Source organism: Pagrus major, chromosome 9, assembly GCF_040436345.1.
Source record: "Pagrus major chromosome 9, Pma_NU_1.0".
Taxonomy (NCBI): domain Eukaryota; kingdom Metazoa; phylum Chordata; class Actinopteri; order Spariformes; family Sparidae; genus Pagrus; species Pagrus major.
In genome coordinates this window covers 9,855,203-9,976,589 of record NC_133223.1, presented here as the reverse complement: position 1 = coordinate 9,976,589, position 121,387 = coordinate 9,855,203, and the positions used below count along the sequence as shown (strand labels likewise).

General features: G+C 43.1%; 5 protein-coding genes across 5 annotated transcripts; 2 read left to right on the top strand and 3 right to left on the bottom strand.

Annotated features, from left to right (window-relative positions):
* Positions 1-1,794: 1,794 nt before the first annotated feature.
* On the top strand, positions 1,795-24,423 carry ints6 (integrator complex subunit 6). Its single transcript, XM_073474045.1, has 18 exons — positions 1,795-2,253; positions 2,377-2,454; positions 2,964-3,113; positions 8,064-8,153; positions 9,984-10,167; positions 13,418-13,543; positions 13,861-14,012; positions 15,378-15,530; positions 16,869-17,001; positions 17,351-17,445; positions 17,556-17,666; positions 18,474-18,689; positions 19,087-19,213; positions 19,396-19,538; positions 19,624-19,810; positions 21,130-21,498; positions 22,209-22,302; positions 22,570-24,423. The coding sequence occupies exons 1-18, from the start codon at positions 2,143-2,145 to the stop codon at positions 22,661-22,663; spliced, it is 2,613 nt and encodes an 870-aa protein (XP_073330146.1). The 5' UTR covers positions 1,795-2,142; the 3' UTR covers positions 22,664-24,423.
* A 225-nt stretch (positions 24,424-24,648) lies between these two features.
* serpine3 (serpin peptidase inhibitor, clade E (nexin, plasminogen activator inhibitor type 1), member 3) lies at positions 24,649-30,814 on the bottom strand. Its single transcript, XM_073473965.1, has 8 exons — positions 30,550-30,814; positions 28,975-29,202; positions 27,464-27,706; positions 26,163-26,361; positions 25,968-26,068; positions 25,759-25,845; positions 25,555-25,638; positions 24,649-24,701 (listed from the first exon to the last, which is right to left on the bottom strand). Exons 1-8 carry the CDS (start codon positions 30,812-30,814, stop codon positions 24,649-24,651), a joined length of 1,260 nt encoding a protein of 419 aa, XP_073330066.1.
* A 12,160-nt stretch (positions 30,815-42,974) lies between these two features.
* Positions 42,975-70,683, bottom strand: LOC141001888 (protein FAM124A). The gene is made up of 4 exons (XM_073473040.1): positions 70,451-70,683; positions 65,107-65,138; positions 51,767-52,533; positions 42,975-44,741 (listed from the first exon to the last, which is right to left on the bottom strand). The coding sequence occupies exons 1-4, from the start codon at positions 70,504-70,506 to the stop codon at positions 43,932-43,934; spliced, it is 1,665 nt and encodes a 554-aa protein (XP_073329141.1). The 5' UTR covers positions 70,507-70,683; the 3' UTR covers positions 42,975-43,931.
* A 2,525-nt stretch (positions 70,684-73,208) lies between these two features.
* tsn (translin) lies at positions 73,209-77,358 on the top strand. Its single transcript, XM_073473616.1, has 6 exons — positions 73,209-73,380; positions 74,034-74,127; positions 74,216-74,312; positions 74,407-74,522; positions 74,605-74,684; positions 76,163-77,358. The coding sequence occupies exons 1-6, from the start codon at positions 73,315-73,317 to the stop codon at positions 76,391-76,393; spliced, it is 684 nt and encodes a 227-aa protein (XP_073329717.1). The 5' UTR covers positions 73,209-73,314; the 3' UTR covers positions 76,394-77,358.
* Positions 77,359-79,237: 1,879 nt separating this feature from the next.
* Positions 79,238-96,287, bottom strand: arhgef49 (Rho guanine nucleotide exchange factor 49). The gene is made up of 7 exons (XM_073473964.1): positions 95,205-96,287; positions 94,678-95,078; positions 86,883-87,075; positions 85,340-85,535; positions 81,599-82,191; positions 80,366-80,511; positions 79,238-80,072 (listed from the first exon to the last, which is right to left on the bottom strand). The coding sequence occupies exons 1-7, from the start codon at positions 96,285-96,287 to the stop codon at positions 79,238-79,240; spliced, it is 3,447 nt and encodes a 1,148-aa protein (XP_073330065.1).
* Positions 96,288-121,387: the final 25,100 nt, after the last annotated feature.

The following is a 121,387-nucleotide window of genomic DNA, read 5'->3' as shown; positions in this document are numbered from 1 at the left end:
AACATATTAGATAATATATATATATATATATATATATATTACAAATCTAACAATTCAATAAAGGAACCATAAAGAAGTTGAAATAATAGAGAACGAATTATTTATATTGAGGATATGCAATTTCAGTGTTTACTCTAATCAAGGTGACTAGTGTACTGTAAAGGCAAACCTCAGATCCCCCACTACAAATAAAAGTAATGCCACAATATTAAAACACTCCATCACAAGTAAAAGTACTGCATTGAAATGTAAATATGAATATGTAGATAAGTATTATTAATACTCGCTGTATCAAAGTAAGAAGTACTCATTAAAGACAATCCTTCCTGGAGGGTTATGTTACTGTTTGTATTAGCAGATTATTTTTAAGGATTAACACGCAAAGCCGCATTTTAATGTTGCTGCTGGCCAAGGATGGGCTAACTCAGAATGCTGCATATTATAAGATGATCAAATGTTGTCTATGTAATATCTTAATCTGCAAAGTATCTGACCATAGATGAATGATACAGTATTTGTTCTCAAATACACTGAAGTCAGACTGTGGCACAAGTGAAAGTACTTCAGTATCTCAAATGTTGTACTTGGGGAGTGAAAGACTTGATTAAATGTGGGCTAGTGAATTCTACTTTCCAACACTGCCTCTCACTGTTTGCCATATGCTGAGTTATAACACACCTGGTGTACAGTTTAACACGCCATGATCCCGTTACACCAGCCACAGGAATGATTTTATTGTGAAAATCCTGCCAGTGACACACCGGAACGTGAAGTGTTTGTGTTGCTCCAGAGAACTATGTCAAAGAACTGGCAGTAGACCTTCCTCCTCTCTGCTATCGCCTGTCACCGGATGGTTTCCTCTTATTTTTGCGGAAGTGATGATAATTTCCAAGGAGCCACATTATGTAAATTGTATTGCACAATCGTCCATATGTGTGTGTGTGTGTGTGTCGGTCAGAGAGGATCCTTAAATCAGCCACGATGATGTGTGGCGTGTTGGGAATGTGTGAGAATGAGCTGAGACCTATTACCTCACATGACGACATGTTTGTTACAGAGAGGAGGCAGCAGCACAAGCCTGCACCACTCTCATACAACCCACTTATAAAGTCAGATTCATGGTTTTTAATGTACTACTCCCAGCCAGTATGTGTCTCACTGCACAGATGGGAAAGAAAGGCAGGGTATAGCCATCTTAGAGCTGCAGGGTGTGTGAGTGCGTGTGCGCGCATGTCAATCCCTTGCAGCGAGTGTTCAGATAAAGCTGTCCTCCTTCACAGAAAGGCCTGCTTTATTTGGTCATCACATGAAAACCGGGAGGCAGAGTGTCAACCGGTTGTGTGTGTGTGTGCACCTGGGCTTAATATTTCACTGCTCTTTGTTTCATATTGTCCGTCAGCTGTGTCTCTGTAGTCTCCAGGCCTTGTCTTTCTCAGTAGCCCACGCCCGTGCACAGGATGAAGTAACTGCTGATTATGTAATGAGCTGTGAGGACAGACACAGGCCCGGTCCTGACTAATACCTGCTCAGGCATCGACAGTAATGCTCCGGACACCGGCGCGTCGCCACATACATCGCATTCTTAAACACATATTGCATGTACAGGATATTTTCCTCGCATTCCTGCCTCTCGGGCAAGTAAGCATGCGCATGAGACACTCCGCTTTGGCCTAATTTGGATATGGTAATGAGGGGCTTGAGCCAGCCAATGGGGAGCGAGTATAGGTACATGTGACGCTGAAGGACCGCTTGGGAGGCGGGGTCAAACGCGGAGCTTAGGTTAAAACCAGTGGAGAAGGCACAGCGCATTCAGTGTAGGGAGAAGTAGGGACTCACTATGAGGGGGAACTTTATAACTATGAAACTTAGGAATATTTGCAAAATATAGTAAAAATTATCAAAATCCCTCGTGAATCCATAACCTGCCCCTAGGGTGTGAGGTTTTTAGTTTAGTCCGCCCGGAAAGGGCTTCTACACTCACTATTCTTACACTTTTTTGAAAGAATGTGGGAGACAGACAGTTAGCCAGCTAGCTAGCTAGCTGAGAGGTGATACAGGCGGCAGGAGAACAAAAGATTTTTTTTGCGTTTTGGCCGGTTGTACTGACACCAAGTCCATGCAGAACGTGTCATTACCATCACAATGCCCGTTTTACTTTTTCTGATAGACACGTCCGCTTCAATGAACCAGCGCACCCATCTGGGCACTACCTATCTGGACATAGCAAAAGGCGCTGTTGAGACTTTTATGAAGGTACTGTAACCACGGGACACATTCATGTTGGGAGATCCCGAGCGGGATCGTTGTCGCTGTTGAAGCTCGCCTGTCAAACATGATCTCTCGATAACCGTCAATAATTGTCTACTATCTCCACAGCTCAGAGGCAGAGACCCGGCCAGCCGAGGGGACCGGTACATGTTGGTAAATTTTGAAGACGTTCCGTTCGGGATCAAGGTAGAGTTTGTTTTCGGCTCATGTCCAGCTTTACATTGTCCCTCCATCGCTCCACCACGTTGTGATCACTACATCAATTGTGTAGAGAAAATCTTCAGGAGGAGCTTTCATACCCCTTTTAAAACATGGCCGACATTTTGTTTCAGTGTGAGCAGCAAGGAACTCTGGGTGTTATTTATACAGCGAGGTGATATCTGTGGGGAGGGAGGGAGGGAGGAGGGGGGAGACTAGCTTACTTTACTTGTTTAGACCAAATTGTCACTTTAGTCTCGGCACACATTGAGACTCTGTAATGTTTAATCCCTGGCCAGTCACAGCCTGTCAGACACACATCAGCTCCTGGCTGCACTGCTGTCACATTATTGTCTTGGTATAGAGGAAGTGACCTATATTTGTGTTTTTAATAATGTGCTGACTGTTGTTAGAAGTTTTCTGGTGGTCACCACAGTGGAGCATCATCTTTGTATCCTGCTTGTTAATAACTAAATGTTTTGTTTTGTTTTTGAAAGGCTGGATGGAAAGAGAGCCACGCCACATTCATGACAGAGCTGAGGAACCTCCAGGCAACCGGACTCACATCTATTGGCCAGTCCTTGAGGACCGCTTTTGATTTACTCAATCTCAATAGATTAGTGACTGGGATAGACAACTATGGACAGGTATGTAGCTCTGAAGAAGGCAGAGAAGAAACTCAGGCTTATAAAGTGTTAGAATAAGTATAATAAGGTGCTGTTTGCCCACACAGATGCCCCCTCCCTCCTCCTATCCCCAGTCTTACAAGCATCAACCACCAGCATACTGTGACCCCACACACTCATGACACAAACATGACCGTAACGAGACAGGAACGCCTCAGTAACCCTTATTGATTTCACCATTGATCTGGTGACTTTGTGCTCTAAATCATGGATAGCTACATGCTAATATTTTTTTAGATGTATAGAGTTTAGAGCTGGTCATTAGCTTTGAAACATAAAACCCAGAGAAGTGCATGATGTGTTTAAAATGTGAGGCGCTCTTACAGCCTTGGAGGGATAGATGGTTCATGAAGTCTGCGCAGATGTAAGTTAGTGTTCTAGTAGGTACCTAAAAGTAATGCACTACATGACATATTTGTAATATTTAGAAGGGTAATAACATTCAGTTTTGTTGACACGTTTTACAGAGGTGTTATTTCAACTTAATGGTCAATTTGGAGGTGCTCCGTCATAAATTATATAAATGAGTGCAACAAAATATGTGAAATCAGTGAGAGTCCAGCTTCAGAGTGACCATAAAGGTGATTTACACCTCTTCTTAACAAAACCTGAACATTCCTGCCTTCATTAAGGTATGATGCATTTCTGTTTGGACTACATCACGTCTTTGAAAGGTAGACCTAAAATGACAAGTGAGTGTAGGGGACCTTTTAAACTTTCTATTATAATCTGAGTTTTAATTGTCTTAATAATCATATTCTCCAGATTTAATGACTCTTGTGTTTTCTGATGCTGAGATTTACATATTCGTAAAGTTCTGCAAATGTGAATTTTTTTTTTCGGTACAAGCCGAGGGCAAACAGATCTATCTCACGAGAAAGTAATTTAAATATTCTATATATCACAAGATGATCAGTGTTAAAATATTGAAGAAAAAGCTTTACGATGTGAGACTGCAGGCTCAGATTTTATTTATTGTATTGCACAGCTGTTTTAATTTGTGAATTTGAAACAAGTCCGTCCCTCAGCTGAACAGCTGGAAGCTACACTCACATTAATTTAATTGGGACTGAATATGGCATACAGATATTCTGTGAGCCCACAAAGTCTGTAATCAATTCAATATTACTGGCCCGGCTCCGAACAGTGCCGCCTAATGACCTCACCAGTTCAGCTCTGCTCAGATTTCCATTCGAGGGCGGTAGTTGTTGAAACCAAAGCTGTGCTGGAGAGGCTGTGATGGATAGAAGTTGTGAGATTGTGTTTTACAGTTTACTCTGGTGTCTGCAGCAGATGATAAAGACGTCACCATAGAGATTGTCCTGTCAGACAGATACAGATATTATTATTATTATTATTAATATAAGCTGTAAAGTCCAGTCCATACCCAGTGTGACTGCTGCACACCTGTGCTTCATGTAGAATCTGGACGCGTTTCTCTGTGTGGAGGTAAGTCTCAGGGTGGAGCAACAGTTAATAATTAACCAGCACTTCCTGAAGATTCCCTGCCGTCCTGGGTAATTCATACATATAACATACATGATACATGTCAGATACTCTCAGGGAGATTGAGTATCAAATGATGTGAGGCTGGACTCAGACACACGCCTGTTGACACAAACACACATGCTGAGGTCAAGGTTACCTCCTGCAGTGGTCACCAGTGACCTCTAATGACAGGCTGGCAGCATTTATAATTTAATGACTCCCTCTGTCCTCTGTGCCTTCTCACAGCTGAAAGGAGGTCAGTCTCAGAATAAATGGCACACTCCCCTCTCCCTCTCCTCTGACATCATAACCCATGTTGTAATTACTACTAATTACTGTCGTTTGCTTTTCTACATCCTTTCAAAGGCAGTGCGATAATAACTGAAGTTAAAGGGCTGCAGTTACTTTTATTATTTTAGTCTTATTTGTCAAAAATGATCAATCCTTGAGTGGAAATGATTCATCAAAGTTTCCCCAAAGTTTACAACTTCATTTATCCAAAAGCCAAAGAAATCAGTTTATAATCATAAAAACTGAGAAACGGGTCAAATTCTAACAGATGAGAGGCTGTAAGTGTGTGGCACTTTTGTTTGATTAATGACTTGAACGATCAGATTTATAGAAAATGTTCTCAAAATGTGGTACGTCACATCTGTTGTGGGCTGTTTTCTGTTGTAGTAGTTTCTGTAATTACTCTTTTTGTGTCCTTTCAGTGAAGCTTGGCCAGTTTGTTAGACAAGAAGTGGAGCAGGTGTACTTCAGCTTTGAATTAATTTATTGTTTGAGTCACGTTGACTCTAATATTGATAGTGGAAACCCTGTATATTCTTTCTTTTAGCAGCACCCATAGTCAAGTGATTAAAGCAGAACATGTTGGTGGTAATTATAATTTCCTGTGAACTTGGCAACATGATGTTAAACCTTTTCAGGTGGAGCTCGTTTCTGTGAGCAGTCAGAAGTGATTGAGGTTCATCAGCGCTCTGATGACTACACACACTTCTGTCATGTCACAAGTAGAACTGTGTCTGTGTTTTTCAGCTGTAAATCAAGGCCAAACCAAAGTGATGCAGCTCGTGCTCTGTGTTTGAAGCGTCCTGTATAATAAGTCGACAAAGGTCTTAACTCATAAAGAAAAGTCAACTTTGATTTGTCATCCCTGTGCTACGAGTGCTCAAGACGTTCAGTGGGGTAGAAAGCTATGGAGGGAAAAACAAAGGGGAGTAAGGCTGTGGGGGAGTTAATATTGCCCTGGAGTGCTTCTCTCTACAGTAACAAAGAGCCCTCCAGGTTGCCAGGCATCTGAGATGACTCTCCCCTGGGAGATGGAGAGGAGTACGGGGGTAGAGAGGGAGCCAGCCAGCGGGTAATCCAGACTCTGATCACAGTTTCATTAAGAGAGGAGAGGATGAGAGTGAGGAAATGATATGACCGCTGATGTTTGGCAGCAAGTTAACATGTCAGCCGGGTGATAAACAGGGCTCAGTCTGGCTTTGTGTCAGCACACGGAGATCCTGTGCTTTAAGATGGACTACTCAGACGACCTGTGAAGTCACTAAAGATGATTGGGGCTGCAGTTAACGATTATTTTATAATTGATTTATGTGTTGATTATTATGTTGTTTAAATTGTATTATGAGGAACTTTTTACTGATTATGAAACGGTCTCAGTTTAATACAGATCCCTTTTATAAGCCCTACATAAGCTAACAAGACTATCAGTGAGAGGACTGTTTGATTCTGTAACATTCTTAATGTCATCGGGTTGGATAAGTTATAAAATTAAAACTGTTTTTTATGGAGCAGTGCTGATGATGAATTGTGGAGGGAAGGGCTGATCTGTAGTCTGGTGGTGCAGCACTCAGTCTACTTGTTTCTCCCTCGTCGTTTTTTCTCCAAAGGAGCCGCCACAATCCACAAATACTGATGATAATTTCTTGTAGTAGCTTTAATCTTTTGGTGTGTTAACCCGTCAAATGGTTTGTTACACAGAACCATCTGGGAACTGTTTGGAAACAGGAAGCCACTTTCATAAAAAATACTTGGCAGGTGATTAGGCGGATCATCTGTTTATTAATGTCTATCACAGGCTAACTTCAGCCAATCCAATCAACAGTAGGAGAGCTCTACCCCCAGTGGAACCAAATCAAACTCTTCTGAAGTCAGTGGAGAGAAGAGCACAGACATGTTTTCCATCTAAAAAAAGCCTTCAGTGTCATTTCTGCTCTTTAATGAAATAAAAGCTCTGATGGAACTGACGCTATAGCAGCTACGCTCGACCACAAGCACGTAGTTTGAAGCCTGACCAGATGGACTGTGAGATCATGTGGTCCTGTGATGTCACCCAGTAAAGCTGTCTTGTAAGGTAATTGGTCCGTAACATAAATCCACGGTGATGTTATCACATGGCTTGTTTCTCCTGTCAGTAAGTCTAATGTGTGTTCACTTTGTCACACATGAGACAAACTGGAGCTGGTGACGTTGGTCCATTGTTGCTTTAAGTCTGACCTAAACTATTAAATATCAAAATAGTTACTTTTTTTCTCTTAGTTGACTTATTGATTAATTGATTTGAACCCTAACCCACTGGACTGTAGACGGCACCATTACAGGATTATTGTCAATACAGACTGATGTGGCTGGATTTGCTAATAGCATAGCAACAGTAGAAGCTAACCTGGATGAAATCAGCACTCCTCTGGCAGGTCAGCCTCATTGCTAACTCATTAGCGTGTTTTTAGGGCAGGTTGTCATGGATACTGACCGTTTGGTGGATGTTGGTGGTGTCCTGCTGTGTTTGCTCTGGGCTGTGTTGAGAGTGGACAGATCCATCATTCAGCCTACAGGTAGAGTCCATTAATAAGTGCCCCTCTGTCAGGACAGACCAGCCTTCATTGAGCCTCAGTGTGGCTCTCGGTGAGGTCCAATTTGCTGACTGCTTTCTGACAGGACTTGAGCTTTTTCACCCAGTTATTCTGTGGCCTGTGTGCAGGTCCCACAGGGCTAATGCACAGTGATAAATGCAGCACTGCTCCACTTTCATTTTATCGGTGTGGAGCATTGGTGTCATGAAATATTTTGGGGTGTAGCAGAAGAGAGGTTTCACATAGAGTGAACATGCACACTGACACTGCTCTCAGTTCAGTGTGTGCTCTCACTGTTTTCTTTTTACTATTCCCTTGAGTTCAGTTTCTCCCTTTCACACACCCCCTCACTTAAAATAGATCTTCTGTAAGTTATCTATATAATGATACATTATCTGTGCCCATAAATACACAGCTGCGAAATTCCAACATGAATGTTGCTGTTGGCTTCTATTGCTTCAAATGCTCTTAGCTCTTTCTAATTTTGACACACAGCTTCTGCTGTTCTTGTGGTTTAGTTTCTAAATTAATAGTGAATGTCCCTTTGTTTCTCTCTTTGCAGGGGAGGAATCCCTTTTTCCTCGAGCCCGCCATCATCATCGCCATCAGCGACGGCAACAAGTTGACCAGCGGCGGCGGAGTCCAAGACGAGGTCAGCCAAAATATCCAATCAGGAGCGCTTCCTGCGTGGTTGGATGACATCTGATCACACAACCACACAGATGATGTTCACATTAGCACAAGCATCAAACTCTGCCCTGTTATCTGTCACTATGGAGGTTAAAATGAAATCCACAGAATGTAAAGCAAAAAGGTCCAATGATAGTGTCACAGCTTCATAACTCACTGGTCTTACTGTCAGCTACCACAGTCTTTGATATCATCACTGTAGACGAAAGATACAAACTGTCAGGGTTATTTTTAATATCAATTTTCCTGCAGATTATTTTCTCGAAATAATCATTTGACGTACAAAGTTTGAGAAGAACTTCCCCAACACATTCAGGTGACTTGTTTTATGTGTTCAACAGTAAAAGGCCAACATATCTTAAATTTACCATCAGAACATCAACACCAGCAAGTGTTCACATTTCAGGACCTTCAACAGTTTTACCGAAGTGACTCGAGAAATTATTCTCATCACTGATGAGCTCGGGCGACATGGCCTTAAAATAATATCACAACATTTTTAAGATATATTGTGATACACTTTACATCTCGATCCCTCCTCTAAAGAACTTCGTTAATGTTTTGACAGGGCAACAAAATCAAATATTATAGTACTTTTTACCAAATGCTACGATATCAATAATGCAACAATATTGTAGGGATGAATATTAGGACTTTCACAAAATACTAACACAATGAGATTTTTGATCAATAATCATAAGTAATAAGGATATAAATGTGTAAAGACAAGTGTTAGAACAAGTAGAACAGTGTGGTAAGTTCAGGAAAAGACATCACTTTACTGTAATGAGCCTTTACAACCAGAAGAAGACAACACTAATAACATATCACCATATAACCACATCTAAAATCTGATATGAGATATCGCCTCATATCATGATAACGATATAAAAATGATATATCGCCCAGCCCTAACCTCAGGACCCACTACCAGTGAACGTTTTGGCTCTAACCATTATTTTTTATCTTTGATTATTCTGCCTGTGTTTTGACCGACCATCACCCCTCTCGTCTTGAAAATGTGAAACAGTGTAGAAAGACCTATCATAAGGTGTACAGGTGTACTGTACACGTCTCTATCAAGAAATGTAGTCAGTGTTGTGGCTTGAGAAGGTCAAACACACACAATTAAATCCTTGATTCTGCAGCCTCAGTCTAATTTATGGCTTCTGTGATAATTCCAGGCTTGTGCCTGTTCAGACTGGGTGATGTTTTGTCGGGAAGTCTGACTTCAAGAGCAGCTCTTCAGTTCAGTTCTTCAGTTATTTAAAAGTCAAGGCTGCCCGCGAAGTGCCAGAAAAACCATGAGAAAATCAGTATCCGTATTAGTGAGGCAGTATGATGGAGAGAAGAGAGAGAGAGAGTGAAGAGATGATGCATCAACACTGTGACATCTAATAATAGCACTTGGGTTAACAGTGGGTGTCTGCCTAAATGTTTTAAGAGTTAATTGTTGTTGTTTAATTATCCACCATGGATTTATATTCTTCATTTCAACCAAGCAATGAATTCAGTCTTCTGTCATGCTACATATCATGTTTTATTGTCACAGTGATATGTTCTGGATGTTTAGATAAAATAACCCAGTGGGAATACATTGAATTAAATACCTGCGTCATCAATATTCCCATAAAATATCCTTGTCATTGATTTACACTTGTCTAAATAAGTGTTATATTCCTGGGAGAGCAGCCTCCACCTACAGTTGTCATTTGTGGTGTGTTGTGTACAGTATGTGGATGTCGTCATCGTGTTATGAACACTCAGGCTTCTGTTTCTCTGCCCCGTCCAGCTCCACCTGCCTCTCACCACACCGCTGCCAGGTAGCGAGCTGACCAAGGAGCCCTTCCGCTGGGACCAACGTCTGTTCGCTCTGGTGCTGCGTATCCCCGGCAACGCTTCGGTTGAGCCCGAACCCCTCGGTGGTGTCCCGCCTGACGATTCTCCCATCACGCCCATGTGTGAGGTCACTGGAGGTAGGCAGATGGAGCACAGGCTGGTGTTTGGTTATTGAACTATTATACATGTTTGTAGAGTGCATTGCTTAACCGGGCTCTCCATAAGTTCTGCACATAAAGGTCAGATTACTTGTCATGAGGAGTCCTACATGGCCTGTGACAGCAATATAATGTTTGAAAATATTATTTTTACCTCAATTAGATTCAGGTCTTAAAATATGTGTCAGAAAACCTGCGTTATAAACTTGCCAGTGGAAAGATCAGGATATTTATCAAGCAGGGAAGGTTAAATGATGCCAGCTATAGAGAGCTGTCGGGATGACGTATTTTTGTAGCTAACTGAAGTTAGCATCGCATTGCATTCCCTCTGGGATTTTTAAATTGGATTTTGGATTATTGCAGAAAACAATCTCTGTGACAAACACAAGTTTATGATATTTACATATTTTGTTCATCAAGATAACATTCACAGATGAACACCACTTTGTGATTTTTGAAGTGTAAATTGAATCTCTAGCAGTAAAAAGCTAGTGTTAGGTTATAAGCAGACTACATCACGGTCACATGACTTAAACGTCACCCCCACTAAGCATCTTATTACACAAGTATATTGATCAGTTTATAGAAAACGTGTATAGTAAAAGTTGTAAAGTTAGAGTTAGAGTAGTTGGTAACTTAAGTCAGCCTGTAAAGACGGACTAGTGAGTAGATGAGTCTCTGTGTTGCTAACTTAATTCTGGGTACACTGACAAGTCTCCAGACCACATGGACGTGCAATAGTGAATAACTACATTTTATTCTTATAGTGAGTCATTAATAAGCTAAACCATGAATTATCCTGAGCATCCTTTGAGTTTATGACTTAGTGTCTCCAAACAAAGAAGGATATTTAGATGTCTTAATTGCTACAGTTAAGTTGGTGACAATAACGTTTTTTTTGTCATTGTATCATAACTAGAAATATGCCCAGCACGCATAGGCTTAAGCAACAAATTCAGCTAGGTCCAGCATGTAGCCCATACATTTTCAATTAGTACTACAAACACATGAACAATTAAGAAACCGATTTCATGTAATGTTACAATGATAATAATTACATTTAGAGGCCTTTGTGTCTTCAGCATTTTTAGGTAATTAATAAAATGTATATAATTCTAACCTGCAAGAGAAATAAAAGTAAAGACTACAGTGTTTTTCAAGAGTTACAGACAGCTGGCTGACATAAAGACACGGTGGTTAAACGAGAATGGAAACTTTTTGCTCATCTGTACACCTGAATATTTGTTTTACTTGTTATTGTTCCCAAATGTTATTTTGTGGAGGCAATCTTTTGTAAATGGATGCTATTATAACCTTATTTTGGAAAAGCACCACAGACATATTCCTCATGGGAGGGACTGGAGCCTAATGTCTGCAGCAGAGCCTGGTGGAACATGCTGGGACAGGCTCGGAGTATTTATAAGGGCAGATCAAAATAGCTATTTGTTAAATGCATCATGGCTCAGCTGATGAATCATCTCTGTCAATACAAAAAAAGGGGAGAATAAAGTCTCAACCAGTCAGTTACAGGTTTGAACAGCCAGTACAGACACAGCTCTGTCTCAACAGTCAGCAGGTCTGCTGGAGCTGCTGTGGAGGGTTGAGTGCTTTACTCAAGTGCACTTAAGGATTAATTGTTGATTGAGGTTAGAAAGCTCAGATTTTCCCACCTGGTTCAGTATTGGAGCTGTCTGTTTCTCATTCACAGGCCAGTCAGGAGACTTTCAGGCTGATGATTTTAGTCTGTAACTGGTTTAGAATAAGACAAACCCAGAGTAGACCTCCAGTCTCAGTCCTCATGCTGCTTGTGGAAGCAGCTGTCAGGAGGAACAGACTAGAATGATGCTGATGGCAGGTTAAGATTCTCTCTCACACACACGCAGCAGAGCTGTGTGTAGCAGTCAGTGGTGCTGAATGCAGAACATGACACAGCTCCATTGTCACTGACTGGTCGACGGTACATGCTGCCCGCCCGGCCATTACTGCTGATCGCAGACCTGACACAAAGCCACAGCCTATTGAAACGGCAGAGTGAATGGGTGCATAACAAGGTCATTAGAGGTCAAGTTGGAGGCAGTAAAGCTGAATTAGACTCATCATCAGTTGTAAAACAATGTGTCTGATTCGTGTGACTGATGCTGTGACAATAAAGTAAAGCAGATGTAACATCCAGTAAGTGTAAAGGACTGATACCATAAAGATCAGTGCAGTGTGAAGTACCTACAGTCAGGCGCTGCAGTCTGAGAGTACTCTACATTCAGTTACTATCATGTGCTTTTACTCAGGAATATTCTCAATGTGGGGGATTATTTCATGGTCTGGTTCGGGTTGTGATGGGTCTGCTATGAAGTTAAACTTCTGCATTTGTTTTCCTTTTCTCTTCTGTCACAAGACAAGCAACATTCAGGTCGTAAATTATCTGTATAATAGTGGTACTGATCTTTCTCAGAACGTCCTGATTTGATTAATTTTGGGTCAATTGAATCCCCCAGAGGTTTGGATACTTTAGATGACGACACAAATAGATGTCAACGTGATTCTCAGAATTTATGCTGAAACATAAATGACGTATTTTGATTCCACAAGAAAGAAGCTACTGTATACATCACTTTACCTTTTCTTCTCCCTGTTATAACTTAATTTATCAAAATAAACATTTTACGTGTCCTGTAGCCCTCACTGCACCACTTATATCTAGTAACCACAGTCTGCACATAACATTTCATGCAAATGTACGCACATTCCTGCAAACACCTATCTCGACATTGGATCATTCAACTTTCAATTATGGCTCATTTACTGTGTGATTCAGCCATCCAGCTCTGATAAAGCCTCCATACACCACCTGCCCAGCACCACACCTCACACAGACACAGTTAGAGATGAGCTAGTGAACATGGAGGAGCTTTAAGCAGCTAAAGAGCCAGATATTTTTCTCAGGTGTTCCAAATTAATTCCAAAAGTCTGATTCTGACGTTAACACCCTGAAACATTTGCTGGAACAACTAAAACTTGTTCAGCTTGTTTCACTGCCCCCTAGTGGCACAAAAATAAATGAATGCAAGACTTAAAGTTTTGACAGGTAAACTGAATATGTTTGAAAGGAGCTTTAACATCTTGATCCAATACTTTAATCATATTCAGATTCATCCCAGAAGAGAGTTTCATCTACTTAAATGTCCAGGTCTACATGTTAATGTGTGTGTGTCTGTGTTTGTGTGTGTTGCAGGCCGTTCCTACAGCGTGTTCTCTCAGCGTATGTTGAATCAGTGTCTGGAGTCGCTGGTGCAGAAGATCCAGAGTGGAGTGGTGATAAACTTTGAGAAGACGGGGCCCGACCCGCCTCCTTTAGAGGGTAACACACACATTTGTTTGTCATTGATTTCTCAAAAGGCCTTTTTAACAACAGCTGCTCTGCATCTGTTTGATTAGTCGACGTCCTCTTTGCTCTCTCCCACTCACTGCTTCTTAATCCTCTCTGAGCTTTCCTTCACAAACTGCTGATGGATCTCACCGCTTAAACCCCCGCCTTTGCGTTTTAACTGCCCACAAGCTCTTACAGTTCATCAACATCATTTTGTTGTTTTCGTTCTTCACAAACGCCTTCTTGTCTTTAGCTGCTGATGCTTATATTTCCTGTGAAGTCTAACCCTTCCTATGCTCTGTACGCAGATGCTCCAGCTGAGGTGCTGAAGTCCGGTGTACAGCCGTGGCATTGTTGTCACAAGCTGATCTATGTACGACCCAACCCTAAAACCGGTGTCCCCATCGGTCACTGGCCCATCCCTGAGGCCTTCTGGCCGGACCAGAACTCCCCAACGCTGGTGAGACCCACTACAACCGAAATATTTTACCAGAAAGCATTTGCATGGTTTGATCATGCAGATTTCATACTGTAATACACCATAAGGTCTCTATTAAATTTGTTACATACATGTTTTGGATATTAGCTGAGTGTGTTACTCATGACCTACAGCAACAGCAGAATAATCCTGGAGAATACAAAACTTAACTAAAATTATTATCATATCTAAAAAAAAATTTCAAATATTTGTGTCACAAAAATCCATATGTAATCAAGATGTAGTGGGTCAGGCTTAAACAAATTCATTGGTTTGTTTACACGGGCTCACCACACAAAGAGTCGGACAGTTCCTACAATAATAATGGAGCAAAGAGGAAGTAGTGAAGGTCATAAAGCTGAATTACCCTGCCACATGTACTGCATAATATACCAATAAAGGTACAGCACTGGAAAGTAGCAACACAAGTGCTTATAACACTGCACTTAGCCCCAGGCTAAGGGAGCCTTTAGCCCCATGCTATGAAAGCTGTTAGCCCCAGGCTAAGGGAGCTGCTAGCCACAGGCTACCCTCCAGAGCAGGGTTAGCCCCGACTTTGTATGGTTATCCCCAGAAAATCAACTAAACACGGGCTAAGAGGTGCCAGTGTGAAACAGGTCTGCAGTAAACAGAGTAGTAAGACAACATTAACAGCTGCGTGTTCCAGTAGAAGTGCAGTGTGAATCATTTACACCTGGGCTCAGGTTAACCCTTGGTTAACAAGCAGTGTGTAAAAAGAGGCTAAATTATTCCAGGGTCAAGTGTTAGCACAGGGCTAAGAATGTGCAGAATGAAAAGCCCTTAAATTTTCTATGTCATCAGGGGTGCAAATTATTCACATCTCACACTAGTTTACAACTAATGTATACATTATCTGGCAGTACATAGTATGTAGCATGTTTGCAGTCTTTTGTCATTTCATTTTGAATTTAAATTATCATATCACAAATGGAGACTAAGCAGTAAAAACAAAGGATGAAAAGTTGTACAAAACTTAATTTCTAAGACTTTATCTTTAAAGATTGGCACAAACCTGTGACAGAAGCCACACTAACATCATTAATATCACAAAAATAAACATTTTCTGTCAGAACGAGCAGCCCTATTTCTCATGTCTATGTTTCGTGAGAACATGAATGACATCAACACACACATAAAAATGGGCCTGTGTGTCACAGGTCATCTGGTCAAATCTGCAGGTTGAAGTATGAATATAAAGATACAAGTATAAAGTTTATGCAGACAGGCTGAAAAGTGCATTATTCTGTGTCCATGATCATGATTGGAGAAGTGATGCAACATGTGGACTATCAGAGTATTTACATCTCCCTCTGTGCCCCCCCCCAGCCCCCACGCTCAGCCCACCCACATGTCCGTTTCTCCTGTCTGGATGCGGAGCCCATGGTGATAGATAAGGTGCCCTTCGATAAGTATGAGCTGGAGCCATCGCCTCTCACACAGTACATCCTGGAGAGGAAGTCCCCACACACCTGCTGGCAGGTACGGCGCAACATAAAGGACTTCATTATGCTCTTAAGTTTTACACTTGGTCGGTCGATGATGATTGACTTCTGTCACACGGCTGGGTACTAACAGTGGTGGAGTGAATGCATCATGAGATGTTCCACCATATTTGCTGTGTGCTGATAGAGAGAATATGTGTGAATTTAGAGATTGAGAACATTACAGAGGCAGTCACTGAGTGAATGGCGGTGGTAAACCGTCATGTTAAATGATCCAGCTCAGATCTTGTACTTGAGTAGAAGTAGCAATACCGCAATGAAGAAATAATCTGTTACAGGTAAAAGTCAGGAAATTAAAATTTTACTCAAGTGAAAGTGCTCATTATGTAGAATATTATAATTATTGATACATGACTGTCTTCATCACTTTAATTGTTGAAGATGGTCGAGGTGGTTTAACTACTTTATATAGCTTATCTGCTAGGTAGCTCGAGGATCAATAAAGTTTTATCTTAATCTTTATGACATCTTGTTTATTGAATTTATTGATTATATTTTGTATTGTTAAACTTAATCTGCAACAATAACTGATAACCAAAGCTGTCATGTAAATATAGTTAATAAAATGTACAGTATTTGTCTGAGTGGAAGTAAAAAGTACCTCAAATTGTACTTAACTACAGTACCTGAGTAAATGTACTTAGTTACTTTCCACCACTGATATGATCAAGCTAAGCTAATGTTAGTGTGCCAACATATATCAGGCTAATGTTACCATCCAGAGGTTTTAAAAAAGATGCTAACATGCTAAGTGAAGGTAAGCTAACATGCTAACATCTAAAAGAGGATAAACCCTGTCTGATTTGTTTCCTCTCTCCTCTGCTGCCACCTTCAGACCATGTTTTAACTGTAACAAGGAGAGAAAGCAGTAAAGTTTTTCATTCATCCCCCAGTTTAGTTTGTTGCTGTACATCCTCACGGGGCTGTTAGCCTGTCTGTAAACATTTACACTTGTATCGAACTGATGGCAGACAAAAACATGAATGTAAGAGCTTCCTGAATATCACAGTAAGACACGCACAGCTTTCACAGGAGACGTCCTCTTCACCCACACTGAATGTGTGACAGGTTACTGGAGGTGAAAACATTAGATCAAAGATCACAGAGGGAGGGCTGAAAGGGTGCTCATCTATTTAAAGAGACAGCATCAGGTGTGTGGGTGGTAGATCCTCATGATGGTTACAGCCCAGTGATTCAGCAACTCACTGAACCAGTAGCAAAGACAAACTACATTTTTGCAGGTCTGAAGTTTGTTGGTTTCTGGTTGAAGAGTCCTGGTGTCATTTCTCTCTCTCTCTGTCTGTCCATCTTTTAGGTGTTTGTATGTAACAGTGCCAAGTACAGTGACATGGGCCAACCGTTTGGCTACTTAAAGGCCAGCACAGCTCTGAACTGCGTCAACCTGTTTGTGATGCCCTACAACTACCCCGTGCTTCTGCCACTCCTAGGTAAGACTGATGGAGCCATGTCCCAGTTGTTACAATATGTGCTCCTGTCTGCTGTGACATCACTTCTGGCTTATACACTTCATAGTAGAGAGGAGACTTAGCACCGATCTTCAGTCCCCGTAAATCAACATGGTTATATGTGCTTATATAGTGAAAGTATCAACATCAGTCAAGTCAGTAAATTCATTATTATAATTTGGGACAGGCTTGAAAAAATTTAATTTATCTCTGAAAAGGTGTAAAATAACTTAGAATTGTGTCACAGTGGGACAGTGAGCCTCTGTTTTATAATGTACATGTTGTCTTATTCAGTCTGAACTCATTTCTTTTACTTTCTTGCTTATTGCAGACGACTTGATCAAAGTGCACAAGTTTAAGCCCACCATCAAATGGCGGCAGTCCTTTGAGAACTACCTGAAGACCATGCCTCCATACTATATCGGGGTCAGTGGACCTGACTTCATTCCTCAGCTCTTTACTTTTTATTTATGTGATTGACATGCAAAGAACATGAGAGACATTGCGCCGGTCTTATTTCTGCATTCTCTCCACAGTCCCTGAGGAAGGCTCTGAGAATCATGGGAGCCCCAAACCTGCTGGCCGACAACATGGAGTACGGCCTGAGCTACAGTGTGGTCTCCTACCTGAAGAAGCTCAGTCAACAGGTGAGAAGTCTTGGTGTTGCAGAAAGTCTGTACAGCTCTAGTTAAAGGATTTAAGGATTAAAGGATATTAGTCATTTTTTAATTATCATAACATCCGATAGAAATACTTATTATTTATATATTTGGTTGAAAAACATGTTTATAATTAGTGTGTTAAAGTAAGGAAATTCAATATCGGATTCATCCCCGCTAAAAAAAAAGAGACTTTAATAATCCCAAAGAAAATTGTTGTTGACTTTGCTACAGAAATGTTACTGTACAATAGAAAAACAGCAACAACCAGTCGTCAGGGTCACACACTGGTCCCAGTTTAACACTATAATTATAAATATTACTGAAATATACAAAATATAAAGTGTTTCAGGAGTTAAATGCAAAAATCAGTGTCTAGTACAATAACAATACCCAACCCTAGTGTGCATGTTATTTATATTGTCTTATAAATCATGTGACTGAATGTAAGCTCACTTTAAATCCACCCAGTCAAGTCAGAATCAGTCGGGTTTATTAAGTAGGTGTTCAAAAACAAGCAGTTTGCCTTTAAGAATATTGGTGCCTGACAATAAACATAGTATGAGAAAAGTACTGCAAGAAAAGAAGCATAAATAGAAAAATGTAAACTGACAATAACATGAAAAAATATAAAAACACATACTGAATGATCATTATTGAAATGAAAGCTGTGCAGTTTTTGTGCAGAAATGTGTAAACATGTTGAACAGGGAATGAGCAAAAGTTCACGTTGTTCAGTCTAAAGAATATTTTCAATGTGCAGTTTTCATGTGACTAATTTGCTCACTTCTCCAGTCAAAAATCGAGTACGACCGCCTGATTGCCCTGATTGGTAAAAAGCCTCCACCAGAAGCCGGCATCAAGGTGCGTTGGCGGGGCGGTGGTATTTCTCTGGCCCAGCGCCGGGACTTCATCCAGCAGCTGCAGAGTCTCTCAGGAGAGGGTCCTGCTCTGCCCTTGGAGCTCAACCCCAAAGAGTTCCAGGGCTTCCACCTGGCACTGCTCAACAAGGTGAGGCTGGAGTATTATTAATATTTCCTGAGGATACACAGCTTGAGTTATTCCGTCATGATTACAGACATCAACATTGCCTGTACCATGCTGCAATCAGTTGGACAGTTTTTCAACTCGAGAGCAGTTCTGTGTTTAAACTTCTCTTTCATCACTTTCTGCTCAGACTTCCAATCCAACAGTCCTCCTGAGGCGTCTATTCAGATGTTTTATGTCATTTGTTTGGGTGCTTGAGGGCTTTAGCCACCTCTCTGACTTTATGTGTGTATCCACTCTGTTATGGCCGAAGTGTGACAGTATTTCAAGAGAAAACGACCATCTTTCCTGACTTATAGGACGGCCACATTTAAACCCAGTCCCTCCCTTTACTCTCCTGTCTGCCTCGTGTCCTCACCAGGGCTTCAAGCCGCAGAGTTTTAGAAATCCCTACGACATCCCCCGCAGCCACCTGCTGGACCAGCTCAGCAGAATGAGGAGGAACCTGCTCAACACCAGCGTCTGTAACCTCCGAGGGCAGGACTCAGGTAAGTCTGTCTGTTTCCCACTCCCATTGTTGGGTTTGGTCATGAGTGTGCTCTGTTAATCCTGTAACCACACCCAAAAATGATGTCAACTGCTGACCCAGCAAAAAGAAAAATGTTATGTTACTATTTGAGGGTAGAAAGTGTCAAACTCTTCATGTTGAATGTCCCCGTCTCTTGTCCAGACCAGCTCCACAGTGTGCCAATAGCCCAGATGGGCAACTACCAAGACTTCCTCAAAGCTGCTCCTCAGCCTCTTCGAGACGCAGACCCTGAACAGCCCAAACGTCTGCACACATTCGGCAACCCCTTCAAACTAGACAAGAAGGTGAGTCCCACTGACTCCTGACCCTGATCCTCTTCATGAGGAACCCACAGATAAAACATGTCAACTAACCATCTCCCTCTCTCAGGGCATGATGATCGACGAGGCGGATGAGTTTGTGACCGGCCCTCAGAACAAGGGGAAGAGACCAGGAGACAGCAACAACATGACGGGTGGAGGACCCAAGAGACGGCGCTGCATGTCTCCTCTGCTCCGTCTGGGCCGGGCCTACACCCCTCCAGTAACGCCTCCCGCCAGCCCTCGACCATCATCAGGTCAGATTTCTGTTTAGACTGTGATACATGTACAATAAGGTGTCTGATTAACTGAACTGATGACAGTTCCAAATGGTTTCAGTCCCTGTTCAGTCGTAACTTTTAGTGACTTCAGTCCTGAAGCCAGTTCTGCTGACTCAGCTCTTCTGAATCACTCAGGATTGGGCTCTTCATACACACAGCACCAGCCTGCTCTGTAAAATCTTACTGTCTTCAAAAGAATTACGTTTCCCTGTGGTTGGTAGGGAGGACATTTTCTACAAAAATAATGATAAATTCTAATTGGTATTCTTGTAATCTTTTCGCTTTAGATAATAAGCTTCTCTGTTCGATAGTGTAATTAAAATGTCCCCTGTGGAGTTTTTTGTAATCAGTTTCTCACCAAAACTCACGGTGTGTTTCATTGAGCTCTGACAAACATGTTCAGTGCATTTCCTTTCTCATAAAACTTGAAGCAAAGCTGCACTTCTCTCTAAATTTTGAACCCTGTGATGTTTACATCTGTTTACTTCCTCTTCCTGGTCTGTGCTGCCACCTGTAGACCAGAGGTCACCAATTGGCGGACCTGGATCTATAACCAATAAATTATTGAGAATTACATTTTAATGGAGCGTTTCTATATTAACTGGCGCCACTTTTCCAGCCTTTACAGTACTGGTTTAGTGGCCCACGAAAACTCACGGACCTATTGCATGCGGCGTAAATCAACTCACGTGGCGCAACGTAGCCAATCAAATCGGCGCATTCGGACAAGCGGGGTGACATGAGTGAGTGAAAAAATACACAAAGACATCTGTTGGAGAGTGCGAGTCAGAGAAGAGGTATTTCACATGTCGTGCTCTACAAAGACAAAAGTGGACAACAAAAACAGAGCTTTTAATCGAGAACGGACTCTAACATGTTGATTCTTCCCATGGGCAATTTAAATAAAGAATGTTTGGAGCAGTAGACTGTGACTTTTAGTCTTTAAAAGACATTGTATTATTATTATTATTATTATTAGTTAGCCTGTTTCTTATGCCTCAGTCATGTCATATTTAAGTTACCATGAATACCAATTTCCTCCTGTCGAGGTTGTTCAAGTCAGTCTTCAAAGGTGCATTTTGTATGAAATGTAGTTGAAAAGTTAAATAACTACCATTACGAACACAATGTGAAGAAACAACTGTTGATGATGACGTCTACGTGTGATGTTGCAGAGACTGTAAATAGACATCTTGAGTTGTTGGATGTTGTGAATGCTTCGTAAACACACAGGTAACTTTCATGTTTCTACATGAAGTGAACTGAACAATAAATTACTTTCTTTATTTCTGAAGCTGAAGACATGGACATGAATGACGGAGCACCTGAACCAGACCTGATCATCAACCACCTGAGTGAGAACCACTACGGCTCAGACAGCCTGGAGGAGGATCCTCCCTCGGGACCTGCTGACCACCAGGAGAACCACATGGCTACAGACCCCCAGGACCTCCTGCACGGGGACGAGGAGGAGAACGGGCGACCCCAGGCGGAAGAGCTGCCACCGGGCTGCGAGGGAGGAGCGGAGCTGGTGCTGGGGGAGGATCAGCCGCCTCGCTACCTGTCACCTGCAGCTCTGAAGAAGCACATTCACACTGAGACGACAAAGGTCAACAACGAGCTGAGGGCGCTCATCACCAAGGAGATCAGAAAACCTGGCAGACGTATGTATCCAAACATGGTGTGTGGAGGGGGGGCAGCCTACATGCAGGCCTGGATATTGATGGATATTCTTTGGTACTGTTATCGATGCCTAAGCAACACTTTTTTGAAAACCACAGAAGTGAACCTTTTTTCTTGGCAGTGGAGGTTTGTTTTGACTTCAAGGTTGTTTTTCTCTAAAATAGCAAGCTGTGGATTGAATTTGGTCCACATCAGTGATGTAGTCTGCATCATAAACAGTTGAGATGCTTCACTCTTTTTTTCTCCTAAGTATATTATATACTGAAGTCACTGTCTTTATATAATGTCCTTAAATCTGTGATATTTCTATTCTGCAGTTTCTTGTTAACCATCATCTGATGTAGACACCACTGTCAGTTATCTGTGATACAAGGATACTAACTGGGTTTGAAGCCAAAATGATTTAAAAAAAATGAATGAATCCTTTTAATTTATTAAGCACAAAGTCAGTCAAAGAATGAATCAGGAGATGAATCCATAAGAGAAGTTATCATTAGTTGATGCTAGAATGAGAATGACCCTAATAATCAGACATTTTCTGAGAAGAAATGGCAAACATGTATATTATTGATCATTATCAGTGATTATCATTATCAATCATTATTCTCCTTGTAGAGAGAAGTGGATTAAGGTTTTCAGCTGTCCTAGAAACAAGTCATTAATCCTCGATCACTTGCTCTTTCTGTTTCAGACTACGAGAAGATCTTCCTCCTCCTGAAGCAGATCCAGGGCACTCTGGACACCCGACTAATCTTCCTCCAAAACATCATCAAAGAGGCAGCCAGGTACAGAGTTCAACCCTCCTCAGACATCACAGTTTTACGTCATCACCCGCTGTCTGACTTGAGCTGTGAAGGCGTGGAGTTCTGGTTGTGTGTTTCTAGATCCTGTATCAACTATCTCTGCCCTCTAGGCCCCCCCTTTTCTTCAGATAAAGATCAATTCTGTGTCAACATCTTGATCCTGACACAAGAAAATCTCATCATGAGAGAATGTTGCTCTAACTGCACAGACCACAAACTGTAACATTTGCTTTTATCGTTTGTTCAAAGGTTCAAGAAGCGTGTTCTCATCGAGCAGCTGGAAAACTTCCTGGAAGAGATCCACAACAGATCCAACAACATGAACCACGTGGACCCGCTCTGAGACCGGCTCATTCCCAAACTGAACTCACTGATAATGAACTTGTCAACCCTCCACATCCTTCTCAACCCGCCCCTCCTGTACTGGGGCCCAGACGAGCCGAGCCGAGCCGAGCCTGCATCCAGCCCTCAGCCCGTCAGCTCTGCAGTGGACTCTCTTCATTATGTCGACATGTTGATCGTCCTCTTGGTTTGCACACAGTTGATTCTCCAGATATCTAAAAGGGGGAAGTGAGGGAGCATTCTGTTGCTACGGATGAAGTGTTTGCCTACTCAGTGAGCAGGGTTATTTGTCTGATCGGTAAGCCCGTCCTGAGGCGTTCCCTTTGATTATCCTCCTCCCTGATTGGATTCTCCTTTTTTAAATGACAGACGACAGTGAAAAGTCTCTCAAACAAGGAGGTGGAGTAAACGAGGGAGTGCAGAGGAACAGATGGCAGCCTGCGCCTGGATGTTGCGTTCAGTCATGTTTTATCTGTGATGACGTTACGGTGTAGGGAAGGGTTCAGGTTGTGTGTGTGTTTGTGTGTTTGTGTGTGTGTGTGTGTGTGTGTGTGTGTGTGTGTGTGTGTGTGTGTGTGTGTGTGTGTGTGTGTGTGTGTGGTTGCGATTGCGTGTGCGTTTTCAGCCAACTCAGGGTCAAACGGGATCCAGTGCACATGCTCACGAAACACTTCTCTTTCCTCATGCCTTTTCATTCATTCACTTTCCCTTCCTACCAGGTTGTTATGTTGTGTGGGAGGATGAGTCTGTCATCCTGTTGAAATGTACTGTCTACACTCCGCTCACTCAAGCACTCCTCTGCTATGCTCTTTAATGACTTGGCTCAAGTATTTAATTGGTCAACTTGTGGTTCAGTTTAAATCTTGTATTTGTCGACTTGTGGTTTTCCCTCCAGACTGACACTTGATATTATTGAGTTGTTACTTAATGAATAATCACAGATTTTCCGCGACGTCAGGAGACTGTAAACTTAAAAAAGTCTGTGTCTTTTGCAAAGAGACCAACACAAAGTAAAACGGTTTGTAATGATGCAGCATCATTGGTGACAGATGTTGAAACACAGGGACACAAAGCTCAGGAACTAACACTAGTGCATCATAATCAGCAATAACATTGGAGCTACTTTGACCCCACTTTTATCTTTCTTTGAGCCTGAAACGGCCGATATGCAACACACACCGTCGTCCCCTGGAGTGTTGATGAACTGAGAGCTCGGATGCCAGCTTGTCCCAACGTGTGCTGGTCGCTGCCAAATAACTTCACCCCAGCCCCCTAAACTCCCCCATCCGCCATGAATCTCAAACCAACTTCTTGTCCCTGAACCGTGAATGCACTTGTGTACATTTGAGAATGTTTATTTAATGTAATCTAAAAGTGAGAAACCACATTTTGTTGCAGGAGGTTGTTTTCCAACAATCTTCATCATTTTTTTGTCAGGCCGGTTCAATTTTCTCAAATCTACACGAATAATCTGAAGTGAGGTGGAGAGGTCAAGAGTTGATTTGTGATTCAGAGGGCAGCCCTCTTCTGCTCCCTCCCTCCTTGGACAGGGACCAAAATCTGCCATACTTGTCTTTGTTTGTGAAGAGGCCGCTACCAAAAGAGTATTTTGAATACACTGTAAAGATGTAAATAACCCTAGAGTACTATTTAAAGAGAATGTTCAGTGGAAAACGGCCTTTTTGTAAGTATTTCCATGAATAAAGTTTCTATTTTACACTGTGAAGGGCCATGTAAATAAAGTGTTCTGTAAACATGTGACTGGACGCGTTTTTGTCCACGTTTTGTGACATCAGCCAGTTCACAGAAGAATTGAGCCAAACACCCGGAGTGTAAAAACATGTATTAAAATTTTATTTACAGACATGTACAAAAATATTGTCCCTCTTCCTGAAGTGTCGTGGACCCTCCTGCTGGTCCACTAATAAATACCAGTAGTGAAATAGGGGTTGGGGTAGGAGTGTATGTGTGAGAGGTGTTTGGGTCTTAGGGTGCCTGGTCCGCTGGGTTCATCACTCGGCCCATGAACAAGATGGATCCTGAAATGAAGAACACAATGTTAAAGTTTAAAATGATTGGATTTAAAGGATCATACCAGTGTTTTTGTAAACTTAAATTCCTAAAAGACACTGAAGAATATTTGTGATCATAGAATCTTTTTAATTCTAAGGTGGAAGTTCAGCCCATTCATCAAACTATCCACTAGAAGTTACCAAATCAGAAATGTTTAAATCCTACAAATAGGACCTTTTAACTGCAAATCATGCAGAGTTAAAGGAAAACACCACCAGTTCAACACATTAAAGTGTGTTTACAGGAATACTACGGCATGAAAAGGCTCCAGAGGAAGCTGCATGTAATCTGCCTCCAGTGATGTCACTCAGTGCTCAAGTTGCATTGTGGGTAAAGTAGACTAACAGGTTTTGAAAAAGAAGAAGATGGCTTTTGATTTGTTTTCAAACTGTCCATAATGAGTCCAACAGGTGTTATAGGAGTGTAATGTTAGACCAGTGGACAGCTTTTCATAACCTGGTGCCTACAATTACCCACAATGCAAGTCAGCCCACTCAGTGGCTGACACTATCATCACTGGAGGCACTCTATCAGATTACATGCAGCTTCCTGTGGAGCCACAAAAGGCTTTATACTACAACAACATTCACATATGCAGTCGTACTCCCCAGCACCTGTAAACACACTTTAATGTGTAAAAGTGGTGGAGTTACCCTTTAAGATTGTTGCTGGCCATTTTGGTAAGCTGTTGGATTTAATTCTTCTCTGTATGCTATGACAGTAATTCACACGACTTATCTGGTATGTTCATTCTAAACAGCGCCCTCTGCCGACTGGAGTGGGAAGCAGTTTGATGTGTTCTCAGTGTAAAATAAATACCTGTGTTAATCTGTCGTAGAAGAAACAAGAACGGCCGGTCCGCCTTGAAAACAGGAGCACGGGATCGTTTGAGTAGCACCATCGCTGCAAAGTTAAGACATAATATATTTTTAGCCATAAGTCTTTATTCTGTTCCAAGCAATGTTTGCAGGCAAGTAGAATCATGATAAAGTAACATGTCTCTATAAGTCCTGTCATTATTACCCGTAGCAGCAGCTGCCTTCGTCCCGTCTTCTGTCACCTCCATTCTCACTTCATGGACGGCATCAGACATGTAAAGGCTCTCCTCCACTGCAGGAACAAACAGTGTCAGAGTCAGCTGCCGGCAGAGCCACACTTATTGTATATTCAGTGAAAACCTGACAGACTACTTTTATAGAATTCCACACGTTGTAGTGAATGGATGTACTGACCTGATATTCCTGTGAAATCAGCTGCTGTGGGGTTAAAGGCGTCACTGATGCCCATGGCAGGAAGCACCGACCTCAGGTTGAACTTATTGTGCATTCTGAACCTGTGAACAGCAGACAGATCATGGTTTGAACATCAGCTCCCTCCTTGCTGATAAAAATGCTAACAGTCTCTGTGACAGGTGCACAGATTTTAACCTGGGTAAGAAAATGTCCATCTTGGTTCTGCGCAGGCCGGTGTCCCAGGAGGCCAGCTGACGAGCAGTGAGCTGGGACTCAAGGGAGGACAGCGGCGTCTTCCTCTCGCTGGGCAGGACCACCTGCAGGCTGAGGGAGCGGCCCAGGTACGGCAGCTCCAACACAGTGTAACGCTGATCTGCTGCTGTCCTGAACTGACCTGCCAACAAGGGACATGAGTTCAGGTGTGAGTGTCATTACTTTTGTGATTAGTCAATCATCCGTCCATCCATCCATTCATTGTCTGTAACCGCTTATCCTTTACAGGGTCACAGGGGGTGGGCTGGAGCCGATCCCAGCTGACACTGGGCAGGTGGCCAATCAATTAGTCTTAAAATGTCTAAAATAGTGCTTAGTGCTTGTTCTACCTGGTCATTAGCCAAAACCCAGAAGATATCAAATTTACACTGAAAACTGAGTTTTAGCCATGCTCGCTACTTGGCTCTAAGAATCACAATACTGGTGTGTTTGTTGGTTTATTGGTCCCAACTGAAACTGATACTGACTGTACTGATAGTCATGGTTTCTATAAGATGGAGTCTGATAACGTTGGACATCCATCAACTTTTTCTGTAGTTTTCAGTGAAATACTACACGGATTGTCATGAAATATTCACATTCCCTCAGTGTGAACTGAAAAGACTTTGGTGAAGCCCTGACATTTTATCTGGCGCCATCCTCAGGTCAAAATATCAATTTGTCCAACAAAGTGATGACATGTCATCCTCAGCTGTAGTCCTACTGGTGTTTAGTGCTTATAAGCAAATATTAGCATGTGAACATTATAGCAGCTAATCGTCAGCATGTTAGCATTGTCATTGTAAGCATGTTAGCATGTTTACACTAGCAAAAGCTAACGGAGCCATTGTATGGCTGTCTTGTTACCAAGTTTCGTGCTCACTTTATTCCTGAACCAGGAGTATATTATTTTCTATCAACTGAGGTAAATTCAGTCATCTTCTGTGAAATACTGCACAGCTTTTTCTTTGTGAAGCTACAACATAGAAGTGACATGTTGGGATCCAACATTTCTTCAAACTAGATACTGAATATTAACTTTACTGGATCAGTGGGTGATTTCATCAGCTGTGCTCATGTTAAATTATCGTTTTTTCCAATGATGGATGGATGAATAGATGGATGGATGGATTGATGGATGGATGGATGAATAGATGGGTGTGTGGTTGGTTGGATGGATAGATGGATGGATGGATGGATGGGTGGTTGGCTGGATGGATGGATGGGTGGATGGCGTCTCTTACCAAAGCTGACCTCTGTAGCCTGGTACATCATGGGCACCTTGATGGTGGTCCCGTCAGACAGGGTAAAGGGCAGGTTCTGGGTGTTGGTGAACAGGAACTGCTTCTGCCAGACGCCCTTGAATGCCACAGTGTTCACCAGGGCCATCTGCAGCCGGTGACCCCACCACAGGGCCTCTGCCTGGACCTCGCCTGAGCCCGACAGCTCCCCGCTGCTGCTTCCTGCCTGGAGGTGCCACGTCTCATCTGGGAGGTAACGAGGGAAGGGCAACATTTAGTCATCTTTGAGAAGTCAGCAATCTCTGATCTACAATCTACAATCTACTGACTGTCATGTATCTTTAGAGACAACTGTAAATGATCCCATCACATTGCAGTTGTGATGAACAGAATAAGAAAGCTAATCTTCTGTCTGACCTGTAGACATCTTCAACAATGATAACAAGAACATGTTGCTTCATGTCAGCGATCACATACTCCTCTGAGAATTAGAATTAGAGAAGTTAATGCTGCCTTCATTGTTTGTTCATATGTTTGTGGTCACAAGGGGGCAGAGGAGCTCTACAGCGAACTACAGCAGAGCCCTGACACACTGGCTGCGTGACAACAGCTATCAAACTATTTATGCTAGACAAAGATTCAGTGTGCCCAGCACATAGTCTGTCAAGTGCAGTATGCCAGAAACACCAGGATGTCCGGCTGCATCCACTCGTATTTGGCAGTCTGCAAGTCTGCAAGTTCTTCTGGCTTCTCTGACCCACAAGTGTAACTTCAACATATTTCTTTGCTTCTGATGTATAATTACTATGGACTGCTTTGGGTGTATGAGCAGGGGACGGCCTTCCATTCCGAAACACCTCCACTCCGAAACACCGCTGTTCCGAATCCGACTTTCAAGTTCCAATTACTTCCCAATAGGGTTAGGGTTAGGGTCGGGGGTTCCCCAATAGCCTTTTCGGAATAGCGGGGTCTTTAGAAAAAATGGGAAACCCCGCCATTACGAAGAATGGAAGTCTATTTTCGGAACAGTGGGGTTTCGGAAAGGCGGGGTGTAACCGTATGAGCAAGATGTTCAAAATGCAATGTTATAATGACCTAGTATGTACCAACTGTATGCAGTACGTAAGGGCAGCTGCTGTACGGACTGAAAAGAAAAGGTAAGAAAAGTTCTTTAAAGTTGTTCTGGCTGACAGGAAGCTGCTGCAGAAGCAGAGCTGGAGTCTCCTGTCTGCTCTCCAGTTAATTCTGAGAGAAAATATGTGGGTCTGTAGGTACTACCAGCTGTTTGCTGCAGGGATCATAGTGGGTTTATTAGAGCTGCTGCTGGAGATGAGGTTGATCAGAGCAGTGAGACTGAGCCGAACAGTCAATGTGCAAAAGTCCAAAACAAGGAGCTAAATAAGGCTGATGAGCCGAGTGTGAGTGTGCCCTTAAAAAGCATCACAGGGCTGCAGAGCTGATAATTATCATTGATGGGTGGAGCTCTCACTGCTCGATAAAGCCGCCCTGCTCACCGTGGTTGTTTCTTGCTCGCTCCAGCTGGCTGCGGGTGTGGTTGGGATGACTGAAGTTGGCTCGGACTACGCTGGTGTTGGCCCAGGCTGCTGCATGTTGAGTGAATTCAGTCAGGAGCTGGACGCCGCTCTGGATGAACAACGTGCAGGTCTGCTGCAGCCACATCCCCTGGCTGATGTTGCTCACATCACTCTGTGAATGCAACAGGAAGTCTTGTACCTGGACATCTGCATGAGAGGGAGACACAGAGGACGGGTGAGACAAGGTAGTGTTAGCTTGAGGACGTTTATTTAAAGGGACGGCCTCAGTTTGAACTTTTCACCACAGAGCTGCAAACCACTGAAATAATGGAAATTGTTCACCTCGTTTAGAAGCATTTTAAGTTTCTAACAGTCATTTGCTGTCAGTCAAGGTCTGATCATCAGCCACGTCAAAGACCATTCATTCACGCCACTTTCACAAAGTGCAAGAAAATGACTTGTAAGAATGTCCACAACAGACTGAAATGGATTCAGTCCAGCGGCTTCTAGATTACTTAAGTTAACTGAAGTTGCAGCGCCTCCCTGCAGCGCTGAGCACAAACAGCCGCTCATTTGAATTAATTTAAGGTCGTTTAACATGTTCTGTCTGTCCCAACTGAAGTCAGTCTCTCATGACTGTAGACTTTAAATAGTCTGTCAAAAAATGGCCTTCAGTCTGTTTTACCAACATGCAGATTCATGACTTTAGAGCTGAAAGTCACTTCATGAATTAATTAATCTGCTTTTATTTTTACAATCCAGTTGTATTTATCAAGTAAAAAATGTTAAACACATGCTGCTTCCAGCTTCCAAAGTGTGTCAATATTCAGCCTTCCACTGTTTTATATCATTAAACTGAAAATCGGACTTCTGGTCAGACAGGAGTTATGTTAAGAAGTCACCTTGAGCCCAAAGTAACTGTGTGACATGAAAATAACAGCTGCAGCCTGACATGACTGTGATGTTTCTGCTCAGGTTAGTTTAAAATGAGTCGAGGTATTCTGCTAAATTACTGTTGCAACAATGAGTCAATAATAGTTATAATAATTTTGACAATCGTAAATGAATGGTCTTTGGGTTCTGCACTCTTGGTCGGACAAAAGAAGACATTTGATGACGTCAGTTTGGGCTTTTCTGATATTTCATGGACTAAATTAATCACGAAAAAACAGCTGATTCATCGATAATGAAGAGAATCGTTGCGGCTCTAATTAGAGCCCAATATCATCAGCTTCTATCTCTGACTGACATGTGACATCTCATCCTGGAGGAAACGCAAACAGTAGCTCCAGCTCTCATTTTGTTTGTAATAAACACAATGACCTCTCGACCCCGAGGCTGAGGCCGGGCTGCAGGAGAGGTTAATGAGATTAGAGCTGGTGTGGAGGCAGGTATTATGGCTCCAGACACCACTGTGCTCTGCAGGGCCAAACGCAGCAGCAGCAGCAGCACCGCTCCACACCACCTGGTACCAACAGCACTGAGGGCCACCAACAGCTCTCACAGCAGGAGGAGCAGCCACCTGAATTCATCTCCATGTCAAATGACTCGTACCGTTCACGTTGTATCCCAGCGTCCCCTCCAGCTGAGCCAGCGTGTTGCCCCGGGCGCCGAGCTGCAGCAGCCCCAGAGACAAGGACACGCTCACTGGTGACACGATCAGGTTGGAGTTGTTCTCTGTCTCGGTGAGCGTCTGGTAGAGGCTGACGGCGAACCTGCTGTGCAGCTCTCCCATGCTGTCCTGAAGGCTGCCGTCGCAGTGGCTCCTCTCCACCAACCAGAAGCAAATGAAGAGTGAAGTCACCGGCAGGCGACACATGGCCTCAGTGCTGCAGGAGGAGAGTGTCCACAGGGTGCAACAGGAGGCCGAAAAACTAAATCCTGTCAGCAGAAAATAATAAAAAAAACAGTGAGGTCAGTGAGGTCAGCCAGTGTGTGATGATGTGATGCATTAAACATCAGTTTTCATCACTTCATATGTGGGTTTTGCAAACATTTGCTGTACATGACATATAAAGAAACCTGGGAAATAATCATTTCAACCATAACAGGTTTATGGAGCATCATTTATAACTCCCAATATGAAAATATAGAGACATGGCTCCAGGTTCGTATTATATTATTTAAACTTCTCAAATACATTTCTTCAACTGCAAATCAAATTTAAATGATGCATTAAAAGTGAAAGTGTTACACACAGTAGATCACTTAACATGACTGTCAATAACGAAAGAAGCTGCAGCAGCTACATTATAAACAGATTTATGACATTCTGTCATTATATCAGAAAGTTAGATATGGTGGTGGACACAGACTGAGGCCAGTTCAACTATATATATATGACAGATATGTGTAGGTACTATATGATCTCTGTGATGGTTCATCATCTACTGTCATATGATGCAAATATCCCAAAGCAGAAATCCAGAAATATTAGCCTGTAGACATATCACAAGAAGAGTGGAGGAAAGTAACTAAGTACATTTACCAGAGTATCATACTTCAGTTCATTTTCTAGGTATTTAACTTGAGTGAGTGGATTCTCTGCAGTACTTATGAAACGAGCTCAACACTGACATGTTGCCTGAATGTTGTAATGTAACAATTATAATATTACATCATCTAACACTCACATAATCAGAACGTTGACACTTGTAGTGTACATTGCTGAGGATACTTCAGGTGTACCTCCAGGCATCCTGAAGTTTAAGACTTTGAACTGTTTCTCATGTAACCTTGAAGCAGGAATATTCCCACTGAGACTCTAAATCTGTGTGACAGCAGTCCAGAGCACTGGAGCGCTTGGTTAACACATGACTCACACCTGACGACCGGTTCATGGATGTTGTGATCATCTGTGTCTCCTCAGTGAATCGCAGAGACAATCTCGGATTATTATGATGTTGTGTGGTTTGATGTGTGAGCTCAGTGAAGCGCTGACAGGCGCAGCTGTGCTCCTACCTGCGGACAGGTGAGGTAGTATCCGTTTGACTCCAGCTGTTCTGTCAGACTGCCGCCAGACCATCCAGCCTGTGCAGGGCCGCTGTGTCCTGTGTGTCCCCGGCTGATGTCCCTGACTCAGTCCTGAGCTGTCAGTCTGTGGTCCGGTCCTCGGGTCGTGTCTCTGTGAGGCTGGCTGTGGTCATAAGACCTGTTTAAAGGGGAACGCTGCGCGCCGTGTTCGCGGTCTCCGTCGGCGATGTCCGTACCACTCGTCCGGGATTCCTGCAGCCCCGGGGCTATAAGGAGCCAGGCGGAGGGAGGCATGTCACTGAGCAGCAAATCCCAAACCGGGCAGGGCGAAGGAAAAACACCCACATATGCGCGCAAAGCACAGCACAGCACAGCACAGCACGGCACAGCACGCATGCACGTTCTCTATAATGTTATGCGTGTTGTTGTGGGTTGTACTTATAGAAACAGGAAAACAAAGACACAATATTAAATTATCATGAATATGTTATAACCTATAGCTTTAAATCAGTGGTTCTCACAGTGGGGTCCGGGACCTCCAGGGGTCCTTGAGGTCGTTTCCGGAGGTCCCGAGCAAAAAGGAATCATTTAATTTCTTTAAAGTTCATCTAAATGTTACACACTGACAGGGTGTGTGACTGTTTTGGGTTTCATACACTTTCTGTAAAAACCTAACAGTAGCTTATAATTCTCCTCAGATGGGGTCCAGACTGTTCTGAGTTTAAAATACAAATTTGAGTCATAGCTAATGTGGTGAACTGAGCCTTTAAATGGCCCTGCAGCAGAGAGGCCTCAGTGTGTTCACTGACAGTGCTGACATGTTAGTTGGACTCATGATTTAACTCCTGTGCATGTGATGAACTTACGGGACAAGACAAGATGCTGTCATTGCTCCTCCTAACTGTGATAACTGTGGTGTGTGTTGTAATGATTAGAGGGTGTGTCCTGCATCACCCATGCACACAACACTGCTGCTAAAGCGGATACTGTGACTATGTATTTAAGCCTCCATAAGAGGATCATTAATAATGATGAATAATAATTAACTTTAATGGTAGGGCAAAGTGAATTAGGCAACATAAATGAAAGGGGTGTTTGTGTGTGTGTGTGTGTGTGTGTGTGTGTCTGCAACATGTGTGAGTGAGTGCTTTGAGCTCCATCAAGGTTCATGACTATCTTTGGTGCTAAAATGAAAAAATCCCAGCTGTTCAGACTCTGTCCTGTGTGTTACCTGACATTTAATGGTCAGCCACATTACCGTCCTGGACTCCCGTCATCACCATGAGTTGACATACAAACACCTGTATTAACCAGCCCGGTCACACAAAGCATGTGATAGGCTTAGACCTGCATATCCACTGGATCAGTCCGTGTCAGCGTCAACTTCTGCTTATAGGCAAGAAAAGCAAACACAGTGCAGCACAGGAAAGTCCGGGTAGGGAGGGGAGGAGGTCGGGTGGGTCGCTGGGGTTTGTGTCAATGTGAAACCAAAAGTTTACATAGGTGTGTTAACTTAAATAACATGATCTTGTCTTAAACCTAACCAAACTGTGACTGTCAGCTGAAACCTTTTCCTGTAAGCTTTATGTTGGAAGTCATAGCAGACATTTCATATTATTCCTAACTGACCGTGGAATGAAACATGTACTTTTCATGTTCTCATTCCAATTTTAAATACAATTCGACTTTTTTTTTTTTACGGGGCTGGAGCAAGTAAACTTCAGCGCAGGCACTCAATGGCAAGGAGGCAGGGAAATGACAGCTACAAGGTGTTTATTATGAAAAGGTTCGTGGGCAGGTAGCAGGCAGGGCTGAAGAGGAGAGGGACAGGAGACTGGGCAGAGGGAAGAGAGACACAGTCAGGGAAAACAACAGAAAAACAATGGACAACACATTAAAGATGGCTTGAAGCATCGCAGCACTTACTGGAATCGGAAAGACAAGCAGCCACATGGAGGTGGAGGACTGTGGACTGGTGACAGGCTGCTGGTGTGGCTCTGCTCTGACTCAATGCACACACACACACACACTAAGACATCCATCCTCTTATACAAGTCGTTTGTCCTTTTGTTGCCATGATCAAAAGACATTTGTGCTGTGCGCGTCACACTGCTGCGTCAGCGTCAGTAATTGGTGTCATTGTGTGGAATGTAGACTCAACTCATCACATAACAGCATCTCAGCCAGCGGGAAGCAATTTATTAATGAATGAGAGAAAGTGACACTACAACATACAAAACATAAAACTAATAAAATCTAATCACAGTCACACAAATTAATGATGGGAGAGTGGAAACTGCTTTTAATGGAAGTCCATCCCATAGTTGTTGAGACATTTCACTCAGACCTCATGGTGATGCTAACAAAAGAGTCAGAGGTTCACCAGTCATCAGGATACATCCTCTGAGGACCATGAATGACCCAGTAAAATCCAATAGTTGCTTGGATATTTCAGTCTGGACCAAAGAGATGAGATGAGATGTCAGCCAAAACACTTCTCCTTAATCCACTGACTCAAGTTAGGTCTTTCAATTCTATCATTATCTGCTCGTATTAGCATTTAATGTGGTCATTCTGAATGTATATGAAGAAAATAATAACAATAAGTGATATAAGTAATAATAACAAAGTGCTTTACAAATCTGAAAAACACACAAAGCGAATTAAACAAGCTCTTAGCATTAAAAACAGAAAACACATCAGAGAGTAAAACACACAATAATAAAGCAGATCAAGTCACTGAGAGGCAGCTTTAAGACAAGTGTGTTTTCAAAGTGATTTAAATGATGAGACTGAGTTTGTGTTTTTACTGATGCCAGGGAGCAGCTCAGGAAAGCCTCCCTCCTGCTGCAGCTTCTGTCATCATTATGCTGCTCTGAAGGTTCATGTGGAGGCTGTGTGAGAATAACCAGCTGACCAACAGCCACTGAACGTGATGCGCGTGAATGTATTAAATAATAGATTAATACAAGTAAAACTGCCACACAGACACTTACAGGACTGACCAGATGTTTTAACTCCTAATTACTGTTATATATAGTTTATGCTAAATCTGTGTTTTACTTGTGCACCATGGAGACGATGAACTGTCAGCTCCCAACGACGTCAGGACGCACAGCTGTGATCTAACAGGGCACGTTCCTCTGTGAGCCTGTGGGCCGCTGGGCTCGTTTGTTTTGATGGATGAAGCTTGAGTTATTGTGTCCGGAGCTGGTGCAGAAACATTTAGACCTTTTAGTTTAAAATCTTTCACATTAGATCATATTTTCTTCCCCCGGATATTTCTTATAACACACCGACAGATCAGTGTTGTTCAGAACAACACAACTGTGTCCGACTGTTGTGTTCAGTCATCACACAGCTTGTATGTGACATGTTAATATTTTTCACAACATTGATGTTATTCGCTCGTTAGCACCGTTTTTTAAAATTATTTTGAAGGGAACAGCTGTTTATCACGCAGCTGTGTGGGACTGCATGTGCGCGCCCTGCGTCTCGGGCGGCACCATCTCCTGTTCAGCCCCGTGACATGCAGCTCATGAACTGTGATAATGATGAGTTACAATCTGCTGTGACATGCAGATTAGAGGTTACTGCGCTTATTTTCGATAACTCCTCCGGTTGGTTGTGCATGATCTAATTCATGTATCCAAGATTGACTGTGCGTAACGGCGCATGTAGTGTAAAGCACGTCATGTGGTAGTTGAGTACCAGACTTACTAACCTTAGTCCCGTCTACGTTTTCTGATTCCCTGGCCAACAGTTAGAAAACCTTGTTGATATGATCAAAAACTTTTCAGACATAGTATTATTATTCTTATTCTTATTTTTATTCTTATTATTAATGTCAAGTCTCACTCAGCAGTAATTCAAAGACTGTTGATTCCACTCACTCTGTTGTACTTTCTATCTTTACACAGGCTGCACCAACCTGCCCACAGCACCAGGTCTCTACATCCAGGATTACCATGACGACAGTGGGGATGCAGACCACATGAGAAGGATGGAGGACTACAGGACCAGCTGGAGGGTGGTGGTCACCTTCTTTCACTGGGCTCAGTAAGTCAAAAGAGGCTGATGTCCCCGTGTTGCATCGCTGCTCAGAAATCAGGACGGTTCAGATTGAATGAGAGTTCCAAGTCATGCTGGGAGTCATGACAAAGTGTGCATGAAACTGAGGACTGATGCAGCCCTGACATGACTCCTTTGGAGGTCTACTATTAGTTGATTCAGTGCTGGAGGAGAGGCACCGTGGGCAGACATGGTTGGCACTTAAAGATCACACCTCAGAAAATCATTTCTGGAGCTTCACAGCAAAACTGTGCTGCAGCATTCTCCTAAATGCCTGAAGTAGCTGGGGACTTAGAGAGAAGGCAGGTCAGACTGACTAATGTGGAAGTTGAACGCAGTGTTAAATTTAGCAGCAGAGGATGACTTAAAAATTCTAGATCTCCTTTTGGGGACAGTGTGACGAGTAACACAAGGTAACACAATATTAAACATAAGACACTGGTAGCCAGAGAGAAAGGGATGTACACATTTGATGTCTGGACACTATACCATGAGATAACACTAGACCAGGAGCTTTCGTGTGAGTAAGACCAGTCCGACCACGTGATAAGTTAAAAGACTCTAAAAGGTTCTAAAAGCTCCCGGCCCAGTAGACGTGTACATTAAAATCACCAAGAACGAGCAGCTAACCAAATGAGGCAGTGATTTCTGGGCTGATTTTAAGAAACCATATGGGCAGGGGATCAGAATCATGTTGTGATCATGAAGAGATCAAGAATGAAACCATGACATAAGAAAGATTTATTACCAGAGGTCTTATATGAAGAAGAACTGTACTGACGCAGGAAGGCACAGAGTTTTGATGATCTGGATATGACAGGAGTTGACCACAGCGGTTTGTCTTCTACCACACATGGCAGATAGAAAATGAAGACTTGTCCGTTGCCCTGTAGTTCACCTATAATCAATGTGCTGTGGAGTGATCTCCCCTCAACTGTCCCTCCTAATTGGGGACATGACAGTCAGCAAAATAACTGTGGGCATTTTTTCCCATGGAGGGAACATGATTGGTAGCCATCAGGTATTTGGCTGCTTTGTCTGACGGGGAATTCCGGCCATTACTGGACTTGACTAATTAGTGGAGCCATGGCTTGGCTTCATTAAACGGAGTCGCCACATTCTTTAAAAACGCCCCGACTCCGAACACAGGAATGTGGATTTTGAAGGACTGGGATTGAGGAGATGAGATGTCACGGTAGCTGACCAAAGACAAACGTTTGAAGAGACGCCACCATAAACAGCAGCTTTCATCTTGGCCGTAGTGAGGCCTCTGGAGGAACAGTTAGTACGTTAGAGTTCATATTTGTGATTTGTGCTCTCTGGCTGTGATCCCTGGACCGACTGTAAAGCAAACTGCCGCCGCTCTGAGGGGTCAGGACGGAGCAGAGCTCACACAGGACCTGCACACTCAACATCATCATCATCTGTGCTGACTGTGTACTCTCTACTGCTTCATGACAACCTGTTGATATTGACAACACAGTCAGTCAGTCAGTGCTCTCCGAGCGGCCTGTTCACCCCACAGTTCGGTCAGCTGCCACGTGGTTACAGCCAGGCCAAGCTGAAGCAGCGACCCAGCATGCCAACCATTGTACCAGGCTGAAACACGGACAACTACTGGATGGATTTCCATGAAATCTGGTGCAGACTTTCCTGGTGTACCTCGCGAGGCAGCTGGGTCTGTGACATGACGTGAACACGTGATCTACTGAATCCATCCTGCCGGACTCAAAGCGATGCGTTTTTGGCTGTTGGGACCAATCAGCGTCTGAGCGGAAGTGGTAGCTGTGGGCGGGGTTTAGGTGTGACGACCAGTGAGGGAAGCGACTGTTTGAAAACAACAACGGCTGCTCTTATCGGAGCCAGAGAGTTTATTTCATTGAAAGAAGAGCAGAGAACAGCTGAAGGCTTCTCTCATTAGAAACGATGCTTTCAATATTCTCTCGACTGACTTTGGTAACAGTTTGATTCACTTACTGGTGGTGGCGCTCTCTACTGCGTCATGTGGCTCGACATCTGATTGGCTGAAGTTAGCCCATTACAGATGGTGATACTCAGATGCTTCGTCCATTCACCTGCCACCTATTTTTGTAAAGTGCCTGAACTCCTTTTCCTTTCCTAACAAACCATCAGGTTCTTTGATGATTCCACAGACTGAATCCAGATGACTTTAGTGACTCTCTGACTTTTCCTCTGGCCCCGCCGAAGGGTCGACATGTTTTGTTTCAAGTACGTTGTTTTAATAATTATTGGATGGATTATAATTTTCCTCACAGGAAGAATTGTAAAATCCTCTAATCTCTCTTCTAGCTTCATCATCATGTCAAAATGTTAATTTGTCCAATAGTTTGTCAAAGACGATACTGACACTCCCATCAGCCTCAGCTTTGCTTTGTATTTAATGTGGGTTAGCATGCTAACTTGCTAAACTGAGATGGCAAACATGGTGAACACAGTACCTGCTAAGCATCAGTATGTCTTTACATTGCAGTCCGAGTCGTGAATTTGGTCAGAGTCCAGTCCAAGTCTCCAGTCTGCAGTCTGTGTGCACTAGAGTACATCCTTAAAACAGCTTCAAGATGTTCTATCACTGTTGTTACAACTTTACAGGTATGTTCTTCATGACGTCTGCGTTCTACTCAACATCCTCATCAACTTTTCAGAACATTGTAATCAGAATGTTTCACCTCTGTTAATATATGTATCTGTCGAAACATCTGCACCAACACTGAAGAGGAAATGTTTCCTGATAATAATCATGGCATTATCTTGGACAACATTAAGAGATGTCTGTCTGTATTTGGTTGACAATATTATTAAGATGAAACAGCATTCATTGGAACATTTCTAATTTTTTAAATCTTTAGTATTTTAGCCACACCTCCTGAGAGAATGTGGATTTTGCAGCATTGCTTAGGTTCAGGAGTTAATCAAGTGATGCATTTCGCTGAAATGTCCTTAACATTAATACTCATAAGTGGTTGTGCATGTCAGTGTGTTTCCAGGAGCTTATCATGACTCCCTGAGAGTTTTTCCTCCCATTGGTAAATCTGTTCATTGATGATTGTCTGTGTGACTCTGCGACGCCTCCGCCTTCCTCCACACGGCAGCAACTTAATCCCTAACTAACGGAGACTGTCCCCAGGCTCTCCATTCACACCGCTCACCCCAGTCCCCTCTCCACCAGCTGACCTTTGACCTGGCAGGGAATGATAATGAATGGAGGAGGAGGAGGAGGAGGGGGCAGTTCATTGACCTCAGGAATTCTCTGTGGTTTGTGGTCTGTGTGTTATCCAACAAACAGAAAAGTATCTTGTGAGGAAATGTTATGTAACAGCCATGAAGAACAAAAAGAGGAACAGTGAAGGAAAAGAAGAGGAGTTAAAGTTAGTCCCTCACTTCACCTAACCTCTGTGATCCTGATCACCAGTGTCATAAAGCTGGTTGTCATCTGGCTCTGTTGACTGGGTCTTCTAATCCAGATATGAGCAGTTTAATGTGAAGAAACAAACAATCATGGTAGACGATTAACAGTGTGCAGATTTTTCTTCTAGTTTATCTCAATCATAATCACAAAGGTGCCTCGTGTTATTCAGAGCTTCACATCCTCACTGTGAGGAACCTTAGCACAGTTACAATGCAGCTCTAAGTGTCATTGTCTCCCAGATGATTCTGCTGTCGACAAAGCAGGGGAGGTTACCATGGTGATCTACCCCCCCGTGACAAGTGACTTTCTTCATGAAACTACAAACCTGAGCTGAGCCCAAACCTAGCTGGCTAGCCTAATCTTGCTTCATAGTTACAGGTGACGGAAGAAATACATCAACAACAGCAGAGGAAGATGCAGAACCACAAGTCCAATTCAGGATGATAAAACCCCTTTTCTTCAGTTTCAGTTTCATGTTGTGACAACACTGCTTAAAGTCTGGTTGGGTTTAGGTACAAAATCCACTTGGTTAGGGTTAGGGTTATGAAAACGTCACGCTGTGGCTCGAAATACCTGGTTTTGTCACCACAAACACGACTAAAAGATGTCTTGAGTCTTCACCGTCATCCCTCTACCTCACCATATGACAGTCAGGTCATTATGTAATGTGAGCCTGATGTTAAACATATTGTAGATATGTCAATATGGTACTTAGCCTATGACATAATATTAACTGCCAACATTTCATCCCTCTGACTGGGCTGCTTACTGCTAAGTACACTCAGTTTTACAGCAGCTTGCATAAATGAATAGAGTTTTAGCAGCAGAGATGCACTGAGCCCAGTCAGGCTGTGATTCAGCTTCACCTCCAGTGCCCTACTTCCCTGCAGGCTCCGGGGCCTTTGGGAGGGATTAGAGGGGATGCTGGTGTGCAGGCCGGGCCAGGCTGCAACAACGCCAACAGCGCTGTGAGCCGGTGTCGCCAGAGCGATCTGCCAGGTACGCCACGGCGGATTAGAGCCACTAGTGCTGGCACTGTGAGAGGGGCGACGTGAGGGGACGCGGCCCACGTAGCCCTCACCTCGCAGGAGCACGGCTCTGGAGCACCATGGGAAACATGTTGGTGGTTGTTAGTCTGAGCACAAGAAGAAGGATGGGACTGTGAAGACAGCAGCTGATCAACACATTAAAAACGTGGAGAAATATTCCTTGAATTGATCTGAAATCAATTCTGCTGTGACAGGGAGGAGAGACCTGCAAGGACAGTGTTCGAACAGTTCAACTGTGGAGGGCTGTAAGGAATCAGGTGAGTGAGGTGTTCATTGTTTCTGTTGCACTACAGCTCCATCTGCTGCCATCTGGTACTGAAGTGAAAGCTGTCTTCATCTCAAGGCTCTGTTTATATCTGTGACAGTTGTCCAAACACAGGAGCTCTCTAGAACATCTTCACTCCAGACACCCACCAGATTATTATCAGGTTTTTAAACAGTAGGTGTCACTTCTGTCATAAAAACACGACGGACATTTTAATTCAGTCATGTTTGTTTTACAGAGGAGTCCCACTTAATGACGTCTTCACTCATCAGTTAATCTGTGACACTGACCCCACCTGAGCAAAAGTCGATGTGATTGTAGTTTAAGATGAGCAAATTCACCTGTTACAGCAGCTCATGAGTCAGCAGCTGAGGGACATCAGTGATGAATGATGCATTGAAATAAAACAAGACGAGAATAGAATCACATAAAGTAAAGTAATAATAGTACCTATAGTCTATTCACATACAGGTATGACTGAGACGGACAATTTCACAACACACACACACACACAGTGTATATAAGATACAAACTGCACAAATGTATTTCATTTAAAATTGAGACAATAGGATTGAGCAGAATAAAAGCAGGAACTGCACAAGATAGTTTCACTGCATGGAGGATGTTCTGTATATATTGTATATTAACTGTATATTACCTGCTCTTTCCTTCTCCTCCTTCTGTTAATATTATTATATAAAGGATACACTTCTTTATTTTTTTTTAATCAAATCATCATTTATAGTTTTTTTTTTTTAAAAAAATGAGCTAACACCTGCATGTATCAATACATTTATCTTGTACTTGTTCCTTGTTCCTTACTTCTGTAAATGCTTCTTCTACCTGCACTCACTTTGTCAGACAACACCAGTTACATGCATTTATTGATGTGTGAGAGTATGTGGCCCTGTGAAGGACATCTCCTGTGTTGTGTTAAATGGTTTATGGGCATCTCTTTTTAAAGAAGATTATGGCTACACATTGAACTAAAGCTGTTACTGTACAAAACAAGTGTAAAGTATCTCTGGATCTGAGCTCACAGACTGATCTGTTTTCCAGATGTCGTCATGTTGAAGCCACACATCACACCACTCTGGGTGCTGGTGGGCTGATGACAGCCAGCATGTACTATTATTGGATTTCCCCCTTCAGACTGTGGAGACCTCACAGGGAGACTCACACCTGTTATAGTGCTCAGACTGAGGAGACTGAGGCTGAGCTGACGCAAGAGACACTACACACCTCAGTGACACAGCTGACACACAATGATGCTGCTTCAACCAGTCCTGAAGACCTTTAGGATGGATTATCTGAGTTTATTCATTTAGAGAGTGGTTTAAAATCAAGAAGCAGCTCTTTAATGATGATGTACAAATCCTATATACAAATGAAAACTTTAAAGTTCAACACAAGAGGGCAGCATTGTGTCACATTAAAGACTTTAAAAAACAGGTAGAACAACTTGTTCCTCCTCGACCTCACCTTATTATTCTCTTTTCTACACTTAATCATTTATATCAGTTTCTTCTTCTTACAAGTTTTATAGTAAGACTGTATTTTTAACCCCTCTGTGAAAGCACTGTTTTATTTTGAATTGACTTCAAATGTATTACCTCACCATCAACCAAACTATAAACCTTATAAAACCTTATAAATGATGTTATAAATTATAACTAGGTTTTTGAACTCTCAGCAGAATGGCAAACTGGGCAAAGTCTAGCATTCACTAATCTGACCTGCCTGTCAGTATCTTCTTCCATCTTCTGCTGCTGATGTGATATTTTTCTATTAAATCGTCATGTGAAGAGAATGATCACCAACCCTGCAGCTCGATGCTGCTTTTCAGTTGTTAGCTCAGAGTTGAGGTTCAGTGTATAAGTGCTTGTTTGTAAGTGCTAAACCTTGTTTTTGGTAGCGGACACACTCTGATACATCTGCCAACCAGACAGCAGAAGAAGTGAAGAAGGACATCCAGCAGAGCTAAAAGGACAGTGAAGACCAGATGTACATTAATCCAGGGGACAGAAACACAACACTACATTAATGGTACGTGAGTGTGTAAAGACATGCAACATGTTATGTGTGTTGTAATTTTGTCAGGGCTGGGTGTTTGTTTTTAGTTATACTGGTGGCCTACACTATCTCCAACCAAAGAAGGGTACATGTCTCCAAAATGATCCAGAGCTCACAGTGATACCATCAGATGGTTTATTTTCTCTGGCTAACAGTCCAAACCTCTAATGATTCTTTATTTACTGGGATTTAACACATTTGAGAAGTTGAAATCAAGAAATTTTTCAGACATTTGTGATGAAAAACGACCTGAAAGACGAATCCATGACCAAAACACTAATCAGCTCATTGACTGACTGTTTAACAGCTACATGTCTTTTATAATACATCATAATTTAAAAGTTCTTCATATGCAGTGGAGTTAAAATCTTAATAACTATATTTGTCAGGAGTATATAGAGAAGAGTATGTAGTGGGGTAACAAGTACAGTAAGTCTGTGTGAGATACAGTGTGATCATGAAATGGTGAAACAACTAAAGTGTAGATACCTCAGATTTGGATTCAAAGTCCAGTACTTGAGTAATTGTACTCAGTTACATTCCACCACTGTCTACTTCTGAGCTGAGCTGCTTTACTTTGTGGGTGTGGCTTTGAGATCCTTCAGTTTCTTTGACTCGTGATAGAAGGACATGAAATACTAAACTCGTAGTCACTTTGCTGTCATTCTAACTAACTTGACGAGGTACCTTTGGCCCTCTGGCTTTAAGATAATCACTGTTACACTGTTTGCATATGTTCTGTAAATAAATACAGTTTATTATATTCTCATGTTGATGCTGGACCCAGCTGTTCAGATAAACACTTCAAATTAAATAAAATGGAGAGTCGAGGTTCTAAGGTTACCTTAAAGTGTTATGAAGGAGAAAAAAGGTTTATTGAGTAGTGTTTCTGTATAGTTATGTCATTGTAATTCCATGTACTTATATATAACCTGACATTTACAAAGCTTTAATCTACATGCAAAACCTTCACAAATACATGAGAACATGAGATACAGTTTGTGCTCACTGTTTGTTTACCTATCAGACACCAGGGGGCAGAGTAGAGCTGTGAGTCCTCTCAGCTTCTAACAACACATCAAATGTAGAATTCTTGGTCCTCATCTTCTTCTTTGTCTGCCGCTGGTGCACTGATGATGCTGCAGCTGTCAGACTGGTTCATGGACACATCGCTCAGTGACGGAGAAGCACTCGTGTTCACACTGGTGCTTTGGACACGTAACCCCAACATGGCAGAGGGGGTGTTGGTGGTGAAGTTGTGTGGAGTCCGGCCGAGTGTGGCCGCCCTGTAGGCGCTCTCTGGGATGCCAGGAGAGAGGGAGGGTCCGATGTCTTCTGGTGGCGCCGATAACGGCCGAGACATTTGTGGCAGGCTGGATTTGATGTACGCAGACACCACTGTGAGGTCCACAGCGCTGCCTGGATTTACTTTGTCCCCCGTGTCCACGTCCGTCTCCTCGGCTCCAATCAGAGCGTCCACGTTGAGCCTGAAGGGCGGCATGAGGGAGTGGCTCCTGTTGAGGGAGTGGCTCCTGTGGTGGGGGCTGGGAGAAGGGCCAGGAGAGGAGCAGGTGGAGCGGGAGCTGGCTGAGCCGAGGTTGGGTAGAGAGAAGAGGGAGTCGGACAGGTGGCCCCTCCACTGGCTCCTCCAGCTGTCCGGGTGATGCTGGTCTGCCCACTGCTCGTCCAGCTCCTCGCAGGCCTGAGGGTGAGGGCTGTGGGGGCTCTGGTGGACTCTGAGACGGGACGTCGCCCGGTGGTGGTGGTGCCGACGTTGCCTGTAGGAGGCGGAGTTGCGGGTGAAGGTGGATGGAGCCGAGGCTGATTCATTGATGGATGATGATGTGCGGCAGGGATCGTGTGGGTGTCCGAAGTGTGCAGCTTGGACCTGAGCAGGAAGACAAGAAACCCAATGAGAATATAGACTGTCAAGTTTATTTACATCAGAAGTTTTACCAGAGGAAGACTGCAACAAAGGCCTCTCTCCTATTTTAGGGTGATTATATCTGATCTGTTCTTCTGAAAGATGAAAGCCTGATTATGTTACTTGTTAAAGCGATCTAGTCCTGATGGTTTTTAGGTCGCACCCACACTAGGCAATCCGTACCATGCCCAAGCACGTTTGATGCCCAAAGTCCAGTTTGTATGACTAGTGTACCGTGCTCAAGCACGATAAAACCTTTTAGACCCGGGCACGGTTGGAAGAGGTGTGCTTCAGCACGGTACGGTTGCTCATGAAATGCTCATGCATTGGTTTCGACTTAGTTGGTGATTCAGAGGTGGACCCAGGTTAGATTTTACAAGTGAATCTCTTCAGAGAACAGTAGATGGGTTTGCTTATTTCAAGAAATGGACCAGTCTTAAGACTACATGCACAACACAAAACAACATTTCTATCTTTAAGATCCCATGTTGTCTGTTTGATCATAAAGCAGGTCTAGTTTATATAAATTCTGTGAAAGAATCACAACAGTCAGTCCACAGAGGAACACACAGAAACTGTGCTGTCAAATGAACCGTCAGGACTTCTGTGAGGTTGTGATGTTACGACTATACAGTCTGCCTTTAGCCACGCCCCCAGCACAGCCGTGGTTACATAAACACTGATGGAGAAACATGGTGGGAGTTATCTGCTCAGGCCTGTGAGAGCTGGCCAATCAGAGCAGACAGGGCATTTTAGGAGGGGGCCCTTAAAGAGACAGGAGCTGAAATGGTGCATTCAGACAGAGGACGAATAGAGGAGCTGCAGCAATGGACAGTATTAGAAAATGAAAACTTTTTGTTTTTCACATTAAAAGCATGAAAAGATTGGAAATAAAATGAATAACCTGAATGAATATAATATGGGAGCTTTAAATAAATAAATATCCTTTTTTATTTTTATTTTTGTGTCTTCACTGCAAAACTAATTAAATCTAATTAGTCTGATTGAAGAGAAAAGCTATACCTTGACTTGTCATCACAGGAGAAGCACAGATGGAACCAATCACATTAACGCTGGCTCCATGAAGTGTCTCAGTAAGCCCTGACACTGAGCCAGCATACAGAGCAGGCCTTGGAAGTGGATCATCCAAATGGATTGCACTTCTCATTAATGTTACTGATTACAGCTGTGCTTTTCCTGCTGTCACATGTGAAAGTGTCTGCTGTTAAAGGGCTCTCTGATAGTTAAAGACTTCAGCACCACAGTATTACAAATAATTACTCTTGATTTTAGAAAGTCATTGAAACAAGTTGAGTCAGCCTGTTTTTAAGAGGACAGAGCTTGTATATAATGAAACATTCTGCAAAGGTAAACTTGAGTTCAATTGTAAATTGAACTGACTAAAACTGCGTGTACGCACAAAGACCAAAATACGCACACACGTTGTTTACGTCAGATTTTAAAGGCTGTGCAGACCTCTGATTTTGTTTCATAAACCTCAGTGTTGAGAAGGCCACATGTGTTCAGGCTTATTTTACATCATGGAAGTAAAAACATGAGTTTATATATTAATACTCGTGCCCGCTCCACCACTCATTTATTTAACGAGTCTTTCCTCAGTGAGGTATCAGAACAGCTGTCGTTGCATGGTTTGGTTCTTCACAGACAGTTCAGTTCAGTTCAGTTCAGTTCAACTGAACTGAACTGAACTGAACTTCTTCACAGACAGATATGGTAAACCATCAGCAGTGATATTTCAGTTCTAATTATGAAAGAAATAATCAATGATTAATTATAGCACTAATAATGAAATGGGCACATTGCTTCATAATTGAGGATAAAATCACATGACACAGTGGAGACTTTGAACATGTCCCAGTCTCCCACAGGTCTGCCTCGTTTGAAGAACTTGAGGGGACTTTCATCTTGGATATGTAAAAGTTTCATTGCCTACAGTCAAGTATGAACCGGTCAGAGTTTTGCTCACATCACTGGCAGATTTTGTTGTTTGATACAAGCACAATCTTAAGAATACAAAATATTTAGGGATGCAAGATCGACCCAATAACAGGACATTGTAATGATTATTTAGAATTCTGATTCTGAAGTTGGTTTTCTGTCTGCCATTATCACAGAGAAGACGAAGAAGAGGCGTGGGAGGGAGAGTAGAAAGACAACAAGCACAGCACGCTAGCGGGTCCAAGAGGTCGTCGTCCATATGGACATTTTTGTTACAGAGGAAATCAACACTATAGCAATTTGCAATACACGATCTGCAAGGGTTCAAGGGAGGAGGAAAGAAGTGGGCTGTAGCACAACAAATCTCATAAGTCACTTAAAAAGTCGTCATCGCCACCAAAGTGTATTAAAGGAGGACGTTTGCCACACTAAAAGAGATGAGTGCTCAACCGCCTACACTAGTGCCTACTCAACAGGCAAAACTGCAGGAGGTTTTCTAAAGACAACCCAAAGGCCAAAGCAATTACCAACAAAATCACAGAATTTATGCACTTGAAGACCAGCCCTATTCTGCTGAAGGAAGAGGATTTCGCCTGCTGATGGCAAACATGGAGCCCAGATATTCTCTCTTGACACTGTTCTTTGTTTTTGTGGGTAAAAGTGATGTCAGTTAGACGGTTAGAGCTTTGGATTAATAAATCATTTATCTTTACTCACTTCAGTTCAGCCCTTTTTCATCCTCAGGTGCACATAAACTACATGTTTGGAACTTTTTACAATACAAAACTGTAAACAAAAAAAGATTGGTTATTGGTTGCAAGAGGCAGGTAATTATCAGTTATCAGGATTGGTTGAAAAAAATCGTGCATCCCTAACAATATTACGCCTGGGCTTGTAGGTTCTTTCTTTAAACCTTTAAAACCTTTTAAACCTAAAAGAATACATTTTTGGTCACATATTGTTCTTGTTTGTAGAAGGGGCTGTGGCACTGTAACTCTCCCATCTTTGCTGTCCTCCCTCAGAGGTAGTTAACCATGAGGTCACAGGGGTCACAAAGAAATGAGGTACTATTCACGACTATTAACCTCTCCCTGTAGGGGAGCAGTCCTCACGCTACATGCAGGCAGCACAGTGACAGAGGAAGGGGTATGAGGGAACAAAAAAGGGTTCAAAAAGCCCCCACATGCTCCCTGTTCTCAGCCCGGACACTTTATGAATCACACAGGCAGCTGGAGAAATCATCAGCATCCAGAGGAGCCCCATGTGTATCACACCTCCACTCAGAGTACAGACTGCTGCTGAAAACCACAACTCTGCAGTCTGATGATCGTCCACACAGCAGCAGGTCTGCAGAACCAATATGGTGAATTCCCCTCTACTCTGACACAAACACAGAATATTCTTTTTTAACATGTCGGGCAGCTGCTGCAGTATTCAGATCACTTTCTCATCTACGTTTTCCTTCTCTCTAAGTCTTAAAATGCACCGCTCCTCCTCCTCTCACTGCTGATAGCTTCTCCATGTTTCTGTTCTCATGTCATCCACCTTTTCAGACGAACAATACAAACAGCAGCGGTAACTTTCAACACTGCAGCCTCAAGACTATTATTTCCAAGAGGAAGGAGATGCAGGAGAGTTCGCAGATGTTCAGAACAATAAATATCATGGAGGCAAAACATGAGTTAAACTACTCCTCATAACTGACGTCTGATTTTAACACAAATAAATGTTCTCTCCAATCATGAAGGACAGGAATATTTATCAAGTGCATATAACTTTAAAACCAGATGCATCATCACAGATCCATCATATGAGGACTTTATACCAAAAGAACTGAAACATCTGCTGATTCAGTATGAGAGTTTTCTGCTTTTCTGCATTTGGAAACTGAAGTTCTATGACTTTGGATTGTTGTTATGTAAATACATCATCTTTGGCTCTGCAAAGTTTTGACTGACAATTTAAATCCATGTCTATCAGCTTAATTGATGAATCTTAAGAACTAAGCAATGTGAAAAGGTGAATAAAAAGTGCAATAGGTAAGAATTGGCTACATGCTGAATTCATATTCAAAACAACTGCTGCTGACTGTAGCTGCCGTTAGCTATTTAGCTCAGTTAGCAGCGCAGCTAGTAGTTCGGACTGAGCTCAGAGCACTGGGGGAATGTTGGAGCTATGGAGTGGGACTGGCCACCGCTAGCTGGTTAGCATGCTAACTCCAGCAAATATCTCTGCAACACGATACATACTATTATTTCTTCACATTCTGTCGATAATTTGAATTTTTGCGCCTTTAAAAAGTAAAGTAAAAATTATCAACACCACATATATAGAGCCAAATTATAATAATATCATGTTCATCACAAAAATGTATAAGTACAAATAAAAAGGCTCTATAGCCATGCTCGTGGCTCTCTGACGCTGCACTTTGAGCTAACTGCTAATGCAGGCATGCTAACATGCTCACATTGACAATGCTAAGATAATGATTTTGTGCAGGTATAATATTTACCATGTTCACAATCTTAGTTTAGCATGTTAGCATGCTAACATTTGCGGTAGCATGAAACTCTGATGGGAATGTCAACACTACGGCGATTTATTTGAACTATATTATGTACTATATTTTTTAATTATATGAATACAGTAGAAAGCTTTTTTTAAACTTAAATGCAGTAAAATATAATAGATTCTTTATACATAGGCAATAGACTATATGAAAAGTCTGTGGATCACCACAACAATGCATGAGTGTGTATGTGTGTGTGTGTGTGTGGTGTGTGTGTGTGTGTGTGTTGTACTGAGACCAAAATCACAGATGTCAGCTTCACTGAAGTCAGTAGGATTCATTCTTTGTGGATCATGAACGTTTGCACAACGTTCAAGCCAACTCATTGAACAGAAAATAGAATACAGCACAATGAAGCTGTTGACTGTTGACAGAGTGTCTCCATAGCAACAGAGTGGAGCTCGTTAAAGGGACACCTGTTAATGTGTCTTGTTGAGTGGACTCTGCTGATTGAGACCAGCTCTCTCATGACCTGTGTCTGTGGACAAACAGTGGGGGGTGTCGAGGACTGCTTCCTTTCATAATTGACTTTTTGGTTCCCTCATCATGTCAGCAGCTGTTTTTGGTGAAAAAGCTGAAGATACGCAAACAACACACACATTATTTGTGTATCTGTGTGTGATGTTGTTTGTGTGTCTGTGTGTGCTATCTACTCCAGTTATTTGTGTGCATGTGTGGGTGAAAGCGTGTTCCTCTGTCTGCTAATGCAACGTGACAGGATCTGTCCAGTGTCTTCCGTGAGGGCAACGTGCTACAATGCTGGTGAGGAGCCGCAGCAGGGGGTGCTGGGTAATGAGGTTGTTGACATGGCGATGATCAGACCCTCACTCTTGTAAGCTTTAGTTATCTGGGGATAAGCAGGGTCAGCCAGAGATCTGACCTCAGTGAGCCAAATACAGCAAATACAGCACACGTCCATTTGTGCTGTCTGGGTTCAGTTTAAGTGAATAAATGTAGTAATCACAATTGGCATATTAACTCTCTTCTGACATTGAGACAAATGTAGAAAATAATAGATTAATAGATGAATTGATGATGAAAATTGTTCATAACAGGCCACAACAGCAAAAGTTTACTACAAAGTCTCCACTCCACGGTGTTTAAAGATAAGGTTACAGAGTTAGAGAACGTATTTGGTGTCTGCAGCATCATTATGGTGAGAGTCCCGTTAATGTTCTGTAGAGATGATGTAAGGTGACTAACAGTCTCTTGGATGGGTAATCAATATAAAATATGTGGTTCTTTCATAACAACTTTAAGTACAAAACAATCAATTAGAACTCCCAAGGTGCTCTTAGTTGTGAAACATCCAATCATGAAGCTCAAAATCTGACAGTGTGCTAACAGCTGAAGCTTTGACCTGCTGCAGTGTTTAATGAAGCATTCAAATGAGCTGGCCCTTGTGCTCCAGCCCTTGTGCTAAGCTAAGCTGCTGCTGAAGCTTTATATGTACCATACAGAGCTGATATTCAAACTGCTTGATGTGAGACATGGTGATACCCCCGCTAACCACTGACACAGAGTAATCCAGTGTGCTACAGTGTGGAGCAGCACATGACTTGAGGCCAGGTGGCAGCATATGGTCCATTGTCATGACAGATTAGCTCATTGTTTCCCTTCCAATCCCAGTAATGGACTGCTGCTTAATCGGCTTCAAAAAACTACTGATCTGCCACCGCCTGGACACACCCCCCCTCTGAAACTGATACCCTCCAAACAACGACCAGTGTGTGTGTGTGTGCTTTTTCTGATGGCAGACAACTTTGTAAGATTATTGTGAGACATGCAAACTTTCTACAGTCTGAGTGAAAGATGGTTGGACGGGTGGATTAAAGAATCTCAGTGCTGCTCTGTCTCGTCTGCTGTATGAATTAGTTATTTTTGGCTGCATCCCTCCCTGAGCCAGTTTGTTCTTGCTTTCCCTCTCTCTGACTTTTCTCCCTGTTTGTTTTACAGATCGTAGACTGAGCCAGTAAAACTCTGTGGTTACTTTGTCCTGTAACAAGATACCTACAGTGCTCTGATTGACAATACAGTGTCATAGATACGAGCTGTTATTTTAACAATAGATGGAACGAAAATAATCAAACTTTTACTCATATTTAAAGGAGTTCTGAGGAGGGTTAAGTTGTTTATAAAAGGCTGCATGGTACCAAAATTAAATCATTTGTTCCCTGACCCACGGGCTAACTTTTCATCCAAATTCATCCAAATTTAAGTAATTTTTGAGATATTCTTATAAATAACGGCAGGTTTTGAAGACATGAAACCTCACAGGTGGAGATCAACAGTGTAACACGGTATAGTATATAAGTATATAACCAATTGCTATTTTAATTTTTTTTATAATACTCTTTTTTATATAACTGCCTCCAATTGAATTTGAGTGTCGCTCAAAACTTCCAAGATGGAGTGAAAAAGCTGGTGTTGATGGCCCATTGGCACCCGGAAAAAGTCTCACCTGCAGCAGGATCTTGTTTCCATCGTAGTCCTCTGTTTGCCAGCGGACCTCGCTGATTGGGCTGCAGGGGTGTGGCAGCAGGGGCACCAGTGCCCCGACATCTCGTACCCTCACCTCCATCACCGCTGACTCCAGCACCACCGGACTCTGACCTCGCGGGAGCCTCTTAAACGACAACTGGATCTCCATGTCCGGGTTGGAGTACACCACAAAGAAGCAGAAGTCCTCCTTCTTCTGCGCCACCCTGCGCTGAAGCAGCAGCTTGTAAAGCCGCACCATGTCCACATAATTCTCATGTTGGCAGTAAACAGTAAATCGCACGATTTCTTTCCCATAATGAACCTGCCGCACGGCCCAGAGCGGCGTGCCCGGAGAGAGAGTGAAGAAGTCCTGACTGCATGGCGTCAGTGGTAGCATCCGCCGGCCATTGCTGACTTTCTCAGTGTGGTGGTAGTGCCAAGGCGGCCTCTGCAGGATGTGATGCAGCATCAGTATTTGCTCCTCGCCACCGTACGCATCCTGCAGAAAGAGGATGACCGCCAGGGCCGGCTGGCAGGCAGCACCTAGGCTGCCGTTCTGATGGTGCTTGGGCCGAGGCCGCCCGGAGACGGAGGCCCGCTCTGAGACTTTGAACAGCTGCAGCTCAGGGTGGACCCACGACAGGACTGCATCAGCAGCACGCTGCAAGAACTTTCCCTGGCCGGGGTCGGCGATGAGGTGGATGCTGACGAGGAAGGGATCCTGGAGCTCACCCATGGATAACTCACCTCCACAGACAACAGCATCAAGACAAGATGGGAGAGGGAGGGGAGGGCAAGAAGAGAGGTGGGGTGAGGAAGACATGAAAGACACGGGGAAGAAGAGAGACAGTTAAAATCAGCTAGTTAAACTGAGAAAACCAAACTAGACATTGTTACAGGTGTGTAAAGTAAGCCTGTATTAAAGATCCTGGTCCTGGCACGGAAACTATGATGGAGGTATGGTTGAGGTTGGAGTAAGGGTTAGATCTGGTTAGTGACATCACTCTACTGGTTTGTTCATGTAGCGTTGATCTGCTAGTCAAAGGTCATGTGAAGTTTGGAAATGGAAGTCAGAGGACATGAAATACTGACATCTCTACGCTTCGGATGAAGAAATAGATTGCGGACGCCTTCAAATTGATCACGATTTAAACTCTCCCTGATGGGGCAGATTGTCCCCCCCTCCCCACTCATCCAGATTTAACTCCTCCTTTCTCCCAGTTTCTATGTGTAAATGGAAAAGCTGGAGGTCTGATGGTGTTCACAGCCTGACAGCTAAACAGATCCTTCACTCATCAAATAAAAGAGAAATGTCCTACACTTCAACCCACAAAGCCATGTTACAGGACCAAACAACAGTAATGTGGTAGCTGGTAGTGTCTTTGGCAACTTATATGAGGAAAAAAATACCACATCCATACGTGGAAAAGCGTTTGTCATCCTGTCTGTCCTACTGACTCTTCGTCAGAGCAAAAACCTTTAACTCACATGTCTTTGTCGCTTTCCACTATTGTGTTGTTGAAGTTACTGTCGCTGGCAACTTGTATTTAAAAAAAAAAAAAAATCACTGTGACGGTCAGCCCTCCTGACCGAGACTTCAGTGAACTTTCCCCCAGAAAACAGCATCAGTCCCCGCGAGTGAAAGCCAGACAGGGTCTGCTGTTTACTGATGGTGATTATGTAATTATGTAATTTAGAGCAATAAACGTAACTTTGTCACTTTCCACAATGCATGGTGGGTCAGGGTCTCAATCACAACACATTATAACTGCATCCATATGATTTTAAACAGTTGGCTGATACATGTTTAGATTAACAGAATGACACTGGAGCGGCTTTAAGCCAGTGCTGCTCGGTTCAGTGTGAACAAACAAAGGCGGCGTAAAGGCGAGCCTTCGTTGCGGCGATAATGCGGAGTCTCTGTGTGAAAATGGCTTATGTTTACCTTTCTCCCCAATTTCCCCCTCCTCCCCCTCTGTTCCAGCAGACCCATGTGGAGCAGGGCTCCTCTGTGGAGGCTCATTAGTGCCATTAGGAGGTCATTACTGAAGCCCAGAGGAATGTTCCAGACCACAGCGGGAGCGATGCATTCAGGTGTAACCTCCCCCTGAACTCCTGACCTGGATCAGCTCGGGTTGGCTCCCTGGCTCAGGTACGACACAGCTACACTGAACGTTCCAGACTTTCTCATATTCATCCAGTGTTTTCATTCTTCATGTTACATGTACACACTCCTGCTATATCTCCTCATCTCCATGTTCCCTCCGTCTTTCTTTCTGGACTTCTTTTCCTCTGGTCTTTATCTCACTTCTCAGGGGACTCGTCCCATTTTGTCTCAGCTTTGAGGCAGTTTGGGAAAGGACACACAGTCCTCTTGTCCGTGGCACCACAGACTGAATCCCTCCATGAAACAGAGAGGCCAAACAGGGACAGGTTCAGTCTCATGAGTCCCGTTGGCCTTTGCAAAAGGACACTTTCTACTTGACCAAAGAGGTGACATTTTCTAAATGTTAAGATCCGGTTACAAGGAAGCAGTGCTCAAAGGTGGAACGACTCAGTCAGCTCAGGGGCCAGAGGGTGACACAAGACAGGGTTCACCATACACTTAAAACATCGCAGCTAGTGATAGCTGGTATGAAGCCCCGAGATCACAAACTGATTGGGAAAGACGTAATTTACACGCTCGTGCACCCACTTCAGACAAGGTGCACGCTTTTAGCTTAGCAGCTACAGCGAAGAGCTTAAAAACGGGTGTAAATAAAATCTTTTCTGATCAGTTTGTGATCTCAGAGCTTCCAGAGACTGGAGACAAGCTGTGTGGAGCCATTTTATGTTGTTTTGGTTGTTTTTCATGTTTTAAACAAGTCCCCAGCTACTTCAGTTTAGAATGCTGATTGATAATTACTGAATTTCACTACTTGGGTGAACTGTTCCTTTAATGTATGTAAATGAAAACAAAAAGAATGTTTTGGGAGTTGAACCTTAGAAATAAATAGACCCTTAATTCAGACATGGAAAACCTGCATTAAAAAAACCCTGAGGAGTAGCACCAGAGGAGGGATCTGTCTTCTTGGATGGACAGAAATGTTATCAATGTTGTGTTGTGTGCACTAAAGAGAACAAGACTGCAAAATTACAACATGGAACATGTGGAAGACAGAATCAAGATGTGTTCTGATGGTCAGGTAAGCTGGCAGTCATATAGTGAGCTGTTACAGGCAGCAGCATTACTTTACATTTGACAATCTAATTATTCACACATTTGTTGGTTTTCATAACTTGCTTGTTAAACATGATGGACATGATCCTTACAAGCAAGTTAAGTGATGTGAATGTCAGTGATTGATTTTCTTCATAACTTAAACCTTAAACAGATCCGATGAATCAGGTTCAATCAGCAGCAGATAAGATGCCATCAACACTAACACAGTGTCCTCATGTTGCTCAGTGTGTCTGAAGAGATAAGTACAGCAGGATCAAGACAAACCCACAGCAGGTCGATCAGGATGCCAGGGCACAGACGTCCAGACACACACACACACACACATCTGTAAGGGTATTTACGTTACAGCACATTGTACTGTCACACACATGCACACACACGCACGCACGCACACACACACAGACACACACACACACACACACGGTAGGTAGAATAGAATAGACTCCCAGCTGAAGCAGGGACATTTAAACACAAACATGTCCATAAGTTAAAAGGCTTGACTTAACAGAGCAAAGATTCATACCCATGGTGTGAAGCTTACACATACAATTACATTTCAGTATATTTACTGTAAGTTTACTGTGGTTGGTTGTGATAAAAGTATGATTGCCCTGAGGGGAGCAGCTCATCGTCAGGGTAGAGGAGGTGTGCTGTGTCATTAATGATAGACAGGGTCTTTCAGCTGTGCTGTAAACATCATCTAGATGCCTACTCCCTGCTGTCTTAACATAGTCGGCTTGTTTGTGCCAGTACCAAACAGAGATATGAAGTTATGTACATTGAAGCTGGTTCTTTCCTCCTGCAGTAAGGGTTACTGTGAGGCTGGCACAGAGAGAGATTAGGTCACCCCAGTCCTGTGAAGGGCCTGAAGGGGTGTGGGTGTAAAGCTCTGAGGAGTGTGTCTCTAAGCTCTTAATCCACTCCAGTCTTCAAACTCAAGCTGATGTACTGACTCCAGTCACTGCAAACCCACTCACACATGTACACAACCCTCCTCAACACACACACACACACACATATGTGCACATTTATAGACAGAACTGTCTTTTCTTTACCTTCGCTCTGTGTTTAACCAGCAGCACATGCTCACAGCCATACATACACATGACGACGCGCCTTCAAGTGGCCCCTGCACATATGTGAGTGATTAGCAGCGAAAACTCAACTCAGGCCTCTGAGTGTGTGCGTGCGCGTGTGTGTGTGTATGTGCATGTGTGTGTGCATGTGTGTGTGTGTGTGTGGCGTGTGTGTGTGTGAAGTACTGCAGTCACAGCTTTAGCAGGCTTGGCCCTCAGTGTAAGTCAAAATAACTGAAGGAGGAAATTCAAGACGGGGCCCCTTTTTGTCGTCTGGTGAAAAGAAAAGAAAAAAGATGAAGTTCCAACTCTGGTACGTCACTGTGACCGCTGCCAAGGAAATTCAAATGTTTCAGTTCTGTAAGTTCAATAAAATCTGAACTACTTACTTTTCATCATTATAAAACACAGAACAAACACAGTAGTCTTAACTCTGACTCAGATTGTGTCTCTTTTCTATGTCTCCTATACACTTATATACCAATACATGTAATAATATAACAGCCTATCAATGGTGTGGGATATAATATGAAGTTTCTCTTGTGCAGAGCACAATGCAGACAAAGGTACTTGGGGTAATGTAGAATTATTAAATGCCCAGTGTTCAACAGCTCGTCCCAACTGTGTCTGTGTGCTGTTTGGTGCTGAGCAGGTAGTGTGCTGTGGCGTTTTCAGAGATTGCAGCTCAAAGCTACATTATTACCCATTTTCGACCAGGGAGGTTCAGGTGCTGGTTCAGACCCAGTGCCTGCTCTGGAACCAGTTCTTTGCTCTCTGCCAGGAAAACTGGTTCCAGAGTTGCACCAACACTTTGCTGGTCTAGAACAAAGAACTGCTGACATCAGGGGCGGAGTTATCCTGACCAAGGACCAACTAAAACCGCTTATGACCACCATTTTTAAAAACCAGAGCCAGTGTAGCGTGTTCTGACTGGTTCACGGGAGAGTAAACAAAAGATTTGGACTATTTTCACTGATTGAAGCAACAGTGGTTTGAGGACCAGTCATGTGTGGATGTTTCAGGCATGCCAGGAGAAACACTTGTATAGAGTTGCTGTAGTCTGCCATATTTGTTCCTCGCAATGCCTGGAAACTGGAGACGTATACAGTGACTGAATGATGTGACTCTACGGTGGCTCTCATGCCCGTGGTAAAGCAAACCGATTCCAAACCGGTCCCAGAACCATCCCAGAACCAGCATTTGGTTCTCTTTGGTCGAAAAGATGTATATAAGAGCCATGAGAGTGAACCAAAACTCAACTCTATGTGTGAGCCATTTTGAAGATTAACTTAAGATCCAAGATTTCAGTAAGAACCAGGAGGATGTAGGAGGAGGACTCAGAATGACCGTAATGAGGATTATTTTTGTGTTGATATCAATGCTACATATATTTGAAGATATCTGCAATCTCAAGAAATGTGGAGCAGAAAGACTATGAAGCGGCTACAATTAGTGCAATTAGTCCATGGACTCAACTGGACACTAGACTTTGTACTGGGGAGCAGGCAGGTTAATGTCATTCACACATACAGCTCCTTTGAGTAATATCCAGACAGTTTCAGGGTAGAAGTCCTTATGTGAAAGAGGCTTCACACATTTTGTTTTTTTATGGTATTTACTGAAAAAATATAAAATCAATCAGCCCGATCATTCAAGCAGTTCTCAGAGACGGGACAGAGACGCTGAGACAGTAAAGTGAGTCCGCCGCCAACACTAAAGTCTCACCACAACATAAAAGCTATTAGATCAAAATGTGGAACTTCAAACTGCTGCTGGTTGCAAACTTGACAATTAGATCAGATGGGTTACGACAGACTGTTGTGGGAAAGATTAGAGGGAGAGGCTTACTGAGGAGACCAGAGCCAGTCAACAGAGACAGTCCAAGTTCATGATGTCACATGACCTTCACTTTATTAACAGACATGGGACATGGCAGCTTGGTCTGAAGAGATGCTAATGCTGTGACCCTATTTATCTCTAATTCTACACATCAACACTGTGTCAGTGTTTGGATGCTGACTGTGTGGTGTATTGATACTGTGGTCCAACACATCAGATTTGAAATAAAACAGCTTTCAAGAGAAAATGCTGCCTTTTAGAGAGATATGCGTTTGAGGGCATTCACGTCGAAGTGTAAGAGATGTAACACACAACGCAGCAATACAACAGAACCCAACTCAGACCTCATTAGACTCAATATAAATCGGACCTGGACAGACTACAGTCCTTGTCGGTTCCAGCTCGGGCCGTTGTTTAAACATCTCAAGTTCAAACTTCAACCTTGTGCTCATTTTAAAACCCATAATGTGCTGGAGTGGAAACATATTTCCCCGTGACTCCACTGACACTCAGTGAGATCACACTCACTAACTCCTTATGATGAGGGGACCACAACAAATCAGACACACAGAACTGCTTTAAATAAACATGAACACACAGCTGACTGCAGCATGTTCGCTGCCATCACAGCCTCACAGTCCAACACTTATTCTCCAGGGTGCACATATGGTAGCACTTAATCTAAGCTGTCTTATCGCACACAGCCTGGAGCTCATACACCATATATGTGTGCGTTGAGCTGTTACGGGTGGTCTTCGATGCATCAGGTGCTATTCAAATGGATTGTGCTGAGAGTGGTTTGGCTGACACACAGAGAGGATTGGCTTGTGAAAGGATCCTCAGCTCTGTCCTTTTAACACAGACATGTGCGTCATCGTCCCCACTGTCTCAGTGCTCATACAAGCGTGAGCTGAAGAAAGAGACAGTGAACACAACCAACTTCAACAACACAAAGATGCACAGAAACCACTGTGATTCAGAGCTCAGAGCTGAAGCTCATACTGATATCAACATATATGTTTTGAAACACAAACACTTGTGTAGAGTTGTGATATATGTTGTGGTTTATCTGCTGAAGCTGAGTAAAGCGGCTACAGAGACACACGGTGGGAATGTATTGTGATTGGCTGCTTGTGTCAGGAGAGATAGTCATCTTCACTGTAAACCTTCTGCTCTGTTACACTCAATGAAACAATGTGAACACATGAAGGAACAGAGGTTACCTGGATGTAACTCTAGTTAAAACAGCCATAACTCTCTGACACAAAGTGAAGTCACTGTGAGGACATGGCTCCATCATGTATATTCATTTATCTAGTTCTGCTGGGAGCCGTTAGCAGATGAGGTAAACAGACTCTAAGCTATTATTCAAAACCTAGAAAAGAAATAATAAATATCAACTCCAAGCAAAAACACAAAAAATAGTACAATTTAATGTTTTAATCTTAAACCTGCAGTACAGAACTTTTTTTCTCCCTCTTCTGGCAGCAAGTGTAATTACACTGTTGACGTGTTTATTAAGAAAGCGCTATGGTTTCTGCTTCAGCTCTGGATAGTCCATCTTTTCTGGTTGACGTAAAACACATCATACCAGCGTGTCAGCATGTGAAAGTCTCCACAAACTCCAGATTTAATAAAAACTCCAGTATACTGCCAAATAAAGGCTGATTAAAAGGTGTTATTGATCACATTCAGCCACTACATGTGTCCCTCCATCTTACATTCACGTCACAACACTGTTGTTGTTCCAGTCATCTGCCCCTTCAAGCGGTTATCAGTTTGTTGTAGCTAATGTCGCTAACGTTGCTAACGCTAGCTAGCTCTAGCTAGCTCACCTGACAAACATCTTTAAGTTATCTATTCACAATCAAGAATGTTTTTAAGGAGATATTATTCTGCACCTATCTAAAGGCTCTGTAGATGTTTTATTCTGGATGTTTTAACGTTATCAATATGACCTTTAACTTGGCGATGATGGACTTAATCACTTGTTTGACTCATCTGGGAAGAGCCTGAATGTGATGGAAGTTCATTTATATGTAAACGTGAGCCCAAACACACCTCACAGCTTTGACAGAACGACCTGTAGACCAAAGAAGACCAAGTAGTCCTGACTATCATGGACTGTCCTCCACAGTTAGCTGACCACAACAGCATCCAACATTTATGGGAGCACTTGAAGACTGAGACAGACAAGCAGTCTGTGACATCACAAGAAGCTCTGTGGATCACAAATGTCAGATCATGCTGGATAACATGAGGTTTTACACTAGCTTGTGGAGTCCATGCAGCTTGAGTGCATTAAAGGGGACAAACCCAATACTGAGATATTGTGACATTCATGGACATTTTCACTCAAACTGTTAAACTGATCTGTGATGACAGACTAGTTTGACATTAAAACAAATGGTGGCTTGACTGGTGGACTCCACTGTATGAACTCCAGTCTGTATATGTCTGGCTGGAGAGAGTTTCACACATCTGCATGATGTTCAGTGAATTCTAACTCAAAACCACAGACCTTGAATAGTTTTAGGGAGGAAGTAAAACTCTCACTGGTATTTATTCCACTGCCTGACTCACAGTGTGGCTCATGTACACATTTAGGAGAGGGGATCTGGAGTAACTTGCACACACATGGTGTATTGGTATAACCACATGGTAAAACCATTCCTGGTCGTCCCACTCTGCTGCCGTCTGAGCCCAATCAACAAGAGCAGGGCTTCAGTCTGAATGAGCCAAGTGTTTACATGACCTGAGATACACATTATAACCCCAGTACTGATACTATTCACCACCAGTCACCTGCATTTTCTCAGCAATAACCAGTCAATATACTGACACACTGTAAATACCTCTTCAGTGTTTTTTTATTGCTGCTGGCTGTCGCCTTTGTAAATGTGACTATAATTGTTTTCTAATTCACAAAAGCTCCAGTGTTGCCGTTTGTAATTAGAGCTAATCGATATCAGCCTCTGTGTTCACTGCTCACTGTCCAACAGCTGTTTCACAGCTGTATGAAGCAAATGAAACCCAAACAATTCACATCCAAAGGGTTAAACTGGGAATCCACTGGCTGCTTTTATTGTGAAGCATCCAAAGGAAATACAGTGTTTTAGTGCTGTGATATGTCGACAAAACAGAACATTTTTATGACGATATAATTAATGATAATTTTCAGCAGATTTTGTCATTAGAGCATTTTACATTTTGCAAGACAATAATGGAACAACAGATGAAGTAAACAAGTCTAAAGACGTGGCCAAGTATACTGTAACAACTATTCTCTACTCAGAATGTATTTAGGTTCGATACCACGTCAGTGCTTATACACTCAAGAGACATCTACTCCTACACACAGTGTATATGTGTTTGTGTCAGCGAGCAAACATCTGCTGGTGACAGCCGCCACATCAAGTGGTGACTCCAGGCTTCTGTTGGACTGCTATCAATCCTCAGACATGAAAGACTCACTGAGTGTTTTAATATGCTGATGCACGTCTTATTTATTCACTGTTTTGAAATCGGATTTCTTTCTCGGGAAGAAATGTTTTCACAGTCGCAGTTTTGCTTACAGTCACCTGCAGAAGTTGGACGCCCTCAGTCCATCTCATGGTTTCCTTTAATCGTTCATCCAAGTTTTTCAATTCTGGATGCTGGCCGGGGTGTGAACTTTCATGAGTCTACATCTGCGACTAATAAATTCATCTACAGTATATTTGGTAGATATTCAAGTGTGACAAATCATGCGTGTCATTCTGCGGTCTGTGTATGTCTCTTTATGTATTTGTGTCTGTGCTGAGGCTGTTTGTGTTGTTCCAGTCTGACCTCTCCCTCCTCCTGGTCTCACAACATTCATCACTCTGACAGCCCACCCCCGCCGTCTCATACATGTACACACACACACATGGAGAAAAACATTTGGGGCAGGGTCACAGGTCAGTCAGGCTGAATGGACACTGATCTGCAGTAACCAACAGACAGTGAGGCTGTTTGATGATGTGGGGCGGGACTCAAAGATGCTGCCCACAGCAGCTGCAGATGGCAGACATGTTACATTCACCATTTCATCTCCTGACGCTGCTGCTGCATGAAATTCAGCTTTAACTCTCACTGATGACACTACTGCAGAAGTCTCTGCATCGATAAACCTTTGTGAGACTATACAAATACAAAACTCCACAGAGGTTTCAGATAAATGTTCCTTATGCAGAAGTGGCTGTGGTGCAGCACTAATGTTGGAAACAGACAGACAGTAATTTGTTCCATTTTCTCAACTGGTTTCAATCTTCAACACTGCAGAAACTACACTGTTTAATTTTTTATCTCCATGAAATCATTCAGTGTATAAAACACTATCCTTTACAATCTAATAAATGTCTCTTGCATGACTAGACATGCAATTTTTAATATTTATGTGACTTTAACAAGATAAAAGTGAAAGTAAGTGACATATTTGTATTAGAGTAAGTGTTAAACAGCTCTATATTCCAACAGTAATCACTGTTACAGTGTTTGGTCAGTAACACATGTCTCTTCTCCTGCTCATGCAGTGAAAGAGAAAGGAAATGTTCTGGTATCCCTGACCACTTTATCCAATCAGGACAGAGAACTCCATAAAGAGGCGGTCCTGTCTGCTCGTGAATGTACAGAGATCAGGATCATTGAGAAGATTTTGACTTCATGGGGACTTTAAGCTGTTTCACAAAATCTTATGAGCTCATTTTTGCTCAGCCCACCGGCATTTTTCTGTTGATAGAAGCAAGTTTAACTAAATTAGAGAATATTTTGTTTTTTATCAGACTGTAGCAGTATGGATAGGCTAAGAAAGGCTGACTGACTGTCAGATGCTTCACCCTCAGCAGCACCAGTGGAGGCTCCCAGTGGTTCACAGTAACAGACTCATTTTAGTGCTCGTTAACTTTGGATTCACACATATTGATATAGTTTCAGTTTCAGGCTGAGGATGAGCCGCCTGAATTCTCCAGTTTCTGTTACACCAACAAGACCTACAGAAGAATATAACCTCGGTTAGTCTGATATCAATCTGTCTCCAGGGGGCTTATGGCTGGTCTGAGCTGAGGTCAAAGGTCAGGGGTTAACACCACCTGTACAAACATGAGAACCCTCTCTACCAGAACCTAAATATACCTCTGTGGAGGCAGACAACGAGGCAGACTGATGCTGCAAATGAACTGATCAGCGCACATAGACAGACATGAATTCACACACATGGAGGACAAAAAGGAGCCACACACAGCGCTGAGACAGAGGACGTCTCTCTTATCCTTTCACATCTTTGGACACTCTGTCACCACAGCAGTTTGCATCCATCTGTCCTGTCTGTCCTTTCTGTGGTGATCATTAGTCTCAGTTTGACAAATGAACTGCGGCTGCTGCTTTCTCTCTGTCTGTTGGATGTGGATGTTTCATATGCTCAGTCTCTGAACCAGTATTAGACAAAGGACTAGTCGTCCCATGTCCTCCAAACTGAAATCCTCATGCACCATTATGCACACGGTATTTCACTCAGCATCTCAGTCACTCGAAGACTCTAACTTGAATCTTTTCTTTAAGGTGGAAACAACAGACATGCCAGCAGAAGATGATGAATACAAGCTTTGAAGCCATTTTAGGGTTTGATTCAGGAAGCTCATCCAGCTACTCAGCACTGAGAATAACATCTGGAGAAGAAGCATCATCCATTACAATGTTTTTTTTTCATCAGGCGTGGGATCAGTTTATACAATGAGGCCCTGATATTACTCAAAAATGATGATAAACATGACTAAAAAAATGCCATAGCCCTTCACCGAGTCTGCAGAGTGTATCACTGCACAGACACAACAGCCACCTACTGTGGAAAATGGTACAGTGTAACCCATGGGTAGGTCCAGTGTTTTAAGTGTGCAGCGTCAAGTGCTATGGTTACATGCAGTGTAATGTACCATGTCCATAAATTTAGCTGGTCTTTATCCAGTGTTACAATTTTTTTTACCTCCATTGTTTTGGGGTGGCACCGAAATATCTGACAACCTCTGACCTCTCTGTGAGGAGATACCACCACATTAAGAGTTTAGAGAAGAGAAGTGAAATATTTACAGTATTTTTTTGTAATTAGTGCGAAACAACCCTTTAAACCACAGTTACTGAAAAGCTCAATTGTGGTCAGAGTGTGTGATGAGTCAGCAGGTTCTTCTCATCAGTGGGTAACTACGGTTACTGGCGGTCAATCTGAGCTCTGCACAGGCAGAATCAAGAACTGTTCGGGTAGTCGTGTTTTTTTGCCTGTTCTGTTTTGTTCCAGTCCTCCTGACCTCCAGTAGAGACAGAGACAATGGTGGGCACAAGCTCATCTGATACTGGAGATACACAGGAAACTGCTGGATCACTGTGTGTGTGTGTGTGTGTGTGTGTGTGTGTGTGTGTGTGTGTGTGTGTGTGTGCGTGTGTGTGTGTGTGCTTGAGTGTAGTGGTCCTATGCTTCCTGACTTGCGGGTGTGGTGCTGGTGGGATAACACACTTCCTGTAGACCAGATTAATGGGCTAATATTGGATATAATCTAATCCTCTCATTGTGAAAGGTCTGCAGTGGGAGGTCATGACACCCACATCCTCACAATTATACACACAAAACTGCACATACACACACACACACACACACACACACACACACACACACACACACACACACACACTATTAAGCAGCTATGTGTTGTAGGAAGCTGATTTAGTCTCTGAGCCACACTGTACACACTTCATGCTTAACGCTGATGCATCGAAATCTGAAAGCGCCTCGGAAAAAACGTATACAACTAATTAAATTAGGGGAAAAAACACTGTTTGACATTTTTTACAGCACACTAAGCAATTCTGATTTGTGTGAAATGTATGTCCTTTCCAAAGCTTTAAATGTTTTCAGCCTTTCCTTTTGCAAATGTTTTCCACTCGTGATTTCCAACCATGTGCACAATGTATAGTGTGTCGTCACGTCACAGTAAATGGTCGGCTAACTTGGAAGATGGGTAAAAAAAAAAAAGTCCATACAGAGAATCCTCCCTAAAATCTGCTGGAAGCCACACACAAAATCCTCCTGTGAGTGGATTTATTGTGTCAGTGTGTATTAGGGAGATAAAGTCCAGGGCCTGATCTGTGTGTTTGTGTCGCTGTTAGTTTACTTACTGCTCGTTGAGGACAAGGGACTGTAATCAGACCTGCAGAGGAGGACAGAAAAGAGGAAAAAGAGCGAGAGAGAGGCAGAGAGAAAGACAGGACGAGAAGCAGAGAGAGGAGACAGGAGTTTATATTACAGTATGAAGTACAGTCCACATGATTTACAGGATGACACACTCCTGTTTCAAATAAAGTGCTGACATCTGGCTAAACAGAAGGAGAGGTCCAGCTGGAGAGGTCACCAAGAATGCACACAGGCATGTCACAGTGGTTTCTATCTAAAGGGATAAAACACAGGGACATTTACTGTCTGTAATACTAGAACTGCAAAAACACTGTGCTGCAGGAAAATGATCACGTATTTCTATTTGTATTTTATGCTACTTGTACTGCATTCCACCATATCTTTAATCTTTTTACTTTTAACATTTATTTTACTCACTAGTTCATTTGCAGATTTCAACACATTTTCTAAGATATGATGCCTCCACTGTATCTAAAGTCGTTAACACGAGCACCATCTCAACCGGCTACGACAATAAAATGCTGCAGAAACATTCATGCATCAGTAATAATGATATGATATGACACACTGACAAGGAGTGTTATGTAATAATTCATATCTTTTTGAAACATGAGTTAATATCAGAAAACATACTTGAATAAAGTTTTGATTGCAGGAAATGTACTTGTAATGGACCGGTGTCCTTGCTTTTACTTAAAGGAGCAGTTCAACATTTTGAATTTGCTTTCATTGCGAGAGTAAGAAGAGAAGATCAGAACACAACTTATATGTTATGTGTGGAAATGCTGCATTCAAGTCCTATCCTAAGTTACTGATTCAGAACAAACATTCACGTCAGCCACCGTGTTGCAGTTCTGTAGCAGAGGTGTCTGACAGTGATGATATAAAAATGTACAGAAGAGACAACAAACTGCTGGAAACATGGCTGAAAGTCACCACCACTGTCAGTTACATGTACATAAACCTGATATTAACACATTACACATTCAGCTGGTTTAAAGGAAGCTACACACAGTTTGTGCCTGGTTTCTTCATGAATCTCTAACACTGTAAGAGCAGCTCATTCATGTTGTGTCAATGACCTGACCAAGCACCCAGGAAGTGCGCCAGTCAATTTGACCTAGTGGACAAAATGTGTAATTACAACGTCATGTGACGCACACCGGCCCACAAAGACTTTTCTGTGAGACTGACATTGTGAGAGATGCGGCTGTAAAATGGTGGATACTTTATACAAACTGACTCGTTTCATCACACAACATTTGGAAAGTTTAGAAGAGCTGTACGATTATATCTCTTAGGGATAAAACGGTGCCCCAGCCTCCAACAGTGTCCACTTTCTCCTTAATACAGTTAATGATTCAATGGATGTGACTTCAAGGCTGCTGGTGAGGGTAACCATCTTGGAATAACATGTGGTTTTATAGTTCTTCCCATTCTGTTGGCATTGCATGAAGGGACTCCCTAAAAACGTGTTATTTTGGTGGGGGGCGGCACCTTACACCCTGTGAACACTGGGAAACCTATCACTGGGGAAGTGACAAAGCAACAAAGCGTGAAGACGAACTGGAAGGGAAGACAGGGAGCACACAGACTTAAATACACAAGGGAGGTGGGGATGATAAGCCACAGGTGAAACACATCAGGGAGGGGCATGACAGTGTCACAGAGTGTCCTGTGCCTGATGCACGTTCTCAACAACTGGGTCTCATCAGCTGTAACGTCGCACAGAGATGATTTTCATTTTTGGTGATCATTGCTGCTCCTGTCCCGTCAAAAACCAACGTCAATGCTGATTTCTTCCTTTAATCCGGAGCCTGATCTTTTCTCAAACCTAACCGAGTAGTTTTATTGCCTCAACTTAACCTAACTGTGGTGGAAAATTGGAAACATTCTTGTTAATACCTGAAAACAATAAATTCACTAAGTCTAATTGCAAAAATTCACCTCCACATGGGACGCCAACTGTGGTTGCCCAAACACAAGTCATCTACCTCGTCTACTCGGCCAGCACATCATTTCAGTGACCGAGTACTAAATAGTTTAATCACCTACTTGTGTCGATGACGCAGAAAACTTCTCGTAAAGCCACCCAAATGGTCTTACATGGCAAAATATCATCTTCCATGCACATACATGAGGTTAAATACACAAATGTTTGAAAACCAACGTGCACCCAGACTACTACGTCCTGCAAAATCATGCACATCTGGCTGAAATGCCGAGGTTTTAGGGGAGTCCCACTGCTTTTAAATCAGAGAAGTAGCCACAGGCTGGAGGTGATTAGCCTAGCTTAGCACAAAGACTGGGATGGAGGAAACAGCTAGTCAAGTGTTGTCTAAAGGAAAGAAAAATTACACCTCCCACCTGTCACCTCTGAAGCTAATGTACCTGTCCACAGAGAAAGAATTCATACATTTTATGATATTAAAAGAAAATCTATGTGTGATACAACAAGAGTAAGGGAGTGGACAGCCTGCATCTGACACATGCTATAATTCAACCTCAGCTTTCATACTACACCTCCTGAGATTATTAGTCCCACAGGAGTCAGCTGACAACCAGACAACCACTATTCCTCCACACACACATTCTGTGACTCCGTCTCTAAACTAATCAGAGCTACAGGACAGCAGGAAACAGAGGGACCAGTGTGTTTCCTGCAGCAGGAGGTTATCAATCTCACTAACAGGCATTAGCTCTGTGGAGAGAGGAATGGATGTGAGTGTGGGAAGAAGAGGTGAGCTTTGAAAGGTAAGAAGAAGAAGAGATGATGGGGGACTGCAGAGGAAGAGACAAATATACAGAGCAGATACTAAACGAGCGGAAGGATCCGGCTACAGTACAGAGTGAAGCACATAAACTGTCCCTGTGTGATCACAGACAAATGACAAAATGTGGAAAAAGAGGAGAAAAACTTTCTCTGTAACGTTTATGACTCTGTGGAGTAGAGTTGGAGGTGTGGTGTGCAGCTACAGGTCTGTTCTGACGGCTCCCTCGGGTGTGAGCGTCTGGCAGCAGAGCCGCTCAGCATCTCGGCTGGCCCTCCCCGTCGGACCACACGGCCTCGCTTCATCTCCTTCTAAAGACAATAAACACTAAGTGAAGCGAAGACAGGCAGCAGCTCGGTCCTGCACACAGGAGACCGGATGGGCTCTGAGTCAGTGTGAGGGACACACTCAGGTGTCTCTCATTGGATGAGGGTGGAGGTGCAGAGAGAGACCCAGTCCTCATACATACATATATCTACTCCAAACAGTTTCAGACTTTCAGACTCATATGAGCATTTGATGGCCTGCCACAAGTGAAGGTCTGGATGTGTCTGAGGGAGGTGGCTGTCGTGTTTAAAGAAGGTGATGCTGACTGATGTTCGGAGATGGATCATGAACCTGTTTCCTGTGTTGAAATCACAATCTTTGTGCAAAAGAAGAGCAAAGAACGGGACCGGAGGTTTTTCTTGACAGAAAACTTGTTTTCGCTCTTTTCCAAGCTGGCTTCAAGAGTTTGATTTACTGGTAGCGCTCTCCTTCTGTTGATCTGATTGGTTGTAGTTAGCTTGTGATAGATGCTGATGGATGGATGGGTCACCTGCCAGGTGCCAAATGTACCAGCTGGTTCCTGAGCTGGAAGTGTTCACCTTTAGCTTCACCCTTCTCAGCAGCTAGTCTCTAACTGTCTGCCTGCTGTTCAGCGCTGGACAGAGAGTGAACAGACGGTTTATCAGAACTCGTTTGCTGCTTTCTGCTGCTGCTGACAACCAGGTTGATGAGACTGAACCACTCTTTGAATGTTCAGGTGCTAAAATGTTCCGTAGAGTTTATGATAGTTCCCTGTGTTTTTTTCAGTATAAGCGACCTGATTCAATCTGTCATTTAACAGCAGAGATAGACTGAAAACAGTGGATGAGGGAGCTGAACAGGAAACAGAACAGAGGTGGAGGATGTGACCTGATGGAGGTGGAGGCTCTCTGTTATCAGCTGGACGTCCCTGCTTTTCCTCTCACAGCAGCTCGTTCCACAGGGCTATCTGCTGCTGATCCCATCAAACACACACTCTCATTGTGGTGTTTGGTTCAAGGTCACAGCTCATGAGCTGCACGCTCCCTCCCAGGTGACTCTAGCCCCATTCACCTTTCAGTGCGGGAATCATGCGCCGATACTCTGCCTCGCCGTCTGTGTGAGAGTTACAGATGCGGAGAGGGGGGACAGTTTCGCTGCGGCTCTGATCCGCCTCCGGAAGTAGTATCAAGTAGTATAAGCCCTGTCGCCTTACTGTCTCTGGAAACTGTCTCTCTCACTGCGACGTTGAGCCCTCCTGACCAAGACTTCAGAAAACAGCATCCCTCCTTGTGAGGGACAGCAAGACATGGTCTGCTGTTTACTGATGGTGATTATGTAATTATGTAATTTAGAGCTTTCCACGTGCATGGTGGGTCACGATCTCAATCACAGCACATTATAACTGCATCCATATGATTATAAACAGTGTTTGATTAACAGGTGTAACCAGAGGAAACATGTTAAAATAAAAACACACGGATGTCAACGTCATGATGTGACATCATATCATTTCCAAATAACATAATAAAATATGAAATATGTATATGTAGATGTGATGGTGAAGTAAATACAAGATAATACAACTCTTAAAAACACAAGTCCTTATGATGTGTTCAGAGGGGTTGGGTGAAAGGTCTGTCACTAAAACACACACACACACAAACACGCCACTACCACAACACTACACACAGTGGTGACATACCGCAGCAGGAGCAGAGGCTCATCTTTGTCTACAGGCTGAAAACAGAGGGAACAAAACAGTCACTCAACTGTCATCCACAGTGTGACTGTTCTCTCATCAAGACTGGTGATTAACTTTCAGCTGCACAATCAGATCACACCTCGTCCAACAACAAGCCTCAACCAACAATATCAGCACACAATACGCACACAATAACCAATGACTGACTAGGAGCCCAGTTGATGCTCTGCTGCACACCAAGGTTCATTTAAAAAACGCTCAATTTACTGCTTTTTTGCCTCTCTGACGAGGTGAAGCTCTTGCAGTGTAATTTCTCACGTTTCACGTTCACTCTCTTTGGTGAACACACTTCCTCCACACAACACATGGTGTCGCCTAACAACCTACATAAAATCACACATTGGGGTCTGAGCAGAACAGAAGTGTGGTCGGTTGTAGGTGGGCTACCGAAGTTTCAATCAGCCTACATGAACTTCTACTCCTTTAATTAAAAAGTCTGCATCTGTGACTCAAACTCGGAGGAAACAACATTTAGGAGCAGTCCAGTCTCATCTGTACTCCACTCACCCTCCGGTCTCGGCTCCTGAATCCACGCAGTCATCTTCTGCTGAGCTTTTCTCCATCTCACAGGCTCGGCTCAGCTGCACTCAGCTGCATTCTTTCAAAGTCGTGACGTACCCAATAAAAAGTGGCGTTCAAAGACACGGTCCGGTTCAGATATCACACTTTAAAGAGTGTGAGCGAGCTGCTGGGACTCCTGACTGCTGACAGGCTGCCCGGTCCGTTCACTGGCTGGAGCAACAGGCGGCTGACTGTCTGACTGTCTGACTGACTGGCTGCTACTTCACTGCGTCAGCTGCGCTCTGAGGTGATGCCTTCAGGCCGTCGGAAATATGACAAACTTGAGTGCGCGTGAGCGAGAATGTTAGAATTTGATTTCGATGTTAAAGGGGCACTATGTAGTTGATATTTACAATATAAATGAGGTAATAATACAAAATGTTTCCATCAGTGAATAAACAAGCTGTTCTCAGAGGAAAATAAGGTCCCAGAACACTGTTTGAAGCTAGAAAGGTGGCAGGGTCCGCCACATATAAACAAAGTAAAACAGTATAAATTGTGTTGTCCTTTAAGGTCAGTTTGTTTATTCAGTTTATTCAGTCATGAAAACAAAGAGAGTTTGTTTATTTAGTTTGTTTAGGCAGAAAAAAATCAGCCAATAAAGATCTTTCTCTTCTCATTAACATTTCTTCAACAAAACTACAGAGTGCTCCTTTAAAATGAAAATACTTATGATGATTTAAGTAATAATAATAAGTTAATAAGTCATGATGTTGGTATTTGATTATGATTCTAAATTTTAAATTTTAAAGTCGCAATTTTGTCTTATTGTCTTGGAATGTAAGTATTTTTAATTTTTTCATCTATTTTCTTTTTTTACTATTTTTTTTTTTTATCAGAAATGGGCTTCCATACAGATGAGAAGTTTAGATAATAGATTCATTTGCACGTGTTCAGCGAATCTTTAGCTCACTAGAGCCAAAGCAAAGCCTCCAGTACTGTTTAGAATAAGTCGAAATAAATGGTAGCAACGAAACAAAAACATCACAGGCTACTTGGGGACCTGCTGTATGAGAAAACGGTTGAATTTGCTGATAACAATTTAATAAGATTTTTTTTTAACAGACTTTTGATAGATCTATGCAGAATGCATGGGATATTATCAGGATATTATTTTAAACATCTAATTATTAAAAGAGCTGCAGGGAAAGAACAATACAGTTTTAACAGATGTAGGCCTGTGTTTTCAACTGAGGAGAAGAAGAAAAAAAATGAAACTTTCCCATTTTAAACGATCTTCGCGGCCATTTCAGTATAGCTGTCTGAGTTTATTAGGTGCATATGAACGCAGCATTACGTTCCTGTCGCACCTTTGCCGTATGAAGCGCTGTAGATTTCAGAGTTTAAGACGCGCACCTGAATGCACCATGAAGTCCCTCTGAGTGAGTCTCCTCCAAGAGACAGCGGAGGACAGACCCGTGGACACATGAATGGAGACGAACCACACGAGAACAGGACAGAGACGACCAGCAGAGTTTTTATTAAATGACTCTCAGAACAAACTGTCAGTGAGTCTGACGAGATTTTCCCGCCAAACAGAAAATAGCCACATTTGGAGCTTGGCGGACTGTTTCTGACTCACACATGTTCTTTTCTTTTTTTTAAAAAAACTGTGTACTGGAGAAACCACACTTATTATGTCAGTTAGTTCTTGGTCTAACTTGCATGAACTCAGCAGAACAACTCACAACTCTCTCTTCTCTGTCCAGCTGTCTATAATAAGCCACATTAATGTCAGTCATCTCCAGCTACACTGTGTATTCGACGGCACTAACAATTCATTGATCTAAATGTAATTCAAAATAGAAAACGTAACATACTTAATGTATTTGTAGTCTTGAATACTTTGAGAAGCACTGCTTATAACCCACAGAGGCGATATTTGTGACGGCCATGTTTAATTCTTTACAGCTTCAGGGATGGGGGAGGACGTTTGAGTCTGGAGTGAATTAGTGTTTGGTCTCCGGGAATCTTCCCCAACTGTAATAAAACGCTGTATGAATCTTGAACCTCAGGGATTGGGGTGGCAAGAGTGTGACGGTTTAGCGTTTGGCGTTGCTTTTCTCGAGCAGCACCTGAAGACAACATTATGAAGTGCGGTGCTTTGGCTCCATCTCGAGGGTGGACCAGGTACCGCAGCATGTGTGTCACCACAGTTCTGACCTGCCAACACAGTTTCTGTTCATGGATTAAAACAACTATGGTTTGCGATCATTGACCTGTATTAAATTAGAGTTATTGTTCATACACCGAAAACATGGCGGGATTTATTATGGTGTCATGTTACTATATGGAGTTAAACCTTTGGAGCAGTGGTTAGGGTCATGTTGCAAACACAATAAATACCCATAAAAAGCCTTTATTCTCAGAATAGAAGAATGTGAACTGTACTTACAATGTATTAAATATTGTGCTAATGAAACGACTGTTAAAACCGTGAATACCTTTATTTTAGTTAAAGTCATTGGTTTAGTCATCTTTTTGATATATTTCTGTATAGTGTTTTTAATTTTATCTTTTAAAAGAATAAATTCTCTTTGGCTTGTTTTTTTTATATTTATATGTTCTATTCCTTGTGTGTTATGATCCCCCCTGGTATCCTGTTTACATGTTTGTACCTTGAGCCGGTAATAAACAAACAAACAAACTGAAATGTTGCGAACCCAACATGACTTGGGAAGTGATGACATCATCTCCCCGCGCCACACAGAGCAGGGAGGCGGAGTCTCGTGCACGTTGATGTTTGTATGAATTTGCTGCAGACCGCTCTTCATCGGCTAATCGTCGGAGCAGCCTGGCTGTGATCAGAAATGTCTGTGACCGAGATGTTCAGTTACATTCAGGGCTTCCTGAGCGCCGACCAGGACGTCAGAGAGGTAACGAGCCCGCCACACAGCTGCAGGCTGCTACACCGTTAGCTTCTCATTGTTAGCTAGCTTCTCACCGTTAGCTAACGGCTAGCAGAGCCGGAGTACCGCCAACACACAGTTTTACACCGGACTGGTCCGTAGGGACAGGTCTCATGTTGATGGTGGACTCTGACAGCCAGCCGTGTAACGTCCTGTCAGCCGTGTTGGTGTGAAAGCTTGCTGTCACTGTCCTACAGCAGGAGCCGCTCTGCTGTGTGTAAGATGTTCCTCTGCCTGCTGGAGGTTAGCTCCGCTCCCCCTAACTTCATTTAAAAAACGGTCCAATTAATGCTGTCTTGTTCAGTGATGGGATGTAACTGAGTACATTTACTCAAGTACCGTACTTAGGTACAGTTGTGAGGTACTTGAACATTACTCGAAGATTTCTATTTTCTGCTACTTTATACTTTCACTCCTTCATTCTGGAGGAAAATATTGCACTTCTACTCCACTACATTTATTAGATAACTTTAGTTACTAGTTACTTTACAGATTACATGCTGCATCAGAGCCAAAGTAGAACATTTCAACATGTATTTATTTTATCAGCAATCAGTTAAGTAGTAGAAAAGATGCTGTTGTATGAAGACAGTAATGATACATGATGAACTTTGTTGCAGGATATCCGTAAGGTGGTCCAGCTGCTGGAGCAGACTGCCAGAGAAATACTTACAGTCCTCCAAAGTGTCCACCAGCCATCTGGATTCAAAGAGAGTGAGAAACTGTTGTGACTGCTGCTGAGTTATGTCTGCCTCTCCAAATGACACTTTACAATCCTCATCCTTCTCTGCTCTCCCATCAGTTCCCAGTAAATGTACAAAGGCTCGGGAGTTGTTCTGCACAGTCAAGACACAACTTGCTGACCTCAAAACCAAATTTCCTGTGGAGCAGTATTACAGGTAGGTTCAGTACACACTCTGAGATGTGACTGTAAGGGTTTCCTTAGAGGTGAGTTGTGTCTCACCTCTGTTTGCCTGACTGATTTCACTTCAGGTTCCATGAGCACTGGCGGTTTGTCCTGCAGCGCTTGGCTTTCCTATCAGCCTTTGTCGTCTACCTGGAGACTGAAACTCTGGTGACTCGAGAGGACGTGGCCCAGATACTCGGCAGTAGGTACCAGTCAGTGTGTCAGTGTGTTACTGTAACTGAGGAAAGTGGCTTCACTCTTTCTCTTCCCTCTTCACTCCACAGTTGAGGTGGTGAGAGAGAAAGGCTTTCACCTGGATGTAGAGGACTACCTGGCAGGTGTGCTGATCATGGCCAGTGAACTGGTGAGTCTGTTGTTGATTGCTCTGATGTTACATGAACAGTGATTGTACCTCAGTTGTCTGGAACCATCAACATAGAAGCATACATCAGGTTAGCATGTCTTGAGCTCTGTAGGGACTCTTCATAATGTAGTTTTGGGCTGTAGCAGATTAAAGCTGTGAGTCAGGAGAGAAACGTGGTCTTAGATCACACTGTGACACGTCTACCGAAGTCCCATTTAGAAGTCGGGGTGACCAAAATCATGAAAGTTTTAAAAATTGAGGATGAAACTCACAATTTGACATCTACAGTGACAAACGATAGCATGAATATCCAAACCTGTAGGTGCGTCTTTCAGCCTAGTCCTAGAAAATGACCAATATCCCTGTTGTCCTGACCACAGAAGTCAGATCACATATAATATATAATCAGGTTAATATGAGTTTTTGTGGAGTTTCGGGGTCCTCCTCTAAGAAACAAAAATAAATAAATATGCATCTTGACATCCTTTTAGACAGTTGATCTTGCTATATCTTTGTGTATTAAGTTAGAATAGCTAGAGATGAATAATCAACACCCAAACAGCTTCATGATTAAAACTTGGGGACCGACTATGTTGATGGAAGCACTTAGTGTTATTACAGTAGGTTAATTAACTAATAACCATTTTTTGCCGTTTTGATAATAAGTCATTAATAAAACAAACATTCCTCGGCCTCTTAAATGTCAGTATCAACTGCTTCACCCAGTTTTATATTGTCAGTGGACCAAAACATCTGCGTGTTGTGCATGTAGGTTCATCAGATCGGCTTTGATGGTAAACGGGTGAATGTTGTCAGTCGTATCCTGCTGTGTGCTGTTTTTAGTCCGCTGTGGTTGAACTCAGTAGCTGCTGTATGAGTCACCAGGAGCAGCACTTCAGTGCCCAGGTAAGGGGTCGGTAATCTTTTGGGTAAATTGAGCGTCTTTGACAAAAAGAAGTCACCTCGGGCTCTGGGAAACTGCAGTAGAAGTAGGGCATGTTTTTATGCCTTTGTGCTGGTGACAGCTGCAGCTGGGGACAGGATGTCTTTTTTCAGGTTGGTTGTTGTGATTTCTGAGGATGCCTTCAGGGAATTTCAGATTTGGCACAAACGTCCACTTTGACTGAAGGATGGGCTGATGATAATTTGGAGGTCAAAGGTCATGATGATGATGAAATGGGAAAATTTGACATAAATGTGTAACAGGATAAAATGATGAATGTATGACATCTTATATAGAAAAGGTCAAACATCAACTTTGCTGTGACATCATAATGTTCTGCAAAAATGTTGTAGTGAACCACAACTTGACTGCTGCGCAGAGGCATACAACCACGAGGCAGTAATTGTAGTTTTTTTCATGCTTTAGTGATTCACTTCAATCATTTATCAAGTGAATTTTTGATAAGCGAAGGAACCTTGTGCATGTAGTCCGATTTACTTTAGTGTTTAATTGGTGCTGTTGCGTCTTCCTCCAGTCACGCTTGGCGGTAAACAGCGTCACAGCAGGAGACTACACCCGACCGCTCCGCATCTCCAACTTCATCAATGAGCTGGACTCCGGTTTCCGCCTGCTCAACCTGAAGAACGACCCGCTGAGGAAGCGCTATGACGGCCTCAAGTACGACGTGAAGAAGATCGAGGAGGTGGTTTACGACCTGTCCATCCGCGGGCTGGCCAAGGAGCCCGAGTCCGGCGTGGACAAGTAGAGCTCGGACGTGGTGATTGGCTGTGGGAGACGGAGGAGGGCTGGGACCTCTACACGGCTGCTGCACCTTACTCCACCTGGACCGCAAGACCCAGGGGTGTACCTGAGGCCCCGACAGCTGAGGACAGACTGTATGAGTGTGAATGTTGGATGGCAGTCTGTCAGAAGGGTGGCAGAGACAGTGGCAGCACCCTCAACACCCTTTAAGATCGAAGGTTCAGTTTGTAGCTGATTTTTGAAGTCTGTTCTCAGCTTCATCTTATTCATGTTGTTTTACTTCGACCATTTCATTTGATTTGTAACAGTCAACTTGTTTTTCTTAAATTGCGTTAGTGATGTTTAATCATTCGAGGAGACAGACGTGCAGAGTTTATCGTTTCTGCCTGTTTGAGTACCAACAAAAAAAAAAAGCAAAGGTGAAATGTGTTTGTGTTGTTCAACAGATCAGTCGATGCCTGGTGGGATTTCTTAGGATGCATCCAAACAGACATCCAGGAGCCTCATTTATGGAGGAAATATTTGATGCAACAATCAGATGATTAAATCTAGAATTAGACGAGAACAACCAGTTTGACTGCATTCTCAGCACCTAACGTGCACCTAACCTGATGTTTATAATGAGGCTCCAGGAGAGGTAGAGCCAAAGAAATGACAAAGATGCACTTCACATGATAAAAAAACTCCTCTGTGATTACTTACTCCTTTTTTTTGTAATTTCTCCCAACAGCAAGGAAGCCTTGCCGAACAGTGCCAATAAATATGTGTGTCGTGTGATGAATCTTTCTCTGGAGAGAAGACGAAACACTCAGAATGTCATGTAGTGCATGCCACCTTTACTGTTTCTCTTGTTTGTTCCACTTCAGGAATCATCTTTAAGATTTGTTTCTATGATCCACGCTTCTGTTTGCTTCTGTACTATCGTAGAGCTGGATTGTATTTTGTAAAAAATAATTCACTTTCACTCAAGTCCGTCTTGTGCTTTTGTTTCCTTGACTGATGAGTTCCACGCGTACGGTGTTCCTGTCCTAAAGACACTGAAAGTTCCTGTCGATCTATTTCTACTTTCAACATTTCCAGCTTCATTAGGCAGAAAATACAACACACGAGGCTGTGTTTAAAATCTTTTAATATAATTCACAATATATTACATTGGGGAAATAATACATCAGGTCTTTCAAATGCAAAGGAGGAAAACAAAGGAAACCGTATGCAGCTCAGCAGTCTTTGTTTTTTTGACATTTTGACAGAGTTCATCTGAACCAGCGTCCTCCGACAGCACACGAGTGTTGGTGTGGAGTTGAGCAGCCCTGCCCTCCAAGAACACAGTGATTCACTACCTCCTCTAGTGCTACGTCATAGCAAACAGAAAACGGCATAAATAGTTTTGGTTTGAAGACTGGTTCGTTCGAACATGAAGAACTGTGAATAAACAAGACTGTAACATGTATAACAGCAGATCTAATGGAGAGCTTTTATTACAGAAATAAAGTGCATTAAACCAAATAAAGCCTTCATAAATAAACAGGGTAAAATCAGAGAGGATCAGGTGATCTCAGATCATCAGCTGCCAGGGACTGTCAGAGGAATAATTATATTGTCTGTAAATTGATCTCAATCACGTGCCAGCAGAGGGCAGTCTAGTCCGTATCTCAGAGAGAAATGCTACTGTGACAGATTGCAAATACTTCAGTGTGTTTTAGCATAACAGTAATCGAGTACCAAGGCACAACAGCTCATCGCTAGCTCACATAATAACCCACGGTTCAAACTGTCAGGGCGAGACGCGTGGGCCGGTTTTTGAGGCGAGTTTGTCACGTGACCGGGGCCTTTCAACCTGCCACAGACATTTCCTGTTAATGACAATTTTAAAAAGAGCATGTTTTTATTTTCAGCTGTCATGAGCATAGGATTATTTAGAAATAGTGACATATTTCAATTTCATTCAATTTATTGCGATTAACTTTGTTGCAGCCCTACGGATGGGTTGAGAAACTCTGGACTGAACACACAGTTGGCCAAACTGTATTGTTTAAATGTACCTATGTAACATGACGTTAACACAAAAGGATGCTGTTTAAACTTCTCATAAACTGCTCTCATGGCACTGAGATTATTTCCAAAGATTGAAGCCAGATGAACACCTGAACACCAGAGAGGATCTTAAGGAAATTAAATGCATATTCAGTATTACCACTGCTACTTGTTTTGAAACTGGCAGAGATTATTGCTCGTTCTCGTTTAAACACAGTGAAACAGGAGGTCTGCTCAGCCTGTAGGAGGCTCTGCTCAGCTGCATCTCTGGCAGTGAAAGTTGCTCTACCGCCAATGTACAGTAGAGGGCGGCGCACAAACAGGAGAGGGCAGTGACAACAAACAGAAACCACTGAACAAAGCTCTGGACCACCTCTGCGTACCAAAAACAAAAGCCCCCCCACTGTCTGGTATAAAAATGACATTAGACGTTTTCTTTTTGCAGTCAGTCATGTTCAGTCATGCTCTTCCACAGACACACCTTATTTACTGAAAACTCAGCTCTCCTCCTCTGAGAGCAAACAGTCTTTACAATCAAGGCTGATGAGCACAGCCCAGGTTTTTTGGTTGTCCAATAATTTTTTTAATGTTAACCATCTTCATACATAATTTCATGACAGTATGGCGCACGAGAAAAAAGTGCTTTATCTTTGTCTTACCCTTAGAGACGTAGAGAAAGATCTTTTGGGAAACTGAAATCAGACAGGTTGTAACAGTGGCGTCACTCAGAAATGCTTCTTGTCGTCACTTTGTTTTTGCAGTAGAAGGATTCAGGTTATATACAGTGTAACAGCGGTTGGTAGGAGGGTCAGTCTCAGGAGCGGCTCTGGTTCGTGTTGATCATGATGTTGGGCAACGCGTTGCGTCTTTTCCTCCAGGTGCCCAAGTCTCGAGCGTACCTCTTGATCTGATGGAACCACTGCTGGGTGCGAGATTTGTCCGATGCGCGGAAAACAAAAGATTCCCGCCGAATGTCGAGCACCTCGAATGTGTCCTCAGAGTCGGGATCGGTCGACACCACACAGTTTCCCAGACGGATGGGCTCTCTCAGCACCGTGAACTTCCCGCTGCTCTTGTCCTTGATTAGAACCAGCACTCCGTCTCGGATGCCGTCTCCTCCACCCTCCCCCTGATCCCCACGTGCCCCCAGGTCGGTGCCCTGTCCTGGGGCCTCCCCAGCCCGCTGTGTCCTCACCATCAGCAGACTCTGGACATTTTGGAACTTGAGGGCCTTGCTGCCCTTCTTCACCCACTGACCGTCTGCTGGCTGGGACAGCTGGAGGGGTCCCTCCATGACGAACCGCGTGTGTTCTCTCGCCCAGCCCACCGTCTTCATCGACACCTCTCTCATCTCGATGTTGATGACCTCGCGGTTTTTGCGGCTGTCGCGGCGGAATGAGCGGAGGGACCAGGTGACTCCGTTACCCTCCTGCTTGGTCTTCATGTTGATGTGCTCCAGATGGGATTCCACCCGACTCTTGGCCTCACGGAGACGCGCGTAGTCGGGGTGACATTCGGGAGTGACCTTAATGATTCGGCTCAGGAGAAGGGGGTATTTAGTCACACGTTGGAGGGGCGCCATGAGGAAGGAGCGCAAGTTCATCCGACGCAGTGCCGTGTTGTCGTTCTGGGAAACGTCCAGGAAGATTCTGAGAAGACAAACAACAGAACGTGAAGTTAAAAAGAGAGATTCTGTGCAAAACTCTTGAAACGTTGATTAGTGGGAATCACAGGACAGCCTGAGTCATGGCTGAGCTGGGCTTCTGTCTAAAAACATGAATCATTGCAGCTCTACTCTCAAAATAGAACTTGTTGTGAATAAGTGATAAGCTGCTGTCTTTTCCATTAAGAATTATACAGAAGAGCCGTGGCAGGAACTAGAGAAAGCTCCCAGAGTCACTTCTCCACCACACACAACTGGAAGAAGAATCCTTGTGTGCACCTGAGCAGTTCTTTCTCCTTCTCCAGCGTGTTGAGCATGTTGACCGAGGTGGACTGCTGCAGGCAGTAGGTCTGGAAGGCGGGCAGCATGTTAACGAACTCCAGGAAGATCTCTCCAATGTACACTGTCAGCAGGTCGTCATCTCCCTGAGGTCAGAGCACAGGAGAGGAAACGGTCAAGTCATTGTCATCCCTTAATGTGTAGATCGGTCAGTACAATCAGCTCAGCCACCAAAAGGTTTCATGTGAACGTAGAATATGTACAGAGTTTATATTTGGCCCACACGGATACACCAGGCTCACCACAGCAGGGATTGGGGAGTGATGAGAGTTTAGCCTCAGAGGCTGCAGGCTGATGTTTGGGTGGAAGTGCAGCTTATAAAATGGTTTATGAACAGCAGGTGATTGCTGCAGTTACAGAGAACAGCGGCTGTAAAGTGAACATCGAAGCAGAGGAGTGCACATGAGATACTGTTCTGCAGTGAGAAGCAGCATATTATGGATTTCTTGACCATTTCTGTAAAAATTGACTTCTAAACTTCATTTTCGACCTTTAAAACACCGTTTGACCAAAGAATCCCACCACAAGCTGAGCCGTTTGTCCTTTGCCAACCACTGTTTCCAAGGTTATGAATGAACTTTCAATTTCATGAAAAATAAGTCTTGACTTGAGAGAACGTAAAAAATAATTCAATTTTGATTGAGAATGGTTGCAGCTCAATGTCAATAACAATGACTGTTACCAATCTGCCCTTTTCATTTATTTAAAATTGGATCGGTCCCATTTCAATCTGTAACAGCAGCTGAGATACTTGTACATGCTTTCCTAACATCCAGGCTGTTGTAATGCACTCTGTTCTCTGACATTTCCATGACAACAAGTAGTGGTTTTTATTGGTCCAAAACACAGCAGAAGTTCAATTTTCTTCCACCACTCCCAGTGACGCTGCACAGACCACCAGTGGAAGCAGAGTTAGCCTCGGTCCCCTCTGTCTGACTCACACAGGCTGGCTCTGCCCTACATACTTGTCAGTGAACTCTTGGGTTGTGTTGCATTATAAATAAACTGAAGAAGTTGAAATAATCTTTTCTTTCAATAATTTAAGTATAATTTTACTTTTTGGAGTCAAAAAATGTTTTGCTAAGATGAACGTCTTTGCAGTGTGCTGTAGGCGGTGGCACTCTGATGAAACCATGCCTCACTACCTCTGTGTGAGTGTGTGTGAGAGGTCACCTGGTCAAAGGCCTGGTCGATGCTGTCCTGCAGGTGTTCGGTGAAGCGGTCGTTGACGTCTATCAGCTCCTGGACGTTACTGAACACCACAATGAGCTGCTCGGCTGTCAGCAGCCCGGCGCTCTGCATGGGGCAGTAAAACTCCTCCTTGATGATGCGCAGGTCCTCGCCGTAGCTCGACTCCGTGTTCAGAAACTCCAGGATGGCTTCCTTGCGCTCGGTGCGCAGCTTGGAGCAGCGTTCACACATGCGTTCTCCTCGCTCTCTGGAGGCCCCGTCCCTCAGTCCACAGTCTGGACAGGGTCTCTGAGCCTCCCAGGCTCTGAGGGAGGCAGACGGTCTCTTCCAGGTGCGGGACAGACCCGGGCCGATGCCGCTGTCCACCCGCTCCACCTCGGCTCCCCGGGTTCTGCGGTAACGCCGAGGCTCGCTGTCCTCCTCCTCCCGCTCATCGCTGAGGCCCACCACGCCGCTGTCGGCACTCAGGCTGCTGATGGTGCTCCAGCGGTGCTGCCCGGACCGAGTCACACCCAGACCCGCCTGACGCTCCTCACCGGGGGGCTCAGAGCGCCCACGGATGGCTGCTGGAGCTGAGGAGAGGGAGAAGGGGATGGTCAGATTCACTGGTGCTCACAATGTTTATGGATTTACTTACACACACACACACACGACTACCAGCCATTACTGGTCATGTCAAAATGAATAAATGATTACAGATATCATCTTTCTCCAATAATTAGATCCCTCACCCTTCAGTCTGACACTTCACCTGTGTCCATATGTGTCAATACTGCTGTGTGTCTGTTCAAACAGAGCGACAGTTGTGTTTGCTGAGCTGTTAAGACATTGTTTTATTACACAAGTGCTCTGTAAACGTTGCATTTATATGAAGGCACCAGATATTTTTGGTAAAGACTTCGGTCAGTGTTGTTTTTTTCCAACAAGCTCATCATTAGCATATGTCATACTGAATGACACTCTGTGGCCAGAGACCGAGAGCCGCTGTTGACAGGAGAGAGCTCAGAATTGGCAGGGGAACTGTGTGTGTGTGTGTGTGTGTGTGTGTGTGTGTCTGTGTGTGTCTGTGTGTGTTAGCTGGGGGGTTAGGACTGAGTGCAAAGGCCACAGCAGTCAGAGACAAGCATGACATGCCGGTCTTCACAGCGTTAATGTCTAAAAAAACAGGTTCAGTTGGAGGTTCACTCACGATTGAGGGTAATTCAGCTCCCTGGTGAGGTGCTGGAGATGTAATGAGCACATGGATTTGTGTAATTATATTAATTGTAATTATATTTGTGAGCAGAGAGGGCTGGATGTAGTTCTCCACAGGAAGGAAGCATCAGGTCAGAACACCTGAAACAAGCTGGAGTCCCAGCCTGTTCTACTGTTACTCTGACTGTGTGTGCGTCCACAACAGTGACAGTGTGTTCATGTGTGAACATGTTCTGAGTGTAGATCGTACTGCCCAGGACTCTGAACAGATGTGGCTGAGTGGTTAATAGGAAAGTGACAAAATATTCTGATTGTGCCCTTATCCTGAAAGGATCAAAACTCCAGCACTCTCCGAGAAATAGTTTTAATGTGGACAGAAAAACGAATGTGTTTCAGCACTAAGCCTTTTTTGTAAGATTCTTTTTCTCTGAGAGTATCTGAGTTATGTTCCTTGTTTAATCCAGCCACTTCCCTGCACCCACCATATATGTTTAAACTTTGGAGTAGTGCGGGCTGCTATATTTTCATGCCCTTATTCTGAAAAATACAATAGTCCTATTAAGATATTTACGCTGCTGATGAACATGAATATTCCTGTTTACATGCAGCCATGTTTCCTCCAACACAGCCTCCCTCTTCCATTCTTTTAACCAGCTTTTTGAAAAGGTGCAAGTCTTTCGTGTTTCGTGTTCATGTTTAAAAGTAGCTGAGTTTCTCCTTCTGATCAGAAAAGTGTCCTTACACATTTTTAAAAGAGTTAGACTAGACCTGCCCCATTTGGAAAGTGCCATGACATGACTTCTGTTGTGAATTGGCACTATACAAATAAAGATTGATTGATTGATTGATTAATTGATTGATTGATTGATTGAAAAGGCACGACTGTGCAAAAATACTCCAACTTAGTGTATCCATGTCCAAAGAATGCTCCATAAACCTGAATAACGTGGGCACATCCCACATGTCTTTGTCAGAAGATGCAACATTTGGAATGAGGCCTAAATCAAAATATCCAGATGGAATCAGCGACTCCATCACCTCGATTACATCTGGAATATGGTCATATTCAGAATAACAGTGTGTAATTAAACATGGTTACAACCTCTGGCAAAGAAATTATGTTTGTTTTTTTTTCTTTGGACCTTTATGCTTCTGGAGCAGCACATCTTTAAAATCACTTAAGGGGGCACATAGAGTAACAGTCGTGATTAAAGTTGTCTTTTTCTGGCTTTTCAGGAGTGAATACATCACAGCAATTGTAGTTTGGGCTTGGAGACGTCACATTTTAACAACTTGGATGACGCTCAGTAGAGTGCATACCTTGCCAAGGCCCGACACTCCCCTTTAATTCAATCAAGTCTAATTCAATGTCAAATAAAACATATTTAAATCAACTACTGATTTATATTTGGGTCTGCCGTCAGTCTGTACTAACTCATAGATACCAGCCACCTTCATACACCTGATTTCTTTCATCAAGATCCATGCATTATAGGTCCAGTTTGTAAGACAGTTGATTGTTGATGTGTTGGGTTGGTAGGTCGGATCGGCCACCAAGTGTCAATATTTGATGAGTTGGGGGTGAGATGCAACAAGCAACTATCTTACAAATGGCACCTTTAAATTAAGTGACATAAAAGCTGCTGGATCCGTTCCTTTATCCAGATCCGCATCAAAAATGATTGTGGTCTATTCTGTGTGAGACACATCCTCCGTCCAAGTTTGCTGAAATTATGTTCAGTAGTTTTTGTGTAATCCTGCTGACAAACCAACCAACAAATGGAGACTGGCACAAACCTGACCTCATGTCAGAGGTAATAAGCCTGTGGTACAAACTGGAGGAGTGGAGTTTGAAAGACGCCATTGTTTGTCTGATCTAACAAAAACACGCTAAGCTGTTGGATCATGGGAAATGTAGTACTAGATCACTGAAGCTCTGGGGTTTAGTAAAGTTTTGTAGAAAGTTAAGGATCACCAAATGACTACTGGCCGAATGAGTCATGATGAAGTGATAACCATGGTACCATTTATAAAGGACTTTACATCATTGTTGTACGACTCCTGAGCCATCAGGTCTTTTCTGTCCATGTCAGGCTTCATGTCAAATATTTCAGTGAAGGCCTCGCTCATCTCAAACCTTTACAGCTCGTCCACCACAGTGAATGTTTCTCCTCCTGAACACCAACCTCCATCAGACTTGTTACAGAACACATTCGGTGAAGCCAGCGAGGTCTTTCATACGTTTATTAATATATGGTGCATCAGTTACAGTCATTCTAACTGACTCAGATTGTATAAAAATCATCTTTATTCCTGGATGGGTCTTAAGTATTTTAACCATCATCACATCAGCATTACTGTCTACATGTTTTGATGCAGTTTGAATCCAGATGCATAACATTTTCTATTACGTAAGAGACTGTGTGGCCCTGAGCTTTGTATTCTTTCTAGTTTTATAAAAACACAGAGAACAAGTCCAACATGTCCCCACATGTTTCCTGTACTCACCACTGTCTCTGTCTCGGTCTCTGTCGCGGTCTCTCCGGTGGCTGTGGAGTCGGGCGGCTGCAGCGATCTTCATCTCCAGCTGTTTGCGCTTGGAGGCGTCGGCTGGCATGGGGTCGCTGTAGTGGGGCCGGAGACGGCACTCGCGCTGCGCCCTCACCGTCTCAGCCAGCTCATAGGCTGCGTCCGAGCTGGAGCGCCTGCAGCCCAGACCGGTGTGCTGCCGGTTGGAAGGACACGTGTGTCAATCAAACGCTCATGTTGCTATAGCAACAGATGAAAAAGGGCACAACTCTCGGAGGAGATGAGGTGAGAATGATGATAAGGGAGAAATCACAGCTGATGTATCTGTGTGAGCTCAGTGTCAACATGTTCGCTGCCATGACATCATTACATAACACATCTTGGTTATCTGTCTGATCCCCGCTGTACCACTGACAAGAATCCAAATTTCATACTGAGATGCAGCACTAATCGTCTGCCAAGTCCTGTAACAGGCTCTAAACACAACAAGGCCACACATCCAAAAATCTGCTCTGATCACATCTTAAAAACCAGCCGGCCTCAAAGACAAGAAACATCCCCAAGTGACAATTCAAAGCTGCTCCTGGCTTCTTTCTTTCTTTTAAGGTAAAGCAAGGAATTCCCCGACACACTGCAGCTTTCTGGATGGACAAACACTCCTCATGCAGATTTAAAAAATCCTTTTAGGGTCCATCAAGCCCCTGAGAGTTGACCTCAAGTGGAAGGTTCAAAGGTCATCGCTATGACACCTGACCTCTCACCCCAGAGACATCACCCTCATCCTCTGCATCTGATGATATTGGCTTTACATCAAAGATCACCTCCCAAAATGTTGACAGCTCTCTGACAGCTAACAGCTCCAGAGGAGTGAGAGGTTTTCATCGCTCTGTAGCAGAAAACAACATGAAAACACAGCTTGCAGCAATCAGGTGAAATGAAGGAGAATAATTCATGATCGGCTGAATTATCACATTGCAGCTCTTACTTTGGGAGTGCAGAGGCAGGCTCCATTGTGGAATCACCAAAATGAAGGAAAGCAAGAAGCGAACGCACCTCGACATCTGTTCTCTAAAGCACCTCCAGCCTCCATGTCAGTCCTCTGTTCTGCAGATGCACAGAGAGGAGCAGAATGCTCTCTGCAGCTGAGGCTGGTGTCAGGCTGCAGGCAGCAGAGAGCAGGGATGAGGCGCTGAGCTACCAGCAGCCAGCTGCATGAGGGGGGCTCGGTCCTCCTTTTACTGCATCGTCAGACGTCGACCTGCTGCTGAAGACAGAGCGCTGCATGCTCGCCTCAACAAATACCTCTGCATCAGTGTGTGTGAGTGATGTGTGTGTGTATGTGTGTGCGTGTGTGTGTGTCTCTGTGTGTGTGTGTGTGTGTGTGTGTCGCAGTCCCCTTGCTTGTCCCAGTCATCCTTGAATACCAATAGATCTGTGTGTGTCTGTGCACCACGCAGCATCGATGACGAGCGGCGAGAGAAGACGAGCACAGACGACACGTTTAAGACAGAAAAGAGGAAAGAAAATGAGAAAGAATCCTTACGCATTCTCCTGCTTCCTCTCCTCCTCCTCCTGCAGGCGTCTCGTCGCCAGCCTCGGCTCCGCAGGCTGTTGCCGACGTTGCCATGGCAACGGCGGAGGGCTGACAGTCGGTCGAGGGGGCGGTGATGTCACAGCCTCCGTCCCGGTCACCTGACAGCTTGACGGGGGCCTCGCCGGAGATCTCTGCACTGCAGCTGGTGGAGAGAAGAGGAGACGGCGTTACAGAGGGAGAGAGAGAGGGATGGGGAGGAGGGGGAGTGAAAGGGAGGGACGAGGGGAGGAAGGGAAGGCAAGGAGAGGGGGAGTGAAAGAATGGGAGGAAGAGAAGGAAGGGAAGGATGTGGGAGAGAGGAAGGAAATGAAGAGAGAAAGCCAGAGGAGGGAGATGAGATGAAGGAGAGGAGGGATTCATTGTAATTCAAGCAGAGCTCTCTCCTCCTCTCTCCTCCTCACAGCATCCGTCATTCACTCCACCTCACTCTTCCCTCTCCAGCTCACATGCCACTCTGCTTCCTGCTGTTTCTTCTTCTGTCCCTGCCACACCCCCCCTCCTCCAGCATCCCTCAAAACACCCAAATCAATGCCCCCCCCCCCCCGCCCTCCTCCCTCCCAGCAATTAGAGACATCATCGGACATTAACGCCTGAACCCTCGGACCTAAGGGATACACACTGCCTGCTCAAACACACACACACACACACACACACACACACACACACACACACACACACACACACACACACACACAGATCAGATTCTTCCTTCATTCTTTTGTATGTGTGGATCCATTCCTGCAGCACACAGCCAGCATGTGATCTGAGACAACCCACGAAAGCACACCGGCTGTGACACACACACACTGTGCTACACACTGAAACACACACATCCATGTACACAGACCACAGCCTGCCTGCAGGGACTCTACATGCATTTGTAAGAGAACATGAAAAACACACAGCAGAGACAAGAAGTCGAAGGAAGCGGTGAGCCTTCAGAGTAAAAGCCGCTGACCATGAACCGCCATTAGCCAGCTGACCAGGGACCTTTGTTTCAACACACTGCTGATCTCTCCACATCATTTCCTGCCCCGTCTCTCTACTGCTGACATCAATCACAAAATTACCAAAAACTACACAAATCTGAGCAAGTCTGTGGCAGACTCGTCTCAGGATTTTAATTTGAGCTGCAATTATACATTTTTTGGCCATTAGGGGGCAGACGAACACCACAACACACATAATAATACCTTATAAAGTTGTTATGGTGAACATCCAGCAGGCACAAAACCACATGTTCAATCATTTGGAGTCTTGTCCTTGGTTACCTAATGGATATAAGTCCAATATCAAACCTCCTTTTAGCTTTGTTTTGACCTCCACGAGGGGCAAATGTGAGAATGCTGTTTCCTGCAGTTATATCTTTATAATAATCTAGCAAACAACATATCACAACATATCATAATTATCAATCAACATATTCACTGGGAAAATGTTCACAGGAGTTTCCAGGGTTTTTACAGCCCTGAGTGATGCCTGCAGGCATCCTTATCAGGCTGCAGGTAAAACCTCCACCAATCACAGGGCAGAGCAGGAGCATCTATGCACTGACGGAATGTAACTAAGTACATTTTCTCAAGTACTGTACTTAAGTACAGTTTTGAGGTATTTTTAATTACTTGAGTATTTCAATTTTCTGCTTCTACTTTTTACTCCACTGCATTTATTGATAGCTTTAGTTACTAGTTACTTTCATGTTGCATCAGATCCACAGTAGCATATTTTATAGACTAATTTATTTTATTAACAACTAGATAAAAAAACATTGAATCAGATTGTCAGAAAAATCCTTAAAATACACATATTGTATACATACATGTAAATATATGCATAATTTACTTTTACTTGTACTTTTGATCCTTAAATACATTTAATATCGGATACGTTAAGACTTTTACTCGAGTACTATTCATATAGGCGAGTGTCACTTTATTAACTATTTCATATTTTAACACGATATCTTTACTTTAATTCAAGTACGACTGTTGCTTACAGAGCCTGAAAGACAAATATCACAGTGAAGAAAGTCTGTAAATCACTTGCTGCTGCTGCTGCTGCTGCTGCTGCTGCTGCTGGTAAAGCTTGAATTACTGTGAATACACAATAATACTTGTAGGACACTTAGACAACACAACATTATTATCAACATCTGTATTCTCTCCTTAACATGAGGAAACCAAACCTTAAAAGATGAGCAGGACAAAAAAGGATTTTGAAAAGTCTTCCATTTGAAAAACGACTTCACCATCCCCCTGAGAAAATACTACTGTTCTTTAACAGCTTTATGTTCCACGTTCTTCACCACTTTGCTGTTCGGTGCTGGGTGGGTGTCCACTTTATCAGAGCTGCCTGATGCCTGTGAAGCCACAGAGGCTCAGCAGAACAGTAACCGTGCCATCAAACCGAAACAATGAGCTAAAAGAGGCTACAAACAGCTAATAATTCCCAGTGGGCTCCTCTCACATTACATGTAGTCATATTGATTACCTGAGCTATAAAATAATGCACGGCTCTTTACATTTTGCTTCAGACATCATTAACGACAGGACCAGCCACCTACAGTATATCCAGTCTATTGATTATGTTTTTCAAACATGGTGAGCTTCACGGCCCAGCAGGCAGGAGCATTAATATAATATCACTGCAAGAAAATAAACCCTGGTTCCAGCAGTTTCAGAGATGATTGTATCTTTATTCAAATTAAAGCACTTTGTGGCTCAGCAGGTTTAACAGGCCCAGGGGTCACAGCCCAGAACAGACTCTCAACAGTGTCTGAGGCTGTAAAGTCCTGAAATATTGACTCCTCACAGCACACACACATGTGAGACTGATCCTGAACTCAGCGTACTGACTAGCTGTCAATCATCAGGCTGCTGCTGTTACTGTGGAGACTCTTTGGATCGTCTTTGTCTCTGCTTCTTATTGTTTGATTTAAAATGGGCTGTAGCCACATCGACCATGTTTCAACAACTCTTTTCATTAATTGATACATTTTCAAGTCTTTGAAATGTTGGAATTTAGTAAAAAAAAACATCACGGAGACATCTTCAGTTAGTTTGTTTTGTCTGACTATCAGTCCAAAGATATTCTATTTACTCTGGTACAACACAGAGGGAATCATCAGATCATATTGGACAAGCAGGAATCAGAGAATATTAGCATACTTGTTTGCTAAATGACTTAACAATTAACTTAATACAGTCAATCCACTCGTTAATGACTTGTTCGCAGTCTGATCTGCAGTTCTGTGTCCTCTGATATCCCCGTGGTGGCTTTACATGAGGTCTCATTATTCTAATGGTTCTTACATAACTGGGTCCCTTCTGAGCTCGCTCCGTCACAAACCAGTCAGACTGCTGAACACTGCTAAAATCATTTCTCGTGCATGTTTTTCATATTAAACCTGTTTGTATTAAACATGTTATCGACACAGCAGGTGAAAGCTGGTGCTGGTGAGGGCCGATATAATGACTTCAGTTTTGAGGATGCAGCTCTGAAGCGTTGGACAGAGTGTCATTAAAGGAGGCTCCGTCACAGAGTCACTGTCACACGGCGGATGATGCATGAGACGTAATAACCTGCGGCTTCATTCATCAGGACAGTGTGTCTGTGATAGATCACCGCTTAACACGGCACAATGTGACGCTGAAATTAGCCCGCTGTCACTTTTGCTGATGCATATATCACTGCGATGAATTCAATATATTTATCAGTGTGTGCATCGAAACAGAGACGACTAAACAGAACATGTTCCAGTGGACACACACCTCCCTCTGCACACTATACACACCTGCTGCTGCCGCTGCTGCAGTATACGGTTAACTCAGCAGGGCTGGTTCATTTCTATTCAAGCCTCCCAGGTGTAATAATATAAATACTGCTGTAATAATGCAACTAGAGCTGTGTTATGCTTTGTGTGCACGTTTGGCTGCATGATAAACTCAAACAAAGAGACTTATTGCTGGAAGTCAAATACCTCAGGGTGCAGACATCACACAGAACACCGTCATGTTTAATTAATTAATCTTCAAGTATTAAAACATTCACAGAGCCTCGAGTCACATTTAAATCACCGGGGGAGCTCAGTGTGGTGCATTCTGGGTGCTTTTTGAACATTAAAGATGAATCCACCTGGGATAAACAGCGTGGAAAGTGAGCTGCCGGAGCGTCAATGGACTCTAAGAGGGAGCTGCAGCAGTGCTCAAATGATTAGTGGAGAAAATCGATGGGGAGACGACTGATCAACAATCTGGTGATCAATAAATCGTATAAGTGATTGATCGAGCAAGATGCAAAACACTCAAGCTTCTTAAAAGGGCGAGTGAGGAGGATGTAGTTACATCTAAAAGCACAAAAACATGAAAAACCCTCTCAGGAGTCAGTGTTTGGTTTGTCCTTTCTGGGCTACTGTAGAAACATGGTGGACTGTGTGGAAGAGGAGCTGCTCCCTCTCTAGATATAAAAAGGCTCATTCTAAGGCAACAAAAACACAATAGGTTGGGGTCGCCACAGTTTCAGGTGATTTTACACTAATGAAAACATAATTATGAATTTGATATTCTATTATTGCTAATAGATCCCTCTAAATCCTGCACACTGCACCTTTAAATGTGTTCTCTGTCACTGCAAACAGAAAACATTTGGTGCAAACATTTACGTTGATGTCAGGGTGAACTGCAGTAACGTTGGTGCTCCTCTTCATCTAGCGCCATCGTTACTTTGGTTTATGACCAACTACCTGCAGATCTAATGACATTACCATCAGCCTCAGCTAAAATCTGTGTTTTGTGCTAATTAGCAAATGTTAGCAAAGATGGTAAGCATGCTACACATTATACCTGCTTAGCATCAGCATGTTAGCACGCTGATGTTGGCATGGCAGCCTGACAGACCTGCAAGCAGGCGATACATGTTATTCTTTGTTGAAAGAAGCAATTCGAAGAATCACATCGGCCATTTTCACCACTGGATAGGCTACTCTGCTGTAAGAGAAGTATGTTTTCCATATATGTAGATCACTCTAGCTTGTTTCTTCATTATTTGCGTCAATTAAACAACGTTATGACAACATTTTTTAATTGTTATTACATATTACACTGATATGAAGAGGTAACACGGGCTTATGTTCTAAATTATGACCATCTTTATATGTGCTAAAATATAGATTTAATAATATGCTTACCCTGTATTATTTAATATATCAACTGATATACAGTATATTACCAATGTATTATAAAAATGTATATTTTTTATTATATTTTCTAATGAAAATATATCAGCATGTATTGTCGAATATAGACTATTTGGACTTTCTCCTCAGATTAAATTGATTTTTCTTATTTTTTTAATATATATATGCTTGTTCCATAATGGATATATAGATAAGATACAGTGTAAGGATAACCTTTAGCTGCAGCTCAGGACTGTCACGTATTGAACACACACACAGACACACACAGCAGTTATTTTCTGCTGCCTTCATGCAGCAGTGCCTCAGACATCCATCATCCCTTCAGCAGCGCAGACAAAGGAGCGACAGTCAGTGGAAAGTCCTGACAGGGAGGGAAAGATATCGTCTATATCTCCTGTCTCTCTGCAGGGGGTGGAGTTTATATCCTTTAACAGGCCTAATCAAGCAGCTCTTCTGTGTTCAGGCTCTAATATTTACACTGTACAAAGGCCTAGCCCCAAACGACCCCACGGAGCTGTAAAACACATCCTTCTCCTGTTTGTCCTTGATCAGAATGGACCACAGTGGACTGAAGCCTGCATGTATTCAGCCAACAGCTGACAGTTAGAGAGAGACGGTGCCAGTCTTCAGTCTGTCAGGCTTCATGCCAGCCTCTCGCCCACAGTCTCGTCTGCAGAGCCAACCCTGTTAGCTCCGACAGCTGTTATCACAATAACTGAGATAAATCGATAACACACAAAACACGCACGCTTAAACAGATGGACTCACACTTCCATACAATGCTCTGGCACTGTGACGCACATACGCACACTCCACTAATAAACACACACACACCTCCACCGAGAGCTGCTACATGGCTCAGATGATCTGACTTCACCATCAGAAAAGATTAGCTGGATTTAAAAACGATATGCTGATTGATAAAATACTCAGGTCTCACTGTGAGTACAGTGAAGCACAAACAGAGACAACAGACATAAATCATAGATAACTGGAGCAGGTTTGATCCACGCAGTGAGGGGAGAAGTATTCAGATTCACATATATCAAAAGTGTAATTCAGGTCATTTAGAGAGAGTGATGCTGTTACAGAGTGTGTGTTGATTATATAAGTTATACAAAATTACGTTAAAATTGTACACTACTAAGTAGAATGCAAGGGATCCTTATCAAAAATGTTTCTCAATGTTGTGTTTATGTGAAAACAGGAATTTAGCTGATCATCTCTGTTTGATTTTTAAGAACTAGATCAAAAACTGAAAATGATATCAGCCTCAAAAATCCAACGTTGTTTGGGCTGTACTTACAGTGCAGAAGTGTTACCAGCAGACTGTTAATACGTATCAAAAGTAAAAGTACTCATTATGTCAAGTTACTTTACACATATTGTATCAGTGGATGTGTTGAGGCCAGTATGTGCTTTAACATATTGAAGTCTGTATGTGGAAAGTTGCACTCCAGGCCAGTAAGTGGCAGCAACATGGTTACTGTTACACTATACACCTGAACACACAGCTGGTGTGTTTGGACAGCAGGAGGCACAACTCAAACATAATGTTAGGTCTAAGTTTTCACTGATGCAGCATGTAGAGAACATTTACTGTTGTAGCTGCTGAAGGCTGAGCACATTTTTACTACAGCTGGATGGTTATAAAAAAGATTGTATTTTAAATGCTCATTATCATTTGTGTGTAAAGTCCCAATTTTAAGTATAAATTAAAAAATCTTAACACAAAGTACAATATTTTGTTCTGAAATTTAGTGGAGTGTGAGATTAAAGAAGCATAGAGGCCTGCAGTGATTAAAAAAACACTATCCATAAATATAAATAACACGGTTTTTGATTTCATAAATGCTACGACTGGGCGAGAAATCAAATGTCACTATCTTTTGACAAGACACCTCGATATCAATACTATAACAATACTGTAGTGATGACTGTACACGAGATTTTTAATCAATAATCATGAGTAATGTGTCAATTATATAATGACTGAGTGGGTAAAGATAAGTATTGAAGTGCGTTCATGTGTTGTCGGGATTATTGGAAAAATGGATTTCCAACAGGGAAAATTCACGTGAATGCCCTCTCAAGTCGGAACAACAACTCAGAAAGTCTGAGAAGATTTTGGCACACTAGTTGCCGAGTGAAATGATATGACACTGAAACATGGCGGACAAAGGAAACACCAGACCTGCTCAATTTGAAAAGTGTCATGGGATGACTTTTGTTGTGAATTGATGCTATACAAACAGATATAGATATAAAGATATATAGATATAAAGATTGACTGATTGATTGATTGATTGATTGATTGATTGATTGATTGATTGATTAATTAATGATTAAGTTTCCCCAATGACACACAATGAATGGCACTATAATGTAAATATGATACAATGACTTTTTTTCCTTTATATACTCAAAAGAAGTCAAACAGTATGATCCTAAAAGTTTAAATGCAGGACTTTCAGTATTTTAGCACTGTCATATTATCAGTTTGACTTCAGTAAAGGACACTGATAAACACCCCTCTCCTCCCAGACCTACCTCTTCTTGATGAGGTCCAGGGCGGAGCCGATGAGGCCGTCCTTCATCTTGTAGATCTTGGCTCCGTAGCTGGACAGGTCTGTCCCCTCCAGAAGGAGCGCCGGGCAGCAGCTGGAGGGACGGTCCCAGTTCTCCCTGCTGGGCGGGAAGGGGACCGACCCAGCTGGCTCCAGACTGCTTCTCCTCCGCCTGCTGCTCCCATCCTCTCCCCATGCAGCAGAGGCTTTCTCCGGGGCGGAGCTGGCCAGGGGCTGCAGGGGTGAGCGCGGAGACGGGCCAGTGCGGATTGGAGATAATGTGCTGGGTTTACAGGGAGGTCTCTCTGAGGAGGTGTCACCGCTGCTGCATGTCCTTTCACCTCTGCTCATGTCTCCCGCCACCTCCACAGAGTCTTCTTGCTGCTCTCTGTGTCCTCCGCTAGAGTTCGTCTGAGGGACAGTCTGATCAGGAGGAGGGTTGTTACTGTCTGATGCTCCTGCTTCCTGCGGCAGCTCAGCCGCAGGTGTTCCAGGCACCACAGAACCGGCTGTGGACTCTTTGCTCTGCTCTCCCTCCTTCTGCCTCATCCTCTTAAACTCCTCAAACGTGGGGATGTGAAGGCGTCCCACAGGAGGTCTGCAGCGCTCTGATGCAGAATCACTCCCGTTACCTGTGATGTTGTCTGTGGTGTAGGACGTCTTCACCACTCTGGGGCTGGACGGGGAGCTGCTCCCAGCCAGGTTGGGACTGCTGTTCTGGCGCCGGAGCTGCAGGCGCCTCAGGACCTCCTGCTTGATCTCCTCAGGGCTTGTGAGGCGCATCGTGCACAGCGGCCTGGACCCATTCACGTGATGCATACCCTCCCGTTCAATTGGAGCAGCACCTGGGTTCACCTGAGGCCGTAATGGGAGGGGCTTCAGAGGCTCAACTGATGACCGTGCACTCTGGAGGCGGAGTTTCTCCCTCAGGCCCTTCCTTGCATCCCATTCATCGACACCACCTGGAAACAGCAGCTGAGGGAAGAGTGGCAGGTCCTTCCTGGGCAGCCCATGTCTAGGGTAAAAGGCCAGGCTCTCTGGGTTGGGTACCAGTCCATGAGCCCCCACCACAGCTCCATCAGGAGGCCCACCACACCAGTTGGTACTGGAGGTGTAGCGTAAAATAAACTCACTGTCCACGCTCCTGTAGGGGGCAGCACTGAACGTACACAGGCCAGGATCTGCCATGGTGTTCCAGTTCAGGTTCTCCATACTCCTGTAAGGTCTGCTGCTGCCGTTACCTCCTGTGTGGTTGCAGGAGCCTGGGGCCGGCCCGTCACCTGACCCCAGCCCCAGAGGCTCCTGCCTGCTGGAGCAGTACCTCAGCCCCAGGTTAGTGAGCAGAGTGCTGCTGTTACACCGGGCCATGAGCGGGTAGGGAGGCCCATGGAGGCCCGGGTAGTGAGGGACGCCAGGTCTGTGTCGGGGGAAGGAGGACAGGGGGTCGGGGGACAGGGGGAGGTTGGCGATGCAGGGCTCCATGTCTATGACGAGGTCGAGGGGAGAGGTGCAGCCAGCAGGAGAGCCAGCAGAGGCGATGACGGAGGAGGTGGAGGGGTAGTCACATGGTGGAGGAGGCTTTACGTCAGGCATGGCTGAAGGCAGAGAGGGTGGCCCTCAGACATACAGTCAGCAGGTATGAAGATCTGCAGCCTGCAGACACACAGAGACACAACGTATGAGGATCAGATCATCGATGTGAAGCAGTCATGGAGACAACAGCTGACAACAGTTTCCTCTCACTCTGTGTCCTGTTGTCTTCTTTCTAGATTTATTTGTGCATCATTTCATCCACCTTTATTTAATGAACAAACTGCTGGTATAGTTTTAGATGTAGTACTGAAGTATGTTCAGTATATTTCAGACTTGTGATCCTGAACAAAGATTAGTAGAACAACTTGGGTTTATACGTTGGGCTAGAAGTAGAGCTGCAACAGTTAGGCGAGTAATTCATTAGTCAATTCAAAGGAAATTAGTTGCCATGGCAACTGTTTTGATAATTCGTGAAGCGTTTGTCAATGTCAAACACTGTCTGGGTCCAGCTTCTTAAATGTGAGGATTTTCTGCTTTCCGTTGTCATTTCTGACAGTAAATGAAGAATGAATGAATGAAAACTTGAAGATGTTACTTTGAGTTCTGGGAAAGGGTGATGAGCATTTTTTATAATAACTAGATATATATATTAAATAAATATATTATCAAAACAATCAGCAAATTAATCATCAATGTAAATAATAAGTTGTATCTCTAGATAAAAGTAACTTCATTTGATTACTGATTTGATCTGATTCTGAATCTGACAGTCGGAGAGTAAAGATGATCTAAAGTCTAAGAATCACCCATAAAAACAAAAATTCTGCTGTCTAAAGTGTAATGTTTCAAAATGACTTTTGAAGGTTTAATATTGTGATAACAGAATCATATGTTATTGTTGTTGTCTTATTATCTATTCATATTAAAAAAGGTTCTCAGTCATCCAGGTCATGGCAATTCTAAGTGCTCTGTCGCAGGCAAGTGGACTTGTTTCAGTTTCTTGAAGACATTTCACCTGGTGAAAAATACATTGTTGTGACATGAAACAATATATATATAATATGACGGGTAATATTGTGATATTGATTTCAACAAAACCACTTTCCCCTTCTGTTATCTGACTGTTTGAAGCCTGATAGTGCAGCTCAGATATGATTCTCATATCACTGAATCCACAGATCAGCTGTGGCCGTGTGACAGATCTGTTTTACGTCCTGGTCCACACACATACTGGAGTATTGGATAAGCAGAGCTCTGGACACAGAGACAGTGTCTCTGAAGCATGCTTCCTTCAGCACAATAATCACATTCATTTATAGAAATGGCTCCCTGTCCGCCCCCTCCGGCTTCTTCTTCTTTCTCTGCAGCAGAATAATAATGGAAGGATTACTGCCCGGCTTGTCAGGCTATTAAAACATGAGATTGAGAGACAGATACAAAGAGACAGACAGTGCAGGAGGAGGAGAGAGAGAGCTGGTGAAAGAGACAAAGATGAGACAGAGAGAGGAAATGAGTGTGACGCTGAGACAAGCTGTGAGCTGAGGGGACAGTAATGAAGATAACGGCTCGGCCCGCTCGGCTCTTTCCTTCACACTAATCACACAGCAGTTGTAGATTAGCCAGAAGCCGAGAGAGCCGGCAACAAGGTACTGGGTGTACTGCCGCTCTCTCTCTCTCTCTCTCTCTCTCTGTAATGAGTACAAATAGCATGTCGACCGCCCAACGCCCATCCTCCGTATCTCATACCCTAACCCTAACCCTAACCCTACGTGACAGTCAGCAGCGCAGGGTTAGGCCTGTGATTATGACTATGATTATGAAACAGGGACTCAGAGGGCTCATCCCCCATGCATTAGGTGAATAATGAAATCCAAATCATCTTTAGACTCACACACTCCCTGATGCCAAAGCACGAACAGGCCGCCACGCTTCTCTGCAGCTCTGCAGTAATAGATAAATCTCCATTCCTCACCCGCTTGGAGGTAAGCAAGGCTGCATCACAGTTAATCAGTAACTCCAACACAACAGGCACACAGATCTGATTTGTTGGCTGCTTCTTAAATGATGCTGGAAAACTAGAACTGAGGACATCAATCTGTTGATCCGAGGGGAATTTAACACCATTTTCTCTTTTTATAAATGACGTCTTTAAAGGACAAGGCTGGAGACACTTTGTGTTTTTATCATTGTCAACAAATCATGAAAAGACCAAAACCAATCATGGACTGATGTTATTGATGAGTTTTGTCGTCACGTCTGAAGCCTGATGTGTCTTACTGTGACCCACAGAGCTGCACTGCTGTTCATTCAAAACACATTAATGAGCCACACTGGTCACATGTTCCTTCATCACCATGAACACATTGTAGTTTATTTTGACACTCCGTACCCTCCAATCTAAGCTGTAGATTAATGGCACGTTTATCCTCATCAGGTTGCATCGTACTGCATGTAGCTATTTGCATAGATATTATTTTATATATTTCTTCATTGTGATTGTGTCTTTTCGTCATATCTGTCAGACATTATTTAACAGTATGTATGTAATTTTGTTTCATTTTATAGGCTAACATCAGAGGTGCCTAAACTTTTACCCTTGGAGGGACAAAACAGAAACTTAATGGGGGGCCACCGGCTAAAAGCAAGTACCTTGTTGTGTTGTGTTGTGTTATTAGGATGCAGAATGAAACTGTGATCCCAAGTTCCCTTAACTGACTGACTTCCTGCTCAAGGTGACATTCTGCCCGCCGTGTTCAGACTGTGAAAAATGATTAATAATTAAGGATCATACATATTTAATGATCATTTTTACCTCACAAAAACTAAAACAGCGTAAACATTATTTTTCATTATAAACATCTAGTGGGCAACTTAAACCTGATGGTGGACCGTGGACCCCACATTTGGCCGCCCTGGTCTACATGGACTGATCATATGGATGAAATCTCTGTCATCTGTTTGGATGTTTACAGGTATGTAGTTCATTTTCTTGGAAATCTTTTGAAACAATATCTATGGATACAAAAACAAACAGGATTGTCAGTTTTTGGTTGATCTAGTGAACAAATACCTGACAGTGAATCAGGGTTTACTTTGCTTTATTACTTTATCCACCTTATGTAAAAACTGTAGAACCAGACGAGGGATCTGTGATGCCATGCTACAGTGTTAAGCTTAGTTTATGCTTCTGCGTCAGGTCGACGGCGTACCTACGCCGTAGCTACGCCGTCGACGCAGACCCCTACGCCGTAGCCTGACGTGCAACTCCAAAAAATCCTAACTACGCGTCGCGTTGACGCGGACCGCAAGCGCTGTGATTGGTCCGCTCAGAACGTAATTTCCGGCAGTTGCTTTTTCCGATCGTACAGACCACCTCCGCAAATGTCTTCTCTGTCGCCTGCGCTTTAACATTTATAATATAAGCATTTGCTCTTCAATATTGATCCAACTCCAAATACAGCTGCTCCACCTCGGTCGCCATTGTTTACTGTTGTTTACTGTGACCGGAAGATAAAGCAAGGATTCGGCTATAACCCCTGAAACCACACAGCCACACAGCCACACCCCCCTGGCGGCATGGTGGTGAATTGCAGAGCAACGCGGACCCCCGACGCAGAACTTCGAATGCTCAACGACAGCGTCATGTCGACGGCGTAGGTACGGCGTCGACTTGACGCAGAAGCATAAACTAAGCTTTAGCCCTGTGAGGCTGCCCCTTTTCCACCAAGCTGGTTCAGGTGCTGGTTCGGAGCCAGTGCCTACTCTGGAACCAGTTCCAGAACTGCTGACATCACAGGCTGGCGGCGGAGTTATCCTGACCAAAGACCAACTTAAATCGTCTAGTGTAGCGTGTTCTGACTGATCCACGGGAGAGTAAACTAAAGATTTGAACTATTTTCACTGATTGAAGCAACAGTGGTCTGAGGATCAGTCATGTTTGGATGTGTTCATACAAAGCCAGGAGAAACACTTGTATAGAGTTGTGTAGTCCGCCATACTTGTTCCTAACAATGCTGGGAAACTGGAGACGTATCCAGAGAATGATGTCACTCTACGGTGGCTCTCATGCCCGTGGAAAAGCAAACCGGTTCTTAAAAAGGTTCACAGGTTGAACCAACTCTGAACCAGCACCTCCTTGACTTTGGTTGAGAGGGGGCACAACGGTGCTAAAATGCTAACATAAGTATGCTAACATGCTCACAGTGACAATGTTTACATGCTGATGATATTCAGGTCATGTTTACCATCTTGATTTAGTGTGTTGGTGTGTTAGCTAATTAGCACTAAACACAAAGGACAGCAGAGGCAAAAACCAAATTCAGGAAACATTTAAAAGAAGCCCAGTCAGAGGTGTTATAACTGATACTGAGGGGGAGCGGTGGGCTGACTGCTATTAATGAGCTCGTATGAGCAGTGGTCTCATGGAATACATCATCTGTGTGTCCATTATTATCTGTGTACTGCTGAAGAAGCGCTCACTTTATAACCATTATCATGCCCTGTGGTTATAACGGCTTTTACTTTTCTCTTTGCTCTGCCTGAACAAAGTTTTAAAGTCTATGATCACTTTTTCATCTTGACGACTTCCTGCATGTGACACTTACCGAGCACTTGGCCTCTGTATTCTTTATCAACAAACATACAGTATGTGTGTGTGCATAGCTCTGATTGGAGAAAAAGAGGCTGGTCTGTGGACTTTGTGTTTAATTATCATGAGTGTGTGTGTGAACAGCAGGCAGCATGCAGCTCAGCAGGCCCGAGCCTCTCTCCCTCTCTGGTTGAATTACTGCCAGTATAAAGGCTCTCTGGAGGTCCGCTCTCTCTCTGCTCCCTCTGTCACGGAGGCTAACTGAGGAATAACTCATCCCGACCAGCGGGACAGTAAATCAGCCACCATGTCCCAGCATGCACAGGGGCTGGTTCCTCCAGATATGATGGCAGAGTGCATGAAGAAGACAGGAAGTAAATCATTCATGTAATCAGATTCACTGTCAGAGTCGCTGCATTATTAAAAACATGTGCGTCAACCTCCATCTCAACAAGTCATTGTAATATCGAGCCCTTACATTTTAAATTATGTGGCCAAAAGTGTGTGGACGCACTGTGTTTGTGTACTCTTCATGATTTAGACGAGACCCTTTAGTTCAAATTCTGTGAAATCTTTGTGATACAGAATACGATGACATTTTAGATAATAATGCCCTTCCATCTTAATGATAACAGTTTGTGTTTGTCCATTTCCTGTTTCAACATGACAGTTTCTCCAGCGCAAAAAGGCAGGACCATACAGGAACTGTTCTCCCAGTTTGGTCTGAATGAACCTTGGCTTGGGCTGGGCTGCACAGGGACTGTGTTTAAATAAAGAAACATGAAACACAGAGTCTGACCTCGACCCCGTCCATCACCTTTGGGATGGACTGTGATCAGTGTTGGACCTCACTAATGCTGCTGTGGCTGAATGCGAGCAGCCAAGTTCAAAATCTGCTGGGAAGTCTGACACCGGAAGAGTGGAGGATATCATAGCAGCAGATTCATGATCATTGTTTGGCTGCCTAAAATACTTTTGCCTATGCATTGTATTTTACCTGAACAAGAATAAAAAAAATGAGATTATTTCACTTTCAGCAGCATTCTGTAAAACAACTGAAGCAGCTGGGGACGACCTAAAAAACATCAAATGGCTCCATACAGCTCATCTGCTGTAATTCAAGGCTCGCTTTTAGCCTCGCAGATACAGCGAAGATTTCAGTTTAAAAAAGGGCTTAAATAACGTCTTTGGTACAGGATGTTTTATTGCAATTCAATAAAAATGTTAAAATTCACAAGATTGGCTATGTTCCAGAGATTAAAACATTAAAGCATCTCACAGTTACTACAGATTGTAATCCTGTCTGTGCATGTGTACATGACTGTGTACATGCATGTGTGAGTCAGTGTCTGTTGCTATCGGCTCATCTCCCCTCCTCTCTGACTAGCCAGAGGTTACCTAACAGCAGCATCGTGTTGCAGAGATCAGGTTTGGAAACAAATCCTCCGATTGCAGCCAGCAGTTCCTGCAGCTGCTGGCAGCGTGCTGTCACGTCTTCTAAACTTACCCCATTTTAATCAAGCTTCTCTGCTGCTCCTCTCCTCCTTCAGGTCATTGGCTCAGATCCCAAAGTGCCAGGCTTCTTCTCCTCAGTCTCCTCTCAGGACGGGAACCTGTCTGGAGTTCCCACCGAGCCAGACAGACGAGGCCCTGAGCTACAAGTAAAGAGAGAGAAAAAAGAGGAAAAAGCAGATCAATCATTGAGTTTTCTAAACATAACAACAAACCAGCAAGATGCTCTGCCAGGAGCTGCTGCTCTTCACCCTGCTGAACTACAGACAGGAGCCTCACATGTATTCTGATACTGTAAAACAAACCGTGTCCTCCTTTCACAGATTGAATTAGATGTTGAGTCAATTACATAATTAGTGTTTCTCTGTCAGGAGACAGAAGCAGATTACACACATCGCAGCAACAGCCTGCGAATAGTACGTGTGTGTGTGTGTGTGTGTGTGTGTGTGTGTGTGTGCGTGTGTTGATCAGTCAGAGGTTCAACAGCCTGCTGCTGATTATTCTCTGTCATACTTGCAAACAGTAACACACATTTCCTTCATATAATCATTCTGATCCATTTACAGATATTATGAGTGAGGGAGGAAACTGCTGGTGCCGCCCAGAGACCACACAGGAGACAGAGTCTGAAGCTGCAGTATATCTCATTCTCATTAATGAAAATAAAACATAAATTAGACATATGACTTTGTCTATTGGATAATAACGTTAAATAAAATGATCAAATAAATCTCGTGCAAGTGCGAATAAATGATAAAAATAGAGCAAACAATGTAACTAATTAAATAAAAAACATATTAACATTAAAAAAATTAACATATGCATTGCTTTTTTCTGTTAAGAGAAAATAATATATCAGTGTGAATTGTCCCTCTTAAACACAATAAATAGCAGCAGCAGTGAAACACATTAAAGTAGAGAAATAAACCGACATAGATAGGATAGACCGACATCAACACATTAAAGCTCAATGTCGAGTTGCATTTCAAAATGTAAATATGTCATTTTACACAACAAAGAATAAAAGTAGAGCGATAAATGACACAAATTCCAAACATAACTGCACAGCAGACTGAACATAATGTAGGCCAACAACAAAAGAGACTCTGAGCACCAGAGGAACAGCTCAAAGACACGACTCAGCCTGCAGGACCTTGAACACTCAATAAAACAAAGAGAATGACCCCCACCTCAAACACGGCTGCATCCACCACCTCACATCTTCAGCCACACGATGACAAACCAAATGTTGCCATTCAGAGCTCGGGTCACATGTTCTGTGACGTTAACACCCCCCTCTCCCTCCCCCCCGCGGGATGTTGGGATGCAGAGTGCTGTGGCTGCATCATCTGAAGCTTTGACAAGTGGCTGTCACTTAGAACTGAGCCCCCCTCCACCCTCTCCTCCACCCTCTCCTCCATCCCAGGAGTGCTGATGACTGACAGGACTTCTTCTGGAGGATCCTCCTTTTTCCCATGCAGCCTGCTGCTCCTCCTCTGCACAAACAATGCATCTGACTTCATTCACTTTCTGCAGATTTCAAACAGATTTCCAGCCTCTGAAATATTATTCAGTATCTTCGGCTGCTCTGTGCTCACTGTGAGAATAACCCCCCTCTGACAATCCCACTGAAACTGATAGGCTTTTCTCAGAGGGAATGAGAAATTGGCTATCGGCACTTACTGAAGAGGCCGACTTATTTATTTCATTTTCTCTCTTTTTATCCGGCGAGCTTTTAAATCACTGAGCCAATCCCCTGCAGCCGTTCCGGCCCGTTTCATTCATCCCCTCCTGATGGCCGCTTCACAACCTCCTAAACTATGTCCAAGTGTTTCTTAGCATAGCACACTTTGCACGCTGTCTTATTACTCATCTCTGTGTGTGTTTGTGTGTGTGTGTGTGTGTGTGTGTGTGTGTGTGTGTCTGTGTGTCTGTGCTGCAGTCTGAATGTCTTTCAGATCCTCTGTAGTTATACAGCAGAAGAGGTGATAATAATGTGCTCTGTGGTTTCTGACACCTTCAGTGTTCCCTACAGACATGCAGGCTCACGCCTCCGTCTGCCTGCTCCAGCTGTGGTGTGTGTGTGTGTGTGTGTGTGTGTGTGTGTGTGTGTGAGAGAGAGAGAGAGAGAGAGACATCTTAGTATGTGTTTTGCCTGAAAAAGTCATCACTTTTTCATCTTTATAATGTAAATTATTTCATACTATGCTTCCATAAAGCAGATACATAAACAGTAAACATGTTCTGCTCTTTGTTACGAGAATCATCCACAAACATCCTGATCCACGAGTTCAAACAGCGTTCAAAAGCTAAAGAATCCAGCAGTGAGAGACATTAGAAGAAGAATACTGTAGGTGTGACTGTAAGTGTTCTTATGAAATACATATCGCCCAAATATCCAACTTGTCCTTTCTCTCTCTTTCTTAATAATAAAAACATGAACGTTCAGTTCAAACTGCAGATTTATTTAAATTCTGATGGATTGTTGCATTCAAGTGCAGTAATAAGAATTGTAAAAATGACGTCTTTGTGATTCCGCGGCACCATTAACCCAGTTCAGACCTCCACAAATAAACAGTGACATGCGGAAAACTATGAATAAATGAATAATAAATAAAACGAATGCCGAATATCAACAACATGAAAACATGCCACAGATATTTCAAATTACAGACAGTGGACACACGTGCAACAATTCAACACGACCTGTATGAAGCTGTTTGTGTCCACTCTGTCTGATAAACTATAAACCAAGATTCTGTTACTACACTGCCAATAGAGTGCTGTAGTAACGAGTCCTGAAACCCAGAAATCAGTTAGCATTTTGCCATGTCCGGTTCCCTCGTCTCAAAGTCTGTGAGTTTTTTAATGGTTTTCAGTTAAATGTCTGAAATAAGGTGTGTGATTACCACAAGCTAAATATATTTACATGTTTTGTTCTACGATATAAAATAACATTAATCATTAATGTCCCACAATTGAATTATAAAGCTCTTACAAGTGTTGCTAACAAGTGTGTAAGTGAGACTACTGAGGTTGTCGAGGACATCGACGATGCATGCTGTATGCATGAGTATTTAGTGTGAAATAGCCATCTGAAGAAAGAAGAGGACCTTGGATCTTTCTTTTATAACTGTGTTTCCTGTTAGACCTTGTTTCCCAGTGGTCTAAATGATGAACTGCTTCTTAATGTGACATCATGAGGTGGGCTGTTCTATAACTTTTGGATGAGATGTACTATCTTAGTGATGTTTTTTCCCCAGACATAGCCATCTTCTATAGTGTATTACTTCCATTTTTAGTAATTAAGTAATACTTCATCATGTGGTCGTCTCATGTTATATTTTGTCTTTATCAGCCTCTGCATAGCCTAGATTTGTGTATATACCGGCTCTCGAAGACACATTATGAATGTCTGATGATGATACGTCGGATTCAGTCTGAATGTTTTCATTCAGTAACAGGAATTTATTGGTCCATGTGTGTATGGTTTGTATGGTTTTCTCCTACACACCTGTCAATCCACAGGTGTGCAAGAGTTGGACTCTGTAGAACTGTGTTCCCTACCTAATCTATACCTAATATATGATTTATGATATATAATATATGACATGACCTAACCCTGTAACTCAAGGTATATGAGAATATGTTACATTATTTCATTCATAACAGAAAACAGATGAATTTACAACCAGAACTCTCCATGTGTCTGCAGTCTGTAAAGGACTCAGCATTAGAGGAGCAGTCAGGTAGCTCAGTGGTTTGACGTGACAATATTTGAATGCCTTTAAAACCAACGTGGCATGAAGTTCACCTCCAGCTGATGTGAGCTGGTGCTCAGCAGGTGTCTGAATGTGAAGCTCTGTGCTGTGAGTGAGTGAAAGGAGGGCTAACATAAGCACAGCTGGAGCGCACAGCAGGAGAGTGACAGAAGATCACTGTGAGGCTGCAGAGGACACACCGTCCACAGCGTCAGACACACCGTCCACACCGTCAGACACACCATCCACATCGTCAGACACACAGTCAAACACACCATCCACACACCATCAAACGCACCATCCACACACCATCAGACACACACATCCATTCAGTCTTTTTACCTCTGTTTTTTCTGTCCACACTAGCCGGAGGTTTTCTAACTCCAAAATGGAGCTTTTGAAAACGATCTCCTGAGGGGCTGAATGTGAATATGCCAGCCTCGACAGCTTTTGACATAAGCCTGCTCAGTCATGGCTGGGAGCTGTGAGGCAGGAAAGTTAAGAGGACAGCTTTTGGGTAACTGATCATTCCTTTGACAACAACAATGTAAACAACTTGTCCAGAGAAGACAGATGGTTTGAAAGAGGAGTAAAAGAATCCATCTATGTTGAACTGGAACGACCGTCTTTGAACAGAGGAGGTGGCCTACGACATTACTTATCACCCACCTACAATGCTGTACTGAGTTCTCTCCACAGAAAGCTTAACAAGCATTCACACCTGGGCTCACCTAGCCCCAGCAACCCACATGGTTAGGTTAGGTCAACGACCCACAAGTGGCCCTAACGACTCTGAATGAGAGCCTCCTGACAGACACACATGGCTGCTGTGATATTTCATTCTGTACATCAGTCAGCCTGAAGACGGTGGACACCAGGAACTGAACGCTGACACGACGGATTTCTCTTCTCAACAGTGACTTACTGCACACTGTGACCGAGGGAGCAGAGGGTGTAGATGTACAGTGAGGCTGTCAGGTGGGGAGCTGAGGTCATGAAGTCATCGTCAACATCAAATGCAAAATGTACACTATCCTATCGCTGCCTGTATTTAAATCTCACAGCCGTCTATTTGCATGACATTTAGCTAATACTGTGACTCATCCACACCTATACGGTTCACTCTGGTTTGAGGGAAACTCTATCCAACATCTGTGTTTGGTTGTCAAACATTTATCCCTTGTAAGCTGGAGAAATGTAAAACATTTTTTCCGATCCTTCAGAAACTGTCAGCTTGAATTCAGTCGGCAGGAATGCACCACAGAAGCTTCACCTAACACTTCTGCTCAACAATCCCCTCTGTCACTGTCTGTATGTATGTTCAGTCGGTTGCAACTGACAAGGAGTTTTGGCACAATGTGGCTAAAGTCACTGACAGCAGCAGAGCTTCAGAGCTTAACAAGCAGAGGATTTAGGCATGTTTTGGCAAACTAATAACTGTTTGGAACATCGTGAGTGAGCTTATGGATGAGAAGAAGTGGATCATGCTGCAGGAAGAGCCGACTGAGTAAGAAAGTGAGTGTGTGAACTAAAGTACTAGAGCAATTTTCAAAACTGTAGTTAGAAAATGACTCAGCGGAGGGAATAAAAGGGACGTAAAAATCAGAGGATATAAAGTCACCACAGTCAGGGTTGTGTTTGGGTGACTTTACTGACCTTTTATATGTGATATATGTGACAATAAACACAACATCTGTGGAGTGAAACCTCTTTTAATGGACACTACTCGCACTGTCTACATTTCAAATACATTCAAATGCTCTAAAATATTTTAGGGTTCACCTGATAAAGCATGAGGCCTCGTAACAGAAAACATCACTTAATGCTGATGAAGATTAAACCCAAGCAGGCTTCATCCATATCTCACATACTAATCAGAGGCGTCCTGCCGTGTTAAATATATAACGGTCCTGAGCGATGGTTTACCTCTCAGTGTGTAAGTACATCCAGCAGTTTGCCTCTTTATCTCTGTGAAAGCTCCAGTCCTGCCAGCTCCATGTGGGCTCAGCATCAGTCTATTGATTGAGATGCTTATCTGCAGTGTCTTACATAAGAAGACCTGACCGCCACTATCATTAAAGATTCCTGCATACAGGCAGGTTTCATCACGAGAGGGAGGTTCTCCATTGTAACTGATATGTGCAGCGCAGATAAGTCACAATACTGTGTAATAATTAATGTTGTTTTCAGATTAAATTGTTGTGATTATTGTAATAAGTAATTAACAGTTAGTCAACTGAAACTTCATTGTTGACATTCTATTGTTTAAGTCCTTTATCAGGCAAAAGGTTTATCATAATTTTATACAGTTGTATAAAAATATTCAGTGATGACAATAATTCAGGTCCAGCCTTATTAGCACAATAATTTAACCAGCTAAATCACTCTACATCTGAGACTGGTGAGACTTCAGTGCTGTCACACACACACACACACACACACACACACACACACACACAGTCAGTCAGTCAGTCAGTCAGTGAGGAGAGGCAGGTAATAAGAAACTAGTATCCTAATGAAGTGAAGTGGCTCTCCATCTCCTGTCAGGAGGAGGGTGGAGGCAGCAGAGGGGAGGGGTCAGAGCTCTGAGGATCAGTGGAGGCTGAGTTAACTGCTACTTGAAGGATTGGTTTACCAAACTTCTGAGATACAAATTAGAGAGATGAATAAGGAGAAGGATAAAGACTGAAAAACAGATATATGGGATTGGTAGCATAATGCAGTGGAGTGTGGCCCATGCCGTATATTTCCACGACAGGCGTGCTGTGTTTTTTTTTTACGTCCGAACCAGATTTGAGCCTGATGCAGTTAATGTAATCTGAAGCCCTGAGTTTGTGTGATCCCGTCATTCAAAGTCCCACATGAATGTTTGCTGCCTGGAAAGTAACCACTGTATAAAAAAGTACCCATGTATAAACTGTATACTTACTGTTGACTTGTTGTTGGTGTTATCGGCCCGGCCAGTTATCTGATCTGATAGTCAGCATTTTTCTGATAAACAGAATCAGTAACTTTTGGCAAATTGCAGAAAAAATAAATTAATTTGAAAATGTGCTGCTTAGGCTCTGATGCAGCATGTAATCTGCAAAGTAACTAGTAACTAAAGCTATCAAATAAATGTTGTGGAGTAAAATGTATAATATTTGTAAACACATGGAAGTATACAGTAGCAGAAAATGGAAATACTCTAGTAAAGTACAAGTATGTCAAAGTTGTACCTAAGTACAGTAGTTGAGTAAATGTACTTAGTTACATTCCATCGCTGAAAGTAACAAACAGCCTCTTTGTTGCATTGAAAGCATTGTCACGTGAATAACAAACAAATAGGACAGATAAACACAACACAGAGTAGGTCCATCACGTGTTATCAGTTACTAGTCCTCATTTTGACACTATATCCATTTATTTTTACACTATATATATCTATTGCGAGCACAATGTTTATGACTGATGTGACCAAACCAGACCCAAACCCGGACATCATTTCTAAAAGGTTGTTGGTCGTGTATCTATTATTTTGCACATGATGAGGCCTCACAGAAGCTTCCTGCTGACATGTGTGCTGAGGAGACCAGGTTCATCAGCATCATGAGTGCTCACAGGGTTTCAGATATCAGGAGTTTCTATACCAAGGCAAACAGGTGGTTATAGTGGAAAATGGTTCACTCGGGGTAGACAGGATGTGGAGCATCTGTCATCTCTGCTCGAGGCTAGCAGCTCGAGGCTACATTAGCTGCTACTAGCTAACACACCCAAACTCCAGAGTAACTGCTGGTGGTCGAGCTGCATTGTGGGAAGGGTTATTCTGGTACAGTCACTGATTACCTGTTTATAAAATGCAGTCAGTAATATAATCCAAGTATCGCAATAATAAAGTAATGTAACTTCATTACTTCCCATTAACTTTTGGATTACTTCACTACTAAACCTATGCAAACAAAGACAAGAGAAAAGAAATATCAATTTTATGTTGTCATGTGTGCACATGCACTGTAAATATTATAAATTGACTTTACTATTAAAAGGTAAGGAAACAGATTAATTTAAATTACTAGTCTATTTTACTTTGTAACTTTGAGGAAATCGGTTCCTCGATTTTTTTTTAAGTAGAATCACTGTGTCAGATTTTACAGTGCGTGGGTGGTTACTAGTTTATAACTCTTTATTTTAAATTTTATTGAATGTACCTCCACCTGTAATCTAATAACATATGTATTCTGTAACATTACCAGAATACAGTTACTTTCTTTTGTATCCTGATTACATAATCCTGTTACATGTATTCTGTTACTCCCCAAGTGTGATTGTGGAGTGGACTGAGTTGTTGGGTGCAGTGCCCTTTTAATGTATGCCATACATGGGGACGCCGATACAATGCTATTAGTTGATTAAATCTGTATAAGTAAATGTTTGTGGTGCTCATGAGCAGCCAAACATGTTTTCCCCACTTTGGGAGCATGAAGGTCGGATTTCCCATTTCTAACCTCCAGCTTCCAACCAAAAATGAACACATCATGTGTGTGGACAGCTACTGTAATACATGAAAAACTGGGTGATCTGAATTAGGAAAAAAGGTTTTAAAAAACTAAAAAAAAACTAAAAAAAAACAGCTTCCAGCTTCTCTCATTCCTGCACACAGAAGCTGAAGAGTTTCTTCAAAGGCAACACAACATTTCCATTTTCTCCTCTCAGACACATTCCCTCATGTACACACAGACACCTACACCCCCCTCACTGTTCCCATCAGCCTGAGAAATGTGGGTTAATGAGGCACCACCCGGGGGCACTGTCAGCAGCACCTCCACCACCAGGCTCATCACGAGAGTGGGCGTGGGCCTGTGAGACACTGAGCAGGGCTACATCAAAGGTGGGAGTGTGGAGTAGAGCGGGTAATTAGGCAGAATGGCTGTGGTGTGTGTATGAACTAACAGTCTCTGGGGAGGTGAGTGGAGTTGTACAGTAGAGACGGTTTACTGTAGCCACTGAGAGCTGCTCTCTGCAGGAATCTGGTTATTTTGAGCTGCAGGGTTACTTTTAAAATCCAGTCATTGGTACTACAGATGAAGCTGGCTGTGTGATGAGTATAGTCGCAGGGAGCTGCATTAAAAAACAGAGCCACAGAGGGATCTTCTTCATCCTGCTTAAAGGTACTGGGAGGAGTGTTTCACCTCTAACAGCACCGTAGAGAAATGTCATTAAGAGCTGGTCCTCATGCAGTCAGCATCCTGCAGTTCATTTGAAGCTATTCTGCTGATTTACTGTAATGCACCAACACATGTAGGAATCATAGACTGTATAAAACATGGACTCTGCATGAAACATGGTTTCTTTGTGAGCCTTTGTGAGGCTCAGTGTGGCGCCTTCAGCTGTCGCCATCTTGGCACCGCCCGACTCCTTCTAACTCCTGACTCCTAAGGAAAAAATGGGCAAAGAGGTGCCAGCTAGCTAGGGAGCTAGTGGCTAGCTGTCACTCAAAGTGGCCATGTCCTCAGAGCCGCTGTAAGTGATCTATTCTCAATAAAACAAGTGTTAAATAGCTCTATATTCCAACAGTAGCAAGCAGAGGCTTAAGATTTAGGAAGGAGGATCCTCCTGTTTGCTGCGATGTCTGCTGATTACTGCTGCATGTTCGTGAGGTGACGCAGAGAGGAGGGAGGGAACGCTAACTGCAACATGAACAGGAAGTCAAAACGCTGAAACTAAAATTCTTCCCCTACGGTGGTCATGAACGGGAAACTTAGTTGTAGACTGCCCTGTCCCGTTAACAATGACTTGTAGATTTGTATGGTGGAGATATGTGAATTCAGCGAACTTATTTATTTTTGTGGTCATTTTCAGCTGCAACTGTAACGTTTAAAGACGTCTTGTCAAAACATGGTGGTCCGACCTATCTGACGTTTCTGCTGTGCTTATTTGATGTTCTGTGTCGCTTTGAAAGCTTCCTTGATATCTACACAACAGAGACATCTCAGACTAACTGCTAGTTTCGGTCAATTCAAGCTGTCAATTTCTTTTAACAGGTAATTTAGGTCTACCACTTAAAGTTAGTGAAAGTGTTGTTATCAATGACATGTGAAAGCATCAAACATGCACTTTAGACGAACGAGATTTATACACTTTGAAATAACATCATGAAATAGACAGCTAAATTGTACTTAAGCTCGCGGGTGATGAAGGGTTTTCTACAAACATTGTGATTCTAAAAAGACCAAAACCGATGTTTGTTCCAGGCTGTAAACATGTTTATCTCCAGTTTAAAGTCTAATGGTCTATTGGTCTAATGGGGCTTTTCCATACACATGTGCTGGTTCTGCTCGACTCGGTTTGACTCATGGCAATTACATTACAACAGGGCTACCTGCTTGAGGGTGTGTCTTTAAACGATGACGCGCTTGTCTTGAGTAGTAGTAAAGGAGCAGACTAGCCGCTAACAAAGCTCCACTAATTTGCTGATAAACATATTTAATTTCCTTTAAATTCCTCACAATAAAAGTAAATGTGGATCGTTGTGACTCGGCCACAGTGGACAAGCTCCATAAGGCAACTGACTCGCCAGCCTCAAGTGGCCATTGGAGGGACTGCAGTTTGTAGCACTTCCGCGCTGGCTTCATTTTCAGCTCCAGATGTTACTGCTGGGTAGAGAGGCATCGACAAAGACAGCAATGTAGAATGCCAGCTGGTAACCATGGATGTTAACAACACAATGCATTTTGGTGACAGACACAGAATGTAAACAGAAAATCTCCACAGGGCACCTTTAACCTTCACTATCAACTACCTCCACAGGTATCTGGAGCAGATACAGCAGCCGAGCTGGCAGCTCTTAGAGTGCTTATGTGGAACCTCTATAGTCACTGTAATCCTGATGTATAGTTACATCTTTGAGGAGACACGTGTCAGTGATAACATAGGTACGTGTGTTGGCTCAGAAACTACATTTATTTAAAAATGGTAGTGGATTATCCATGACTGTACAATGTAACAGTGTCGAGTTTTACTGCACTCCACTATGAAGTTAAATGCACAATGGAAAATAATAACAAGACTAAGTTCATGGAGTCAAAACAAGCTGCCCTGGTGTGTCCCTCTCCCTCTGTGGTTCCAGGTCATCTGGGTCTCATTCATATTTCATGTGTTGGGAGGTGGAAATACTGAAGATGAATAATACAGAGGGCAGATGACCGGAGAGCAAACACCTCCCTTCTTTTGCATGAGCAGATCCTCACACATTCAGAGAGGACAAAAGAGTCTTCTCCACCGAGGAGAGACGCTTCAAAGGATCAGTCCATGCAAACGATGACCGCAGCATCATGTGATAGGAAGCCTTGTTATAAAGATAAAGAGCTCTGGAAAGACTGCAGCTCTGAAGTGGCTCTGACATTATGATTTCTCAGGTCTATTGTATTGTTCATTCATATCACTGGATTTCCTGTTTGTTGTTTGACCCATAACTCTACTCTCCTACAAGACGAGCCAGGGTAGGATTGTAAACTGAGACTGCCCTATAATGCCACCCTTTATTATTTTCAAGTATTGAAAGTGTCCAAAAGTCTTGGTTATATCTTCCTTGACTATTCCAGATATTGCTCAAATGATCATTTTCTTAATTTAACATGGTGTTTTATTCAGGCAGTGTTGTTGTGGAGTCAACGTATTTGAGAAGTTTGCCACCAAACCAAAACAAACCGAATTTTTTTTTTTTTATATCCATTTAAACGTACTACATGGAACTTTTAACTGCTTATGAAACAGTAACATGATGCCGCTTTATGACCGGCATCAGCAGACGAGACCATTAGCCAGTAGATTGGTGATTGTAAATATGTAAATATTTAGAGTTATTTTCAATATCTGTCACTGGATCGGATTCCGACTTATGCGGGCCGGACAATACCAACTTCTTAAAGGTGAGGGTCTGCTGCGTTTCTTTGTCTTATGTGACAATAGCTTCGACTGTAGTTCAGACAAAACAGGCAGATTGAAGATGTTACCTTTATTGATTAATCGAGAACCAAAACACTCCAAATGATACCCAGGTCATGAGTCCACAGAGGCATTTCTGGAAGTGAGGGGTTGCCCTGTTTATCCCAGCATTGGACACTTGACGGACATGCCACGATAGATGACTGACAGGTGCTCTCAGACTACACAAGCTACAGGCTACACCCTCCTACAACCATGCAAACACTTCCTGGCTGCATCTGATTGGACGAACAAACACCAATCGTGGACTGTCTGCTCCCAGATTTCGAACCAGGCCAAGGCCAAAGCAACAAGGCAGCTTGTTTGTAAAATGTATCCTATAAATAGTTTTTAAAAGTTCCTGAAATGTGTTCTGAACACATTCTGTAGGCAACGCAGTTACTGAATCTGTCTTCATTTTTAAGCGACAGCAGTTCGTTTGAAAGTTTTTGGGGAGTTTCTAAGTGCGGCTAGTCGTGCTGGATGTCCCTGATTTGTATAAAGTAGCCAACACCTCAAGTCTATGCAAGTAAAGAGAGGCCAGCACGACACCTGGTCTCTCAAAATATAATGCGGTGCTTACATAGACAATGAATGGGAAGCGTGAAAATGACAGATCCTGTGGACACAACAAAAAGAGTGAGAAACACACACACACACACACACACACACACACACACACACACACACACACACACACACACACACACACACCTGTGGTCAATACTAGACACAATCGACATCTGCATGTCTGTGGCTCATGTTTAATTGATGAAGCAGCAAGCCATGTAATTACCCAGTGATCACAGAGGAAAACAAGCCTTGATAAAAATAGACATAATCTCAATAACTCTGTGTGTGTGTGTGTGTGTGTGGGTTTCTGTCACCCAATCAGAAGAGTGGCTTTCTGTCACGCCACAGCCAGCCTCTCATATCGACTGATGCAGTTATGGATCTCATTCAGCATCAGTACCAACAGCTACAAAAAGCTCACCTTTAGAGCCACAGGTAGACACACATGGACACACACACCGAACACACACACACATACACACACACACACACACACACAGGCTACATGTCTTTTAACATCCTTGCTGCACTGTGGTGATTACAATCCCACGTGACAGTTTCAAGTTGTGCTCTTTGATGGATCTTTCCTCTGAGGAGGAGAAATGAAGCGCTCCCATCATCACGTCTCATCTGTGCTACATGATAAAAGAACCAATGAGAGTCTGATTCCAGAACAAAGACAGACAGAGGGGGAGACAAACAGAGAGAGACAGATATAACGAGTAAAGCCTACAGTTAGCTTTGTGCAGCTCGCTGCTGACATTTAAGTGATGCAGGGAGATAAGGAATGTTCTCAGGATGAGGCCACTCGCCCGAGGCTCTGCGCTCTGATGCACCGTTTCAAAACAAAAGAACATCCTCCATATTTTTTGTTTCATAAAGGTTTCATAACATGCTCAGGTCCACACAGACTGAGGCCATTAAAACTGAGACACACAGTTACTGTAGGTGTCTATCTTCCATTTTTCTGACAACCATCATTCATTCATCATCTCCTCAGCTGCTGATGTTTCCATTCAGACAGTTTAGTGTGAAGTAGAGGGAGCTGGAAGCAGTTTTTCCACACTATAAAAATCAGTTTTTCTGTCAAGCCATAGTTTCTCTGTGTTGCTGGCAGGGTGAAGGACTCAGAATACTATGACACTCATGAGCCTGAGCCAGTCTTATTATGAAGAGGAAGCATAAATCAGAGCTCAAAATATGACGTCCTTCAAATTAGGACCAGAATTCATCCAAACTTGACCCAGAATGTGAAAGTGAACTGATTTGAAGTGATGAATGTTTAATCAGCTTTCTACTAAATCTTAAGCCTCCGCTTGCTTTGAGTGCACACACAGAATATTACACTCCATAATTTAATGTTTGTGGGTTTTTTGGAGGCACGGTTGACTTCTTCAGTTTTTATGTAACAGACTTGCTGCTGCTGCGTGATGCGTTCTGATGAGAGTTCATCCAATCCATCCGAGCTTTAGAGGTGCTCCAGCTGTCAGTCAGCTCACCTTGTCAGTGCATAAAATGAACAGGACTTAACCTTCTGAAAGCCTTGATTCCTAAAATAACCCTGCACCGTGCCTGCGAGGAGACGCCTTCCTACTGCTACTTTATTGAAATGAACATTATTTCCACTGTGAGATTTCCCGTTGGAAACTGGGATTTGTAATTAAGTTGGCCTTTTTATGTTCAGCAGAATAATTATTTGAAATGATGTAGGTGCATATATGGCTGCAACGAAATAGTATTTTCATTATTGATTAACTTGCCTTTTATTTTCAAGGTTTATCAATTAATTAAGTCTATACAATGTCAGAAAATGGTAAACAATGCTCATCATAATTTCTATGAGCTCAAAGTCACATCTTCAAATTGCTTCTTTTGTCCAACAAAGATTCTTCATTCACTGTCACAGATGGCAAAGAAAAGCAGCTACTCCTCACTTTTAAGAGGCAGGAACCAGAAAACCTTTGACATTGTTGCTTCAAACATGTTTGAAACAGTTAATAGTTAGTGGTTAATTTTCTTTTAGTCAACTAACCAATTGATTGGTGCGGCTCTGGTGCAGAATGTCTTCCTTTTGGTTTTGTGTACATGTTATTGGAGGATGTCTTACTGTATTTTTGAAAGATAATATGAATAATATTTCAAGATGTTTTGTTAACTATAAAAAGTAACTTCAACCTCAGATGTGTTTAGCGTCCCATCCAAGCCAATTTAAGGAATTGAATTTTCTACTCTGAAGTGTGAAATGTTTGGCTCCAGGAAAACACTACTGCTACTGTATATCTCGCTCTAATTACTTCACAGGGCTAATGTTTGTGCTCAGTGTCTGTGTAACTGAACACACACACACGCACACGAACACACACACACACACACACACACACACACACACACACACACGCCCCCAGGGTGTTTTGTGTGTCTGTTGTTATTTCTGCAGGGGATCATAATGACATCAGCAACAGCAACACCTCCACAAACAAAACATCAACAGGCTGCTCACATTCATATCCATATGCTCACACACATACACAAACACACACACACACACACACGCCCACACACACGCACACACACACACACACAGACACACACACGCACGATGTGTGACCTCATTCCTACAATCTGTCTCCTGGGAGAAAAAGGACGAGGAAGATGAGGAGGAGAGGAAAAAACAATATGAGGTGAAATGAGGGGAGGACATGCAGAGATGATTTGAGCTGAGGTGGTGAGATGGAGAGAAAGCGGAAGACATGATAACAGACAGAGGAGGAGGAGGAGGAGAGTTTCAGGTGATTGGAGAGAGGTAGAGGTAGAGAAAGAGATGGATGGATGGATGGATGGATAGGTAGAGGTATCATTGCGGTCCCAGGAGTGGCGTTAATAAACAAAAGGAGGGTAATAAGGCAGCAGAGGATTTGCTGGGCAGCAGATGGCTCCATGACTCACTCCATCACCAGGAATGAGGGGAGATAGGGAGATAAGAGAGAGGTGAGGGTGGATGGAGAAAAGAGAAATAAAAACTGACGATAGAGAGAAAAGAGAGAAATCTTTAATGTATCGTCTGCCTCTCGTTAACCAGCCTGTCAATCAAGAACAGAATAAACGTATTCTGTCGTGTATTATATACCCACTAGATCACAGGCCGCTGCTGGACGTGTGAAGAAAAGAGAAAAAATGTATCATTTATGCCTTTCTGTCAGCCTCTACTGACTTTAGGCTGACTTGGAAGTTAGCATTTGGAAACGGGACTGTCCTCAGCAGAATAACACTCCACTGACTCTTCATTCAAAGAGGCCAGAATATTTATGTGCACTTTGAAACATCACTCTGTACGCGAAGAGTGATGCCGCCAACAGGGACTTTATGGTGCATTCAAATGCACCTCGTAAACTCAGAAATCCGTACTCAAACAGCCATGAAGATTGTTTAAAACGGGGACGTTTCTGTTGTTGTTTCTATTTCTTATTCTCCTTTTTATTGAAACAGATTCCACAGAGAATCCTCCATCGACAAACAACTTGCCTTCTAAAAAAGATTAGATTCATTTTCTGTAGAGACTACTGTTAGCTGACAGGACCACATCTGTTACTTTCTTGCTCATTCACTTCAGCATTTTAAAGAATGGGATGCTAAAAATCATATATATATGATAATATCCTACTCACTTCTAGATTTTAATGCATTTTTAATAAAAAACGAAATCCTTAAGTCATACATACCCAATACACACTTGGGCCAGTAAAATATATTCGTTGTCAGTGGATTTTTTCATCTACCAGTCCTCTAGCCTCCCCACTGAGCCCCACCCCCCTAAATATAAATCCCCATTCAGCCCCTGGGCTGTGGACACCAAAGAGATCTATGTGAACAGAGAAGAAATACCCACACAGTGACAGAGCTCCCTTCAGCCTTCATTTGCAATGCCCATAAAGAGCTGGTGTAAAGGATCTTCATTTTATAATGTGACTTTATAATTGATTTTCAAAATAAGAGGCCCAACTTTTACAGAATCAGAACTGACAAGAAAAGACGACATCTGATTTAATATGTGGTCACTGAGAAAATGATCTATGACTGTATAAAATAAAAAACACCACAGCGCTAAACCAACTGTTTTAAATTCAGCCACATGTTGTGGTCGCAGCCTGCCTCCTCTCTCTAGATCAATGCTGACCCTTGACCTTGCTGAAGGCTGTCAGTGTTTTCAAAAAGCCTTTCTTGTCAGCTCATTGTCAGCTTTAACAAGGATCTATCAGAGATGCATCATGGCCCGCTTATCGACCAACCGACGGGCTCCTACAGACACCCAGAAAGGATCCGTATCTGCTGAGGGCCTTCTGAATGTCATCGCATGACTCACACTGAGAGGGAGGAGGAGGGAGAGGAGGGAAGAGTCACAGAGGGGAGAGGAAAGCAGGAAAAGCCCCCTCTGCTTTCTCCTCCAGAAGCCAAGGACATGCCTGTAATTGGCTTAGACTGTATGTGAGGAGAGGAGAGGAGAGGAGAGGAGAGGAGAGGAGAGGAGAGGAGAGGAGAGGAGAGGAGAGGAGAGGAGAGGAGAGGAGAGGAGAGGAGAGGAGAGGAGAGGAGAGAGTGAGGGAAAAGGGAATGGGGAGAGCCGGGGATGGGGAAGAAGGGATGGGAGTGATGAAAGGGTGTAGCTGGAGGGATGTGATGATAAGCAGCATGTAGGAGACAGAGAAGAGGGATCGTGGCGGGGTGAGCAGGAGGTGGAGTTGAGGAGGGAGATCATTGATGGACTGACAGCACAGTTTATAGAGAGCTGACTAGCCGGACCTTACATTATGATGCAAGTGTAATATACAACACCCTGTAACTGTGTTCATCCTCTTTCTGAATGTATAATTTTACTGTTGATGCGTAATCAAAGTTTTGGCACACACACCAAAACAATACGGACGACTCTTGTAGATTAATCATGGAGAATAAGAACCTTGTGAGCTTTCCTTTCGTATAAAAACGGCAGTAAAGTTGTAGCAGGATGTGTTTGAGTTTATTTGCCTTGCTTGACTCTGCACGTCCTGCAATGTGACTGTTACACATGTGCACATTGTATTGCAGATCCCGAAGCGATATATATAATGGATCTTACCAACTTTCAGTCCCACACATTTTGGTATAATCATGAAGTATTGAGATTTTTCTTTTTATGAGCAGCATTTAAGCACATCTCCAACTGTGAAAAGAAACCTGACGTCTCCAAATACCATGTAGCTGCATCACAGAGGAAGGAGAAAAAGACTTTTCAAATACATTTGTTGATACTTCTGAATATTTGAAACTGTTTTAATACTAATTCTCTGCAAACAGGATGCACAGTTACCAGCCGCACTTTCTCTCTCTCTTCTCTACAGCTGCAACGATTCATTGACGAGATGTCAACTCTGTAATCAATCCAATCATTTGGAGTAACTTTTTAAGAAAAACAAAGTCATAGTTGTATGATGTCAGCTTGTTAAATGTGAATATTTTCTGGTTCCTTTCCTCCTCCAATGACAGTACACTGAATATCTTTGAGTTAGGGACAAAATGAGGTGATCTTAGACCCGAAAACTAAACCTCAGACCAGTTTCTTGACACACATTCACTGCTGCGTGCTTTGGAAGTACAGTTTTTCAAGAAGGAGAAGAAGAAGAAGAAGAAGAAGAAGAAGAAGAAGAAGAAGAAGAAGACGCAGACGAAGACGAAGAAGACAAAGAAGAAGAAGAAGAAGAAGACGGCAATGGCAATGGCAATGGCAATGGCGATGGCGATGGCGATGACGAAGTAGAAGAAGAAGAAGAAGAAGAGATGCTTCGCCTCACATTAGTGTAGGGAGACATTACTCACACACTGTCTGCTCTGAGCCATCAAAACGCTCTAAGCTCTGAAATCAAAGCTGACATCCAGTCTGGGTACCACTTTCTATTCTGCCCAACACCAAACAGAAGATACACCCACCACGTTTTAATAAGAGCTGAACAACATCAGGCCCACGCAAAACAAAGAAAAAAATGGGTTTCCTGTTACTCGCTTAGACTCAAATATTCCTGAAGACAAACTGAAGAGCCGATTAATGAGACACACATGAGGCTGGCGGCGGCTGCTGAAGAGCCAGACGCACTGGACTGTATCTTTTTATCAATGGCAGATGGAAATTCCTAATTACTAACCCCAGGAAGCCTTTTGCTTGTCCTAACCGGTGGGTACAGAGATGATTAGCCTAGCGTGAACCTCCTAAGCCCCGAGTCCAAACCTCTCTCCTCCCACTCCTCAGCATCAATATCACTATGCAAACCTGCCTGTGTCAACTCAATTTATTTTCCAATTTCCCGCAGGGTGAAAGAGTAGCTCTCACTCTGCGTCCTGTCTGCCATCTATCACTCCACAACTCTACAATCTCTGTTCATCCTCTTTTCTCTCTGTGCCTCCACCGGTGCACTCGTCTCAGCTCTCATTGGTCTGTTTCAGCACGGCGTGTTGTCGTCCTCCGTCACATGGAGACAGGTAATCCAGGAGGAGGAAGCTGCTCATGGTTTATATACAGTTAGTGCTGAAACAATTAGTATCAATGAGGTGAACAGTGGATTGACCGAACACTAAATAGAACCATTAAGCATTTAAAGCACCAATCAATATTGCTGTATCAGCAATAAATCATGTAAAAGAGACACACAATACAGACAATACAAGTGTTTCAGCATCCTATAGCTCAGTGTTGATGTGTTAAAGTACATTTACATCAGTCTCAGCTCTCAACAGGT

Coding starts and splice junctions, on each gene's coding strand:
- ints6 (XM_073474045.1), top strand. CDS start 2,143: ATGCCCGTTTTACTTTTTCTGATAGACACGTCCGCTTCAATGAACCAG. Junction 3,114..8,063: donor GGATAGACAACTATGGACAG/GTATGTAGCTCT, acceptor CTCTCTTTGCAG/GGGAGGAATCCCTTTTTCCT. Junction 22,303..22,569: donor ATCATCAAAGAGGCAGCCAG/GTACAGAGTTCA, acceptor GTTTGTTCAAAG/GTTCAAGAAGCGTGTTCTCA.
- serpine3 (XM_073473965.1), bottom strand. CDS start 30,814: ATGTGTCGCCTGCCGGTGACTTCACTCTTCATTTGCTTCTGGTTGGTG. Junction 26,362..27,463: donor GGCTACAGAGGTCAGCTTTG/GTAAGAGACGCC, acceptor CCTTGTTGGCAG/GTCAGTTCAGGACAGCAGCA. Junction 25,846..25,967: donor TGATTTCACAGGAATATCAG/GTCAGTACATCC, acceptor TTGTTCCTGCAG/TGGAGGAGAGCCTTTACATG.
- LOC141001888 (XM_073473040.1), bottom strand. CDS start 70,506: ATGGAGAAAAGCTCAGCAGAAGATGACTGCGTGGATTCAGGAGCCGAG. Junction 65,139..70,450: donor TCAGGAGCCGAGACCGGAGG/GTGAGTGGAGTA, acceptor CCTCCTCTGCAG/GTCTGATTACAGTCCCTTGT. Junction 44,742..51,766: donor GAAACAAGATCCTGCTGCAG/GTGAGACTTTTT, acceptor CTTCCTGCTCAG/GTCCAAGCTGCACACTTCGG.
- tsn (XM_073473616.1), top strand. CDS start 73,315: ATGTCTGTGACCGAGATGTTCAGTTACATTCAGGGCTTCCTGAGCGCC. Junction 73,381..74,033: donor CCGACCAGGACGTCAGAGAG/GTAACGAGCCCG, acceptor ACTTTGTTGCAG/GATATCCGTAAGGTGGTCCA. Junction 74,685..76,162: donor TGATCATGGCCAGTGAACTG/GTGAGTCTGTTG, acceptor GTCTTCCTCCAG/TCACGCTTGGCGGTAAACAG.
- arhgef49 (XM_073473964.1), bottom strand. CDS start 96,287: ATGCCTGACGTAAAGCCTCCTCCACCATGTGACTACCCCTCCACCTCC. Junction 95,079..95,204: donor AGCAGAGCAAAGAGTCCACA/GCCGGTTCTGTG, acceptor GGACACAGAGAG/CAGCAAGAAGACTCTGTGGA. Junction 87,076..94,677: donor CTGGACCTCATCAAGAAGAG/GTAGGTCTGGGA, acceptor TCTCTCCACCAG/CTGCAGTGCAGAGATCTCCG.